This window comes from Prinia subflava, chromosome 8 (assembly GCF_021018805.1).
Source record: "Prinia subflava isolate CZ2003 ecotype Zambia chromosome 8, Cam_Psub_1.2, whole genome shotgun sequence".
In the NCBI taxonomy this organism is placed as follows: Eukaryota; Metazoa; Chordata; class Aves; order Passeriformes; family Cisticolidae; genus Prinia; species Prinia subflava.
Window position 1 is genome coordinate 27,935,738 of NC_086254.1, and position 106,902 is coordinate 28,042,639.

The window sequence follows — 106,902 nt, forward strand, 5'->3', positions numbered from 1 at the left end:
TTCTTTTTCCCGATTCTTTTTTTATTAGTTCATAAAGAAGGTGAGTACTTGGTGATGTTTTCATTAAAGCTGCAGGTCCTGAAGCAATGCAATCATGGGAGAATTTACTTTTTCAGTGGGTTTTTTTTTGGTTTGTTTTTTTTCCAGTTTGCTTTTTTTCCAAGCTGAAGTTCTATTCCTTGTAGCTCTGGACAACCAGGACTGAGTTGTATTCGTTTACAATTTTAAGGACAACAAAGATCCCTCTATTTGTTCCTTTGAACCCAACCAAATTATTTTGTCGTGCTTGGGGTTAGCAGCCTCTCTTTTCTGTGGAAAGAAGCAATATATTGCTCAAACATCCAATTTTTTTTTTTTTTTTTCTGGAACAAAATGAAGGACACTCAATGACAGGAGAGCTCCAGCTCACATTTATAACTGGGTAATGAGAAATTGCTGAATAACGTGTTCATTTTCTGCCACTAGATGGAAATAAATCTTCCCTTTCTCCTCGGGCTCTGAGAACACCGCTGTCCACTCCCAGCTTCCAGGCGTGGAGGATTCTGCAGGGTGCAATGTGCACAGCAAACTCCAGGCTGGCTTTGATGGCTGCAGGACCATTCCCTGGCTGCTGTGGATGAAGGACTCCCCTGCACGATGCCCCAGAGTCGCTGCTGTGCTGTCCCAAGTGGAGGGGCTGATGCGAGGTGGCCTCCAGTGTTCACTGCAGCACTGACACCAACGAGTTAAGCACAAACAGCCCCGGGGGTGACCTGTGACCTTTAGTGCTGGATAGAAACAGCTTTTCCCAGAGCAGCAGGCGGGGCCTGGCTCCCAAACAATGCTGGGCACTGCTGCCAGCCCGGCTCCAGCCCAGGTGAGCACACCTTGCTGGGACCGGGGCTTACCCCAGGGAAATGCTCCCTGGCAAGGACAGCGCCGTGTCGGCCGGCCTGGGAGGGCCAGAGGAAACACAGGCCCTGCCAATCAGGGGTTTTATTGTGTTGATGTTGGCAGTGAAATCCTTTAAAATTTTTTTAGGGTTTTTTTTGTTTGTTTGTTTTGTTTGTTTTGCTTAAGCTAAATCAAATTTGGTGTGTAAGGCGAGCGGCGCTGGCTGGCTGCCAGCTGCAGCCTGGTGGCATCAGATGTGCCAGCTCAGAGCAGGAAAAGTCTGAATCTGTCTCTTGCCAGACTCTGCTACCCTGCACAGGAGATTTCTCCAGCTCTCTGCTTGAAATGCAGAGCCTGAATAGCCACAGAGAGGGCAAAATTTAGGTAGAGGACTAAGGCAAACTTTGCAGCCAGTGACAAGGTCCCCGTGTCCTCTGTGTTCACTCCTGGCAAGATTTACAAACAGTTTTTTTATCTTTTTACAGCTTTTCAAAACAAACTCATCTGAATTCTTCCTGTCTTTTCCTCAGCCCTGCTAGGGGAGAAACAAACAAACAAACAAACAAATCAAAGAGTGCTGAACCTTTTCTTTGATGTAACAAAGTTGGGAGCTGAAAATAAAGGTCTTTGGCTGTACCCAGAGGTGCCTCTATCTTTTCTGAACACTTAATGAATCAAACTATTTCCTAATCTATTGAAACAGAAAATTCAGATACTGCAGTTCCTCTGGAGGGGAGACCTATGTGAAGGGACTCTGCACATTCATTGTAGATTGGACTTTGAAGCTGTGCTGTGGAAAGCACTTTTCATCTGTAGATTGAGCTGATAACTAATTCAATCTAATTAATCCCTGCATGGATGGGGAGTGAGGGAGATGTATTTGGGGATTATTTTTCCCAACCCTGAAATTCTGTCACCTCCAGGATGGAGTTAGCAGCTTGTTGGGTGCATTCTCTGTATTCCCTTCAAAAAAGGGAACCAAATGCATTGGGAAAAAGCTGTCAGATCTGCAAAGGACACTGCTGAGGTTAAACACGAGCTCGGTGCTGTGAGCACAGGGCTTTGGTTTAACATCCCTTTTCTCCTGAATTGGTGAGGTGCTCTTCCCAGTAAATGTCAGTGGAAAAAGCCCTGAGGTTTTGGCATTCAGAGTATTGAGCCGATGGAGAACAGAAGTTCTTCCAGGCCTGGAAGAACTACTGGTCCACACCTTCCTCTGGTGTGGACCAGTAGCAGAAATCAGGGGAAGAGAAGAAATGGTGAGTGAACTCTCCACTTAGGTATTCTTGCAGCTTCCATCACTGAAAACAGAAGTAATCATCTGGATTTCCATGTTCAGTACCAAGACCTGTACTGCATTAATTTATCTAATTTTTTTTTAATTAATTTAGATTTTGAGGCTTAACATCTGGTATTGAAAATTTGCACAATTTAATTTTGTGCAGCTGAAGGGGGAAGAACCCTTCTCTCAAGGAGTCTGTCTCAAGGCTGCTGACTCATTTAATGAGCTTGGCCCTGGTCCTTGTTGGGAAAACAGCCACTCCAGTCACCTCCTGTAGGACAGCTGCAGGTTTACAGTGGTGCTCTGTCCCCTCAGGAGAAGTTTTGGTCCATCTCCCTGCCCGTCATCCTCACAGGCAGCTTTCCAAGCACAGCTCCATCCTCAGCAGCCCCAGATACCCCTGGCTGCTGTGCCCTCACTACTCCCTTGACTGCTTCCCAGACTTGAGATGGGAACAGAATATATTTTCAGCAGCTTCTCCTCCTTTTTTGTGTGTCTTAAGTAGCAACATTAATGTGTAATTTAAAGGGCATGGATATTTACATTTACATATTATATTTACATGGTTATTTATGGCAGCAATAACCTTTTTTCCTCCTGTGTTTTTCATGGGGGAACTGGTAAGAGCTGAAATCCTTTACCTTGTTACTGTAAAACACTCTGGAGATTGGAGCTGAGGGTTTTTTTTTTGGTTGGTTTTTTTAGGGGGTGTGGTTGTTGTTGTTTGTTTGGGGTTTTTTGGGGGTTGTTTGTTTGGGGTTTTTTTTTTTGGTTTTTTTTTTTTTTTAAGGAAGATAGTTACTCTCCAATGATTGAAGGTAGTTATTATCCAATGATTAAGGCAGCAGCAGTTGAAGCAGCACAGTGGGATGTGCAGGTTTGTGGAGCTGTCCCCACTGTGTTCATGTCAGGGATAAAGGATGCTGCAGCGGGGCAGGGACAAGTCCAGCCTGCCCTGGGAGCACCTCGGAGTCCCTTTGGCTGAGCCTGGCAGGACAGCCCGGGGCGGGCTCCAGGAGGAGGCACAAGGGGAGCCTGTTCTGCCTTCCCAGCCCTGCCTGGCAGCACGGAGGGAGCTGTCCCGGATAGAGGGAGCTGTTCCGGATAGAGGGAGCCTTGTCCCAGCCCGCCTCTCCCCGCCTGTTTGCCTTGGACGGAGCAGCGGCCGCCAGCCTTGTCCAGCCCCTGTTCCCTCTGCTGTTCCTCCACCAGCAGAGAGGCAGAGGAAAACCAGCACAGCTTCAGCGGTGCCTTTACCCCGTGTCTGCTGCTCCTTCTGGCCCTCCACTTCCCCAATCCCCAGCCCAGGCTGGATTTAGCAGCATTTATGGGATGGAGGAGTGTAAGCCTGGAAGGCTGTGCTGATGGAGACAACTGCAAACTCACTGCCTGCTGATGAATTACTGCTACAGAGGAGCTAATTAAAAACAGCATTTAGTTCATTGAGGCTTTATTAGACTTTAAATTGAAGCAGAACCTCTTTAGCTGATAAAATTTCCTTCCCTGCCCTCACACCCATCTTCCCCACACTCACTTTCAGTAGGTTTCTTTTGTGTTTCTGAGGTTTGGTCTCCTGTGCCAGGAGGTATTTTTCATTCCTGATTTAACTGATGGAAGTATGATTGCACAGGGATCTGACAGCAGTGATGGATGGAATTAACCCTCACCACATCCCAGTTCCTCTGCCTTTTGCTTTGCTGGTCACCATCACTTTCAGGTCAGCTCTGGCCTAGCCAAAAGTTCCTCTAATAATGGGAATGATGAGTGGTCTCTGAGGCTGGTGCCAGTGCCTGGAGGCAGATTTCAGAGGTGGTATCAGCGTCAGCTTGGCACCAGCAGAGCTCCAGACCCACCAGTGCCAGACCCTGCTATTCACAGCCTGTGCTTCTCCATCCAACCTCTGCGGTGGCTCCTGCACAGGGGGAGGGCTCAGGCTGCTCTGATCCCCCTTTTAGCACGTGCTGGCCCTGGTGTTGGATGCATCCCAACCTGTGGAAAGGCAGGGAGTCCTCAGGGAGGAAGATGGGAACAAGGCACACGGCTTGGCTGGGCACATCTTGAACCCCTGCAGGGAAGTCACAGCGTAAGGAAGGAGCTGCCGTGTCCATCCTACGGCTCACGCTCCTGCCCGGGTGTGCCCGCAGCCTGCCAGAGCCATCCCCCGGCAGAGGGGACAGTGTCACAGCCAGCTGGGAGCACCTGGGCCACCTTACTGCTCATCCCGGAGCATCCCGGCCACCTCCCCGGCCCATCCCGGAGCATCCCGGCCCATCCCGGAGCACCTCGGACACCTTCCCGCTCGTCCCGAGGCACCCCGGCCACCTTCCCAGAGCATCCCGGAGCATCCCGGCCACCTTCCCGTTCATCCCGTCCCATCCCAGGGCATCCCGGCCACCTTCCCGTTCATCCCGGGGTATCCCGGCCACCCTCCCGCTCCTCCCGGCCCATCCCGGCCCATCCCGGCCCATCCCGGCCCCCAGCCGGAGCGGGCGGCTGAGCAGGCGGCAGAGCCGGGCTCGGATTGCAGCAGGCTCCTCCTCCGGAGCCGCGGGGAGGGAAGGAGAGGCGTGGAGCCGGAGTCAGCAGCTCCGGGCTGCCTCACCTGCGGGGCGCTCGGGGAGCAGCATCCTCCGGCCCGCAGCCCCTGGGAGCATCGGCAGCCCGGCATGGAGAGCCTGAGCAGCAGCCTGAAGAAGAAAGCCACGGAGCACCACTACAGGGCTGAGGTGATGATTGCTGGAGAGCAGCTCAGGTAGGAGGTGCTGGGGTCCTCCTGCAGCCCGGGGCTCTGGGCTGTTCCCGTTAGCAGCATGCTCCAAGCTTTATCCTTGAGCAGGCTCTTTCCCCCAGGTTCTGGCGTCCCCCTCTCCTTTACCTGCTGATCCTTCCTTCATCCCCAAAGGTGCTGAACCAGGTCCTTTTCTGTCATACCTTGTCCTGCTGCTCCTCTCTGGCGTCTCCCACCCTTCAGCCCCAGGTACCAGGGGTCTCATGGGTGAGTTTAGATGGCAACAGAATTTTTTGTCCCTTTCCACCTTTCCCGAGGCACGGAGAGTGATGTGGTGGCACTGAGCAGCCCCACGAGGTCCCTGATCCCTGGCTGGATGAGGACAGCAGCATTTCTGGGGATGCTCAGACTTTTGGGGTGACTTAGAAGGGCTTTCCATGGGTGCCACGTGCCTGAGCTGGATCTTCCCTTTCCTGAAAGTCTCTTCTGGGAACTTCTGCTGGTTTGTAGTCCCAATTCTTCAGCAGCTTCTGAGGATTTTCTTCTTATGAAGACAGAAATCCAGTCTCTCATGCAATGTGTGGCTGAGAAAATGTGTTCCTTGTGTATCTGGGGTCAGAACTCCCTCCTTGCTTCCAAGCGTCTGACCGTGGCCTTTCCTAGCTCTAGAGCAGAGTTTGCTTGTTGGTATCTGGAACCATTCTGGTTTGTTTTGAAATGTGGGTGGAAAATAGGAAATATATCCTTGATAATGTAAATAGTTCAGAGCCTGAGTGTGCGATCATCAGATCCCTAAAATCAGCTTGGTGTAGGTGTGTTGTCCATTCTCAATGAGCACTGTTAGCTTTAGCTTTATTATTTGTACTATACCAAGGATTGATAACTTCCAGCTAAGGATTGGGGCCCTATCCTGAAAATACAGCAAGGGACAGAGCAGGTTTATTCATATTTATATCTCCAGTATTTTACTCACAGGCCAGAGGAAAGGGTCAGGTATTCAGAGAGAAAATAAAATAATCAAGTTCTGTGTTAAAACTGTGTTCTGTATGTGAGAGGTGATGTGCCTTCCCCATACCTGTTGCAGGACAGGAGCAGATCACACCCTGGACCATTTGATGATTGTGACTGTAAGCACAAGAAGGGGATACAGTAAATTTGTTTGTGAACAGAACTCTTCCAGTACACTGCACGCTGGGCTAAAGTTGAATAGAAACCCCAAAGTTTATGTAGTTTGGGAGACATCTATCTTTTTTTTTTCTTCTTTATCTTTTCCCCCATAGCTGCAGTGCCTTGAAGTTTCCTGGTTTAGGGAGCTCCCAAAATCTGAGAGTTCCCAGTGAGGGAGAGGAGGGTCCTTTTGCTGGGGCACACTGCAGTTGCACCCTTTGCTTTGGTCTGGGCAGGAGGCTGCTCCCAGTGCAGAAGGAGGGGAAGGAGGTGTTGGTGTGAAACCTGGGGAGGAGGATGAGGAGATGGACACCAGCCTGGAACTGGGCTGCTCCTTGCACTGAGCCTCTGGCTGGAAGGAGAATGGAGTGAGGCAGAACACACAGAGTCTGAATTTCTCTCCTGTGTTTTGGGGCTCTCACAGCCTGGCAGGTGAGGAGTCAGTGGTGTGGATCTTCCTGGAACCTGGACTGCCAGTGGAGAGCAGTGGGGAAACTGAGGCAGAGAGGCTGGGAGGTATGTCAGACAAGAGCAGATGGACAGGGCTAAATGTCCACGTTGTCCTCCCCTGCCTTTCCCCAGATGTGGAACACAGAGGCACGGAAAGGAGCCTTGCAGCTGCCCTGACTCAGTAAACCTCCATCAGCAAACAACGCCGCTGTATCCACATGAAACATCAAACATTTGTTTTTCCCTGCTCCCCGCTTCCTGCCCTGCCTCCCCACCATCACATGAAATCAAACAAACCTTTGCTCCATCTTTACAGTTCTTTGGCTTCCCAGCAAGTTTGCAAAATCCCTCAGAGTTTGGTTTGGCTGGAGGGGAGAGTCTGTTCAGTGTCAGGCTGCGCTTCCCAGCCAGGAATAGCAGCACAGGCGAGGCTGGCCGGGAACGGGGCGGATCCTGCAGGGATCGGGGGAGATTGGCCAGAGTGGTTTGGGTTAGCCTGGCTGCCAGGGACCCTCTGCTTCAACAGCTGTCTGCTCCAGGGAGGGGGAAAAAGATATTATATATAAAATATATTTACATTTCCACTATCCCTCCATATATATATATAATTATATTTATTATATTATAAATATAATACATATTACAATATTATAAATATTATAATTAAATGTATATATAATATATAAAATAGATTTATATTTTGAGTATATCTCCATATATATTATAATAGCTATAAATATTAGAAATATAATAAATATTAAAATATTATAGTTATTATAAATATTGTTACTAAATTTATATATTATATATAAAACATATTTATATTTTGAGTATACCTCCATATATGATAATATTTTAATATTATAAAACTATTATAACTATTATAAATTTTATAATATGATCACAATTATAAATATTATTATGAAATATATATTTTATATAGAAATATATTTATTTTTTGACTCTCTATCCACTAGAAGGACAAAAATAAAATTCTCACTGGTACTTTGGCCTTGAGTGAGACTGAGCTGCTGGCTCAGGCTCGTCCCTCACGTCTGCTGTCGTTCCTCTTGTGTCAGACGTATAAACTCTCATGAAAATCACACGGGTTTTACTGGGCGTTGTGTATTCCTGGGTGGCATTCTGTAAGAGAGGCCCAATTAGTCACCTCTAATTGCAACAAATGCCTTATCTACACAGAGAGCTTCTGGAGCAGCTTCCTTGCTTTGCGCTCACACCCTGCTGCACCCGGAGCTCCTCAAGTAGGGACAAGCCCTGGTGCTGCCTTGTCTGGGTATTCCCATGCTCTGGAGAAGAGCTGTGCTCTAATAGTTCATTAAGCTGCATTAATCACTCCTAAACTTAAAATATACTCAGTAAATTTATGTCTTGCACAGAAAAAGTGAGAGGAGAGGGAAGCTTTTTTTTCTTACAAAGAATAAAATTGTGATTTCTGCCACTGTACAAAACTTTCAGAGCTGACAAGTGTTTTATTTGGTTGGTTTGTTTGTTTGTTCCTGTGAAGAGAGGAACAGAAAAGATCTTTTGGATGATGCATCTTTCCAAGGCCACTCATTTGTATTTAGCTGCTGTGGGGAATGTGAACTGCAATGAATATCCTTGAAAGATCCACCTTGTCATTTGAGATGCTCAAGGTCTGTTTACATGGGAGGCGAGGGAGAGTTTATTCCTCTTCTGTTTGGATGTCCCTTTCAATAAGGTTACCCAGGATGAATAATGATGGCTTTGTAGTGACCTTGACAAAGAAACAATTTGCTTACCCAACACAACCTACCCAAAGCAAACGCACGTGGAAGCTCTGCCTGCCAAGCCAGGAGTGTTTCATAAGAGCCCATTCTCCTGTTCCAGCAAGTGTTTTATCCTGACCTTATCTTGCCTTTATTTTTATTTTTTTAATATCCTTTTGAAGAAGTAATATTTCCACAGGGTGGATTTTGCCATCTAGAAAACTCACAATATTGCATATTGTTATATATTTCCTTAATCTTTTTATCTGGAAGTCTGATTAGAACCCACTCATGGGTTTCACCAGCTTTGTTTTTGTAACATCACAAGAGCTGTTACATCCTGTGGCTGAAGGACAAAGTTTGTCTCTTCAGGGTTGACAGGAAACAGTAAACAAGAGGAAAGTGAAAAGTCCACAAGGACACTGGGGCCAAGCCTCTTCCGCTGCCCTCAGTCTGCAGGACAGAGGGAAAACTTGTCACAGGCTTAAAACAGCCCTTAAAGGTCCAAGATGCTGCTCCAGAGGTGCTGAAATACCCCTTAATTCCTGTCCTGGCAATTGCTCCCAATCAAATATTTTCAGAATAAGTGTATTTTTAAATTTTTGAATCTTTGGCCTTAGCAGCATTGCTTCCTAATTTTTTTTTTTTTAATTTTATTTGTCTCCTTCAAAGTCTGTGCATTTTTTCTGTATTCTGAAACAGGATTAAATAAAGGGAATAAAATAGGGGAAATAGTGTTCTTCTGACCAATTTCTATTCAGGCCTTGTGTGATTATGGTCTATGTATTATTGTATGTGTAGGGGGTGTGTGTGTGAGTGTAAATATATATATATATATATTCTTTATAGATGCCTGTAGACTCTTGATGGCAATAGAGCACTCTTGGAACATTGCTTATCTTTACCAAACATTCCTCTAAAGTGCCTTCCCACTTGCTGATTGTGAAGTAAAGAAAACATAAATATTGGCTGTGTCTTCCCCCATAGGTGGGGAGCCTCTGTTTGCAGTCTCTGCTGACTGTGTCTGGTTGCATTTTGACAGTGGACCGTGAAATAAAGGAAGAAAAAAGACAAAAAGCTGTAAAAATAGCAAGGCAGCTGTCTGTGGACTGTTCTTTCTGGGTAAAACCCATCTGCAGAACGAGTGCTGGTCACATGTGGGAATCAGCCTTCCAGGAAAGGACTGAAATGCTGGATACAGACCTCAGGATGTGAGGGAGGCCTGTGCAAGGCAAGGCCAGGAGTTGGTTCTGCAAGAATCTTTAATTGAATATTTTAATTAGCAGGAAGGTCTGAAAACTTCTGTCAACTTCTAAGCATTAATTGCAACAATCAATTACTAATTATTCCTCTAGCCAAACATTTTATGGTAAAACATCTAGGAACTTGGTAATTATAAATCCTGCAATATAGGATTATCCAGTATTACCTGATAGCTTTTTAGGGTATTTAAACTTCTTGTGAGGTACCTAAAAGTGTTGTCCAACAGGCATAACTTTTCCAAAAAGAATAAAAGAACTTGAGGCATGAAATAACAAAAGGCTGCAGTGTTTAATGCCTTAGTAAAACTCACTGGCCTGAGGCAAAACGGGGAATTGGGATGAATAATTTGAAACTAAAACCATCCTGGAATTACAGAGATGTTTAATTAATATCTCCCCTCAGAGCCTGCTGCACACACTGGGCATTTTCCAGCACTGGTGTTTTGGGAACGGTCCTGCCTGCAGGGCAGAGGTTTGGCCCCTGCACAGATCTCCTGCCAAACTGGGCTGGCTTTGGCTGCAGCACAGAGGAACTCTGTGCCCTGTGGCTCGCTCACTTGTCAAGGTCCTTTTGAAAGTCAAAGCTGTGCTCACCTGAGTGACCTTCCCCCATGTCTCTCTCCACCTGAGCTGCAGGCCAGGCAGAACATCAGGGCTGTTGGGATAGGAGCATTGTTGTTTGGGGAAACTCTGTCCCAGTCAATCCCAGCTGGACTCAGAAAATGTCAGGACTGTTGTTCACTGCTGCTGTGGGTTAGGGGATGGATGGATTAGGTACTGCTGGGACCCACCTGGAACTCTTTGTTTGGACAGGAGAAAGGAGGGCTCCTGCTACTGCTCCCGCCTGGAGTTATGAGCAAGGCTCTGTCCTTTATTCCTGCTTTCATGGCCATGGGGAAGGAGAACTAGACACAGAATCATGCCAAGATAATAAATACAAGTCCTGCTATTTTTTTCTGAGTTTTTTTCTGAGTTTTGTCCCCTCTTCACCCCCTTTGGTGGCTGCTGTCGGTTTTAAAGGCTTGTTTAGGAGGAAAAGACACGTGTGGGTCATACTACATCTGCTCAGGGAACCTGAGTGGTGGCAGGAGTGATGCCTTGGGAAGGCTGACCTGAAACAGAGACTGGACAGAGCTAGACAATAAAGTAGGGATTTATTGAAAGGCCTTTAGGATACACCTTGGGCAGGACAGGAGCTTAACCAGGGCTACACCCAAGGTGGACTAAGAATGGTCACAAAATGGACAACTGGTCACGAGGTCTTACATTTTTATAAGTTTTGGTCTATTTGCATATTGGGGTTTAATTTTCCAATTACAGCTTCAGGTTATGAGGTCTCATCCTTCTTGTTCCTCCCTTCAGCCACCCTGGTTTGTGCTTTTGGGTCTGAAGGTTGTCCTTGGTCTTCAGCAGGAAAAGGATTTGTTTTGTGTCCCTGCTCTGTGAAGAGCTGAGTGACCCTGAATGTGAGCTCAGAACTGCACCCCTGGGCAGCACAAAATCTGAAAAACATGAAAGCTGTAACGTAAGGCATGAGGAGGAGAGAAGGGGATGGTGGAGAGGTTTCTTGGGATTGACTGATGCAGTCTGGCCGTGCCAAGGCGTTTGTTTGAATTGCTCGGCCTCGGCTGCTTGGCACCAGTGCCAGCACATCCAGCGTGCTCTCTGCAGGCTGGACAGCTTTGGGCCATCAGCCCCGAGCTCCCTTGGGCTCCCAGCTGTGCCTTTCCCCCCAGGCTTCGCCTGCACGACGGGAAGCTGGTGAAGGACAGGCGGTACCACCTGCGGACCTACCCCAACTGCTTCGTGGCCAAGGAGCTGACGGACTGGCTGGTGGAGCACAAGGACGCGCCCGACCGCGAGACCGCCATCCGCCTCATGCAGAAGCTGATGGACCACTACATCATCCACCACGGTGTGTGGGGCTCCTGCTGCCCCCAGGAGGGGCTCTGTGTGTGCTCACACCCTGTGTCCCCCAGGCCAGCACGCAGGAGCACGGCCAGGTCCCTGTGTGTGCCACCCTGCCGTGGGGAGGGCTCCTGGAGGAGCTGGGATGGGGCTGGATCTGTGTGAAGCTGTGCTGCTTTAGGGGATGCTGTGTTGCTGTGTCAGTTCCCTCCCCACCAGAGAAGGGGATGGGCTGTGCACTGGTAAAATGATGTCTAAAGTGGCTCCTCTTTGAAAGCAAGCGGGGTGACACCTGACCTGTATTCCTGTACCCAGGCAGGATGTTTGTACAGCAGCTGCTCTGGCTCATGTTTGTGTCACACAGAAATGGAGGCTGAATTACAGCACGTGCTTCACATCTGCAGGAAAATTCATTTTCTTGCCGTAAGACCCCAGTATTCCTTAATTTCCCCATGATGGGACAAATAGGGCTGTGGAGTCAACATCACTCCAAGGAAAAGTTGATCTGGCTCTTGTAAACTTGGAGCTGAAGGAATCCTGTCTTCCTTGGGATTTAAGTGTGTGCTGCCAATACAAAAGCTTGTCTGTGGAACCTAATTAAAAAAAATCAAAAAAGGAAGGAAATTAAAAAGGAAGCTTGGAGAAAAAGCAGATTGATGCTCAAACCCAGCTCTTAGCAGTTCTCAGGTTTTTTCCTTTTTAAAATTTCTTTGGAACTTTCAGGAGTTTTGAATTAACTCAGGTCACATACTGAGCTCTGTGCTGCAGAGCAAGGTCCAGCCCTTGGTCCTGATATAACAACAGAATAAAAGTTGTGCTTCAGATGGGCAAAAAGCAGTTCCTGTCCATGCGGCTTCCAGGCCCAGCCAGGAACAAAACCCCAGAGTGTCAGACAGCCCTGGGACACCTCTGCCATGGGTGGGAAGGGCTGTGGCTGAGCTCTCCTGCTCCCAGGGCTTGGGACAGGGGCTGTGGCAGCCTGGAGCTGGGAGCTGCTTTGTCACACAAGGATGTAGCTGAGGAGACAGAAGCAGATGATGACCAAATCAAACCAAACCCTCTCTTCCCTCCCCTTCTCTGGGGTCCAAATATAGCTGCCTTTGACCACTGCAATGCAAACACTCCCTGTTGCCATCTGCCACTTGCTGAGGGTTTACATTAAACTGCCTTGAATAAAAATAAACTACTGCTGGGCTTTATCACAAAAAGCTGAAGCAGGGAGTTCTCAGTTAACCATTAACGCTTACACTTGATTATTTTTCCATCTCTCCAGCTGACAGTTTCAAATAAATCCATTAGTTAATTAAACCTGTGCAGCGCTGGGTACCAGCACTGTTTTGATTGCTTATTAGGACATGTCCCTCCTGCTCCTGTGACAATTCCTGGCAGGACACAGAAGCTGGCTTTCCAACTTGCTTTGTGTCCATTAATTTTGTTAGTGCTGTGGAGAGAGGGCTGCCAGCTAATGCAGCACAGCGCTGGGTGCTTGGCAATTGTCTGGCTGAACTGTTTGCCCTCTTCTCCCCTGGCATCCAGCTAATTACCTCATGAAGATCATCATGCTGCCTCTTAATTGTCTGGTGTGCTTTGAGCTTTGGTTCTATTACACGCTGGAAACACAATGAAATTGGTCTTTAAATAGGAAACTGCTTTGGTTTTCCATGGGCATGGTCCTCTAGGATTTTTTTGTTCTATTCCTGGTTGCAATTGGTTTGGAATAGTTGCTCCTTGGAATTATGAGGCTGCAAACTTTCACTGTTAAAACAACTTTCTCATCCTGCCCTCGTGCTGGGTGAGTCACAGGCTTTAGAGTCCTGAGACAGCTGCTCTGCAGGAATGATGAACCCCAGATAATCTGACAAGTTTTGGCATTTTGCTGCTCACCTGAAGGGGAATGTGGTTTTGCCAGTCTACTCAGATGGATGAAAAAGTGTTAAAATTTTCACAAGAAGTATCTTGAATCTTTTGAATTTCACCCTACTGGATGGTGATACTTTAGTGAGGAAACATTTGTGGGATTTCTTTTTCCCTTTGACTAATTTTCTTTATTTCCCTGGCATATTCTTTATTCTGTTTTTTTGGTGGTTTTGTTTTTTTACTACTTGAATTTCTTCTTCTTGCTTCAGATATGTGGATCTGAAGGCTGGCTGACTTTTAAGAGCTGAACTAAGATTTTTGGGCTGGGATTTTTTCTCTTTGTTTTAGGTTTTTGGGGGTTTATTTGTACTTGTAGTCTAGACTCTGTTTCAGGCAGGTTTATCTCACAACTGTATCCCAAATATTTACCTGCTAAAGGCTACATGAACTATAAAACTGTGCACTTACTGTGTGCCCATCCCCAAGATGAATCCAAGGTTTTTCATACAGATTTAGTCATTCCAGTTGTATTGCACCTAGCTTTGAAGGAAATATTCTATTGAGGTCAGTTTGCCATGCAAATGAATTGGGCAGGGTTGGCACAAAATGATGTGGAAAATCTTGTGCCATTTTTTATTTTTTAGCTTGTGAACATTTTTGGCAGACAGAGGAGATTTTATGGGGGTTGAGTGCAGTGTGGGGTTTTTTCCTCTGTCCTCCAAGTCTGCTTACATGTGGCTGTACCTTTTTAAAAAAAGTTGATTGAGGCAATTATGTTCATCCTGTTTCAGTTTATATCAAAACATCAATACCTAAATGAAGAAAAAAAAAAGAGCTCATTTTTTTTAATGAATATTTTAGTACCCGGCACAAAATGCAGACTCCAGGTTTGCCAAGGTCTGTACAAGGGATTGAACTCTCCTACCAACATGAGCTTCAGGCATTCATGAGCGGGTCATTTTTGGGGACTGAGGGCTGGGATGCTGATTGCTCCATGGGATGAAGGGCTCAGGGAAGGACAGGACATGCAGCCCTCACAGCTTTTAGCCTGGAGACAACATCCTGCTGAGCGTGGGCCCTGTGTGTCCACCAGGGACTGACATCCCTGCCCCGTGTCCTTCCAGTGTGTGACGAGCACTCGGATTACAAGGACGCCAAGCTGCTGTACCGCTTCCGCAAGGACGACGGCACCTTCCCCCTCAGCAAGGACGTGAAGGTGTTCATGAGGGGCCAGAGCCTCTATGAGAAGTACGTGACTCCTGCCCTGGTTTGGGGCGCTGGGACTGTGCCCTGCTGGCTCTGCTCCTGCTGGCTCTGCTTTTCCTCCTCTGCACTCCCTGCTGTCCCACTGGAAAATGCTGCTCCCTGAGCCCTGGCACAGTGCAGGACAACCAGCGTCCTTGGGGGTGGGACAGGAGGTTTACTGTGAACTCATGGATGCTTCCAAGGCTCCAGCCCAGTGCAGGGTCTGGGGTGTGGTGCAGGGAAGTGCAGTCTGAGTGCTCCTGGGATGAGCCCGTCCAGTGGCCATTCCCAGCACTCTTCCAGCCTCCTCGTGCGAGCTGCTTCCACCAGCTGTACCAGGACTTATGTCCCACCAAAGTCAGCAAGGTATGGGACTTTCAGGACCCTCATGGGCCTGGGTCCCTGCCCCTTGCTTAGCCTATTTGCAAAATTTCTAATGGAAAAAGTTATTCCCGGAGACTAGAGAAAACTCCTTCCACCTGCAAGTGTTTAATTTGCTTTGTGTTGATTGTTTCTGGTTCTAAATCCAAGGCATCTTTCCAGAGTTTAACCCCAGCCCATCTCTGGACCTGGTTCCTGTAGCAGCCTCTTCACAGCCTCTCTGGCAATGAGAGTCACAAGCTGGCCCTGAAGGGGAGCCCTCCCTCCGGTGCTTTGGGTGTGCCCCGTGCCAGATGCGCATCCCTCGTCCTTGGCTCTGATCCGCAGCAGTGACCGCGGGCTGGGCAGAGCATCCAGGCGCTCTGACGGCTGAGCCGGCTGCACCCTCTCGTGGACACTCCGGATTTCGCTCTCGCACGCTGCCAGAGGAACACCTGCCCACTGAAACCCACCCCATCCTCGCACAGGGACTGTCTGCCTTGTGTCACCCACGCTCACCCGCTTGCTTGGCTTTCCCTGTGACCTTTAGCTGAGCTCACAGCTCCACTGCTTTTGCTGGAGCTGCTGCCTGACGGTGATGAAGACTTGCCAAGGTGCTCCTCCCTCCCTGCCCGCTGCTCCCCGGCAGGAATGCTCTGGCTGCAGTGCTTTGCCCGCTCCTCCTTCACCCGGCTGCAGTTCCCGTGGGGATTGGCAGGGATGTTTGGCTTCACGGGAGCCTTGTCCCACCTCTGCCAGGCTGGTGAGCATGGAAGAGTCAATCCTGAAGGTGAGGGAGGAGAACTCGGTGAAGTACCAGAGGACTTTCCTGGGCTCTGAGATGATCGACTGGCTCATCCAGGAGGGAGAAGTGGAGAACAGGCAGGAGGCAGTGGAGCTGGGACGGGCTCTGCTGGAGCACGGGATCATCCAGCATGGTGAGCCAGGGTCTGCCTGGAGCTGGGGATGAGCGTGGCTGTGAAGGAACAAATCCCCATTCATGCCATGCAACAAGTGCTGGTCAAGTGCCCACTTGGAGATGGCAATGGAGTCTTTTAGTTCTATGTTTGGAGCTGGTGACCTTTGAAACTGGAGCAATCTTTTACCATCCACAAAGGCTTTGAGATGAAATCTGAGCTCTTGCTCTTCAGTTCTTCAAAGCCACCGGCCACAGGGATGGGCTGCGCCCCTGGGCTTGGAGGGCTGGGGAGTGAGGATGTAATGTTAACTCCTCTTGGCTGGAGATCATATCCATCTGCTATAATTAAACTCCCAATTTGGAAGGCAGGGAGTCCTCTGAGTGTCCTGGGACGGGGGCAGGTGGGGGCTGTGACACCGAGTGCACCCCTGGAGATGGCACCTCTTGGGGGTGCTCCCTGCAGGCAGCATCCCCAAATGGGCAAAAAAGCTTCAGCCGATCACAGGGGCATTAAAAGCAATTCATGAGGGTCCCTCAGGATATTCATTATGTATTTTTCCACCCCCTCAGCCTCTCCCTCCTCCCCTGTTCTCTCCTAGTCTCCAATCGGCATCACTTCTTTGACAGTGACATCCTCTACCACTTCTGGATCAACTTTCGGCGGCGGCGGCGCCTCACGGAGTTGCTCAATGAAAACTCTTCCCGTGCCCTCTCCGAGAGCCCTGACAGCCCCTTCTGCCTTCGCAAGCTCAACCCAGACCCAGGCAACACCAGCTTCCTCTCTGGTAACCGTGGGGCTGAAAGCAAGGATTCCATCACCAGGGTACCCCGGGGATGAGGGTGTTGTTCCAGCAGAGTTTGAGAGGTTCCTCTGGGCATGCCATGAAGTGAACACCCATCTCATTGGTTTCTGGGTGATGTCACTATGCAGTGACAGTCTCTAGCACAGTCCCCTGTCTCAGGAAAATAACTCAGCATCAGATCAGCTCTTGATCTTTCTTTGAAGCTGATTTTACTCTTTCTAAGCTTTCTCAGTGCACAGATACCTTTCAAGTGTAGGTCAGTCTTGGGGAGGAAGTTTTTTATTTTAAATTACTCTGTTTTTTTCATTGAACAATTTTTATGTGCCTCTTTCAGTCCAGACCAGCAAGGAGATCAAAGTTGTCTCAGCAGTTCGAAGGAGCAGCATCACGTCCCTCTCTGGAAACTCCAACGCCTACTTCAGTGCTCCTCCTACCTTGGTATTCCCTCCTGTGCCTGAGTGCAACCCCAAATCAGGTCTGGGCTTCTGCATTGCCTGTTCTTATATGGGAGACATCTATTCCTCCAGGGCATGGGCTCAAGCCCAGGTCCAAACCCACCAAACCCCTCAGCCTCAGCTCTGCCTCTTGATTTGAAAGGCTGTGCATGTCTGGAAAATGCTGAGATGAACGCAAAGGTTTCTGTGTGCAGGAACTGTGGCTCTAACATCTGTTTCCCAGCCCAGAGCAATCCCCAGGCTGCCTTGTTATGCACTTTACTGTACAAAACCCTTGATTCTGATAGAATCTGTCACCTTCTGCTCTAGTGTTAAAGAGACCCGTCACCAACGAGGAGCTGCTGTCCCCTGGGGCCCCCTATGTCAAGAAAACGCTGACTGTGAGTGACCATTGGGAGTGGCACTGCTAATCCAGCAGTACCCAGCTCCCTGCCTGCTCCTTGGGGGTTTTCTGTTGGCTGCTCTGACCTCTCTACACTAAAACCTTGACTGCATGTCACAGCGTCGTGGCTTTTTGTTGGTGACTCTCTAGGGGTCAATGTCTTCATATATTCTTGTGGGTGGAAATGTGCTGAGCCCCTGTGAGAGCCTGATGTATATCCATTAGGTAGATCAGGGAAAAAAAAAGTTTTCTGGCCACAAAAAAATCTCCTATTTTGGAGTTTTTTTGCCATTGGTGAGGCCCTGGCACAGGCTGCCCATAGAGGCTGTGGCTGCTCCATCCCTGGAAGTGTCCAAGGCCAGGTTGGATGGGGCTTGGAGCAACCTGGGATAGCCCCGAGTTTGGGGCTTTTGCTTTTTAAATTATTTCTAATGCTGTAGGACTGATCAAGCCAGGGCTGGTGGGTATTGGGTGGAACAGCTCCTGCCCTGTGGATCCTATTGCACTTGGTTTTTTTGTGTCTCATCCCTTCACTGCCCACCTCTGAAAGGGGCAATCTCACAGAGAGCAGTGTAGGAAGTGTGAGGGCTGCCTGGCCATGCTGCTTTGGCACCAGGAAATGTGGATCAAGTTCCCAAATTAAGTGTGCTGTAAAAAGTGGTGGGAAGGCACAAGAAAAAATCAAGCTGGTGATTAGCATGGCATGTCTGAGGCTGTGCTGTTCATTCACCTCCTGAACGTTCTTGCCCTGCCCTTCAACTCTGCCAGCCTGGGCCATTCATGGCTCATTTCCTCCTGCTTAGCTCTGCAGTTGCTGTTATTTATTTATACGGGTGATGTGCAAAGTCCCTTGGGAATTCCTTTTCTCTTTTGGTCACTTCAGAGGGCCGCAGTGTCACAGCAAACTGCTCTGGCAGGCTGGCACCAGGAGGGGCAAGGCAAGAGCAGCCCCTTCCACCCAGGAAATGCTCTGCTGTGCCAAGGAAAAGGCAGCCTGTGCGTGCTCTGGGAATGTTCTCAAGCATGCTCATGGTGCATGCCTTGCACTTCACCTTGATGCTGCCTGTGATTCTCTTTCCTGCTCAGGCTGACAGGGAATTAATCAGCTTTGCAGGGAGCAATTAATCAGTTCTGCATCTCACTTGGTGCACGGCCCTTTCCCTCCTGCCCAGAACCGGATAGGATCATGAGCTCTGTCTCTCTGGGAATTGCTGCCTCTCCTCTCTCCAGCCCATTCCTTGATTTTTAAGCCCCTTTTGTTTTCCTTGCAGATCGTGGGGGATGCAGTGGGCTGGGGGTTTGTGGTTCGAGGAGGAAGACCTTGCCACATCCAGGCAGTGGACCCAGGAGGACCTGCTGCTGCTGCAGGGATGAAGGTACTGCCGACTCATGGAGGCTGAACAGGAGACAGGATTTGTGCCCTGTTTGAGCTTTTTGGGCTGGACACATCCTCCAGGATATTCCCACCTGCTGCCCCGGGGATCAGGCTGATGGAGTGGACACATGGAGCTCTGGGAGGGAGGGATGCTCTCTGCAGGCAGAGTGCCCCGTGTGTGGTGGCAGAGTGGAGGATTTGCCTTTTCCAGGGCAGCACAGGGGCTGTGGGCATCTAAAACGCAAAAAAAACCCCTGTAAAAAGTAAACCATCCCTGTGCCAGACCTTGGAACTATCAAAACTGTTTGAGCTACTAAAAACAAAGCAGAGAATTCCAGTGACTTTATATAACCCCAGGGAGGCAGGGAAGGAGCAGAGCTTTGTCCTGAGTCACCTGCTCTCACAGTTCCTGAGCATTTTGTTTCCCTGCTATCAGCAATGGAGTTCTGCATGGAGGTGTTTTCCATGTACAACACCCCATAATAATATTAAATTGATGCCTTGATTTGATTCATCAAGTAACTTCCAATATTTCCAGCTCAGGAGAAATGAACTTACAGCTTGAAACTCACTTTAGGCCCAGTCATGTGAGTTTGCTGTGAAGTGTTAAGCATGAATGAAAGAAGTGTTGAGTTTCCCACTTCCCTACAGAAACCCCAGCAGCAAGGGAATAATTTCTAAAAGCTGATATAAATCTAAAGTCACATGAATATCTGAAATAATGGGATTCTTCAGAGGCAGTGTGACTCCTTGTTTGCTTCAGGCAGGATTGGAAGGGGATGGATGAATTTCTTTCATTTACTCAAGAGCCCAGTTAATTTCTCCTTACCCAATCTCATTTGCTACCAAATTGGTGGATGTTAATATTGTGCTTCATTTCCATCTGTGAAATGAGCCACTGCACATAAATAAGTCTTTTTTTCCTCTGTTAGCTCACAACCTAAATCCCTTTGGTCCTGTTTTTATGACACAGTGATTGCAGCACTGTGATTATTGATGTACGGGGTGGTGATGCCCGAGGGTTTCCAGGATTTTGACACAAATTATTTGCATCACAGCCCCTGGCTCCAGTTAATCCCAGGCAGGAGGTGCTGTGGCCCTGGAGCTGAGCTGTCCCTCCTCTCTTGCAGGTGTGCCAGTTTGTTTTCTCAGTGAATGGGGTGTACGTGCTGCATCTGGACTACCAGACCATCAGCAGCCTCATCATGACAGGACCACGGACTCTGGTGATGGAGGTCATGGAGGCCATTGAATGAGCCAGGGAGAATCATCCCAGGGCTGGCTGGAAAGGATGGACTGTGGGGAGGGACCAAGCTCGACCGCTCACTGTGATGTGTCACCCAGGCATTTTGATGTGTTTTCAAATAAATACATTCTAATGGACAAATCTTGGAATTTTTTCCGCTCTTGAAATGTTTGTCTCTACCTGCTCTTAGAGTGCCTAAGCTCTTGCAGCTCCTTTTTTTGTGCCAGTGTGAGAATTCAGCACTTATTGAACCCCACCTCAGAGCAAGCCCTTCGCCAGCCAAGCTGTGAGGCAGGTGGCAAAGCTGGTAAGCAGCAAGAAGTTTATACCAAGAGATTCTGTCTGAGCTGCCCTGAGCTGTCTGTGCACTCTTCTGAGAACACAATGTGCTCTCCAGATGGCCCCATCAGCTGTGCCACCGGCTCTGTCAAGAAAATAAGGAAATGAGTACAGGAATGTGTGTTCCTTGTGAAGTCTAAGGCTCCTGCTACTCTCCACGCTCACAGCCAGGGCTGGTCGCTGTTCCCAGCTGTTTCTTGAAAAGGTGACACTTCCACTCTTGTGCTTTTTGTGCCCCCACCCCTTAACATTGCTTAATTTCATTAATCAGCTTCACCTCAGCAAGGAGGCAGGCAGAGATCCCCAACATCACAGGCTGCTACCAACCTAGTGGGGAGCAGTGGGTAAAGGAGGGACCAAAACCAGAGAGTGCCCAGAAGGGAACGTGTCCTAGTTTGGATCTGGCTCTGGGAAGGAATAAAAAGGAGTAAAAGCCACCAAAATCCAGCCCCCTCTCCCCTGCTGCTTGCAGGATGGCTGTATTTGTAGCCAGTGCAAAATATTCCTTGCAAACTACCCTGAAAGTGAACTAAATACAGAAAAACAGGTAATAACAAGAAATTAGGGAGGTTTCCTTCTTTCCAGCTCACGGAGCATCCTGTTTGTGATTAGCCTGCTGTGCTGTGCACAGACAGGATGATTGCCAGCACTCCTGCTTAGGGCAGGGTCCTCTGTGCAGCTCCTTTGGCCACAAACCAAGCCTAAAATAAACCCCCAAAGGCCAAAAATAGGAATTTTTATTTGTGTTAAAATGGGGTTGACTTGGAGAATCTGGTGCCAGCTGTGTATCAGGTATTGCCATGCTGCTGGCTGCTTTTTCCCTTGGTATAAAGGGGTTTCTGCTCCCCCAGTGCTGGTGCTGAGATCATGGGACAACTTGGAGCACAGAATTCCTGGAACAGGTTCCAGGCAAGATGTTTGCATTGATAATTGGGGTCCTTCCAGCCCCTAAGTGGAACCAGACCATCTCCTCAGCATTTGTCAATAAACTCACAGTTATTTGTAGCGTTCAGTGCACGAGTCCAGCAACTTCCATCTGCCTTTTTCCTTTTGAAATTCTCTTTAGGGAGAGTTTGGGTGTCTGGGATGTCCCAAAGGTTTAACCCAGGGTGCTTGGCTTACACTAAGGTCAAATCCAGAAGATTTAGGCATGGTGTGGGCACCTTGGGAAAGGCGGGTCAGGAAAGAACACCCTGAACACAAGCACTGAAAACAGCTCCAGATTTTTCTGCAGGAATTTTTAATTCTGGACTTGAATTCCTTCAAAGCACAGGAGACAAGTGCTCATTTCTTTCTCTCCTTCTACTTTTAAAGAAAACCATAGCAGCTCTGAGCAACCTCAGAAATCCAGCAGGAATTACAAAGAGGTAATTTGTATTATTTACACACAGGGCAGTGACAACCCTCTCCCCATGGGATAAAAAATGCTCTGTGCATTGCTTTATTAAGATTTGTTGCCCATTTTTTGCCCAGGGAAGCTGTGGCTGCCCCATCCCTGGAAGTGTTCAAGGCTGGGTTGGATGGGGCTTGGAGCAACCTGGGATAGTGGAAGGAGTTCCTGTCCATGAAGGGGTTGGAATAACACCCTTTGCTTTGTCCCTTCCAACCCAAATCCTTCTGTAATTCTATTATTTAAGTGCTTCCTTTTGATGTTATCCTTTGGTCTGTATACTGTGATGCTTTTAAGTACTTACAAGATTATAAAACAAAACTGCAAAGAGCTAACAAATGATTGTTTATTGTGCAAAATATTTTAAAAACTATGACTTTTTCCCCCCCCCGTTTAACTTGACACTTCCAGAGGTGTCTGTGTTTCCTGCTGAATGGCAATGCAAATGTCTTAAACCTCAGTTGTGTCTTAAACACCTCAGCCTCAGATGGGAGACTGATGCTGACACTCCCTGCAGATGCAGCTGAAAACCCGGCCTCTGTAACCAGAAAATTCACTGTCAGTCATTCCCTCTTGGCAATGAGGACAAAATCCATCCAGAAAAGGTTTTGGCGGGGGGCTGGGTGTCTCTCCCAGGTGCTCCCGGTGCTGAGGGTCCCTCCCGCAGGAGCTCAGGGCTGGATCCCGCAGCTGAGGAGCCCCAGCACCGCCGAGCTCCAGTCCGTGATTCAGCCCCTGGCCCTGCAGAACTCACAGATGTGCTGAATTTCCCTGGGAAAGGCAGCCCAGCTCCCCCCGGTGCTCTCCCGGCCGCTCCATGCGGTGTGAGCGGGGCTGCGCCCGCTCCATCCCGGGCGCTCCGGGGCTGGGCGGGAGCCGGGACTTGTTGCTGCCTTCTAGGAAACAAACGTGCAGCCTCCCAGACAGAGATTCGGGGTCATTTCGTTCGCAAAGCCCCTAAAAGCTTTGCCAGAAAGCAAAGCTTTCCCAGCAGAAGCAACCCCGTGCTTTTCATGCTTTATTTGGCCGCGCAAGGGGCCAAGCCGTGCATGCGAGGAGGGAGGTGGGGGAATCCCATCCCATCCCTCTCCCTCTGTCCCCCCTCCCCTTCCCTATCGCTCCTGACGTCTGGGAGCTGAAATCTTCAATCACGCCGAGGAGCAGATGAGGCAGGGCGGCCTCTCGCACATCTCGGGACCGGCGGGGGCCGCTCGCTCCGGGGGAAGCCGCTCGCTCCGAGAGGTCTGTGCCGCCTTCCCCCGGGGATGGGTTCGCAGGGATGCCCAGGAGGGGCTGTGCTGTGCTGGAGCATGCGTGGGTATCCCAAGAAGGGAATTTCGGCGGGGTTTTGCTCTCCGGGAAGCCTGGAGCTGGTGCAGCGCTTGGGGCAGCGCTGCTGGTGCCGGGCAGGGTGACAGGTCCCATCCTCTGCGGGTGAAGTGGCTTCAAGACACATTCCCTGACAGTCTAAACACTGCCAGGACTGCCTTGGCAGCTCCTCAGGGGCTATGGCTGTGAGAAACGCACTTTGTTTGTTTGTTTGATTTTTTTTCCCTTCTGTTTTGTGGCTGATAGTACAAAACTGCAGGATGTTGCTGTCAGAGAGTTCTTGGAAGGGTTTGTGACCTGTGTGGGTTTTTCCCACCTGGAGCTGTGGGTGGGATCAGCCCGATGGGCTGGGGGAGCTGCAAAAGCTCTGCCTAGATGTGGAACTTTTTCATGACTTTTTTTTTAGTCTGGTGCTGTGATGTTTGAGACCTTTTGTTCAATAGTGGAACTGAAAGAGAGGAACTTTACAGGAGAAAATAGAAAGGGGCTGATGAATTCACGGTTTTTAGTCGGTTTTAGTTGCAAAGCACTCGGGGAATGTGGGACAGATTTATTCCCTGCAGCTGGCTGCCTCCAGCAGGTCCTGTTCTCTTCTGCAGGGCTGTCCCTGGCACTGCTCATGTGTCCAGAACTGAGGTGAGATTACCTCCAAATCCTCACCTTTAGTTGTACTGATTTAAATATTTGCCAGGCATTTTTTTTTCTTTAAGTAAAGCCTCTGCTTGTAAAATTTCCTGTGCTAAAACGGGGATCTCTGAGTGCCTTAACCTCCAAATCTCCTCTGAGCACACGGCTGGAGCAAGTGGAAAGTGGTGTGTGCCCCACACCCCCCTATTTTCCAGGCCCTGGAAATACTCACCACTTGCTCCATGTGCTGATGTCTCCCCATTCCTTCCCTGGGGGTGAATAACAGGAGAGAGGCATCAGCCTGCTGTGGGCTCCCTGCCTGCCAGCCCTGGCTGGCTGGGGGCACCACTGATGGCAGAAATGGATGTCACAGAGTCCCTGAGCTGGGGCTTGGGATGTGGCAGGTGGGTTTGGAGAGGGAGCTTCTCCAGGTGTGTGTCCCCCACCACTTCAGACAGGTGCATTTGTTATTCCTGGTTTACAGGTAATGAATGTTGGAGAAGAGGCAGCATGGTGATGGGTTTGCCTCTGAGATGGCAGAAGAGGTCAAGTCTCTATTTCTTGCTTTAAAGTTACAGAGAAGATCCACACCCTGCAGTCTATCTGTGCCCAGTCTGGGTTAAAACCAGGATTACTGAGGGTAGTGAGACCTGGCACAGGGTGCCCAGAGAAGCTGTGGCTGCCCCTGGAGCCCTGGAAGTGTCCCAGGCCAGGTTGGACGAGGCTTGGAGCAATCTGGGATAGTGGAAGATGTCCTGCCCATGGCAGGGGGGTGGAATGAGATGAATTTTAAGGTCCCTTCCAGCCCAAACCAGTCTGTGATTCTGTGATAATACTGAACTCATCCTTCCTGACACCACAGAGTCAGAGCCTGCAGTAAGCCCAGGTCAGTGCAGGCTGGAGGAGTTTATTTCTCTGGCCTTCACATCCCATATTACCCTGGTTAACATGAGAAGATCACACATAACCCAGTGCTTTTGCCAGAGTTTGGCATCTTGTTTGTCAGCAGAGTTGCACAGAAGTTTCAAGGGAATCAAGAGCAGTTTGGTGGCATTGCAAAATGGCCGGAATGAAATTTTAGTTGAAGGAATTTGAGAAATGCTGACTTTTTGGTGTTGTTTGGCGCACACACCTCTGCAGCCAGCAGAGGCTCTGCTTTCCTGGAGGTCATAGTTAGAGTCCTGAAACCCACCTATAAAATGTTTGCTGTTTTTTATAAACAATGACCTCATTTTATTAGCTGGAAAAATAAAGCAAGTGTTGCCCATGGCTAAAGGCTTTGGTTACACTGCAGTTGTTCCATTCATCTTCAGTCAAAAAAAACCTCCTCAGACAGAGAAGGGTGGTTAACAACTCCCTGTTACAACTTGCATGTTTTTCCATTCATTCTTCCAGCAGTTTAGATCTGATTTAAACAGATCATGCCTGGGTCACTCACGTGCATATTTATTTTTCCTTGAAATGGCTACAAAGCTGCAGTGTTTGCAGGGAAACAGGCATTTGCCAGGAGCCTCTACATACCTGTCCATCAAGGTGAATAGAAGTGAAATGTCACTGCAGGAGGCAGAGGAGGGAGTGGGTGCAGGGGCTGCTTCTGCCAGAAGCAGTGAGGCTGAAATGTGGAGCACAGAGATGAGAAAAGGCCAACAAGGTGTGCTCAAAACTTGGTTTGCTGAGACCCAGGTGAGGGGGTGGCACTGCTTCCATCAGGGTGGTTTTCTGCTGACCTGGAGTTCCTGACCCAAAGTGAAGAGCACTGAAATCCAGGCTGGCAGAGCCACCCGTGGGTGCTCCAGGTCCAAGGGCTGAGGCTGGCAGTCAGATCTGGCCCTGCTGCAGAGGTGATTTCTGAGTCAAACTGATCCTCTGCCATGGTTCAGTCTGTCCTGTCTGTTTTCAGTCCATTCAGGTGAACAAATTAAAGCAAAACTATCTCAACAAGTCCTGGATATAGCTCATTGAGAATGAAATAAGAAATAAACCCCTTCTTCGTCCACTGGGTCTGTGGATCCCTCCTGCTGCAAAATTGCTTTATCACAGCAACTGGTGTCATTAAATCCGTGGTTTGAGGAGCCTGGCTGCCACAGAGTGCTCCTCTCTGTGCTTTTCCCCTTGTGATGGGTGTGTGCATCCCAGGGTGCTGTCTGCATACCTGTAATGATGGTGGTCATGATGATCAGAATGAATTACTGTTGTACAGTTTAAACCAGAAGCTATTCTGGAATCTGTCTGTCCAGCCAGTTGCCAGTGATTCCCGTGATCAGAGCAGAACCCTGTGAGCAGAACCCTGATGAGATCAGAGCAGAACCCATCACTGTGAGTTCCACTGCTGAGATTGTCCTGCCCAGAGTGCAGTGCCCAGCCCCAGGCCCCAGCAGGAGGAGAGGAGTGTTCCCCACCAGGTTTATAAACATAGTTTAGTCCAAGGCACTGAAGAACTATATTGGAGAGACCAAAAAAAACAAAATAATGTGTAGGGATCACAGGAAAATCTGTGTGTTCTTCTCCACCCACCCTTTCAGTGCCATCAGTGATATCCAGAGCTTGTGGTGCTTTAAATGAGGACACAAAAAATTGGTTTTTTACATGGTGAAATACAGCTTTTACTTCTCCTTCTTGACATTTGCCCTTTTGCAGGTCCTGGTGACAATGCTGATTCACACTTGGTTCTTCCTTGCCTGCCTGCCTGTGGTGAGCCATGTCTGGGGACGAGTGGGCCAAGGTAAGGAGCCTGCCTGCCCTTTGGGGCTGGTCCCTATGTCTGTCTGTCCCCTGGGACAGCCCAGCCCTTCCCCTTGGCAGTGACACCACGGGAGGGGCATCCCCAAGGCCAGGCAGGATTCCAGGGGGCTGCTGTGCTCTGCTGTCTGCTGGTGAAGCTCCAAACAGCCTTTCCCAAGCGTGAAGGGGAAATGAGGGGTCAGGGGGCCCATCTGGGGAGAGCCCCTCCATCCCTCCCCACCCCGCCAGGCCTGTCCTCATCTCTGGCAGCAGTTCAGCCACTCCCTTGCATCAGGGATGCATTTCAGCCTGTGCAAGCAAGGAGGAGCTTATGGGATCTGTGGGGGCCTGAGAAACAGGAAGAAAAAGGGTGTTGTTCCTTCAGACACTGCACCTTCCTGCTGTGGGTGTTGGTGGTGAGATGTGGTGCAACATCTGGGTGAGAGAGCACGAGGTGATTCCTCCTGTATTGTCCTGCTCTCCAGAGTGACCAGAAAATGCCTCCAGCGCTCAGCACAGCCTTTCTGGTGTGGAACATCCAACTTAATGTCACGTTTGAGTGTTCTGTGGAGGAGCACAAAGGTTTCTAGAGAGGTGGTGGCACTGCGGGGCTGGCACAGATGTGTCTCCGTGCTGTGTATCTTCCAGACTTCTGCAGATGAGCCTGAGCTTAGCTCCCTGTGAGCTGGAGAGCAAGGTTACAGCATCAAACAGTGCACATCTAACACAGGGCAAGGAAACAGTGGAGCTTTCATGGCACTGGGGATCATTTGCATCCAGCACATAATGGTGCTTTAGAGGATGATGTCCTTTCTGGTCTGGCTGGGGACATTCTTGTCCTTTTAGCTTCTGGGCTCCTAGAGTGATGCCCAAGGAGCTGGACCACACTTGGCCAAAAGAAGACAGCTCCATGCTTAATCTAACTATGAATTCCCCTCATTGTTCCACAATCTTTTACCATTTCTTTTAGGCATGATTTTGGGATTTGCTTTTTGCCCTTCACCCCTCTTTCCCCTGTTTTCTTTCTTCCTCTTCAGATTTGCCTGGGGTGAGATGTGAATTTGAGCTTTGTTTCCCCAAAATACTTATCTGCTTGTTGGGCAGCCTGCAGGAAGTCTCTGCAAGGAAAGGTTAAGGCACAGATGTTGGGCTGAGATAAGCAGGAACCTCACTGCCAGCTCTCACTGCTTTCCTGGGGGGTGACATGGTGGCAGGGATGTCAGGAGTTGTCTGGGCATCATGCAAGACCAGATTAAGGAGTTGAGGAGCCCTGGGTGAGAGTTTGGCAGCACTGAGCAGAAACTACAGGTCACGCTGAGATTTATTTTTGTGTGAGTAATTGTAAAGGGAAAGAGATTGTTAATAACTGCAAATGAGGGGGAGCCCTAGGGTGCAGATGTTTATAGTGTGCTCACTCACTGCAAATTAGGGCATCCTGCTGGAAAGGCAGCTCTGGGCACAGCGTTAGGAGGGGAGAGAAATCTGCTGAGCTGCCATCCTGCATCCAGCCGAGTGAAAAAGTTTCATGTGGTGACATTTGTGCGGCAGGAATCATTGAATCAAGGAGTGACACATGAGCCCAGACATCTAGCTGGGGTTAACAGATAGCTGTGAAATCTGGAGATGATAAAGGAATGTGCGCTTTCTTCTCTTTACCTCCTTGTCTGATACTATTTTTTTCCTCAGGATTTGTCATTTTGTTTGCAGCTCCCTGCAGCAAACTGATACAAGCTGGTGCCCATGAGTTATGGTCCTGCCAGGAGCTGTTATTTACACTTTATCAGGTTTTCTTTCTTTCTTTTTTTTCCTTCTTTCTAAACCCAGCTGGTCCTCGGAGCTGCCTCTGAAATGATCATTCTGCAGAAGTGTGGGATCCATCACGTGGGGAATTTCTGTATTTCTCAGCAGCCCAAGCCTATTGAACAGCCTTGCTTGAGCCCATTTATCTGCTTGCTGCCCTCCCATTTCACACGTTTGCACTGAACACACTTGCTGTAAAAATATCATTCAGCATGAAAGCTCCTGGGAGGGTCCTTCAAGACATGAAGGGTCCAGAGAAAGCCCCCAGCTCTGGGGAGGCTGCTCTACCTTTCTGCAGGGTTATGAAATGAGAAACTCCTCTCTGCAGGAGGCTGCAGGCCTGCAGAGGTGCAAGGGGACTGCAGGAGCTGCCAGGCAGCCCCAGGGGATGCTGAGGACTCCCCTGGGGTGGGGAAGGTTCCCTTTGTCCTATAACTCCTCCCGTGTCCGTGGAGGAGGCAGCACACCTGGGTTTGGTGGGAGGAATGTCACCCATAACAGCACGGACACCTTTCCTCCTCCCCAGGGTCAGGCCGGCTGAAACTCACTGTCCTTTCAGAAGACAGGCTCCAGATGAAGTGGAAAGAGACTGAAGGGAGCATCAGTGGCTACAAAGTTCGGGTAAAGCCCATGGCAGGTACGTGCTGACACCCTGGACGTGACTCCCAGAGATTCATGTGTGACAGGGACTGAGCTCCAGCCCTGGAGCACAACAGGACACAAGTATGAGCATTATTTAGACTTTAAGGGAATAGAGAGAAGGCAGAGGGAATTATCCACAGCCTGTTCTGGTTCCAAGTGTTGGTTTCACTGGGCTGTACGTGCAGCACTGACGAGGAGCCTTCCTGGCCACCATGGGAGCAGTCTGCAGTGCCACCCAAAGCAGGCACAGCCCCTTTATCACTCATCCACAGGAAAGAGAGGACATTCAGCTCTCTTCATCCTAGGAGAAAGGTTTAGCCAGAAACACTGTTCTTTGGGACTCTGAGAGGCAAAAATGAGTAAAGTTCACTGCCTGGCTCTCCTGTGGGAGCTCCCAGCTCCCCTCCACCTGCAGGGACAGGGAATGGGAAGCCTTTGACCCTGTTTGTGAGGGTGGGCTCATCCCTCCACCTCCCTGCCCCTACTCCCCGATGTCAGATGTTGAACCCGGTGGTGCTGGAAGGACACGATGTCCCTCAGCGGGGACATGATGCTGGCAGCACCTTTGGCCGTGGCTGGAGCTCGGCTCCAGGCGCTGCCGCTTTCCAGCGAGCCGGAAAAGGGAACCGGGAGCTGCGGGCAGGAGCGCGGGCGGCAGCTCCTGTGATCATCCACCCGTTTTTAGCTCAGCCCCCACCTGTTTCCCAGGCTGGAGCAGGAGGTTTCTCATTCCTTCCCTGCCCCGCTCCTCCCCGGAGCCTCAGCCCAGCAGAGACCGGCAGCATCCCGGGAACGCAGGGAATCCCCGCCGGCGCTCCCTGCACATGCCTGAGGCTTTCCCCCTCGGGCTGGGGAGTTTCCAGCCCTGGGCAGGAGCACGGGGCTGCCTGGTCACAAACACATCCACCTCCAGAATTTAAGGCTCGCAGGCCTTTCCTGGTCAGAGGGGTTTAGGGAGCTGCTGTGCCTCTGTTTCATGGGGCAGCAATCCTTGCTCCCTCTGTCACTGCCCTGCCAACACAGAGACGCCCCAATTCTTGGCCATTCCAGTCCCAGGAGAGGGTCCCACAGCTCGGGACATGGGTGTGGAGGGCTCTGGGGACAGTGCCAGCCCTAGAAATGAGCTGTGCCCTGCAGGCAGCAGCTGTCCTTGGAGACAGATGGGGCAGAGACAGCACAGCTGGGGTAAGGAAGATGAGTCCGAGTGCCAGCGGTGCCCTCCAGAGACACCGAGTGCCCTCCTCATTTTGTCACCTATGCCCTCAATCAGTTGGGTGTTTTCATAAGCAGTTGCCAGTCTTTACACTCTGAACACCAGCTTTTCACTCTACAACTCCTTGGGAAGCTGGTGAGAATTGCACCAATATTGGGTGGGAAGTAATTTTCTAATTTGGGCACTCCTCAAAATTTAAAGCATAAATAGGAGCTGACTGCGGTCCCTAGGCAGACATTCCCTGCATTTCAGTGCTGCTTTTGCTACTGTCAGCTTAAATTTAAGCTCTGGCGGGCTCTGAACTGTGGCTTCATCCCACCTCAGGGGACTCGGAGCAAGAAGTCATGCTGAAAACCAAGACTCCCAAAGCCACAGTGGGAGGGCTGAGCCCCACCAAGGAATATACCCTGCAGGTCTACGTGCTCAATGGCTCCCAGGAAGCCCTGTTTGCCAAGAGGAAATTTGTGAGTAAGTGGAGAGGGCTAAATTTTACCTCTCAGAGCTCCTGAATCTCTTGGGGCTGTGGCTGCTCAGAGCCCATCCTCTGGCACATGCCCTGCAGACAGTTTGGCAATCACAGAGCCTGGTTCTGTTTTGGTTGGAAGGTTAGAAAGGCAGATGGGGAAGACCCAGGGGATGAGGGAAGGACTGCAGCTCACAGGCCTCTCTAGATGGGCCTGTTTCTCTGTTTTTGGTTTTCCTACAGTAGAGGAACTCAGAAATGCATCCCAGACTAGAAACAGCCGAAGGAACGCAGGAGCTGCGTCAGGAAAGAACCTCACCTCCTCGGGGAGCTTGGCAGCTGAGCACAGTGGGGTGGCAGAGGCCACTCCACCAGCCCTGAACACTGCCCTGTCACAGGCAGGTGGGTGCTCTCACCATCCTGGAGTCACAAGGATTGATTTTGAGCCATGGCCTGTGCCGTGCTACCACAGCTGGAGCATTCAGCTGTCCTTAAAACCATTTCAATTTTCTCCCTGCAATCTCCCTTCAGAGATATTCTTTCAGTGAGCCTTGCTAGCCTGGTCTCATCCTTTGCATACAATTCTTAGCTGCAGAAACACAGTAAACCACCTAAAAATGTTTGCCCCTCATTCCAGCCAAGCTGAAAATGCACATCCATGTATCCAAATTCAGCAGATGCAAACTTATTCTTCAACTGAATGTGGATCCTTTGAGAACACTGGGGCTGATGGTGCTTTTTTATCTTGAGCTCCGTGGCCCAGAGCTGGCTGCAGATGCTCTACAAGGATTTCCTCAACTTCCCTGGCTGAGGACTGTATGTAACTAGAGAGTCTCATGTTTCCGTGAGCTCAAAAGGGAATTACACCTGCTGGTGGAAGAAAGATCCATCAGGGCCATTATCCAAAAAGTCTTGCACTAGCTCAAGGTGTTTGCAAGTCACAGATTGCCAAGCTCTGGAGAGCAACTGGGTATGGGGTGCCATGGGATGTTTTCCCGGATTTATATTTTATAAACATTCATTGTTTTTCATCATCGAAGATAATGGGAAGGACAAACTTGCTGATGTGATCCATTTTTAACATTAGCTCCTGAGCATGAACCCTCTCTGAGGTATGAATGAAGGTGGTGTCAGTCTATCCACCTATTTCCATAAGCTTATAGGAATTTTACCCTCTCTGGGCCCCCTACACCTGTGCCAAATGTGTCTTAAACCCCACTGAGGAGTGGGGTTGCATGTGGATAACACAGGTAGGGACAATGGGATTTTTCTCTTTGGAGCACAGCAAAGGACAGAGCTGAGAAGAAAAGGCAGAAGGGGATTCAGTCAAAGAGCTCAGGAGAAACGACAAGAAACCAGCCCAGCATGGAGGGCAGTGTGACAGAAACAACATCAACAACCCCAAAATCATCCCCGCACACTCCTGCAAACGCAGAGCGAGAGTCTCCAGGAAAAGAAAAACCCCCAAAAGATTCACTGAGGCAAGGTGAGAGGGGGTTCAAACTTGTCTTGCTCCTTCTTCCCTGCTGTTTTCCCTAACACTCATTGAATTCAAGCTTTCCAGCCCACCCTCTGCCCCTCCAGAGTACCGTGCTGCTGCTTGTGCTTCCAATCACTAGGTCATGCTTTGGGAGCTGTCAGAGCTCACTGGAGAAATTTGGAGTTCTGTAGAACAACATGAATTATCAGGAAAGCTGGAGTTAGGCCAAAAATTCCTTCCAGATGATTTAATTTATGGATTTTAATTGATTTGGCACCATTCTCTCTTTGTGTTGTCATCTCCCCCGGCTTCTGGCAGATTCATGTAAGCATTTTTGCTCTTCAGCAGAGCACCCCCAGCCATGGAAACACCTTTCCAAGGTGTTTCCTTTACAAGCACCAGGGGTGTTTGTTACCCGGCCTGCTCCTCCTCCTGGGCTTGTTCTTCGTGTTTCACAGATAACTGATCCATGAGGATCCCTCAGATTTGGTTGAGATTGTGAAGGCTCCCAGCCCTGCTGAAATGGTGGGAATGGGATGGGCCAGAGCATCCCCTTTGGCCCAGTAGAAATCCCTGTCTGTGATAAGGAGACACACCTCCTTGGACCTGATAAAACTGAATGGGATCATCTGTTTCCCCTTCACCAAAGATGGAAAACTTCCCATCAGAAATACTCAAGGAAGATGCATTCAATTAGCAACATGCCTTATCTTATCCTCTGAAGGCCTGGGGTGGGGAGGAAGGCAGAGCTGGAGTATCCACTGTGCCAGCAGGTTTTTACAGAGAGATTTGATTTAATATAAAGCCATGGAATAATTGTAGCCCACAGGGGATCTTGTGATGGAATGGAATTAAGTAATCACCTGCAATTCTTGGAGACTTAGGCTAGATAAAAGGAAGCACTGGGCTGGGGCAGAGACGGAATGGAGCTGACAGCTTGCAGAGAGCAGTGCTTGGGTTAGCACACGTTTCCTGACAGCTTTAACCCCTTCTTTGCAGAGGTGCAGCTGCACACCACTCCATTTGGAAGTGCTGAGAGGGGTTATCCTTGTCTCCGTGGCTTTCACAGGATGCTGGCATGTGCCAGACTGGCAGATGGTCCATTCCACCAGGCAGACAAGGCCTTGCACAGCAGATTTGCTTTTTATCTTAAAACTGAAGCAGGTTTTTCTCCTTACAATTGCTTCTCTCAGCATCAAACCTTTTCCCTGCAGGCTCCCAGTTCCAGTGTGACACACCCGCAGTGATTGACATCGTCCTGCTTGTAGATGGGTCCTGGAGCATCGGGCGCAACAATTTCAAGCTCATTAAGGAGTTCCTGAGCAATTTGATTTCCCCATTCAGTATTGCAGAAGACAAGATAAGAGTGGGTAGGACGTGCTCCTGTTTTCTGACCTTGGGATGTTGATGTTTGAAGGGGCCTTGGTCTCTTGTCCCTGTGGTTATGTGCTCCTCTTGGGAGCTGTTATTTCTTTAGGATGGGGTCCCAGAGTTGCTGCTGGAAGCTTTTCCCATCTGGCAGGAAGCTCTGGCCTCTAGTGGCTGTGAAAAATATCTGCACAGTGAACAGAAGTGCTGTCTTTGGGCAGCCCTAGGTGGGGTGGTGATGCTGAGATACTTCTGGGATTTGCTGCCATCTCTGACGAGGTGCTCAGCCACCAACGCACTGGGTGCAGTGGCAATGCCACACTGGGGCTGCTGTGAATCCATCAGGGAGTGTGGCTCAGCTCTGAGTGATGCTGGCAGCCTGGCTGTACATGAAATAGGATGGTTTAAGTCCTTCTCAGCCCTTGCAGCTGATTGTTTGACCCAGATTCACCTCAAAACTTTGTCAAATACCTCTGATCATCATGGCAGAGATGTGTACCCCTGTACCCATCTGGGGTCTGAGGCATTGCTTTGCTGACAGCATGGCAGGGTTGTAGAATCATTGAACTGTGGGATATTCTGATTTGGGAGGGACCCATAAAGATCATCAGGTCCGAGTCCTGACCCTGAGGATCCCACCCGGTGCCTGACAGCATTGTCCAAACATTCCTGTGAGGTCTGGGACTGTGACCACTGCCCTGGGCAACACGTTCAGTGCCCCACCACCCTCTGGGAGAAGAACCTTTTCCCAATACCCAGCCTAACCCCCCCCCACCCCTTACTCAGATTCATGCTATTTTCTCAAAACCATGAAGAGAAGTGGAGTTAGTGCTCACCCCTAGTCCCTGTCATTGTTTTGTGTCACCCTCCCTGCCAGTCCTGACTCTGGCTGGCAGGGTGGGCCTCCTGCAGCTCACCTGGGCTGGCTCCATGCCCACTGCTCCTGTGTTCCCCAGGGCTGTCCCAGTACAGCAGTGACCCCCGCACGGAGTGGGACCTGAGCGCTCACTCCACCAGGGAGCAGGTGCTGGAGGCCGTCAGGAATCTGCGGTACAAGGGTGGCAACACCTTCACAGGTAACTCTGCCCTGCAGGGCTCCAAGCAGCCACTGCAGCCACGGAGGGGGAAGCTGTTCCCATGGATAATGTGCTCCGTGGGGACTGTGGGCACTGGGGAGCAGAGAACACAGCAAAGGCATTGGGGTTTTTTGGAAGGCTGTGGCACAACCTCCCTCTCTGCCCCTCCCCAGGTCTAGCCCTGACCCACGTCCTGGAGCAGAATCTGAAACCAGAGGCTGGTGCCCGGCTGGAGGCTGAGAAATTGGTGATCCTCCTGACTGATGGGAAATCCCAGGACGATGCCAACCTGGCTGCTCAGACCTTGAAAAACCTGGGCATAGAGATATTTGCCATCGGTAAGATCACAGCCACTGATAAGTTGTAGGACAAAGCCAACCTATTTTTGGTCATCTTCAAATTGAAGATTATGTTCCCTCAACTTTGACAGAAGCTTTCTGAGGCTGTAGAACTGAGGTAGTGGGTGAGACCTGATTACATGGTGGCTCAGGTGAAAATTAACTCATTTATTCAGCCCAGGCTGTGTCTTCTAAGAAATTTTTTTTTTTGAGAAAACATTCACATGAGAGATTTCACACCTCCCATGTAAAGACCTTTGGGAGCCTCAGGGACCAGTGCCACAAAAACAATATTGTCGGCTGTGGAATTAGGCAAGAGAACGTTGTATTGGGGATGGCAGGAGACCTCCTGTGTAATTACTGCCTCTCACAACTTCCCATTTCTCTGAATAACAACATAATCTGCTTTTCACTGTCTGGCAGCAACACCGAGACACAGAATGGCCTTGAGCAGCTCTGGCCTTGAGGACCACATGAGGTGTGCTGCAGACTGATACATGAGCAATAAAGCTATATAAAAACTCCCCTAAAATAGCAATCTCCAAAAATTTAAGTGCTAATTTATGTTGGGAACATGCAAGAGAGGGTTTATTGCATAGAGTTATGCAGGTAAGTGGCTTTTATGGAGGGAGGAGAGCTGCTGAGCCTCCTTGGGCAGCGTTAGGGAACCTTGACCCTACTCTGGGAAGCAAAATGAGTTGTACTGTGGAGCTTGGTCTGCAGAGAGTTAATGAGGATGGGGAGCTGAAGGATGGGGATGGAGCATGCTGTGTGATGGAGAAGTTCTGTTATATAAAGGGGCTGCTTTTCGCTCATCCCTGACTCTGTTGAAATGCAAAATGATGTTCTGATGAACAACAGGCTCTCTGTGGGGAGCGCTGGCACCTCATAAATATAAAATGGTTGTTTGTTCATTCAGTCCTCATCCATTTATGCCAACTGCCTCTCGGGCTGAAAAATATCTACCTTTCTGCTAGCAAATCCTGCAAGGGGTGAGGAGGCAGGAAAACAGCAGGAAGATTCATCAGGCTGTCTCCAGGCCACTAAAGTCCTTGTGAGCTGAGAGCTCTTCCCAGGCTGGGCTGAGGTGGTCGCTGCAGGGAACTCAAGGCCACTGAGACCCCAGTGTGGCCGTGGGGTGATGGGGAGCTGTTCTGGGAGGGCAGGGTGGTGGTGAGCCCATCTCTGGGAGTGCCCCTGCTCATCCCCAGGGGTTCCTGAGCCTCCTCCTCCTCTGCTCGCAGGGGTGAAGAACGCGGACGAGGCGGAGCTGAGGCAGGTGGCCTCCGAGCCGCTGGAGCTCACCGTCTACAACGTGCTGGACTTCCCCCTGCTGGGCTCCCTGGTGGGCAAACTCACACGGGTCCTGTGCACCAGGATCAAGGAAAGGAGCCACAAGGAAACCACAGGTGAAGGGGGACCTCCCCAGTGAGGGCTGAGCTTCCTGCTGCTCACCTTCTGTCGCTATTGTATGTCGCAATTACAAACTAAAATAAAGATGCTTGACTCCAGCAGGTAGAAGACATCAGAAGGCTAAAAAACTTTATTGCAATTCCTTTCTGTCTTTTTATAGCCTGCTCTGCTAAAAAGACATGCCATTGGTCCACAGGATGGACACCTCTCTCTGTTGGTTAAGCAACACAAACAACACCTGGGAGAGAGGTTGTTATGGGAAAGGAATATTGTTTACCCAGAAATGTTATGGGAAGAAAAAAGTGTTTACACAAAACTGCCTGAGAAAGGAGAAACTGCTGAAAACTCTCCCTTGGGGAAGGCAGCAATTCTCAGGCTTCAGAAAATTTGGCCCACAAATGTATTAGAAAGGGCAAGTATAACGACACGACTGTAGTGTTCCAAAGAACCAGGGCAGGGCTTTATTGCACCCCATGCTTTTTATAGAGAGTTCTGAGGGAATGAGAGATGCTTGGCCCTCAAATCAACATTTCACCATGGCTGGCCATTCAGGAACAACACCCTTGGAAAACACCTTGCAAGTAAACAGCAAGTCCTCAAAACAGCACCTGCAGGGACTGTGTTGGTTCTCCCTGACAATTTCTCAGGCCAGTGTGGGGAAGTTGTGTGACGTTTTCCCACAAATTTGGCTTTCAGCATCCTCAGCCTTCCCCCTTCCTCTAGGAGGATAAAATCACCTAATGACACCAATTACCACTATAAGGAAAAGGGGCTTCCTTTCACTCTTCCTTTGTCATATGGTGTGATAAATGTGTTGTAACTGTCTCTTTCTCTGAGTTTCTTCCAACCAAAAAGAGGCAGAAAAAGCAGAAGAACTAAGATGAAAAAACTCTATGGAGTAAATGTGGAGGTAGGATGAGGAGATGATAAAACACCTAAACACATTTTTTTTTCTCCATAAACTTTGCATGTTGGATCTCCAAGGCATTTTCAAGTTCAAATCAAGCAGCCAAATCAAGCAAATTTCTTTCCTTTGCTGGGGAACAGCTTGCCTGATGAAGAGCATGAAGAACCACTCCAGATGTTAGCTTAGATTCTCAGGAGAAATATCGTGTACATATTTATGTCTCTTTTTGCTCTAAGATTGACCTAAGCAGAATGGGAACATCTAAATTTCAAACACAATTTTATTTTAATGCTCTGGACATTCATAAAAATAAATTCATTTATTCTTATTGATTTGTATTTGACATAATTAGACATTTTACAAAGGTGAAGATTAGGCTGAAGAAAAATGAGCTTCTCTAAAAAGAAACCAAAGTAATTTTTGCTTAATTTTGGCAAAGTTTTGTGATTGAGGCAAACAGACTTGTGTTGAAGAATTATTTGCAGCACCCAGCAAAATACACAGCCTTCTCTTTATGGAGTATTTATGTTCTCTGTACACTCAGTTTTAAAATATTTATTTCAGAGCAGTCTGGAACAGTTTCTATACTCTACAGGGAAGGAGGCTGCAACTTGATTTGAAAAATGTCACTCATATTTATGAGCTGGAAAGTACGTTTGGCATGAGAAGTGTGAATATAAGAAAATAGCTGTGTTTTTAATTCCTAGGCAGCGCTGTGAAAGACACCCCTGTGAACACAGGCTCCCAGCTCAGCCCAACTGACCTGAAAATATCTGCTGTGACCTCCAAGAGCATGCACTTGGCCTGGAGCCCTCCTCTGAGCCCACCACAGAAATACAGGGTTGTGTATTATCCATCCAAGGGCGGGACCCCCAAAGAGGTGAGAGAACTTTCCCTGGACACCTGGGACTGCCACAGCTTCCAGATGGTGGCTGGGAATGGAATTAGGGTGGACACAAAGAGGGTGGTAGTGGGACATCAGTTAAGCCAGAGGTGAAATTAAATGCACAATGAGTGTAAGTGTGACGAGGTAATAGGGTGACAAGACAGAAAACATTGATTTTTCTCTTAGGCAGTGTTATTCCCTCCCTAAATCATGTGTTTTGACTCAAAGAGGACACTCAGGTACAGAGAGCTGTTCAAGGATACTCATCTGTGATGGATATGATTTAAAAAAGCAAATCCCAATTGTGGATGAATTTCCATTGATTTCAGTGAGAGCATGACTCGAGTCTTGTGCTCAGTGTTTGTACAAATCCCAGGCTTAGAGGGCAGGAATCCTTTCTGCCTCTCAGCTCTCTGTTTTGGAGAGATTTTAGCTAGCACAAAGCACAGAAGGCAACTGCACTTCTTGTCTCTGGGCACAGACCTGCCATGGAGAAGCCACACTGGCCAGGGATGGCCAGTTCAGCCATTCCATTGCTGAAGAGCAGTGATGAATTAAGTTTTAGCTTTCATGTTTTTCAGATTCTGTCCTGCCTAGGGGTGCAGTTCTGAGCCTCAATTAAGTACTAGTAAGCTCTCCTCACAGACCAGGTAGACAAAACAAATCCTTTTCCTGCTGAAGACCAAGAACAACTTTCAGGCCCAAAAGCACAAACAAGGGTGGGCTGAAGGGAGGAACAAGATGGATGAGACCTCACAGCCTGGAGCTGGAATTGGACAATTAAACCCCAATATGCAAACGGGCCAAAACTCATGAAAATGTAAGACTTCATGACTGGTCAGCCATTTTTTGTGACCATTTTGAGTCCACCTTGGGTGTAGCCCTGGTCAGGCTCTTATCCTGTCCAAGGTGTGCCCTAAAGGCCTTTCAATAAATCCCTACTTATTCTCCAGCTCTGTCCAGCCTAGGTGAGCCCTCTCACAGTATCAGCAGCACCTCCCCGCCCTGACGGCGCTGCCTTGTGCTTGCAGGTGGTTCTGGAGGGCGCAGTGTCCTCTGTGCAGCTCTCCAACCTGAGCTCGCACACCGAGTACGTGGTGTCGGTGATCCCGGTGCGCGGCGCCGCCCCGGGGGACGCGCTCAGGGGCGTCACCTCCACTCGTGAGTACAGAGCTGGGCTGGTGTTGGAGTCTAGAACATCCCTCTGGCCACCCTGCAGGGTTTGGAGACCGGACAGGGGGGTCTGGGATCTGTACAAGGGGCTCAGCCAACCTCACACAGAGCCCAGGAGGACACTGCCTCTGATCCCTGTCCACGGGAGTGAATGCCCACGTTGTATGAATCACAAGCTGAGAGAATTCAAAATAAGTAGTATTTAGTTTGTCATAGAATGTAAATGTAGAATCTAGGATTTTTAGTATATGGGTTTGAAGAGGCAAGATGGAGGAATTGGGGGGTGGCCCCTGTGCTCCTTGTTCTTGCTCTCGTCCCCCATTTTCTGCTGAGTTGGATTTTAGAGATTGATTTAGAGTAGAAATGACATGTTAGCTTAGGTAGTAGGTATTGGTAAAATTCTGTAAATAAAAAGTTCGTTGTGGACAGTGGTTGGGTCAGGGGTACTGTACATAAGGTGTGGGGCTCTCTGATCCGCCCAGTCCTGCCGCGTGTCCTGCTCTGCTGGGGATGCCTCACAGAGCTGAGAAAGAACTGAGATAAGGTACCCTGCCAGGGTACCCTGCTGAGAAAGAACTGAGAGATAATGAAGAATAAACAACCTTGGAAACCTGCACTAGCGGACTCAACTTGTCGTCTCTGCCTCCGGTGTGAAACACTTGGGGCAAAGAGAAGACGAAAAACCTTATTACCTCTGGGAACAGCAACCCCGAGGAAACTCCCAGGGAAAAGCAACCCTGAGAGGCTGGTGGCTGGGCGTGGAAGGTGAGCAGAGATCAAGCTCTGACCATCTCAGACTGGAGCCTGCCTTGTGTATTTCCCTGCCTACAGGTCTCTTTATCTGTGGAGATGCTCAGAACTCAACCAGACAAAACCCTGAGCAAACTGTTCTTTGAGCAGCTGGCTGGGCCAGAGACCTCCAGGGGTCCTTTCCACCCACGTCACCCTGCAAAGCAGAATGTGGCAGTAACACACCCTGCTAGAAATATATTGCAACTCTTAGCTGGTTATTTTTTTTTTTTTCATCCATGGTCTCCAAGTCAATTAAACTCTCTGTAACATAGAGACTGTGTTACACATGGGGTAGATGCCCACCAGCTTGCAGTAGCTGCTGTAAAGCCAGGTGTCCCCAGGGTTTTGAGTTGTTTCAAACCTCATGCACTGAAGGTACCTTTGTGCCTTATTTTTCTCCTCAGTGCCTTTGTCTTCCCCTCGCTCCCTGCGTGTCTCTGAGCTGAGCCACAACAGTCTGAGGCTGAGCTGGAAAGCAGCCCAGGGAGCCACACACTACCTGGTGCTCTGCTCTGCAGCCCCTGATGGAGCAGAGGACTATACAACAGAGGTAAAGTTTGTGATAATAATGATAACCCTGTTTTTTCTTTGTCTGGACTGAGTTTAGTCCTAGGTCTAAGCTTTGGCAATTGGTATCGTGTGGTCAAAGAAAAAAAATGTATCAGAACTATTGCCAGAAACAGCTTTCATAAAAGATTCTTTTTTAATGATTTGTCTCAGAATGATTTATAACTGTGAGGGTTTCCTGTGGGAAATTAGAGCATGGGAGAGATCTGGCAGCCTCCTGGGGCCCTGGAAACAAGGCACTGAACTCACATCCTTGCAGCCCCAAGTGTAATAATCACTGTATCCTTGAGGCTGTACATAAACATCTTAACTATGTGTATTTTTAAATGTTAATTGAAAATGTGTTAGTGTGGATTTTGCTGACATCTGAAAACAGATTTGTGACACTGCAGATGAACAAAACAATGCTTGATGAATGGAAAATCCTTAAAAACATCTAAGAATGCTTTGTTGTGCATTTTAATGCCTTATCTGGAGTACCTGTAGGCTAATGATAAGAGTTTTAAAAAAACAAATTTGGCTAAGATTCCCCCTTGAAATGCACAGCAATAGGGGCAGTTGCAGGATGATTTTCTAAACAGAACAATTAATACTCTGCTTTCAGGGCATAATCACGGGATTTTTATAAGACTCAGAACACTTGAAGCAACACCAACATTCAAATTTGTATTTCAGCACACTAAAACATTCCCACAGCTGCCTGACCTACTCCCTGCAGGAGCACAATGCTCCAGAGCTGTGGGACGCCTGCAGAAGCAGCATTAGAACGTTCCCATCTCCTTACAAACCGTGCTGCGATGGGTGCAGGCTCCCGAATGCGGTGCCTTTCTGCGGGAGCCGCGCCGTGCCCGTGCGGCGCTGGCAGCAGATGGCAGCAGCCCGGCAGCGCTCCTGCCACAGCCTCCCCTGGGGCTGGAACAGCGGGATCACAGCTCCCCAACACCCCTGAGCCAACCCTCGGCAGCATTTTGGTGTGGGACACTGCGGGGCAGGGTTAGGAGGAGGTGCTGTGCATCCTGGTTTGGTGTCCCAGGGCAAGGGAGGCAGAGCACCTGCCCAGGTGGGACTGGAGGAGAGGAGAGTGAGGGGTGACACCATCGAGGTCTGCAGTGTCCTCAGGAGGGGAGGTGGAGGGGCAGCTCCCATCCCTGCTGTGTGTGACCATGGCAGGAGCCGAGGGAGCAGCTGGAGCTGTGCCAGGACAGGTTTAGATGGGATATCAGGAAAGGGTTCCTCACCCGGGGGGTGGCTGGGCACTGAACAGGCTCCCCAGGGAATGGTCACAGCACCAGGGTGACACAGGTCAAAGTGAATTTGTACAATCCTCTCAGGCACATGGTGGGGCTTTCCTATTCAGGAACAGGGTTTGAATTCTGCTGGTCTTCGTGAGTCCCTTCCAGCTGGGAATATTCTGTGATACTGTGATTCTAAGACCATTCTAAGGTGGAGATGTCCCCTTAGTGTAACCAAGGCCCGTGTCTCTGTAAGGTCCTGCTCTCTTAAATGCATTGGGAGGCACCCTAGAGCTGAAGGATACCCTAAAACCCCTCTCTGTTGGCAGGTGAAGGTGACCCAGCCCGAGGTGCTGCTGGAGGGGCTGGCCCCCAGCACGGAGTACTCCGTGGCAGTGTATGCCATGTACGGGGAAGATGCCAGTGATCCAGCCAGCATCCAGGAAACCACCCGTAAGTGCTGCTGCTGCTCACTGAGCTGTTATTAAACACTCAAGGCAGGAGAGACGTGTTCAATGAGGTGCTTCCCATATTGTGCATGTGGCTTGTACACACACTGCCTCTTTTCTGCTGGGTCTGAAGTGAATATTGGTCCCCAAGGGGATCTCTAATTGCTTGATGAGCTGTGAAAAAGGAGTGGTGTTCCCTTGGTAATAAAGGACCCCTGAAAGAGGTGTTCCTTGACATCTTTGTAGTCTGGGGAGGATAAAGGCAATCACCTGGCTGCTTCCTCACCTAAATCCGTGGCAGCTCTTCATAACCCCATAGATGCGCACGTGGTAGTGAAAAAAAGGGAATATTTTCCTGCATAATGAACGAGCCTCTTAGTTCAAGGTGAGATCATCTCGGAGCAGCAGGAGGCAGCGGGTGGCCTTTCCTTTGAGCCTTTTCCTTTGCTGTCACTAACTGTTGTTGCAGTGGCCCTGAGCCCTCCCAGGTACCTGAGCTTCTCAGAGCTCAGCCACGCGTCCGTGCGGGTCAGCTGGGAGGCGGCAGCGGCGGCCGTGCGCGCCCACCGCGTCACCTACACCTCTAGCAGAGGGGGCAACGCCGGGCAGGTGAGTGCTCAAGGGCTGGAGGGAGGAGGAGGAATTTGGGAAGATGGAGAACGTCCTGTGTTGAAACCCTGGAGGCTGAGAATCTCGGGTTTTCTGTGCTAAAAGGCACTGACACAAAAGCAAGTGCTGTGTTTGACCTGAGGCCGTGAAACAGGCTTCCGAAATTGAGTGATGGCACTGGGGTTGTGGGTGTGGAGTTTGAGTAGAATTGTGTGATATCACAGGGTGGAAAACTTAGGGTTTAAGATTTTAGTATATAGTAATATATATGGGGCAAGATGGAGGATTTAGGGTGTTGGCCAAGTCCTTCTTCTTCACCACCTTCTTCATGGTTTTGGGTGGCTTTTTTTCTAACTGGGTAAGAAAGTCGACCTCGAGTTTTTGGTTATTGGGTTAAAAGTATAAATTACATAGGTGCCATCTCATTTTTGGATAAATAGCACTTAAAAGACCTTGGAAAGAGTTAGACACAGAGCCATTTTCTACCTTGTTAGCTAGAGCTCACAACTTGTGAGACTGTGCTATAGATAAGAGTTAGGAAACATCTGAGTCCGAACACAAAAACTGCATCTCCTGAGTGTTAATCCTGGCTCTAACAGCCCTGTTCTCCTTCAGCTGCACATTTCAGGGAGAGCTTGTGTGCTGGCAGGGTTTTAACTCTGAAATGGGCACTTTTGCTGCAGTTATCACCACATGCTGACCTCTCTGCAGCTGTACCCTCTAGAATCACAGGATGGTCTGGGTTGGAAGGGACACCCATAACCACCTAGTCCAACTCCCCTGCAGTGAGCAGGGACATTCAGCCAGATCAGGCTGCTCAGATCCCCATCCAATTTGGCCTTGAATGTTTCCAGGGATGGGGCATCCACCACCTCTCTGGGGAACCTGTGTCAGTGTTTTACCACATTTGTTGTAAAAGTTTTCCTTATATCTCATCTGAATCTACCTCTTTTAGTTTAGAACCAGGACCCCTTGTCCTATAGCAATAAGCCTTGCTAAAAAAGCTGTTCCCATCTGTCTTATAAGCTCCCTCTAAACACTGAAATGCTGCAATAAAGTGTCTCTTTCATCAGGCTGAGCAAGCCCGAGTGTCTCAGCCTGTCTCTCACAATACTCACACAACTCCCCCTCTGCAGGTGGAAGTTCCTGGCACTGCAACATCCACTGTCCTGAGACCTCTGTCCTCCCTCACGCAATACTTCATCAGCGTCAGATCTACATACGATGAAGGGGATTCCTTTCCAATCACTGGCAATGTCACCACCTGTAAGTAAGGAACAGAAACACTCCTGGTCTCAGTAAGAGGTGACAAAGTTGGTTTGTGTGTCTCTGAACTCAGATGTTTTGAAGACTGGCCCCAGCAGCTTGTGGCCAAAACCCTTGCACAGAGCACAGATGGCTGCTGCTCTTTGTGTGTGGAATATGTCCGGCTGTGTTATGCTCAAAATGAGGTGGAAGGGATAAAGAAAAAAGCAAATGAAGAAAAGCACGATGTATCACTAACCTCTGCATCCTTGAGAGCCCTCCTAGCCAACTTCCCTTCACAAAACCGATGTGATAACGTGTGCTTTCTGTAAACGAGATAACCTGTCTTAATTAGGGCTTTAAGAATAATTTACCCCTGTCTGTCCTGATGCCTGCTGTCATACGGGTCTGCAGAAGCGACAGACAGGCTGGTCTCAGACATCTGCTTGGGTGATGCTTTGCTCCCCAGCCATCTGCTCCCCACCTTGGCTCTGAGCACTGCTGTCAAAGCCTTCAGCCCCTGCTCCTTGTCCCCCTCAGTGAAGGTGCCCCCTCCGCGGGCTCTGAAGGTCTCCGAGCTCTCCGGGAGCAGCCTCCGCCTGCAGTGGGAAGCTGTCGCTGCCTCCGACGTGGTTGTCTACCAGATCAAGTGGAGCACGGCCAGTGGGGAGAAGCCCCAGGAGGTACGAGCCCACACACAGCTCTGGGGAGGCTGGGCTGGCTCGGAGCTCACCTGCTGGAGTGGCAGAGATGTGTAAAACTATTCAGGGAAATGCACTCCAGCAATGGAACAGCTCAGCAGGATCCCTCCGGGTCTGGCTTTCAGTGGAGCAGTCACCTTGAGGGCTGGAAAGAGGAGGGACAGCAGGGCAGAGCCCTACAGGCTCTGGGAAGATTGCAGAAGTGCTCTGGGAAGCCTCAAGGATGAAATGTAATAGGGACAAGCAGAAAGTATTAAGCTTAGGCAGGAATAATTAACCACAGGTATACAGGATGTAGAACAAATAGCTAAGGAGCAATTCAGTAGAAAAAGATCTGGGGTTGCAGAGGATCACCAGCCCCCAATGTCAAGATGTTGTGGATAAGAAAAAGACAATGCTCAAGTATTTATAGCTGGAGATACTGCTTTCAAGAAGGTGAAGCATTTTCTCTTCTCCTCAGTTCTAGCAAGCACTGATACTTTGGGAATGCTGCTCTTTGGGAAGGATGAGGTCCAAGTGAGGAGCACAGAGGAGAATGACCAGAGACAGAGCTGGTGCAGGAGGGGCAGGGATGGACCAGGTGCCCTCTTCCATCTGAAGCCCCTATTTTCAGTATGAGGTCAAGCAGTAGTTTAAACTGAGGCTTAATACCCAACTCTCTCCTGCAGTGGGTGAGACCAAATGTTCCATCTGGGCAGGAGCAGAGGGGTCCTGGGGCTCCTGTCCCAGCTCCCCTAGAAGCTGCAAACCCAGCAAAGGGATTTTGAGCTCCCAGCAGACACTGCCTTGTGTCAGAGCTCTGTGCTTGGTGCTGAAGGAGCTGCTGATTACACCTGGGCTGCCTTGCACAGCCATCTGCTCTGCATTATGCACAAATTTCACCTTTGCTCACATCAGTGCAACCCCAAACAGGGAATTTTGGCCCCAAAGCCCAGTGCTAACTCACCTGTGCCTGCAGGCAATCTGTGAGTGGGCACTTGGGTGGCACAAACCAGCCTGGGAGTGGCACTGACTCGTTTCCTCCCCTGCTGCAGCTCTCCCTGGCTGGAGATGTGGTGTCAGCCGTCCTGCCCGGCCTGCAGAAGAACACTGACTACAAAATATCCATCTGGGCCTACTACAAGGATGGTGCTCGAAGTGACACCGTCTCTGTCCACCACAGGACCAGTAAGTGACACTGCTGGGATCCTCACAACTCAGCACACACCTGCAGCTCGGGCTGGTCACCTCCAGCTCTGAAAACCCAACGCCAAATGTCTGAAAAAAGGTAGAGATAGTGAAGTTTCTGTCTGAAAGTGTTCTCAGCCTGTCCTGAGAACAAGAGGCTGTGCAATCACATCAGTGGTTGCATTTTAGTTGCATCACTGGTGCATTTTAGAGGCAACTGATAACCCTTGCACGCGTTCCATGCAGAGCACATTTCATCCCTCCCCTGCCTCAGTGCACTGCATGGATGGAAATGAATTCTGAGGGAGTTCAGCTGAACGTGTCACTGTGCTGCCTAAGGAATGGCTCTTGCTAATAAAATATTGCCTGTGGGGAGGGTGAGGATTTCCTGAGCTGTGCCATGGCTGAGCTGTGCCTCACTGAGGGCATTTACAAATGTGGGAGGGAATCCTGCAGCCACACTCAGCCTTGGAAGCATTATCTAAATCTGGCTTTGCACAGGCAGGATATGAGGTTAAAAAGTGGCACTCCCAGAGGTCCTGGTAATTAATATTGCCTGTAAAATGGCTTTGTTGGAAGTGAATGGAACACAATCCCTTCAACACCAGCAGTCCACTCTCCCCTCTCAGATCTCGTCCTCCTCTGCAGAATAAACTCATTTAGGCTGATGTTGAGCTGATGAAGCTCGAAGTAAATGGTAATCTTGGAATAAGAAGCTCAGAATTTATTAATAATAAATAATAAAAATATTTTTATAGGAAGCTGCCTCAGACAAGTACCTTGGAGCTGCATATTGACAAAAGAAAAAGCAAGCATCCTACTGATATATGCTGACAAGAGGACAATTAGAGCTGTTTGGAGGGCGTAGGAAAATTAATTACTATGTTTTAAGCTCTGAATTATGAAATGTCAGAGGAGCTCTCTCAGCCCAACAAAATGACACGTGACAGTGCCCTTCTAGGCACATTTGCACAATCCAGTCCTTGCTGCTGCTGGCACCTCAGCGGGACAGGGAAAGCAATTTGATTTCTGCTTGTCAGCTGCTGTCCTTGTGCAGGAGCCTCGGGAATTGTCAGGCTCTGCCTTCTGCAAGAAGAAAATAAAATTCTCCATGAAGCCAGGTGTGCAGCTGGGCAGCCAGCACAGGGGGCAGTGCCTGGGTGCTGCTGGTCCCTTTGCAGGAGCAGTCAGGACACTGTCACACTTCTCCCAGCCAATATTTGCATGTGAAAACAATGGTTTGGATGCTAATTCTTTTCTAGATTTAAAGTAAGGAGAGCCCACAGAGGAGAAGTGGCACTGAAGGTGTTGCTGGTGATTTCTAGCGCTGCTCTGGAGCAGGTCAGGGGAAACGGGGTTTCAGAAAATTGCTGAAGGCTTGAGCACTGAATGTATGGGATGATGTGGCACTAGGCAGGACTCTGGGAACTCCTGGGATATGGTTATATTTCAGATCTTCAGTGTTCCAAGCAAAACCTGCCACCCTGTATTGTGCCTGGCCAGGATGTCCAGTGGTGTTCATCTACCATCAGAGCTGGTGGATGACAACTCATCCAGACACAGCATGGAAATCTCTGATGTTACCTGAGAACCCACACCCCTTGGTCTGATTTTTGAGCCCTCTGCCCCTTAATTTTTGTTATAAAATGAAATTCTGAGGGCTGAAACAGTGATGAAAGCTCTGTGGCTCTCCTCAGGATGGCAGACTGGGTTGCAGCATGGTGAGCAGCATTGATCAGGCTGTGCTGAGCAACACCACAGCCAGAGGAGGCTGTGGGAGGGAGGAAGTGCTTTCTTTTGTTTTCGTTGTTGCTTTTCTCTTTTTCTCTCTTGGCAACATCACTTTATGTAAGGATAGGTCAAGTCATGAAGTTTTTCTTAAAAATGTCTTGGTAGAATTTCCAAGAAATGCTGAAGTTTAAGGGCAATGACTGAAGTGAAACTCAGCAGGAACTGGTAACACAAGATCCTCTCCCTGTCCTTTAGCCTCCCTGGAATACTTTCTTCTTTGAAGGTCAAGAGAAAAAATTCGCCAGGTCAGAGCAATGTTCTTTGCCTCTGGTTCTGTGAAATGGAACCGAGTTCCTCCTGGAATGAGGTGAAAACACCAAGTTCATTTTATTCAGGGCCAGCAATGCCCCTGTCTCACCTGAAACACCCATTTTGAGACCAAATGTGTTACCTTCATGGGGCCCTGCAGACACCAACCCCTCACAAAATACAGGTCAGAAACATCATCCACTTATAAAAACCAACAACACTCATCACTGGGATGTGTCATCTGGAAGGACTGAGATGAGGTAACTCCTCTTTCTGGTAGGAAGAAAAGTTGTTTCAAAGTTATGGTTTGACATTTGTCATTGTATGAACTCAAAATCAGTGAGTAGATTTAGCTGGAAAAGAAAATTTGGAGACAGTGATATGGTGCAGGTCCCTTCTTGTCTTGGAGAAATTGGATTTTTTAAAATTCTCTGTCTTGGCTAGAGGAAAGAAAAACTTTGGGATTATTTTTCAGTAACCCAGTTAGCAAAGTTTTCCCTGCAGACTTTCAAGAGGCAGAACAGGAACAAAAGGACTCTGATGTATTTCCCACAGACAACAAAATTGTCAAAGTGTGCTGCTTACCCACAGTTCTGATGCTTCTTTATTCCTCTCTTTTATATTTAGACTGAATTCTCATTTGAGTTGAGCTCTCCTTTCAGTCTGTTTTATAAATTGTCAGGTGTAGCAGAGTCCTTATCCTTGACCAAAGGCTTTCACAGTGCTCACTTGTCTCACTAATAAACAAATTTAGTGGTACTTCAAAGCCACACAAACCTTCCAAGCAAGCCCAGGGGAGTGCAGATGGTGCTTTCCTTCCTCCTCCTGCTGGGACATGGAGGTGTTGCTGAATGGTGATCCTTGGGAAAGGCTGGAAGGGGTGGCCTTGGTCCTGCTGAGAATCAGACCAGGATTTTCTTTTGCACTGAGGGAGAGTCCTTTCTTCAGTTTCTTTCCATTCTTTCAGGCTGGGGAAAAAGAACTTGAGCAAAAGAAAAGAGTCCCTTGATAGCCCTGCAGGACAAGGAGAGGGCAGTTTGGATGGGATGTGCTGCTCAATCTGGGCTGAGCCACCCTGGCTGGCCTTGCACAGAAGTGTTTTACAAAGTGTTTGTGTGCCCTGCTCCTCCAGCTGAGCTGTGGGGAAATCTCCTTATCCAGCTCCTCAGTGAGCTCACCCTAGCAGAGTATGCAAGGCAAATAAAAGAGACTGAAATGGGGGAATGAAGCTTCAACCCATGGCAGAAGAAACATGGCTTGTAGTTAATATATAATAATCATTGCTGGTGAGCATTTTGATGGGGTGGAGCCCAGGGTTTTATTCTTATTTGAGTATTTGTGTGCCTGTGATGCTGGTTAGACCTGAGAGCATGCAGGGATTGCTCCTGTGGAGGAGCAGAGGTTGAAGAGGCAAACAAAGACACAGATGGTGGCAGAGATGCTTCCATCCTCCAGGGCATCTTCAGGAGGTGGCCTGTCCCCTGTCAGATCCATGCCATCAAGTTCTGCCAAGCCTGAGGGCTTTCCAGAATTAACCTGACTCTAAAGACTTCCCCTAACTCTCCCTTTAAAGTTTACTGAAGCAGTCTCCCCTGACCTCAGGTGAAGGAAATAGCCAGTGCAGGCAGCAAAGACACATCACTGACTAATAAAGTGCTGCTGAAGTGACTTTATTCCCATTCTTGATTTCTCTTTGCTTTACCTCATGGTGGAGCACAGCAACAGCCTCCAGCCTGATTCAGCTGCTGCAGTCTCAGTAAAAGTAAGCTCATTTTATAAACAAAAGAGAAGGAGGATCAATGAAGATGCAAACGATCTTCACTCAACCTGTGCTTTAAGGTCACCCCAGGCTTTGCTGGGTGGGCAGAACATCCTTACAGGAAAACTGCAGAATAAATACCTCCTCACCTGGATGTGTTCCTCTGACTGTTTTTAGGGTTCACCCATCAGTTTTAGTGTCTTCTGAATAAACTCTTCTTTTTCTCTGCCCAGAACTTCTGTTTTCACACCAGCATGAGTTTAAGGACAGACACATGCTTTTATGCTTGGAAAGAAGCCCCAGGAGCAAATGACCCCGTGTTCTTAAGCCTCTTTTTGAACAGATTTAGCCCCTCTGCCTTTCCCTTCCTCCCTCTCAGCCTCTGCTCAGAGAAATCCCTCCAGCATAACAGGCTCTGTCGTCACATCCAGTTTGCTGCACAGCAGGACCCCAGGGAAAGAAATGCATTTATGTAATTAAAAATTACTCAGCTTTTGTCTCTGGCAAACTCTTTTCTGGTTGTCTGGCTCAGCCCATCACCTGTTTGGAATCCATCCATCCATCCTAGGACATGGCCAGAGAGGAGGGCGTAGCTCAGGCACTGTGTGTGACCCATTCCAGGGCTGTGGGTGTTGGTGTCAGAAGCTCTAGACAGAACTCTGGTGTGCTGGATACTCTGGGATTTTTTTAGAGTAATTTTAAAACAGAAAAAGCTGAAAAATATTAGAAATTATGATGGATTAACTCAGATGTGTGATCCAGGTTTAATTGCCAGTAGAGCTTTTTGTCCAGCTTGATGAAACTCAATCCCAGTTCGAGCACCCTTGGTGTTTGTTCATGACGTGTACAATGGGTCTCCTTGCCTTGTCCTTCCAGGACTCTCTCACCTTTCCAAGAATTTTTCCCATGTCCTAGGCTTGGAATTGCTGAGTGCTTGAGTTGTGGTGTGTTGTACTTGGGCAATCCTCACCTCTTCAGAATCTGTTTTCCCTCTTGCCTGGTGCCCAGGGTGCCTGTGTCTGCTCTGAGCGTTGGTTACCTGCACAGCAGAGTGCTGAGGTGTTCAGACACAGGCCTGGAAGCAAACACTGCTGGCTCCCTTCACAGAGATCTCCCCCTGCTTTTTGTGCTGCTCACCTTCCGCCCCTGTCACAGATTCCCGGAGCCCACCCTCCAACCTCTTCATCGACTCCGAGACCCCCAGCAGCCTCCAGGTGCACTGGACCCCTCCTGATGGCCGTGTCCAGCACTACAAAATCACCTTCAGCCCTGTTTCTGATGCTGCTGCCCAGCAAACTGTGAGTGTCCAGCTCCTCTGCAGGGGACAGGCACTGGGCCAGAGGCTCATGGGGACATGAGGAGCTCTGCTCACTCCAGTCAGGTTTGTCATTAGGACATCAGGACTCAACCCCAAATCTCTTCTTGCTGATGTGTTGCTTTGTAAATAGAACTGTAAGACCATTTTGTAATTATTTTTCTCCATCACAGCCACTAATAACAGAGCATTCTCTTCTTCCTGAACTGGGGTGGGGAATTCTTGGAGGCAGAGGGGTGAGGGATAAACCTACTGCCCCTCTGGCTTAGGGAGGTTAAATATGATCCTTTTAAAACAGAGATTCCCTACTTAAACAGATGGGTTATCCTGTTATAGGACACTTCTGCCGCATTTCCATGGGGAATATTGGGAACTTTGTATGGGAAAACACTTTTCCTCTGGCCCTTGCTAGTCCAACAGCAGCACACAGCCAAGCTTCCTGGGCAGGAACGCTGCTCTGAGCCTCACACCCAGGAGTCAGCCCCACCTAACTCAGGGCTGTGACTGAGAGCTGGAATAAGAACCCCAAACTGGGATTTTTTTTCCCTGTTGTAGATCATGGCTCCTGGCAAAAGCAGCAGTGTGACCCTGCAGTCCCTGCTGCCTGACAGAGCCTACAAGGTGACCATTTCTGCCATCCACTACACGGGAGAGAGCGAGAGCACCTCTGCCACGGGACGGACAGGTACAGGGATGTGCATGGAGTGTGTGTCAGCCTCCAGGCAGCCTCTGCTGGAACAGCAGTGGCCTCACTTGCCCTGAGCTCTGCCTGAGGCCAGAGTTTCCTCAGCAATAGAGTATTAACCTCAAAAAGTGAAAATCCTGCCCCAATTTCTCTGCTCCTGCGAGTTACTGACAATTCTGGGGTGAGAGCAAAGGGCTGGCAGCCCTTTGGTTTTGGAGCCAGGCATCACAATCTTGAATAACAGAGCTCAGGCATGGCCTTGGGTTGGACTAGGGGAAGTTCAGGTCAGACATAAGAAATATTTCTTCTCAGAAGGAGTGGTTAAACATTGGAAAATGCTCCCTGGGGAAGTGGTAGAGTCACCATCCCTGGAAGTGTTAAAAGCTGAGCAGATGTGGCAGTTCCTGGGGTGGACGAGTGCATGGGGTGGGTGTTTGGTCAAAGGCTGGACTTGGTGACCTCTGAGGTCTTTTCCAACCCAATGATTCTGTGATTGCTCTCTCTTTCAGCTCCGGTGCTGTCTAAATTCCCTTCCATCCGAGGATTCATCCCACCTAAAGCAGAGGGTAAATCATCTCCAAAGTCCTGCTTTGCTGTTGTTTGGGATTCAGGAGCAGACAGCACAGTGTGGGATCCGCAGAGCAGCACGAGGGGTCCGTCAGCTCTTGACAGATGCCCCTGGGGACAACCCAAGGACAACCAGAAACCACAGAACTTCTGAACAGCAGGCTCACTAAAGAGACCAGCAGCATTTGAGAGCATTTCTGCACAACTTGACTAAAATGTAGTGCAGGGAAGTGTGACATGTTTTAAATTAAAATTCCCTGTAAAGTCCCTTATTAAATTTAATGAGCATATGCTCTCATAGCTGATAGAAAGCAAACTATGAAATGGATTAGTGAGAAATGTTGAATTAATGGGGTTATAAAAAAGTTTTTAATAAGTAAATATTAGAATGTAGATATTGTGGCAGTGCTGGCTTTCCCTGACTATTTGAAATTATTCCAAGCAAAATTTCAGTTTTAAAATTTATTGAGTGAAGTCGAGATTGAAGAATCAGGCAGCTGAGATGAAAAAATTTAGTTTATAGCCAGCAAAGGACATACCAGATTAAGTTTTCAAGTGGTTTATTGAGGTGTTCAGATCACAGTGGAAAAGTCCTGTGAACTTTCAAGCAGAAAACAATCCTCTCTAAAGGATGATGAGTCACCTTGTAGAATTTAATATAGATGTTTGGCTATGATAACTGAAAAGACAATGGAAGAAATACTTAGTTCTTTATGTTCTATAAAGTGCCTTTTTTTGAAGAAGGAGAGACAATATGTAACAATGCTGGGAAAACAGTTGGATGTGCAATAAAAGACTCCAATATTGACATACAACCAAATTATTGAGAGAAATGGTCTGACATTGCAAGAGTGAATGTTTATTGAATAGTGAATAACTGCACTGGGCTGGGATTTGGAGAGAAAAACAAAAAGCAAAGACAATAACAAGACAGCAGGAATCTTAGGCTGGAAAGTCTGGGGAAAAATCTTCAAAGCAGAAGTGAAAGTGCCAGTGTCAGAGATGCTTGCCCTGACTCTGAGAGGCTTCACCCAAGCTGAGCATTGCCTGATCAAAGAGCTGGGAGCAATCCCAGGGCTGCCAGCTGGCAAGGAGGGGAGAATTGCCAGGGAGGAAAGCAAGAGGGACTCTGGGGCCTGGGCAAGGGTCAGAATGAGCTCACTGAGTCCCAGACAAGAAAGTCAGATACCTGGGAAATGGACAAGCTTACTGCCTGCTTTGGGATCACTTCTTTTTTGTTTTTCATTCATCATGCTTCAGTTCCGAGAGAGCTGGAGAGGGACTTTGCACAAGGGTGTGGAATGATAGAACAAGGGGGGATGGCTCCAAACTGGCACAGAGCAGGCTTGGATTAGATGTTAGGAAGGAATTCTTCCCTGTGAGGTGGTGAGGCTCTGGCACAGAATGCCCAGAGAAGCTGTGGCTGCCCCATCCCTGGAAGTGTCCAAAGCCAGGTTGGATGGAGCTTGGAGCAGCTTGGGATAGTGGAAGGTGTCCCTGCCCATGGCAGGGGGTGGAACAGGATGAGCTTTAAGGTCCCTTCCAACCCAAAGCACTCTCTAAGATTTACAAAAGTTGGTTTCTGGAAGGAGAAGGGAAAGAGCAGTGTATAGGCTGAAGATCCAGCATGCAAAGCTCAGCATTGCAAGGCTCAAGTTTCAGAAACTGATTTTTTAATGGGTGTCCATAGATACCTTCAGTAGTTTCATACCCAGTTCTACAGGAATCATGGCATATAAAAAAATTAAGCACCAGTTAGAACAAAGGAGGTCACAGAACCTTGTAAGTCTTTGTGGTTTAAATCCTGGCTTTAGTGGTCCCATGGCCACGAGAAATGGCATTGAAACTCCTACAGGCTTAGGAATCTCAGGACTTTTGGGGTGAGTAAGTCACCTCCTTTAAATGTTTTACACATTTTATAAAAGTCAGGCTGCTGATGAGGTAGGAAATGGCATTGATGCAAGAATATCAAGGCTATGCTGAAGGCTCAGTACAATCATCTCTTAGATTCTATTATCCTGATGACCTAGAAAGCCCTTGTGAAACAGCCCAGGCTGCCAAGTACTCTTGATTTTCAGGGACATTTCTCATTTTGCGTCAAGCATTCCCTTTGTCCCAGCTCCATCTTTATCCATGTTTATACCCAATCCATGGCCTGGGGTTTACATGGCAGCAGGTGATTGAAAGTAGCATTTATGAGCTGTTTTCTAAAAAATTCCTTTACCTGAGCCTTTAAACAGAGTGCTGATAGTCCTGGTGCCTCAGGTTCCAGCTTCACATCCCTGTCTCTTCTCTGGTCTTGCTTTTTGTCCTGTGGCATTTCAGAGGATTCATCAAGAGGATTTCTGAAAGACAAACTGCAAAACTTCTCAAAACTCTCTATGTTTTTTGAAAGAAATCAAAAGCCAGACATTCAAGCTGAGATGCATCTTTTTTGCTGTGTGTGTTTTTAATTAGAGGTACAAAATTTGAAACTGCATATATCTTTATTTTACCACACTACTAAGGCACTATTAAAAGAACAAAAAAATGTTTTGATGTCTGTTTTTTAAAAAAAACTTGCCAAAAACGATGCTCTCTTGTATTTCATATCATCAGGTGCCAGGTGAGTTAGTCAAAAGAAAGTGATCATGGACATCTTTGATGATGAAAGACATTCTTTTTATTTTGGTGATAGGCAAGCCAGGAAACAACTTTTATGTTTGCATAAACATCAGTTCTCTCTCCATATTAAAGTCCAAGCTCTGAATGAAGCTGCAGGATATTCTAAGTTTTGCTGGTTTTCCTTTTCTCTGTCAAAAGGAACTGTGTTCATTTTGCTTCCATAATCCCCTGCTGTCTTTTTCCCCTCTAACAGTTTTCCCCTTTTATTCTGTCCTCACAGCCTGCCCCACCATCACCTCCACGGAAGGTTCCATAAGAGGTACAGTAGCAGACCCAAGCCCTGGTGCTGCTGGGGTTTGACTGAAAACACTGCCTGGTCTTGATCTGGAGACCTATGCAAGAGCTGAGTGTGGGGAAAAATGTCCCGAGGAAAAGGGGAGAAGTGTGAGAACCAAAACTGGAACACATCTTTTGTCAGGTAGAAGAATATTTTGCAGCCCCTGAACTGTTCTGCTCTGCTGCTCCACCGGCTCGTGCTCTCGGCTGTTAGTGCTTGACACCAGGATTTTCACCAGCCTTGAGGAGGTGAAGATTCAAGCAGCCCCTGAATTTCAAGGAGATTTGAATTCCCAGCTCCCAAAGGCTCCTCAGACTGTCAAACTCCAAACTCTCACTCTGTCCCCGGGATCTCCTGTGCTCCCTCCAGGGCTCTCTGTGCCCGAGGAGCTCTCTGCAGTCGGGCTGCAGGATTTTGCTGGGGCAGGAATTTCCCCTTCCTCCTGTCTGTGCCACGAGAGCTGTGTGTGCTGTTGGGTTTGCTGCAGGTGTTTCTTACAGAGCAAGCAGTGAGTTCTGCTTAGGAAGGGGCATCACCTCCTTCCCAGAGAGGTCTGAGATACAGGTGAGGCTGCAGCTCTCAGCTCTGGTTCCTCCGTGCCTGAGTCACTCCATCCTTGCCCACAGCCAAGTTGGATGTGGCCCTCAGCAAACTGATCTTGCAGGTGACATCCCTGTCCTTGGAACTGGATGATCTTTAAGGTCCTTTCCAGCTCAAACTGTTCTATGATTCCATGATTCTGATAATAATGGGATTATATTTTACATTTTTAATTGTGACTCAAGACTTCTCCTCCTGTGCATTTTAAAGGAAGTCTCAGTGTCAGAAGCTCCATATCAGAGATAAATGGCCCTCAAGTGGGTCATTTATTTTGTCAAACTCCCTTGTACTGCTGGGATATGAAAAAAAAAATAAACAAAAGCATCCAACACGAATAAAAACTCAAGTCAAAAGCCTGCAGAAGATTGTGAATGGTGAAGGGGTGAGGGAATCCAGACTGAAAGCACCACACTGAAATGAAGCTCTTTCATTAGCTCAAGGAGGAACCATCTCCTTCATCCTAGTCTGCTGCAAACTCAGATAAACAGAATCCAAATGGTGAGATCTTGTCTTACTGAACAGAAAACTGCAATGAAAATGACTTGGAGCTTTAATGATGAGCTGAGGGAGAGAGATGAAGCTGCATGAGATGTCAGAGGTGTCAGAGGAGAATGTCTGTAGCCCACACAAGGCAGGTCAGCCCTGGGTGTCTCCTGAAAATGGAGAGAAATGGAAAAGTTTGTATTTTAAAGTTTTTTTCCCATTTTTTTCTGGCTCTTACACATAAGGCATTTCAGAGTAGAAATCATTTTCTCTCCCTGCTGGCAATTACTGGACTGATTCCATGCCTTTTGAAGATAATACTTTGAGTGTAGTTGAAAGGAAGAAATCGTTGCAGTAACATCTTTTTCATTCGGGTTTTTTTTCATTCTGAAGATTTGAAAACACAATTGTGAAAGTCCCTATCTTTTGTCCACTCTCCTCCAAGAGGAAGAAATTACCAAAAAATGTGCCCACAGTCTTATTTTCCTTGGCTGCCATTTGAGGGGTGCACTCAAGCTGATGTTGTGTCATTATAAGGGCATTTTCTCCTGTTGCTAATTCAACCTCCTCTTCACACGCTTCTTTTGCACTCCTGCCTAACCACTGATTTCTCTGTTTTCCTTTCTTCCAGGGTTCGATATGATGGAAGTTTTTGGCTTGGTAGAGAAGGAATATTCCTCCATTAAGGGCGTAGCTATGGAGCCCTTTGTATTCAGTGGCTCCCGCACCTTCACCCTGTTCAGGGACATCCAGCTCACCCTGAGGACCAGGTGGGAGCAGAGCTCTGGCTGTTGCCATCCTCATCCTCAGTCCCATGCCATGTGCACGGCAAAGGAAGGTCGTGTTGGGGAGGAATGGTGCAGCTCCTCTGGCAACCTCCAAATGAAATGATAAATACAATGAGCTAAATCAAACCATTGGTAGATTGAAAAAAATAGCCAGAGGGTTTTTAGTTAATGTGTTAATAAATAAATCCTTGGCTTTCCTCGAGATGAGTTGTCATGTAGAAATTAAGGGGACACAATAGTATTTATTATACATTTGTACAGCCAAACATTTTCACTGTTTTTTGTTTCTGCAAAATCCCTTTTTCCCAGTTTTTTTAGTTGCTGTGATGGACATGAGTGTCAAGTCACGTATGGACACTGCACCAGTCTTTAGGCATTCTGTCCACAGCCACCTGCACTTCAGGGATGGCAGTTTGGGGTCACATTTTCATCTTCAATCCCTTCTCCCAAATAGCTGTGGTTTGGAGAGAGATCTTTGCTTTAGAAAATATCACTCATAGCTGCTCTCTGCAGCTGGGCTGCATTGATGAGAGGGGATAACCACTGGCTCTGGTTGTGGCTTGACCCCATTCCGTTGCATATGAAGCTTCTCCACAGGGTCCCAGGAAAGCCAGGCAGCTCCCGTGACCTCATTCCTTTTTTATGATTATGAATCAGGAGTGATCTGACTCCTGACATTCATTGCTACTTGGTTTAAAGCCTAATTACTGAGCCACTGACTCCGCTTAATCTTAGTTAAAGAAGCAAAGCTTCTTAGAGTAAACAGAGTGGGGGAGATTCAGAGAACCCTTTGGTCTAAATACTCGGGAAATGAGGGGCAAATCCTTTTGTTCAGCTCTTAGAGATGTCTTTCCAAGGACACCACCCCTTCAGAAACTGAGAGAGAAAGAAAAAACTTGTATTATTTATGAATCAGTCCTGAAAAGATGCCGGATGGGTTGTGTTTATGCCATGCCAATGTGTCCTGTTTCAGATTACAGGCATGTTTCAGGCAAAACCAATTTGACCTTCCCTAATTGCTTTGTATCCTCTCACTGCTGCTGAGCCTAAACCCTGCAGCTGGGAGGTGGGGACCCAGAGGAGGCTTTTCTGTGGGCTCAGTGCTGATCCCTGAAGGGCATTTACACTGATTTAGGATAATAGAATCATTTAGGTTGGAAGAATCACAGAGTCCAACCATTACCCTAATGCTGCCAGGTCTGCCACTAAAGCATGTCCCTAAGCCAAGAGTTTTGTGCCAAGGTTTAAAGATTTACCCCATGATATATGGCAACCATTCCTCCTTCTTGAAGAGGAGACCTGGGGGAGTGCTTTGGAAGCTGGCAGGGATGTTTTGCAAGCCTCCACTGAGCTCTCACCTCCAAAGCACTGAGGCTGCACTCGCTGTGGCTTGGCATTCCTGAGGCAGCTCTGGCAGTGATGGATTGGCACCAGCTGCTCCACCTGAGCATCCCCAGGCACGAGGAGAAGGCCCACGAGTGCTCACCACTCACCACAAACCTCAGCAGCCCCAGGCTCTTTCTGGACAGATCACCATCAGCTCCTGGGAGCAAAGCCTTCCCAGGCTCTCCTGCCCTGGGATGAGGCCTCAGGATGTTGCCTGGTGATTTAAACCCCTGATGTCCCCTCCCTTTGTGTCGTTCCAGTGACATCCACCTGTTTGCCATCCCACCCGAGCACACCATCCTCATCCTCCTGCGCCTCCTGCCCGACACCCCCAAGGAGCCCTTTGCCGTGTGGCAGGTGACAGACGAGGACTTCCAGCCCCTCCTGGGTGTCAACCTTGACCGTAAGGTTCCTTGCCAAATACGTTAATTTGGGGTGTTTTTCCACACACCCTTGCAAGCCACAGAACTCTCTTGGAATGTTTTAATGGCTCCCTTGCTCAGCAGCAGCTTCTCGGGAAGCTCTGTCGTGGCTGCCAACCTCACATTTAAACACTGCCCAGTGTGATTGAAAGACCTGTTTTCATTTTGATTCTACTTGTAGGATATTCCTGATTTTTACATATTTTTTCCATTGTTTAGAGGCACTTCTTAATAACATAGGAAATCTTCCACCATGTTTAAGCCCAATTATTTACGATTGTATATATGTGTGAAATCACTTTCTAAGCTGTTATTTGTCCTATTTTCCCTGCAGCCAGTAAGAAATCCTTGACTTATTTCAATCATGACTACAAGGCTGATTTACAGGAAGTCTCCTTTGACGAGCAGGAAGTGAAGAAGATATTCTATGGGAGCTTTCACAAGGTCCTTATCAAGAGAGGGAGAAAAGTGGCTCATGATCTCACTCTGGTCAGGGAGTATTGCTCAAACTGAGGAGTGACCACCCAAATGCTTTGCATCCTGATTGCCAGAGAAGTGGCCAACCTCTTTGATATGCTGAAATTCATAATTGTAAAGAATTTAGGTGGATCTCATGATCAAAATATGATTTCCACATATCGATTGTTCCCTTTTTCCCCAGATTCCAAAAACTGGTTTTCTAGGTCTTTATAATCACGAAAAAGTGAAAAAAAAAGATATAGATATAGATATGATATAGATGATATAGATGATATAGATGATATAGATGATATAGATGATATAGATGATATAGATGATATAGATGATATAGATGATATAGATGATATAGATGATATAGATGATATAGATGTAGACGTAGACAGAGACAGAGACAGATAAATATATTTTTTAGAATTTAGAATTTTGGTAACCATTTAATTCTGGATGAGAGGAAAAGAGAATCCAGCCTTATGAGAAAGCCACTTCATCATTGATAGGGTGGGGTTTTTGGCTATTTATGTCCTCATAGCAAGGGGATTGCACCCAGATGAGGAACGAGCTCTTTCCATGGGTACCTGTGGGCAGGTTCATTACTCAGCTCCAGAAAGGAGAGGTGAGGGGGTCAGCAGAGGAAAGCACAAACTAAAACTTACTCCTGAGCCCCCTCCACCCATTCACTCATTAAGAACACCCCACCCGTGCCAGCAGCGTGCTGGGGATGGGATGGAAGGTGCTCCTGTCAGTAGGAGACCCCCTCATCCCAACACGGCTCTTTCCTCTTGCTGCCCAGGTGCACGTGGCTGTGAGCCACTTCAAGGTCAAGCTCTACGTGGACTGCAAGAAGATAGCAGAGAAACCCATCCACACCCTGGGCAGCGTCTCCACCGCCGGCTTCGTCATGCTGGGAAAAGTGACCCGCACCAGGGGGCCCCGGAGCGGCTCCGTGCCCGTGAGTGCCAGGACCTGCTGCTGGGGCTGGCTGGGCTGGGCACACAGCACGAGGGTGGCAGCCCCTGGTCTGAACCCTCCAGCACCGCTCTGATGCACAGCTGTGTCCTGATCCTGCTGATCCCTGAGGGTTTAATGAGCTCTCCCAGCACCAGGAGAGCGTTTTGGTCCCTCCTGCCTTGGTGTGGGGACTGTGATGGGGGTGGCAGCAGGAGTTTGTCCCAGAGAAGCTTTCTGCTGGCTGCATCCCCCAGGCTGGGCAAGCACAGCTCCTGCACTGAGATGCTGAAGCACACAGGAGGGTTTGGGAATTGCTTCTGCAAGGAAACTTGGGACCCTCAGTTTAAGAAGGACATTGAGGCACTTGAGCGCATCCAGAGGAGGACAATGAGGCTGGTGAGGGCTTGGAACACAAACCTTATGAGGAATGGCTGAGGGAGCTGGGGTTGTTTAGCCTGGAGAAAAGGAGACTCAGGGGTGACCTTATCACTCTCTACAACTCCCTGCAAGGTGGCTGTATCAGGTGGGGCTTGGTCTCTTTCTCCAGGCAACAACTGACAGAATGAGAGGACACAATCTCAAGCTGCATTGAGGGAAGTATAAGTTGGATATTAGAAAGAAGTTTTTCACAGAGAGATTGATAATGTACTGGAATGGCCTGCCATTCCCCCTGCCAGTGGGGAGGTGGTGGAGTTGCCGTCTCTGGATGTGTTTAAAAAAGACTGGATGTGGCACTCAGTGCTGTGGGTTAGTTGGGTTGGACTCGATGATCTTGAAGGTCTCTTCCAACCCAGTGATTCTGTGAATTCTATGAGCCCACATGGAGTGATGTCAGGAAATGCTGGTGGCTAAAGGCAGCAGAGCTGGGTGTGCTTCAATCTCCAGTGTCTTTGGATTTGTCTATCTGAATGCAAATGAGGGGAAAATAATCTCCAGTGAAGAGGCTCTTTATCAGCAGCTCCTTGGAAAAAAAATCCAACCTAACAGTGAGTGCTGGCCTGTGGGTGTGCCCTCACTGCATCACACAGCTCTGCAGGGAGCTGTGCCCTGCAAGGGACAGGAAAAGGGGACGTGTGGACTCGGTGTCCTGGCCTGTGCACAGTCCTCAGGGCAAGAACATCCTTCTTCTGCCTGTCTGTTCCATTCTCACTCCCCAAAGCAGGAGTGTTAATTATGGGCACAATCAATGGCAAGTTCATCACTCACCAGGTTCTAGTGGGGCTGTAGGAAATCACTCATCACTGATGTGAAGATCTTACTCCTTGGCTCTGCTTTTAGACGTTCAGGGAAAATGGCTCATCAGGTGATTTATAACTCCCTTTGCCTCCAAACAGCACTGCAAAAACACTTCGTCCCACATGCATCCCCACTTACAAACTGAGAGGCAGAGGTCTGGGATACACCAGGACAAAAGTGGATTGCCTGTAAAAAATGGGGTCTGCTGTGTAACAAACCAGGGGACAGTGTTCAATCAGTATTTACTTGTTTACTCAATAAATTCTCTGGCAATTGGATCACAAGCCTGTGGCCATCAAGGCAGGAATCTGTGCTTCCCTTGTCCCTCCCAAATTCTCTCTGCTAGCAGCTTAGCTAGACAGGTCTGGCCAAATAATGAACAGCCTTGTGCCATCCCTATTCCCACTGCTCTTCAAGCACAGCAACGTTTCACATCTTCCACAGCTCTGCTGCCCTTGAGAAGACAGAGTGCCTCATTATTGGTTATCATGGAGCCTTATTTAATTTAAGAAATCTTTAAATGCCACTTGATCTGCGGGGCTCATTTGTATCCGTGTGCTGCCTGTCACCCTCCCTGGGCTGTACAGCTCGCTCCTTGTTAAATGCATGGAGTGAAAGAAAAAAAAAGAAACAAAAGATGAGAAATGGTGTCAAGGCAAGAAAAATTAATCTCTGCCTCATTATTGTGTTTGGCTTTGTGCAGTGTGTGCTTTTTTGTTAATCAGAATGGCAAGATGCTGCTTTTGTGAGGCTGGTTGGGGAGGGGATCACATCTGCCCTGGGAAATGCTGCTGCCACATTTACCCTTCTCCCCATGCCCCCAAGGGGAGCAAATCAAAGTTTGCCTTCACATTTTGGTGGTGCTGAAGGCCAATTAGTTGAGTACCTGCTGCTATTGCAGGGCTGTGAGTAAATTGGACACATGATGTGAAGCTGCTTTGTTGACTTGCTTAGCAGGACAGAGACCTGAGGGCTTGTGGAACACTCAGTCTGGGGGTAGCTCTAATGTGGCTTTTTTGGGGACACAATTATAATTGGGATCACAGAGAAGAGTCCTGTCAAATCATCCCTGAAGATTATTTTCATCACTTGAACTTCATAAGATTTGGTGATAGGTGGTGGGAGACAATGCCACTTTCTTATCAAACTCTCTTTTTTTCCCCCCAGTTGCAGCTGCAGTCTCTGCAGATCTTGTGCAGCAGTGTGGGGGCAGAGCAGGACAGATGCTGTGATCTCCCTGCACTGGTAAGACAAGGGGCACTGCCCTGCTCACTGACAGGACGGGGGGAGGATGGAACAAGTCCATGAGGTGACACTGCAAATGATTTTGATAGACTTAAGAGAGAAAGCATTTTTTAGTTCTTAGGAATAACATCAGTGTGTTTCTTGGTGATGTAAACAAAACTATGTTTGCTTCAAAAAGAATCAAAACTTCCAATCCTGGTGCAGGGCATATTTTTCCTGACATGACCTCATCCAGGAGCCCTGGCAGTCCTACAGCTTTTCTGCCATCTCAGCCCTGAGGCACAACATCCCCCTCTCTTCCTTTCACTTCTCTGCTCAACACAGAGAGCTGCTATGTGGGGTGTATAAATATGTAGAAAGGAGAAAATTATCTTCCAATATGTGTTTTGCACATTGCAGGCAGGGCTGGTTCATAGTGGGGTTTTTTTGTCTACATTTGTTATTCAACAGAAAAAATGAAGCACTTGATTGCTCACAAAAATCTCTCAGTGGAGTAGAAAAAAAATTCTGCTTTTCTTCAAGTAAAAGACCGAATTTTGAAACACTGAGTGTTGTGCTTGTGATCCATGCTGCTCTTGCTGTGCAGCTGCTCGTGACTGTTTTTGGCTTGATTTCATTTCAGAGGGATGAGGACACCTGCCCTACCCTGGCTCCTGCCTGTTCCTGCTCTTCTGGGCGCCCGGGCTTGCCAGGACCCCCAGGGCCCCCTGTAAGTTCCCCCTCCCACCCGTGTGCTGCATGTGCTGCTGTTGCTTCATTTCTCCTGGCATATATGGTACATGGAGAACATTCCTCGGACTCTGGGAGGTTTTAGAATCACAGGATCGTTCAGGTTGGAAAAGATCCTAAAGGTCATTGAGTCCACCCATTAATCAGGGCTGCCAAGCCCAGGTCTAAGTGTCCCCAGGAGCCACACCAACACCTTTTAAATCCCTGCAGAAATGGTGACTCAACCTCTCCCCTGAGCAGCCTCAGGGCTTGACAGCCCTTTTGGTGAAGAAGTTTTGTCCTCATGTCTAATCTAAACCTCCCCTGGTGCAACTTGAGGCCATTTCCTCACATCCAAACTCAAGGAGCTTTTCCAAGGCAGGGCTGAGAGTTTCCCTTTGGATTTTGGATGGTGATGAAATGGGGAGATGGAGAGCTGGCAGTGCAACAGCTGCAGCTGGGAACAGCCTGAGCAGCTCCTGGTTCCACTTAATTCTCTTAGGAGAGGCGGAGAGGTCACCCTCAGTGTCTGCAGAGATTTCATGGATTGGAGGCTCTGAAACTCTCCGTAAATTTAAGGGGAATACAACTCACCAAAAGAATCTTCCTATCTGGATCCTATGTTGAATTGGAGCCTTGTAAGTGTCTATGTGGGTGGACAGTGTAAAGAGAAAGGGGAGACTTTGCTATCCTGTCTGTCCCCAAAGCTCTCTTTCTGTTCAGTGAGTGTCACTTGCAAGAAAACCCTGAAGAAATGAGGGGGAAGAGAAAACAGCCATTACATATGGAAAAAGGGCATAAATTCTGCCTATAACTTCCATTATGGATGCAGGAAAGCTGTCATGGGCTTAAATCCCAGGAGAAAATATTCCTTTCTAAACACTAGGAAGCAGTTATAAAAAAATTTTGCTTTTTGAAAATCTGGGGAAGAATATTTAATTTGCACAGGCCAGCTGAAACCTGACAGCCAGCCTGTCCAGAGCACCTCAGTTCAACCACTCCAGGTGCTTTTCTCCTGGAAAATAACTATAATGGAAATATTTGCCTCCTTTTTGAAGTGAAAAGGTCTCAGATCACCTCCTGCACTGACCTGTGGTTTAGCTGTGAGTTCAGTTCTGTGCAAGGAGAGTGCCTCATTGCAGAGTAATTACTTGCTCATTCCAGTGGAAGTTTAATTAACAGCACACTCCACTGTCACAGTTTGCTCCAATATCCTAAGTGCATAATTACCAGCTTGCACTGCCCTGTGGTTTAAGCATCTCCACAGACAACTCCTTAAAGAGCAGCACTCTTTAAAGCATTAGAGGAAATCGGGTTTTGACACATAACCTTCTCCTCACACCACTGAACCCTTGGTAATTTGCTGCAGTTACAACAGCACTCACTGCTATTTTTAAAACTCCAGTTAGCAAGACAAGTCCCACCTTGTATTTATCACTGTCCTTAATGAGTGTGCCTGACTGGATCCAGCTGCCTTCTGAAATGAGTTTCTGGGCATTTCTGAAAGCACCTTTCCCAAAGTTCCCTGTCCGTGCTTCTCAATTCAAATCCATGTTTTTTTTGGGTTCAAGAATAGCAATGTTCAGACTAAGATGTCAAAAACTCACACAAAATGAGCTCATGGCAGAGGCTGGCTCCCTCTCCCCACCCAGAGTGAGGCAGAGGCAGAGCTAAGGCAGGTCTGTCCCTGATCTCAGCACACGTCACTCCTCTGGGGTGGGCAGTGTAAAACCCAGCTGAGCTCCGAAGGAGTGCAGGTGTGAGCACCCCTTTTCTTCCTCCTCAAATGCGTTCCCATGTCCATATAAGAGGTTGTCTCAGCATGGACCCACTGACAGGGGGTTGGAGGAAGGTTAAACAGGTTAAAACTCCATCTCTCTCTGCTGGGAATAAGTGCTGTGTTCCCAATGCTGGTCATGGAGGGGCTGGGCTCCTACTTTCTTCTTCCCTCTCCCATATTTCCTGGACAACTCCATTAACTTTCTGCTTGTCTCTATTTATTTTGAGCTCTGTGGGGGAGGAAACATCTTTGAGCATGGGGCTGTGAAGCGCACAGAGTTCTGTCCCCCAGGTCAGAGTGCAGTAAATGTGATGCTGTTCTTTGTGTCCCACTGGCAGGGCAGCCCTGGGAGGAGAGGACCTCAGGGAGAGCAGGGGGAGCCAGGACCCAAGGTGAGTCCTTAGGCTGGAGATTGTCTCACTGCACCAAGCTGAGCCCAAACAGTCTTAACAAAACATCAAGGAGGATAGGATCACTTAATATTAATTAAATGCTCAGTTAGGCTTTGGAAATTGAGATGATGAGCCTGATTGTGCTGAATTAATGCACTGTACATGGTCAGCAATGTCCTCTGAGAGCAGCTGGGCTGGGACAGGGTCTGGCTCTGCTGTGGTTGTTGCTGCCAAATCTCCTGAGCAGACACACTGGCACTGCCCTGGGGCAGAGCAGCGTGAGGAGGGAGGCAGGGAGGGAACCACAGCCCTGAGGTGAGCGTGAGGAATGGCTGGGTCTGAATCCCCCACCCCTGGGCACTGGAGCAAACCCTGCTGCAAGAGCTCACAGCTCCATGGATCAGCACAGGGCAGAGCCAGAGCAGACCACTGGTCCCAGTTTTTGGGATGACGTCTGGGAGAGCAGCGTGGCTGCAGGGGAAAGATTTGGCGGGAAGAATGAGAATGGACACAGATCTTAGAAATGGGCTGAGGAACGTTTCCCTTTGCTCTCTGACCACCTTGAATGACAGGAATAACTGCTTGGGAATGTGAATTGTGCTCTGCAAAGCACCCTCTGCAGCTTTGCTGTCTGCTCTCATGAAAGATGGACCCAAATCTTGGACCTAATATACAAAAGCACCTGAGGTTACTGGAGATGCCCCCAAGAGCTCAAATTTAATCCTGAATCCTGTAGATGGTTCATGCTGACCCAGACCGTGCAGTGCAGCCCATGAGGAGAGCAGGCACCAACCTCTTCCTTCCCCTGTGATTGTTTCCTTCTGTTTGGTTTCAGGGTGAACCAGGCCCACCTGGACAGGTGGGGCCAGCAGGTCCCAGTGGCCAACAAGGCTCTCCAGGCTCCCAAGGGATCACAGTTCAGGGCCCTGTGGTATGTGATTTCTTCCATTGCCTTTTTTTTGTCACTCTCTGTTCACTCTTTGCATTTAGAGCCTGTCTCAGAAGTGGGTGCCAGTGCTGTGATTTGTGTATTTACATCCCACTCACCAGCAGCTGGACAGCAGCACAGGGAGAGATGACAATCAGAGGGTTTATGCTGACGAGGCCCTGCACTTAATCATTCTGGCCAAAGCCTGCTTTTGTCCAGACTCTCCTTAATGGGCTTTTATTGAAAGCAGCCCAGTGGGGTCCCTTCCAACTCAGGATATTCTATGAATATTCAGCATTTCTCTTTCCAGTGATCAGCACTGCTTGGCAGGGAGTAGTGGCAAGGGCTGCCACATGTCTGGGATGGCAGAATCCCTGTGCACATGCTGTGGCTGTAAATTACCCTGGAGCACTGCAGGGAGCAGGAACAACCTGGGACATGGATGTGGAGCAGCAGGATGCTCTTTGCTTTAAAGGGTTCTGCCACACACCCAACTGTGTGCTTCTGTTCTAATCCAAGGGGCCACCAGGAATTAAAGGAGAGAAAGGAGACACTGGAATCCCTGGCATGCAGGTAATGGTAAAAACCACTCCTACTTGTCCCAAAGTTTTGCCTTTTTTTTTTTTTTTTTTTTTTTTTTCTGAGTAGCTATTTAAAGCAAGTCTGAAAATTTGTTGCCCTTGTCTGCTTGGGAATTGTCTGTCATTTTGAAATGCCATCACTTTCCCAAGGGAAACTGAGTCACTTGGTGTTAGAGACATAAACCTATCTGGAATCTGGATATGATGGAATTAAAGCTGGGATAACAGTCTTTGCTCTATGTAATGGATAACTCTCTCACTTCTTTGACCTTTCTCTTCTGTCCTCTGTTACAAGATGAATTAGGGCAATGATAATCAGATGCTGACTTTACCCAGCATTTCTGATTTGCAGGGCATTCCTGGTGTGCAGGGAGCTCCAGGCAGGGATGGACTTCAAGGTGCAAAGGTAAAACACCCCTGAGGTTTTATGCATGGGTGCCTAAAAATCTGCTAGGAGTGTTCCAGCAGAGACCCAAAACATCCCAATGCACTCAGTGCAGAAGTGAATGATCTTTTCACAAAGCCAGAGGAATTGGGAAAAAAAATGGGATCATTTCAGGTTTGGCCAATTTTGAGCAGATACCACTCTTCTTGCTGCTGGACAGATGCTTTTTACCCGTCCTTAGCAAATCCCTGTTAAAAGCAGCACATGGGAAAACATCTCACTGCTGATGAGGTCTCTCAGATTCTTCCTGTTAGTAAATGACTGGATTTGGCTTTGCAGGGTGTGAGGGGACTAGAAGGCACAGCTGGGCCTCCAGGACCTCCTGGACCAAGGGTGAGTACTCCCTGAGAGGGCTGCACTCTGAAATCTGTCCCTCAGCAGAGTTTCATGCCTTCACCTGGAAGTGTCCGGGCAAACCCCCTTCCCAGGGTATCACAGGGAACACCTGGAACATGGTGCAGGTGCCCCCTTTCCCTGTCACTCTCAGTGTAAGAAGAAAATCCTTGGCTTCCCCTGGCAAGTCCTGAGGAAGCTTCATCCCAGCGAGGAGATTCTTACTCTGCTATTTTCTCTTTCCTGACGCTACTGTTTTCTGACTGTTGGGTTGAGTTGGAGGTGATTTGGCTTGTTAGACTGAAATCAGCAGGAGTTGGAGGATGCAGGCAGTGTGAAAGGTTTTTCCCCCACCTCACTGCCAGTACCTGCTGCCAAGGCTGGATGGAGATGGGTGTAGTTGCGCTCTGTCGTGCCCAGGGTAGCAGAATTTTTAGATCTGTTGATTTACAGCTCCTAATTGGAAGGCACCACAGGAACACTTCATTTTACTTGGGAAACTGAACCAAATTTGGGGTTAGTTGATGGCTGGTGGTCCTGATAAGTTACTGATCCTCACAGCTGAATCTCACAGCTGAGTCTCACCTCTGAATTACAAGGGATTTGGCATTGGTTGTGCTCAGTTATTTATAGGAGCCAAGGTTGAATTCAGCTCATAACTTTGACTTGCTCATCCTGGGAATACGTGGAGCTGGCAGGATTGAGCCTCAGCTTTTTAAATATGAGGAAAGCACTGTCACCTTCAGAGCAAGCCCTGAAAGCTGTTCTGGTGCTGCCTTGAAAACTTTCCTCATTTTCACTGTTCAGAAAAGTTGCTAATATCTACTGAGTTTAAATGTAATGGCTGGAAAATTCTGAAACAAAACATTTCTGCTAGTTGTTTTTGGCTTATTTTTTTCTTCCCTTTATGGCTCCAAAAGGCACAGATAGTTCACAAGGAGGAGATGACCACAGAAGACACTTCCCACTCTCTAAGCTGCTGTTGATGTTGTAAAGTACTAGAGGCCAGCACGGGTTTTAAAGGAAAAAGAAAACAACTGTGTGGTATTGGGAGGCTGAAAAAGAGAGCTGTGCTCTCTTTATGTCTAAATCTGAATATATAACGAAAGATCAAAAGGCTATAGGGTATAAACTACACTGCACTTTGTTGGCAAAACTCAGCTTTGCTGGCTTGGCCATAATTGAGATGGTGATGGGAAATGATGTGAGCATGACTCACACACGATGTGCTTTCGACAGAGGGCTCGTGGCTGCACAGGAAAATTAAGGCTGCTGTTCCCTTGCTGGAGTCCTCTAAACTCCCACCATGGGTGCCCCTGGGGCCCTTGAACAGGAAAAAAGTCAGGCAGTAACTGGGGTTTTAATCTGGAATGTCTGCAGGGTTTCCAAGGAGCCACAGGCACCCGAGGCAGCAGCGGCGAGAAGGGACCTCCGGGTGATGTCGGGCCAACAGTGAGTTTCTGCTTTTGGGTCTCAAAGGCCAAGACATGGAATAATTGAATGGAAATGAGCTGTTCCCACGGCAGCTCTTCCTCAGAGTCTGAAGAACGGTTTAAATTCACACTCATAATTCTTAAGGAGATTTCTGGGCATTCAAAGCCCAGGCTACTGATCTGTTGATAAAGCATTCAAAAAATCCCACCTCCCTTTGCCCTCTGCAGATTCACCTGCTACACAATATCTAAACAAATTTCTGGTGTAAGATTCTAGAATAAAGAAAGAAAGTCACTCCTGAGTTGGAGCAGCCAGCATTGGGCTTGTAGGTGAAACCACAGATCTAAACGTCACAGGTATTTCTTCTCCTCAGATGTTAAAAACCCCCTGTCCTGTTGGGAAATCTGTCCTAAGAGCCCATCTGAGAAGCTTCTGCATCCCTGTTGATGGTGCTTATTCCACTGCTCCAGTTCCTGATTTATTATTATTTTTCTTTACAAACAAAGGGTTTGAGTATGAGTTCATGCTTTTAAGTATGGACTTAAAGCTGTTACAATCACTGCCATGAGGTCAAGGAAACAACAAGACTGTGAGAAAGAACCTTCGTGCTCCATGTCCCACTAATGTAACCCACACCTCCACTGAAATTCTGTGTTTGTTTTCTGTTCTTCTTTTCTTAGACTTCTTTATTTTTATTTTTTTTTTCCTCTAGGGGCTGCCAGGTCCCAAAGGAGAAAGAGGAGAGAAAGTGAGTTTTTCTGCTCTAGGTGACATAGTCAGTAGTCACACCCTCAAAAGAGTGGGTGTGGTAACCTGAACTGCAACCTTCGCTTACAATTATAAGCCAAACGTCCCCAGTGTTGATTGTAACTATTGCTTGTTGCCTTTCCTTTCACCTGCACAGGCTGGGCTGGTGGGGTATAAATAATCCAGATTATTTATATATATCCAGCAGACAGGAGCTCCTTAGTATCACTTGCAGCAATGAAGCAGAAATGTCAAATGCAAATCCATTCTTTGCTGAGAGGGGAAAACCCAAACCCACTTGGCCCCACTTTGTTCTGGTTTAAAGTGTTGCAAAAGGAGACTCATTTGTAATGATCATTGTCCACACCCCAGCACAGAACATCCACAGTCAGGACATCCACACTGCCTTGAAAGGTTATTTTGTTGGGAAAGGAAGTTTTTCAAGTTTTTCTCATCCTGACTTCTGGTTAAATCAAAATACCATGACTTTCTAGGAGTCATTGCCAAGACTGACTTATGCAAATTTGCCTTCAGACAGGGATGAGGTGCTTTTGTCTCAAGTTAATACCTCAGAATTATAGTTTTTAAAAGCATTCTCCTTCCAATCCTACCAGCTTTTCCTTTTCTAGACTTTTTGCATTGGAACTTTCCATTTCCCCCTCCTTTGGGTGTTGAACAGAGCAATTTTTAAGCCTGGATTAGCTGCACTCTGATCCAGCCAGAGATGTGTGTTTTATAAACAGCTCTGGAAGTAGGTGCATTAGGTATGAATTTTCACAGTCGCTGTTTCTTTTTAAGCAGGTTTTTTGCATTTTTATCACTTTTCCCTACTCTACTAAAACTTTCTGAAGGGCCCATCATATATGATTTATTCAAAATACAGTAAGAATCAATATTCATAGAAGATGGAGTCAAAGATAAGACATTGTAATATCTGATCATACTAAATGTTTTACATATCACAGAACACTGAGTTATAGACTTAGCATCTTTTCTGATAAAATTTGAGGGTGAAATTTGCTCTCCCTTTTTGGTAATTATTTAGATTCGGTCTGGGCCTTTTGATATGCAGGAAAAATGCAATTATTGATGTTTCCAATTTCAATTTTCTGGTTTCAGAGCTTTGTGATAAATAAATAGAGCTGCATTTCACAGTAATTAATATCTCTGGAACTCAAGCTGAGAAAATGAATGGGCTGAAAGCTATCATGCATTATGAGATCGATCCTTCCTAAAAGATATTAATACTTCCTTTTTTTTCTTAATTAAAAAAAACGCTTCATTTTAGGGGGAACCACAGTCTTTGGCCACAATTTACCAGCTCGTTAGCCAGGCTTGTGAGAGGATGATTCAGAGTGAGTACAACCAACCCAGGCCCTGAGTGTGTTCCTGTGGTGATGGGGAAAGGGGGAATGGCTTCCAGCTGAAGGGTTGGATTTATATCAGATACAAAATTGGTCCCTGTGAGGGTGGCGAGGCCCTGGCACAGGGTGCCCAGAGAAGCTGTGGCTGCCCCATCCCTGGAAGTGTTCCAGGCCAGGCTGGACAGGGCTTGGAGCAACCTGGGACAGTGGAAGGTGTCCCTGCCCATGGCAGGGGGTGGAACAAGATGAGTTTAAGGTCCCTTCCAACCCAAACCAGGTTGTGATTCTGTGATCCTATGACTCTCCAGAAGTGGAAAACCTGACACAGCCTGAAGCTGTGGTGATGCCAGCAGATCCCACAGCCTGTGCCCTGCTGGGCACCATGAACAGCAAAGCTCCCATCTCAGGCTCTGAGCGCTGCTTTGGCTTTATCAGGTGGCATCAGCACAGAAAAGACCTGCAAAATATTTATCTGCAAAACCCTCTGGTGTTTTGCAAAGCCTCCTTTATTTCTTAAATGGAAAAAGCTTGAAACTAATTTGAGAGAAATTATTCCTTCAGCGCTACGTGCTGATTCCTCCCGAGGCGAGGTTTTGTAAAGCTCCTGTGCTCTGATGTGCAAAGAGAAGCGGTGCCCTGTCCAAGGTCAGGCAGCAAAGTCATCACTCAGCTGCCCATCTTCATCTTCTGCCTTTCTCAGCCTGGACTGACAGCTTTTTAGCACTAGCTGGTCATTCTAAAGACCTTTTTAGACAAAATCCTTTGGTTTTTATCTCTCTTCTGAAATTCCCAGCCAAGGAAATGTTTATTTTCTGTCTTGCCTTCTCAGCTCATGTGTTGAAATTTGATTCATTCATACACGAACATGCAAGGAAGCCAGTTCCCATTTGGGAGGAAAGGTTAAAACCAGGAGAACCAGGACCACCAGGTCCTCCAGGCCCACCTGGGAACAGTGGAGAAAGAGGAGAGAATGGCACCCCTGGACAGCCAGGCAAGGATGGGTATCCAGGAGAGAGAGGTATGGACAGAAGTGTTCATAAGCATTTTTCACTGCATTTTTAATACTTTAACTAAACATCTCAGTGCCTCAAGTAGTACTGTATAGATAATCCATGATATTATTTCATTGCTGTTTTCCTTTTGGACTTCTCCATTCTAGGAAGAGACACCCAAATTATAAATCTCAACAAGTAGAGAGAAGCCAGATGCAGCCCACTCTGTTTTCAAGCTCTGCATGGAAGGAAAGGCCAGTTTAGCACCACTTGTAGGTTTGGGGGGATGGAGAGTTTAATTTTAGAAGACAGGAGGCTTCTCCTACAGAAAAGCAGCCATTTGGGTGAACACATGGTGGTGGAACAGATCAGCTTTGGGCAGAAATGAGGAGTGCTGGAAAACACTGGTGGAAGGCATGAGGGAACTGAAGCAATCTTTAAAGGGGAAGTAAGTTTCTGGAGCAGTACTTTCAGCAATGAAAGACTCAGACATGACTAAAGAAATAGATTAATGTAATCTCAGAAGTGCCCTCTGTTACTGCCCATGAATGAGTGAAAGGTGGGAAGATGTTTTGCTTGGATTCACAGACAATGTTTGTCAGTGGCTCAAGTAATTGTCTGTCAAAATAAAAAGGAAAACATTGGTTTCAGCAGTGTCCTAACATCTCTGAGTAACTGGCAGTGTTCTGTTTAACTCCTTTCTCCTGCAGTAGTCAGTCTTAGCTGGTGTCTGCAGAGCTTATCAAAGTGTCACTTCAGAGAGAAGGGAGTAACAACCTGCAGATTTTTCCAGCCTGTCAAGCAGGAGAGGGAAGAAGATGGATCTCAGTGAAAAACCACCTGGAGGACATGGCTGATCAAAATATTTTCATCTTAAAACAATGAAAATTTGTATTTTGTCAAAATGTACCTGTTTTCTCTGAGAGGTACTAGTTTCACAAGTAATTTAACAGGAAAACATCAATCCTGGCTAACCAGCACCTGGTCAAAGAGACAGTTCCTCTTTGTGATCTGTTTGATCCATGTGAAGAGCACAGAGGTGGACCTGACCCTCAGACTGGTGCAGTAACTCTATTGCTATGAATTTCTCTATGAAAAGTATTCATTCCCACCCCTATTGGGCTGCAAATCAGTTCTGCTTGAACCAAAGGAACCAGTGCCCTGTTGGTCACAGCAAGAGTAGGTGCCCAGACTGAATGAAAGCAAATGGATGTTCCTCAATGTTGCCAAGGGCTGTGACTCCACTTTGACACGTGGAGAGGCTGCAGGAGCCTCAGTTCAGGGTGAAATTCAACATACAGAAAAGCAACACTTATCTCTTATCTGTGAATAGGTGCCCCAGGGCCCAAAGGAGAAAAAGGAATGTCTGGAGCCAGTGAGGAAGGGAGCCAAGGACCCAGAGGCAGAACAGGTAGAGTGACCACAACCTCTGTTTATTGATCCAGCAAGGCCATGAGATGGCCACCAGCTCTCAGATTCACAGCATCATCCAGCTGAAAGACCTCTGTGGTGGGGTTGGGCTCCCCTTCCCGCCACAGCCCTGCTGGCAGCATCCTCAGTGCTAAAATGCCAGGGATTACTCCAGGCAGGATTCTTCCCTCTGGTAGCCATTCCCAGGGGATGATGTATTTTGAGGACCTGAGACACATGCAGGGAGTTTTAGTTTTGCTGCCTTTTTGCATGCAAGACCAGATGCTTGGGGGATAGAAGCTCTGAAAATTCAGCTCGTGGAACATAAGGGTTTGTGAGTAATCTGTGAGGATTTGGAGTACTCCTCCACCCTGATCCCTGCTCCTTGGGGTCTGTGGGATGTCTGCCACTGGCATAACAAACAAGGCACTGTCAAAAGAGTGTGGTTAAACACATTCTTCTTCATTTAATGTTCTATATTTGAGTTGTAAAGACACAAAACCCAGTGACTCTGGGATGGATCCTGGGGTTAAGGTCTGCATTAACATGTCAGTGGATTTGGGGTTCTCATAACCAGGCTCTGTTTTTAGCCAAGCTGAGCACTCACATACTGGGATTCAGGTACTGGGATTCAGAACAGGCAGGTCCTATTTATCCACCAACACGAGGAAGCCGTGCTCAGAAAATTACCTGCCATGTAGGAGGAAGGAAAATACAGAAGAGGTATTACACTGCTGAAGCAGATGTGTTACAGCTTACTGTGCTTCTCCTTCTGCAGGCCCACCAGGAGAAGTTGTGCAGGGGAAACCAGGTCCCAAGGGCTACCCTGGGAGTGCTGGTCCTCCAGGGTTCCCTGGTGTCAGAGGGCAGCCTGGGCAGCCTGGACACCCAGGGGGCTGTGAGCTCTCTGGATGCTATGAGGATAGAAGAGGTAAGACCTGACTACATCAGTACAAAAGTTCTAATTTTATGGCTGGTCTCTGCTTACTTCTCTTGAGCCAGGCAGAGACCTCTGCTCATCCTTCAGGCACCATCAGTCCTGCAAGCCTCCTCTGCAAAGCAGTCAGGGTATTCCTGTGCAACCCACTTGGATAAAAGCCAGTTCCATGGGCTCACCTATCCTCCATGGATTAATACAAAACTGCAGCAGCAGTCAAACGGGTGGGGAGTGACTGTGGGGGATCAGTTCTTCATGTCCCAGCAATGTTTCCATGGGTGATGGAGAGAGGAACAATTCCTCAGACCCTACATTTACATTTCATGGGGGCTCTCAGTGCACAAAGACCAGGGTGCTGAGGAAATTCACTGGCACGGAACAAAAGGTTTACAGGGGAAAGGGATTAATTCTGTGCCACTCCTTCTCAGACTCTGACACTGATTTATTCATTTGCTCAGTGGCCTCATCCTTTCCACACACAGATTTTTTCCCCTGATGGCTGGGGCGGAGGCAGCTGAAGACATCACTTCTCCCTGGAAATCTCTGGAAGAAAAGTCCCCAACTCCAAAAGAAGCAGCAGCCCGAACAGCAGATGTGTTATGTTTTTTTAATGCCCCATCACTTCTGTATGGACAAGTCAATCATGCTCCACAGCCACAGCCTGTGTCTGTCTGGATGAACTGTGTGCACAACTGCAGTGCTCAAACTCACATCGCACATCCCACAGCCAGACAAAGGCACAGCTGGACACGCAGGCTGGCAGACTTGTAAGAAAAAGAAATACTGTATTGAAATGCTCAGAAATAACAGATAATTTCTGCCTGCTTGTCTGCTTGTGGTTTCTTTCTGTCACTTGTTTTTCTGTGTCCCCAGCACAGAGAAAAGCAGCTTCTTTGGTTACAAGGGTAACCAAAGAAGCAAATCCACTGGAGGAAAGATGCATTTTCTGTTGGCTGCCAAGGTAACAGAGTCTAGCACCATCTTGGCTGCTTCTGCTTTTGGCAGAATGCTGTTGGTTTCCTTGCAGGGGTGTTGTGTACACACATTGCAGCCAGAGATCACCTCACTGGGATGGGACAAACTGCTGTTCAGCTCCTCTGGGGCTTGGTAACTCAGGCAAAGCCTTACACGAGTCTCAGCCCTGTGCTGAGAGGAGCTGCAGATTAACCTGCTGCCTTTTCCATGTCTCCCTTTCGCAGGCTGAGTAGCTACTTTACATTTTATCAGGAATATTGAACAGCTCCAAGTCTGGCTTTCACCCTATGACATGGAGGTAATTGTTGTGTTCCACTCTTTTCCCTGCCATCAGCTGAGATGTGTCTGCAACAAACCATGCAGATACAGGTTAAAATGTTCCTCCTTTGCAATCACTGCTTCAGGCTGTGCTGGATCACTGCCTGTAACCTGCCCCTGCTTCAAAAACAAACCTTCCTGAACTCTGATTTAAACCCTAACCCTAAAGGAAAAAGTATCAGTATACAGATTTTTCAAAGCTGTTAAGAGGTAAAAAATGGAGCATCATGCACGTTTCTCTGCATTTATTCTGGATGTGTAATTTCTGCAGTTACATACAGGCTGGCAGCCTGGGTGTTCATACAGCCAACCTTTGAAAGCTTGGCAGCAAATACATCACACTTAGAAAGTAGATTGTCAATCAAGGAGAAAGAGGTTTACCTTAAGAGAACTGACTTTTTTAGACAAGGAGTCCCAATATTATTCCTTCTTGTCATTAAGGAACAATCCCATAGAGTTAAGAAGTTCTGCTAAAGGAACATTGGAAGGTGTCAGACTTGTGTGAGAGCCAACCTACATCAAAAGTCAGATAAAATATGGTTAGTGCATCCTGTAGGTATTTAAACTAGTCCTTGGCTTTGTGTTCATTATCCAGAAACTCCCAAGAGTTAATATTTTCAGTATGACATACATTCCCTTTGGAAAATGTAGGGAAATGCATAGAAATTTTTAACCACTCTGATAAAAGTAACATTTCTGTTCACTGTGGAGCTCTCCAGAGTTGCCTTGATATATAAAATGGAAACCTTTTAGCTCAGATGAAGTGTTGTTGCAGACAAAGCTCCAGTCAGAAGAAAAGGAGAGGTCAGAGGAGCTGAAGGCTGCAGCACAGGAGGAACACTGAGTTTGGAAGAGACACATTCACAGGAACACCTTGCACAGGTCTTGGGAGTTGCAGTGTTTCTGTTTATATGAGTCAAAGAGCTTCAGAACTCTGTTTTCCAGATTCCTTGGAAAACAAAAAACAAAAAAACAAACCAAAAAAAAACAACCCAAAAAACCAACCAACCAACCAAAACCAAACCAAACCAAAAACCAAAAAAAAACCCCACCACCCCAAAGAAAGCCAAACCTGCATTAAGTTGGTTCAGAATGGTTCTGAATTTAGCACTGAGTATAAACTCCAAAGCTGTGATAAGTGGTGGGTGAAAGCAGTGGGCAGCAAAGGCAAGGAGGCAAAGGGGGTGCCTGCACAGCAGAACAGAAAATTATTCCCATGAAATGCTCACAAAGCGGGGAAGGTGAGCAGTGCAATGAGGAACATCTGCATTTGCAGGTTACTCTGCTTCCTTTCTGACTTGAACCAGTGCAGCCAAATTCCCAGTTCTGAACTTGCTGTTCTGCCGGTTCAAATTAGTAACCAAAGGTGATTTGAGACAGAGCTTCATGTTTCTTTATCAATTGTTTTTGAGAAGTGCTCACATCCCCTCACGGTGTGTCTTGGGATTTGATCTATTTTGGTGGGACTTCAAGGGATATTTGCTTTTGTCTCGTTATTTCAGATACAACAGGAACAGTCAGACTTTAACAAAATTGGGTCCCAGCAGGGCTATTGATTAGGAGACAGACAACCTGCACAAACAACTTGTCCATTTATCTTCCTAAACTTTGTCCCATGAGTGGTTTTATTTACTTGAAATCAAGGGTATTTAGTCCATGTAGTGTCACTGTGCCAGTGCTTTGTAACCCAATTCCTTTTCCAAGGAGCTTTTCTGCTGTGAGATTTTAGGTACCGAGAGTTTGACCCACCTGGTGTAGGTGGATTTTGGTAGAGGCTGAGGACATTTCGGTGACAGATATTTTTGCAACAAGCATCTTTTTGAGGTGTTACCTCTGTTTCAGGAGTAAGATACAGCCACAGGAGCAACCAGCAATGCTGCTAACAAGTAGCAGAGCTTGTTATGCCCTTTCTCTGTGACTCAGCAGCTTGGCTGGACCAGAATGAAAGGGCTGGAAACAAAAGGATATCCTGGGAGTGGATAAAGTGTCTTTAATGGACATCACAGCAGTGGGGGAGGGCCAGGTGGGACCACTGAGCCAGTTATGGGGGGCTGTTGTGGGGGTGATCCTCTTAGGATTGTACATGAGTCTTGCATCTCACATCTGCATCTGTCTGTCAGCCTCTGCACCAGTGAATTTCCTTCAGTCAAATTTCTTGATAAATGCCTAGAGAAACTTCTCCAAAAGGGAGGTGTCATAAGCTAAAAGGGAGGTGGATTAGCTCATTGGGGAATGAGATGGAAATCAGCCCTGGAAATGCTGGGGAAATGGGGATTACACAGATCATCCTACCAGCCAGCTGCAGATGAAATACCCTGCATCCCCTGTGGCTGGGAAGATGATCCGGACAAAGTGAGCATTACGGAAGCAGGAGAAAGAAAATGTAGGAAAAAAACAGAACAATGGAGGCAATTGAGGTTGTTACAGTCAGTTTTGTTCCATTCCTGCCCAAAGGAGCAGTACTGGAGGGAAAGCATCAAACACCATGGTAAGGATTCAGTCTCTCCTGAACAAGTAAAACAGAAAAGATCAACATCCCTATCTGCTGTCTTTGATGCCTTTGGGGTCTCTGAGCTTTGCACTCCTGGAACCTGAAAACTATGTAGTTAGCTCTGGATCTCTTCCAAGACACTTTTAGAGCTCTTGTTGTATCCCACTCTTGCTTCCTCACTCTTTTTCTGATGTCAGCTTGTTCACTCAAGTCCTGGAAATAATTTCTGAGCTGGGAGCTTTACAAATGCCAACAGTCTGGCTGCATGCATTTTCCTGGAGTCTTTCATATGCTAAAGACCTCTCATTGTGCTCCATGAGTTTGAAATAGCACAATTATTCATTATTCTACAGTTTCAGTCTGGTTCATGTCCCAGTTTCATTCCAGTTTCTGATCACTGAATCCTGTGGAGGGATAGCATCCTCCTAAACAACCTCTAAGATGGAATAACCTGCCTAAGACAGAGCAGTAGATGTTGTTTACTGATTTCTCCCCTTAAACTTTAAAAAGAGGCATGTCAGAAGCAAAAACAAGAATTTATTTGAACTTTAACCGGGCAAACTACTTATGCAACGTATGAAGAAATGTAGTTATCAGTGTATGAAAGCTGCTATGGCATCAGCAAGGCAGGGGATGCCAGGGAGCTGCCCTACCCCAGCCTCTCCCCAGACACCAGGAACACCTTTGAAACTGGTTTCAGCTGTCACTTCTCATCCTGTCCCACCAAACCCTGTGATCCTGCAGCGGCACTGACTCCTCAGGGACACAACCCCATCCTTAGCACTCCTAATCACGTCAGATGTGCTAATGGAGCTCTTTCCTCTCCCCTCCTGCCTGGCAGGGCTGTTCTGGCCGGGATTTCATGTCCTGCTCTGTGGAGTGCCACGCTCCCCTTGAGGCGCAGCCCTTCACACAGCGTCCCCTGGCCAGAACTTGGAGCAGAAAAGGTGAAAATTGGAGATGAGCCCTTTGTTGTGAGCACAGGACAGACTGTGCCTGTCTCTACTGAACTTCCCAATATATCACCTTAAACATTTGGCACTTATTCCGTCCTTAAATCTGGATCAGTTCTGGTGCCTTCAAGACGTTCTCCTCTCCCCCAGCAGCAGCTCTGGCTCTCCGGTGCCCCGGCTGGGCTTTGGCTCAGCTGTGTTTGCTGGGAGCTGTGAGCAGACACCCGGGCTGCTGCTCCCTCCATCCCAGCTGGAAACCGCTGCTCTGACTGCTAAAAAATGTGCATGCACAGCCAAGCGTCCCACCTGCTCTGCTGCTAGTGACTCCCATGTGCTCAGGAGGAGGAGGAGGAGGAGGGAGCTCTGAGCAGCTGCGGTGGGCACTGCTGGGACACGATGCCCCTGACCCAGCAGTGCCCAGGGTCGGAAATTTTCCCCCTTCACGGCCCTTTTGTCAGAGCACTCAAAATATGGACAGGAGCTGGGGAGGGCTCAGGTTGTGACCCCGCGGTGGCGGTGACAGCCAGAGGCAGCCCTGCGGTGTCACTGCCCCTCTGTGTCGCAGCCCTGCGGTGTCACAGCCCCTGTGTGCCACAGCCCCGCGGTGTCACAGCCCCGCGGTGTCACAGCCCCTCTGTGCCACAGCCCCTGTGTGCCACAGCCCCGCGGTGTCACAGTCCCGCGGTGTCACAGCCCCGCGGTGTCACAGCCCCGCGGTGTCACAGCCCTGCGGTGTCACTGCCCCTCTGTGCCACAGCCCCTGTGTGCCACAGCCCCGCGGTGTCACAGCCCCTCTGTGTCACAGCCCCTCTGTGCCACAGCCCCGCGGTGTCACAGTCCCGCGGTGTCACAGCCCCTCTGTGTCGCAGCCCCGCACAGTCACTGCAGCTGTGCCGGCGCATTCACGCACTAGACCCTGAACATGTGCGCCTGTTTGTTTTCCTTTCACTGCCATAAGCAAACTCAGTGACTGTGAAAAGGGATAAATTAGCATCTCCAAAGGCTGAGGCTCTCTTCATTCCGAAAACAAGCGGCGAGGAGCAGCAGCTCGGCTCCCCCACCCTCGCAGCCCGCGCTGTGCCAGCGCAGCTCTTTGTGCAGCTGGCCCGAACCGCGGCTGCTCCGGTTCCTTTGTGAGCCAAGCAGGTTTTAAGCACTTGGCTGGGTCTGTGAACACGGAGGTCAGGTGCAGTTTCTTAGATGAGGTTGATCACTGCGTTGATTTTTAACCTGTGCTGTCCAGGCTGAGTGTCCCTCAGTTATCCTTGGAATAATTTGTATTCCAAGAAGTCTCTGAACCCCATTGTTTCAGTTCCAGTCAGGTCCAGCATTGCTGTCACAAGCCTGAGCAGCTCTGTGCTGCTCACTGAGCCCCACTGAGTGTGACAGGAACTAGCATCATGTGCCAGGCTGCCACACAGGGGTGACACATGTCCCACCTGGCCTCCCACCTGGCTCCCACCTGGGCTCTCACCTGGCTCTGGCTTCTACCAGGACCTTCTGTGCTGGTCCCCAGGCACCTGCCTGCCTCTCCTGGTGTGTATTCCCCTAAATTCAGGGCAGGGTACACTTCCCAGAGCCCAGGCAGTGCTGACTCCAGCTGTGGGGCATGGAGGAGGTGCTGGGCAAAGCCCAGACCCCAGAGCTGCCAGCCTGGTCCTTGAGCTGTGCTCTCACAGCAGCTCCTGAGGCAGCTGGATTTCTAGACCATGTCTGCCCCTGCCTGCACACACTGGTGAAGTGTTCATAAGCCTTTCTGCCTCTGAGAGTTCTGGAGGAAGCAGGGAGACACTGGGCTGCTCCCAGCTGGCACCCAGCACTGAGGATGGGCATGGTGAGCCAGACCAAACTGAGCTGGATAGACTGAAACACAAGAAGTTTCACTTCAATATGAATAAAAAGTGCTTTACATTGAGGGTGGCAGAGCACTGAGGCTCCCCCAAGAGGTCATGGAGACTCAATCTGGGACCTAAATAACCTGCTGTAGGTGATCCGTGCACATTTCTTTATTATCCTGACATCATCCTGGATTTCTGTTCTGGTTTCCCCATGTCTAGGTAGCTTCCCCACCTACACCAAGGGTTTTACAGCTCAGGGTGAGCCTCTGCTGTTTTGCAGAAGCCATAACTTGAATCCAGGAGATTTCCTTTGAAGGTACCCTAAAATGTTACCAATGTGGTCCCAATCTTAACCCCAAATCCTCCCTCCATTTGCTTGATCCTCATTCAGCCCCAGTCTCCACAGTTTCTGGAGGGAACTGGCCAAAGCCAAATCTGTAGGAAATCTGCATCTGTGCTAATGATCACTGTTGGTCCCAAGCAGTCATTTAAGCTTTTCCAGACTCTCTGCCTTTACCAGCTGAACACAGACCACATCCTGCACAGGTATCCCAAATTTGGAAGTTTATTTATAAAATGACTCATACAGGGACACACAGTCCTGAAAGACCTCAGCCTGACAGGGCAAAATCACTGGGCAGGGCACAGTGAGGCTGCTGAGGGTGACTGGAGCTATTGTCAGGGGCTGGTTTGTGGATGCAGAGCCCCTTTCTGTGCTGCTTTAGGGACAAGCTCATGTTCTTACACTGCTGAGTATATGCCAATGAATGCCACCATGCTATGTAGAGACTTTGATAAGAACTTTTCCCCTAAATTAGATGGAGGAGATGAAAATGGCTTGGCAAAACAATGTGACCTTGGGAAGGATTCCCCGAGAGCTCGGGAGCAGCTCAAGTGTGGACACGCAGTGAATTATTCAAAGGGCTGCCTCCATCTCTCTGTTCTCTCCTTCCAGCTGGACTATAATCCATAGAGTGGGATAGTGGGACAATAATTTCTTCCCTTTGGTGCTAGATTTAGATCATTCCTGCCAGCCACGGTGGGAGAAAGAGCCCAACAGTTCCTAGCAAACACACAATGATGAACATCCAGAGGAAGATCCTGTCGATGACCATGGCAACATACTTCCAGTCTTCCTTCACCTGGAACACAGAGGGGAGAGGCCAATTATTAACATTTACTGGAGGTTAAAATTTACAGCTTTACTCCAAAGTAGATTATTTTCAAATAGTTCCAGAGATAGGAGGGGGAGGTCTCGCTCCCACTTAGTGGTCCTATGAAATGGCAGAGGTTTATTCCATCAGTCACCTGAGAGATTCCCAGACTGCAGAGGTGTGTATGTGGAGTCACAAATCCCTGTGGATAACACACCCCTGTGTTATTAAGGTCATCTGCACACTCACTCTCCCATTTTCCATCAGCAGCAGTGACTGGGTGTGTAAATGAGGCTGTGATTCAAGCTGGGGCAGTGGGGGGTAAGAAATTACTCGTTTCCCTATGCTCATAAAATGATTTGCTTACAGATTAACAAAGCCAATCTCTTTCTCTGAAGGGATTTAAAGCTTTGGGTGAATAAGTAGTGAAAATGAACCAGAAAATAAAAGCCCCCTCATCCTCCTTTCTCCCCATTTTTGCCTTGCTGTGGGAGGATTTTCCAGCAGTTCCTCTCTGGGGAAGTCCAGTACCATGAGGCAGAAATGGTGAATGACTGCTTCATTAAGAAACCATCTATATGTGAACATTGCTGTTATGAATTTCTTTCCCAGGAAGAGCCTGATCAGATGCTAAAGTTCTATTTGATATGACTGTACCCATTATGATTTCCTACAATTTCCCACTTGGTGATTAATAGACCCGAGGGCTGAAATCTGGCAAGCTGCCTTGTTCTTTGGGGAAAACATCTCAGCAGGAGCCCTCTCAAACCTCTGCAGGGGCTGTGAGTGGTGAAAGGAGAAAGGGACAGCAAAGCTGCCAGGAATGCATTTTGGTAAAGGAAGCAATCCAGCTATCAGTGAAATGCCATTTGCAGCAGAGGATGTTTCCACAGGTGCAGTGGTGTTGCTGAGCTCCTTGGCTCACTGAGCAGCTCTGTGAGCTGGGAAATGAGGCATGCCCTGGAGACCAGATTATATTTTCTCTGAACAAAGCATTTTCAATTTCAGGAACACCTGAACGTTGTCAAAAGCATAAGAATAGGTTCAATGGATAAATTTATTCCTTTTAAAACCAGCATTGAGTTAAGCTAGCCTTTACTATTGACTAGGCAGAGAAAACAACCAGGTTTGTCCTGTATCATGTCACCTTCCTGGGAAAAATCATGTTATCTTATGACTGTACAGCTCTATGTACAACCATCTGTCATTAGAGTAAGTAAAAAAAAATATTGACCCTTGAAACCAAAAGGAATTCTCTCATCTCAAGCTTCTATAATTTCCTTGGGCTGTGAACTGTAATTTATTCACATTCATAGGATCATGTAGTGACAGGACAAGGGAGAATGGCTTTAAACTGAAATAGAGTATTTTAGATTAGAAATTAGGAAGAAATCCTTTACTGTGAGAGTGGTGAGGCACAGTTGCCCAGAGAAGCTGTGGCTGCTCCATCCCTGGAAAGTTCAAGGGCAGGTGGAATGAGATGAGCTTTAAGATCCCTTCCAACCCAAACCATTCTGTGATTCCACAATTCTGTGATAAGAGCTCAGTGGATAACTCCCTTTTGCTACACTTTTTTTCTGACCTATTCATCACTAGCTGAGAGCTGGAGTCTTTGGTTCTTCAAATTCCTCATGAGAAAGGCGCCTAAGCAAGCACTGGCTGATTGTTTTTATGGGATTAATGTCTTATGATGTAACCAATGTGTAAAGCAAACCTGAAATTTCCCACCTGAAGTTCAGCTGGAAAGCTGGATTGAGTAAATAATGCATCAGTCAGGTAAAATAACTTTCTTTGAATATTAATGCTAGTAAAAATAAGTGCTAGACCACACAGAGAAAAGAAACTTGATTAGTTTCTCTCTGAGCAAAGAAGAGGAAAGTGGAGGAAGAACAATTTGGACAGGAATTTGCTTCTTAATGTAATGATGTCTGCAGAAATACTGGGCCCATCTTGGAAAAGATGGCTGGGAGTGCATCAGATGTTTGTAAAATCAATATCCAGCTTCAGAGTGAGAGCACAGAGGGTGAAATTGGAAATTATGGGGAGATAATGAAAAAAAAAAGAGAACGAGGGAGAGAAAATTGTCTGCATTTTTTGTTTTGTGTTCTGCCACCATTATGGCCTTGTGGTCCAGCAGCCCACGTGGAGTCTGATCCTCAGATTCTCTCTGGCATCCATGCAGCTGTCAGCATCTGCCACCACAACTCCTGACCTCTATTCTGATTAGTTTTTAAGAAGCTGACTCAAAATTATTTTTGGGAAACAATCAGGGGAAGAACCAGCTGACTCCCCCAGTCTCAAACTCTTGAAAAGTGAGAATCTGCAGCTCTTCCCTGGTCCAGCTCCTTGTGGCTCTGAGGATTTGAGTGGAGGATTGAGGTGCCTTGGTGACATCTGGTCCCCAGGACCTGGAGTCTGCAACACGGATTAGAGCACTCCCAGGTGGTTTTATTGTACTTTGTTAAAAATAACCCTCTGAGATTATCCTGTTTCCTCCCCCTCAGCTTTATTCCTTCCCATTTTATTTTTAAATGTCTTCCTATCAGAGTATTCTGGAGATGCACACAGCCATGGACAGAATGACTTCCCAGATGGTGCTGGTGGTGTCTGGTGATTTTGGCTGATGTGTGACACGGAGCTTGTTTTGCCTTTCAGTCTGTAATTAATTTCTAATGGCATTTCCATCATATGCCAGGACAACTCCGCTGTGCATTTTCCCCAGTGCCCCATTGTGTTTGTATTGTTTGCAGATATCTTTCTGTAACAAACAACTGCCTCTTGCATTTCCCATTTTCTCTTCGCTGGAGCACTTAATTAAATGAGCTATTTACTTTTAATTTAGAAGCACTGCCCCTGTGGCAATGGAGCTTTAGAGGGAAAAAAAAGACAGGAACTCAAAAGAAGCTCTGTTCTCCTTCTGGGAAGGTGAATGTCTCTGGAAATATTGCCCACAAGACAGTGAGATGTGTCTCAGTAGCTACATCAGAGGTGCCTGCTGATAGATTTATTGAAGACTTCCATGAAGAAATGCCACAATTTGATTCTAAGATGAAAGCAAATTTCTGAGTACTGATTTTTTTCCCCCAATAAATTCTCATTTTATTGGATCAGTTCTGCTCCTCACAGCATATTTCAGTTCCAGAAGATCATTTTCCTTCTTCTTTTTCATTTTCACTGGGAGAAAATAATTATGCTTTCCTACTTTATGTTACTTGGGTCCAGAGAGAGAAAATATTGCAGCCCCACAATGGAGTCAGCATTATACCCTGAATCTAAAAACTCAAGCTCTGCCTCTGTGCCAACCCCAGCTGCTGGGGAACAGTGGAGAAAGGTCACCCCAAGTCCCCAGGGGAGCCCACAAACCTCTCCACAGCTCATTGCTGGATGTTTTCCTGGTGCCTTTCCTCACAGCCTGGGCTGGCAGGAGGTCAGAGACCAAAGGCTCAAAGTTGCTCCTTTTGCTTTTAATGTTTAGTGTTGTAAATAGCTTTCTCCTCAGGATGATCGCTTAATTTCAAGAGGGTAGAGCAGCAGAATGTATCAGAAAAAAAAATCTGTGGCTTCTGAAGACTGCTTAATTAAAAAAAATTAAGAGGAAGGAACCCAAAATATTAATTGAGTCCAACACCAACCAGCTCAGCAGGGAGAATAATTTGAAATGGGAAGTATTATTGGAGTAATATATTTTCATTTGCACCATGGGGAAAAAATTGAGCTAAACTCAACTGACATCCAAGGGTTTACTTGTGATTATTGCCAGAGGGAGAGAGCAGAGTTTAATTCCTGCACTCCTAATGTGCTTCTGAAGTGCTTTACCCTGGCAAGCAGTTTTGGACTGGCAACTAATGAAGATGAGGATTCACAGCCCATCTCTGCCACAGATTTGTTCTGTGACCTTGAATAGGAAGTTTGTGTTTTGGCTGTAACTCCTCAACACAAGGAATTAACAGTTCCTTCCTCAAAGGGATGCTGTGAAGTGAAATCCATCGAAGAACAGAGGCCCTTAACTATGAGACCAAAGAGTATAGAAATGGATATTTCTATATAGTATTTAAGCTTTTCTTGCTGTTGCTGAATGCTGTGAAAAATGCAAATAAAACACACTCTCCATGCTCAGGAAGTCTTGTATAAACAGACTCTGACTTGCACTGATTCTAAATCTTAAGAAATTTAAACTGTAGACAAAGCTAAAAAGCCCCTTTTGGGTATGGATCTACCCGGGAAAAGGTAGATAAGACTTTAATAAGATGACTAACTTCAGGTTATCTTATGCCTCCCTTAATTATGGCCATAATTACTAGCACACACTATCTACAGTCCTGCAGGAAAGAGCTACAAGAGCTGTGAAAGGATGTGCCATTTGTTATGTGCATCACTGTCCCCATGAATGAAATCCTTTCAGCTCTACTCCCTTTGTCTGTAGCCATACCTACCTCTACAGAATAAGCAGGAAATTTGTTTCCCCACCTCCCTGCACAGAGCCAGTGAAGTCCACTAATGAGGGATCCCATCACAATACACGAGCAGAGCTAAACAGACCCTGCAGTATCCCCACACTACCACAGCTTCCCACACCCACAGACTGCTTGGGCAGATTGCTGTCCTGGGCTCCACGGTCAGAGCCAGTGATTAATAAAAAGCAGAGTGTGAATTCCTCATTTGTCAGAGGGCTCAAATGAGGAATAAGTCTCTGTTCCTGTGAGATGGCTGCGTTTTGGGTATCTCACAAACCTAAACACTTATTTGCTGCCTAACAGCAACTCCATTGCTGTTTTCTGCTGGAGAATCCATTGCTCTAGAGCAGCTCTGAGCATGACCTGGCTGTGCTGCCCCTTGGCCCTCTTTCCAAGACCCCAAGGACATCTCCAGCTGTGCCTACAGCGGCCAAAACCCACAGCAGAGGTACAGCTGAACCCGCCTCAACCTGCACGCACTCTGCACAGCTCAAGGCTTGCTGCAGCTCCCTTAGCAGCTCATCTCTGACCTTCTGAAGGGGAGCAGGCTCTGTGGGGACACTCACCGAGAAGTCGGCATCCTCCGCCCGCAGGTGATCCGCGATGTAGTGAACCCCCTCCACCGCCAGCTTCAGGGCTGGGGACATCAGCAGGAGGTGCTGCTCCTTGGCGCCGTGGCCCTTGCTGCCCTGCCCCGCCGTGCCGCCCGCCTCGCCCTTTTTGCACCTACACCTGCACTGGGGGGGCCTGTGCCGGGGCTGCTCCCCGTTGAGGCGGCAGCGCTGCGAGGCCGGGGAGCCGCTGGAGCGCCCGTTGGTCTGCGAGGAGTCCTCCTGCAGGTAGCAGTACTGGATGCTGCGGGACCTGCAGCGGATCGTGCCCTCCTCCGCCTTGCTGGGGCTGTACATCTGCTGGACGCTCAGAGACCTGCCTTTCAGGGCAGAGGTGGCCTGGGGGTCGCTCAGGGGGTGGCAGGAGGGCTGTGGAGAGGAGCAGGTCACCTGCACGGGCTCTGGGTGCAGCACAGAGTACTGCCCAGAGGGGGACTTGCAGATGGGCTGAGGCTTAGCGGGCTCCTCAAGGTGGGCACAGAAGGATGAGGTGGGAGATGGCTCATTGCTCTGGGGGCTGGGGGAGGATGAGGTAGTGAAGTTGGGTTCCACGTCCATCTCGGACCACAGCCTCGGTGTGTTGGTTATTTTGTGCATGGACTCAATGAGCTTCTTGCAATTGTCCTTCACCGTGGAGGGGCGTTTCATGAAAAGGATCCGTGGGACCACGTCCAGGAAGACCCTCCTCACCCAGTCCGGCATCGTGTGCGTGCGGGGCGAGCGGTGGTGCACGTTGAGCACGAAGACGGTGATGATGATAGACAAGGTCACGAAGATCATGGTGAAGAGCAGGTACTCCCCGATCAGAGGGATGACCAGGGAGGTGGATGGGATGATCTCCGTGATGAGCAGCAGGAACACAGTGAGGGACAGCAGCACGGAGATGCACAGGGTTATCTTCTCTCCACACTCGGAGGGCAGGTAGAAGACCAGGACGGTCAGGCAGGAGATGAGCAGGCAGGGGATGATCAGGTTGATGGTGTAGAAGAGCGGCAGCCTCCGGATGATGAAGGAATAAGTTATATCGGGGTAGATCTCTGTGCAGCACTCGTATTTCTTGCTGTTGTAGTTGCCCACAGCGTTGATGATGACCCACTCCCCGCTCTCCCAGTAGTCCAGCTGGTCCACGTGGCTGTGCATGCTCACCAAGTCGATCTTGGCTTTGTCGTAGGTCCAGGAGCCAAATTTCATCGTGCAGTTTTGCTGGTCAAAGGGGAAGAAGGTGACATCAATGCTGCAGGAGCTTTTATAGATAGCAGGGGGCATCCATTTAATTCTCCCGTCATAGAAGAGGTGAGCCTTGGTCAGGTGGGTGACTGCAAAGTCACCATCAGCACTGGGGACAGATGGGAGATAAAAAAAGGCTCAGACTTCTCTAGGATATGTCAGCTCTGTTAAGGAAATAGGATATTTGGTGCCTGGCTTCCAAATGACCTGAGAGATGCAAGAGGCACATCATGTCCAAACACCAGATCCATCTACTCTGTCCAGTGGATTTTGAGCTCTTGGCTTACACAGGCCCTGGAATTCATGCACGTGTCAGCCTTTCCCTGGCATAAGGCAGCTCCTTGATGCAATTATACACAAGTTTTCCCCAAAGGTGTCCCAGATGTGCTCTGGAATGGGTTGAGTTTGTTTTAGAGGTGGGAGGAAGTACTATCAGATAGTGTAGCTGTGGGCTCTGCAGAATTATTTGTGACAACTGCTAAAAATGAAAGTGTTGGGTAATCACCCAGTCTTTTACATGAAAAACAGCAAGAACATCCTATTAATAGGAATAATGAACATTAATCTTTTGATTTCCCAGTCAGGAAGAGAATTGTCTTTTGTGGTATCTTCTCACAGGAACCCTCAACTGGGGGTTATCAGATAAATAGAAAACAGATCAGAAGTTTGCACTGGAATTGTATGAATAAATTGTATTTTCCAGACTTTTGGAGGAAGAACCCGAGTTACAAACAGCAACACTGCCAGACAACGGGCAGGCTGTGCAGGAGAAGAGAGCTTCTGCTAAAATCTTGAGATGAATTATTCAGGCTGATACAGACAGAAAGCTCTCTGCTCCTGCCCAGCCCTCCCAGCTGGAGCCAGCCCAGCCTGCAGCCACGCTCCCAGCAGTCACCAAAAATCCCTGGGCCCTGCTCTGCTGCTTCAGTGCCCAGATGTGCCCTGACAGGACCTACACAGTGACAGGGGTCACACCTCTCCTCCTCCCCACCAGCACCACATCATCAACACATGGGTGATCCAGCAGGGCTCCTCAAGCTGCAGAAGGCACAGGAACTTTCTAAATTCAGTTCTTTAGGACACCATTCATTTATAAGCAAAAGTGAAAAAATAAAAGGACTTTTTGATGATTTCATAGAATCACAGAATCATGGAATGATTTGGGTTGGAAAGGACCTTAAAGACCATCTGATTTCAACTCCCTGCCATGGAAGTTTCTTTTTTATTCTCCTTCCACTAGACTAGGTTGCACCAATCCCCATCCAATCTGGCCATGAACAATTCCAGGGATGAGACAGCCACAGCTTCTCTGGGCAGCCTGTGCCAGGGCCTCACAACCCACATCACACATTTCCACTTGCCCAGTGAAACATCCTGAAAATGAGACTGGCATTGGGAAATAGTGGTAGGATCTGGCACTTGCTGAGCTGCCTTGGCTAACGTGGTTTCTGGGCAGAGATGGAAATGTTCCCAATCCTCAGAGTCACTCTCAGCCCAGATGTCCTTGGGACAATTTTCTGGGTTGCTTGAAATAATGGAAAAATAAACTCAGAATTCTTATGTGGTGGAGAATCAGGTTTTACTAAACTCTTCTTTGTTCTTTGGAGCAGATTTTAGAAAAAAACAAAGGAACACAAAAAGACATAGTGCCTTTTGACCTCTAAACTGGATTTTTTTCTAAAGTTTTAAAACATTAAAAAAAAATAAAAAGAAGAAAAAGTGGAAGCTACATACAAGACCCTCACAAAGGGATTAAGACAAAATCAGCACCGTGATCTACACTGAAGCAAACAGACCTGAGGCATTGTACAATCCATCCAGTTCTTGTCTTACCTCTTCTTTCTTAAACCTAATTTACACTCCAGAACATGGGATTTGGATGAAAACCACCTTTTTTTTTCCTCTCCTGGGTTTTGCCAGGAGCACAGCAAAGCCAGATTGAGACATGAAATATGCACAGCAAGTGACAGTCCAGTGCTTGCTGTTCTTGGTGGTTTTCTTTCTAAATCTCAATAGGAATATCTAATTCTGCATTTAATGATATCTCTGAGGCATGATTAAATCTCTCATTAACAGAGCAATATTTTTAATTGGATCTTATTAGAGAAAAGGGATTATGAGCATCCACTATGAGTGTTTCCCTTCTTAGACAGAGCAATGTGTAAGTGGCTGGATAAATAACACAGGTGTGCATTTTTCTTTTGAAACTCTTGGGAAAAAAAAGGCTAAACTCTTGCTAAAATGGCATCCAGGAATAATAATAATTCTTGTCACTGTGTTTCATTCCCAGAAATGCCTTCCCTGGCAGTTTTGAAGTTTCTGTGTGAATCACCACACTCCTCTGCAAGTGTAGCTGGAACCATTGTGATGCTGCAGATCTTGTGTGTCCCTTGCTTCTGTAAATTATCTGCTTTTTAATGAGGAACGTATTTTTTAATTTTTTAATTACTCGCCTAACAAACCCAAGCTTCATCCTGGGTCCTCTTTGGCTCTCATGTTTTTTACAAATAACACTGCCACTGCCCTCCAGGCTGGATTTTGCCTGCAGTGCCTTGGCAGGAGTGAAACCAGCTGCAGAACATCTCCTTGGATTTAGTCAGTTATTGACTCTGAGGAGCCATAAACACCCTGGGATGCTCCTGCCTCACCAGCCTACCAGGACTATGAAGGAATTCCTGACTTTACTGAATGTGTTTGGACTTCTCATTGCAGTTCAATGCAGAAGAATTTGTAAGCAGGCTAAATCAGCCATGCTGTGTACACAGAATATATCCCAGCCAGCCACATCATGCAAAGGCAATGTTCCCACTTGTCTCACCCTTCATGCATCCATGTATTTTTGCCTCCTTCCCCAGGATTTCCACCCACACTGGACCTTCAGGCATATGTTTAGTGGATTGGAAGCTGTTCCTGCTGGCACCCTGCCCGTGCAGGGGAGCCTGGAGAGATTCTGCCTCCCCTCCTGTGTGAGACTTTGATTCTGCTCCTTTCCCCATGAGAGAGGGAGCAAACAAGGCCACCCGGCTGCTGAGTGCCTTCCTAAGCCTTTCCCCAACCTCCTGCAAGGGATGAAGGTCAGACAACCAGCTGGAGACACAGTCTGCAGTTGGGAGGCTGGCAAACCCTGCATTCTTTTGGACAGCTTTGCTGTGGGAAAACCCATTCCTGCTCCTGCAGCCCTGAGTGAACATTGCCTTAGACAGGAGGGTGGGAGACCTGATGTGGTGGGACAGAGAGAATCTGCAGATGTTCCTTTGGAGAGCAGCACGTTCCCATCTCGCTCAGGGGAGACCACTCTGTTGTGACAGTTGCCATGAAAATCCTTCTGGAAGGAGGCGTGAGTGCAAGGCAAACATCACAAGAACTGCAGAATTCAGATAGTCAGGCTCTCCTGGTTGCTCTGACCTGACAGCTTTAAAAATATGTCAGTAATAAAGAACTGGAGCTCTTATATTTTTATGTCAAACACAGTGGTGCACACCAAGAAAGAGAAAAGACAATTACTTATTTTTTTCCCAAGGAAAAAGCTGCTGAGTACTGAAGCCTTTGATTTCTCCTTTTGAGAATAAAGGCAGGTCTAAATCTCCTAAGTTTATAAGGGTTTAAGGGTGGCATTGTTTCACTGACATCTACTACCCATGTACCTATAAGAAGCTCTGCTGATGGAGAATTTTTATTTTCTTTTGCCACTTTCTATTTTCCTGCAGTTGGGAGATACACCATCTCACAGAATTATGTGTTTGCAGAATGCATGTAAATGAGGCACACATTTAGTTTAATTTCTGATTATGTAATTTAAATCCAAACAGGCCTTTAAAAGCCTGAAAATTATCTATACACATAAATGGATATAGTAGAATATTCTCACTTAAAGCATTTTTCATCAAAGAGCAGTAACAAAGAAAAATTGTAGTATTAGGAGCCTGCACCCTTTTGATACACATTACAGAGATGCTTCTGGAATGTTCAGATTAAAATTATCTCCAAAGGGAAACAAGAAAATATTTTAACTGCTGTTCTGTGCTACCAGATGATAACTCAAATGCACTGCTTGGAAGGCACCTCTGGAACCATCTCATGCCCAAAACTCCCTGCTCAAAGCAGGTCAGCTACAAGAGGATCAAGACCTTCCCTAGCTGGGTTTTAAATATCTCCAAAATCTTGGCAACTTGGGTACAAAACTCCCTGTGTGCCCAGGGGGAGATGTGTGTTCACTGATGCGACTTCTTTCAGTCACACCCCAGCTTTTGCCTGGTTTAGGTGTTTAGAAACCGGCAGTAACTCATGAAATTTTGACTGTTGCTCAGCAAAACGAGCACCCTTCCCAGCAAAGGCTGTGCTGCACCTTTGGAATGAGCCCAGGTGTCTCAGGAGGCTCTGACTGTGCTGGGTTGGTGCATTTTGCTCTGATTCTCCCCTTTGCCAAGGATCCTCACCAGCACTCCAGAGGCAAAGCTCTTGCTCTGTCCTTGGCAGAGTGGAAGGAGAAGCCCTTGGGTGTGAGCAGAGCAGCAGCCCAGGAGAGGGATCCCTCCTGCAGATTTCCTTCTATCAGCTCCTGTACTCCTGGGTAGAGCTTGGCAGCAAATCGCAAACCATGAAGAGATCCCCCTCCAGAAAAACAACCACTGAACCTCCCAGAAGAATCAGGAAAGCTGAAGGGTGAATTAGTGATTTTTTTTTGGCCTATTGTAAACACAGTTGGTGCACAATGATGAGATCTGTGCCAATGCACACGAAGAAAAATGTCAAATATGTTTCCAATTTTAAAGGTTATGCTGGGGCATCTTTTGGTATTTCTCCTCCAAAGAGCTTTGGGATGAGTCATGAAACCTGTGTTACTCCATAAACCTAACTGGTTGCAAACATCACAGTACAGCTCACGAGAACAAGCTGCTACAGTACTTTTCAACAGAACTCTTTGCTTTTCCATCATTCTCCAAACCTGCCTGACAGATGAGCTTCCTACCCAGCCCAGTAATCCCTTTGTGTCCATTTTATCACTGGATGAATTCCTTAAGGTATTTCCTATCCCTAATTACAGAATTTTGTATTTGATTTTCCTTCTCATCTGATCTTGTGGGTTTTTTGGCTTTTTTTTTTTGTAACTGTGCAGTCTAAGGCAGGGATTACTTTCTGGAACAGCTAACCCCAGAAAATACAGAGAAAAGAGAAACTACAGAATTCTCAATATTCCCAATAGCTCCTTGCAGGTTTTACAATCACCAGGCTGGAGAAGACAAATGCTGTGATAATACCGTGACTATCCAGCTGAAAAACAGGATTAGGCTCAAGGACATGGGCTTGGGTTGCCCTGGGCAGCCTTTAGCAGCTGCAGCACCTGGATGCAAACCTGGATGCTTCCAGGGGTTCCTCCTCTGGAGCTCCTGTGTTGAACAAGTGACTCAACACAGTGGTGGAGAAGCAAAAACAAACACAAAAAAAAACCCTCACCAAAAACAACAAATGCAAACCCCAAGAGCTAATTCCCTCATTAGAGAAAAAAATACAATTCATTTTTTTATACTTCAAATACACAAAGAAAAACCAAAATGTACTTCAAAGCCATTCATGAATGGAAAAACAAATCAATGCAGAGGATTAGATAATTCACTTAGAAATGATTTGGTGGTGCCTGAAGAGCCTTTACAACCTCAGATAAGGAACAGCCTGGTTTCTTGGCAAAGAGGAGGCTTTGTCACTCCACTATGAACTCATATTCCTCTGTTATACATATGTTATGTCACATCCAGTAGAAACTATTTGCAGAGTCTTGGAATTTATCTCATCAAGCCTGAAAATTCAACAGCATATTAATTTCCCTGTAGGATATTAATTTGGTTTCAGATTCCTCATGAATGTTGACGACTACATTTAGTCTCTAGGCCAAGCCAGCTGAATTTACTGATTTAATTTGGGTCTCTAGAGTGGGTAAATGGAATGTTTTTTACAATAATGAGCCAAGATATGAGAGTAACCTCACAACAAAGGGTTAGGTTTCCTTGAAGATGTAAATCTGAAATCAATTGTAATTTTATCATTCCTGTATATAGCCCAAGATGAAAACAGAAGGGGTATCTGTATAATCTTTCCTAAGGGAGTCCATCCCAAACAGAAATACCATATTTCTGCCAGAACATGTGATAAGCAATAAATAGCTCACACTAAAGAGCCTGGAGACAGCAAAATGTCAGTGTGGCCTCTCACTCTCTTCCACCAAGGTTTCTTTGTACATTCTCTTGCCCTCAGAGGCCCAGAATCATGTGCAGCTATGTTAAATTGCCTCTAAACAATATATATAAGTGTAAAATATGGAATGGACTCCTTGTTAGCATCACCATGGCTAATCACTGTCATTTCCAGCTGAGATGCCCACCAGGAGAAGCCCTGACTGGGAATGCAGCTGATGAAATGTTGTGCAGAAGAGCCTCACCTTGGAGTCCCATCACTCTGAAGGTTTTGACTTGAATTTTCCCTGAAATCCCTACAAAATGTGAAACCTGATGAAGAAATTGGCTGCAGCTCCAGATGTGTTTGGCAGGAAGTTAGGTGGAAGAACAAGGGAAATATAGCACTGAAGAAATATGGAATTAATGGAAACTCACTAATGTCTGGTGCCTAGCTTACATCCATGTTTAATTCATGGATAAAGTAACCAATTAAAAATTCATTATAGACTCATGACAACCAACAGACAAATGCATGATTATTGATGCTAAGTATGGATCAAGGGAGGGAAGTAGCTTGGATTTGGGGAGCTGGAGCACGAGATCTCCCTGTGCCAGCAGGTCCCAGGACAGTCAGGTTTGCTACTGCAAATCAGAGCAGTAAGGTGGGCAGGACTGAAAGATTCTCACTGCCCAGAAGAGGATGAGAGGGACATTCTGGAGTAGCTGCTGTGGCCAGGAGATCAGACCCTGAGTCCCTGTAGAGACTCAAGTGACAGCAACAGTGAACTACAGCACCAGGGCAGAGGGGCAGAGCGTGTGAGGGGCAGGAGCCAAAGGCTGCCCCAGCTCAAGGTCTGGGTGTCCTGGACATGTGGGGGATGTCTTCAGCATGAAACCCCAAAATGTCCAGAGACCTGAAGGATATCAAGGTCTCCTGGAGTCTTCCTCATCCCTGGAAGTGTGCAAGGCAAGGTTGTGCAGGGCTTTGAGCATCCTGGTCTAGTGGAAAGTGCCCATGACCAGGGGTGAGATGAGATCCTGTTTAAGATCTTTTTCTTCCCAGAACACCATTCTGTCATTCTGTGATGCCTTATTTCCAGGCTCTCCTTGCATGGACCACCCTCATCAGCCGTGTTGAGCCGAGGCAGAGGCAGCAGGGATGGCACAGCAGCTCCTCCTGTGCCAGTAGCTCCAGCAGGAGGATGGTCTGACACACAAAAGTCGTGTGGCGATTTGTGCCATGTCGTTTCCTCTGGCACCATGGCCCACCACAACAACCACGAGCTCCAAAAATATTAATCCTTGCCATTGTCATTAATTAAACAATGAGAATGACAAGGACATCATGGTTTTTTCCCTGGTGGAAGCTGTGAACACCGTTCTTGGCTGCCAAGTGAGGCACATGCCCTGCAATACTCATGCTCGGAGCGTGTCCCTGGAGGGCAGGAAGGTCCAAGTGCCTCTGAATGAGTCATTTCCATTGGGCTAATCTCTGAAAGGTGCTCAGTGAGGATGCAGTGATTTCCAAGAGGTTTGCAATCACTTCACACCACTGAGGATCGGGAATGAGCTAATGGGAAAGATAACAGCCCCTGTAGTCTCCAAAGCTCGCAGTCCCCCGGGCAGATTCCAGCTTCAGCCATTTATTGTGCTTCAGAAGCAAAATCATATCAAGCCAGAAGCAGATGACTGTTTATTTAAAACCAAGCCTGGCTGCTGCTGTGAGGGTTTTCTCTGAGTGTCAGCCACATGCAAAGATGCTTTTCTTTGATGCCTGCAGCAAGTGTTTTCTCTGGAGCCCGTGCTGGGGTGGGGGACTGGGATATCTGACATCCTGGGAGACTGGAAAGTTGTGTGGAGGCTCCAGGGAGAAAACAGCCTTGGCACTTGGGCAGCATTTCTCAGAATATCAACAGGCTCCAAAGGAAAGAAAGAAAACCACAACCTGCTTCCTAGGAAGTGTCCACACAAGGGACAGATTCCAAGCCTCTGTGATGAGGAACAAACACCTACGTAGAAATCATTCCAGAATGGTATTTAGTTGACCTGAAACCCCTGTTCATAAATGCACAAGCCTGACATGTTTCAGCATATTTTCCTTATTTAAGCCCATCCTCAGTAATTGGCTTTTCCAGTTGATGGTGATGAATTGGGGGGAGCTCCTGGGTGAAATGAAATTGAAGAGGACTGAAAGCTCAAATCCAGCTTAATTGTGCATCTGTCATGTGAAGAGAAAACAATACCTGGCATCCCCCAACAAAACTGGCTGCCCAGAGGAAGGATCATTAGGAGAGCAAAGCCCTTGTGATCAATATCAGCCATGTCATTTAAGGCATGTTATAGAATCTACAAGAACTCTGACCACAGAGAACAAAATAAAGTGGAATAATTGCAGGAAACATTTTAACCTCATGAACAGAGAAAATTTGCAAGGATGGGTTCACCGTCTGCTCACACTCACTTGTTGTAAAGGACAATGTCTGGCCTCCAGATGAGCTCTGAGGGGATTCGGATGGATGTGACATTTTCATATTCCTGGGGGTCCCAGCGCAGCTTGTAGTCGTGCCACTCCTGCCAGAAATGAGGTGGTTATAAAGCTGCAAGAGTTCAGCAGAAAAACTGAAAAAAACCATGGAAAAACACATATTTGGGGGCACTCACCTGCTTCACCCACACATTCGTGGTCATCATTTGGTTTTTCTCATCCTGAAATGCAAAATCAGATATTGGTTACAGGAGCAGATTAAGAGGCCCAAAGACTCCTCTTAATTTCCCTTAATTGTATTTCATTTATGTAATTACTAATCACCTCTGCAATAAATGTAAGTTCCATCTTGGAAATAAAAAGCAGATGTTTCTGTCATTTGACATGGGACAGGGCACAGCTGTCTGATACCACTGAGCAGCTGAGCCTGCACCTAAGCAATCCTGTGAGCAGATGGACTGGAATTTATTGGGATTTTACTCAGTGCTGATGGATTCAGCCTGCGTTGATGATACCAGGTAGAAAAAGCTCCCCAGTCTGAGCCCTGAAGGAAGGGAGTGATGGGTGTATAAACCCTTACTCACACACGTGTGGTGGATTCCAGTGCTCAGCTTCATCTGCAAGGGTGTTCTCCTGTGAAACATTATCCATGGACACAGTTCTGGAAACAAGAGGCTCAGCAGCATTTCTCCTTCTACTAAATCCATGAACTTGTGGCACTATGGACTGGGTTTTCTGAATAAACCCCAGCTGCTCTGCTGACATGGAATTCTTGGGCAGCCCGGTGTATTTCCATCAATGGGGAGATTTTTCCCAACTCTATGCACAAATAGTATGGAAAAGGAGGACTCTATATACATATTTAAATAATGTCAGGCATTTATAATGCCGGCAGCACTGCAGTAGAGTTAATTACTGTTTGCTGCTTGCCTTTTGGGCCCTCTGTAAGTAACTCAGATGAATTACATGGGGCAGAGCCCAGTGCTGGTCTGACTGAAGTGTCCCACCAGAGCTCAGGGTTTATTTCTGTGGGTTCTTTTTATCTCCTGCCTTGCTTGGCATCAAACCCAGCTGAGTTGGCAGGGCTCAGTTGACAGCAAACTGTTCATCATTAACCTTGCTCTTGTGGCAGCTCAGGATTGATTGTGAACATTAAAACCCAGGAGGTTTGGGGGGAGCTCTGCCTCGTCCTCCCTCAGGCTTGTGGCACCAGATGTAGAACCTGAGCAGATTCTCTCCTCTGGGAGACCAGAAGCACATGGAGGAAGGAGGAATACAAAAACACTCCAGGGAAAAAAGAAGGGAGAGAAAATAACCAGCTGCTTCTTTGGGTGCCAATGGGAGATGAGGAATGCCATGACCTGGACCAGTCCTTGAGAACCTGCTTCTCCTACCACTTTGCAATTCAAGCACCGGAGGGTCTCCACCACAGCCTGCACTGGGCATCGTGGTGCAACAGCAAGAGCTGCCTTTTACTGGAATTCTCCTCCCTGGAACCACCCTCTGTGGAAGTTCCTGCCCATCACCACACCGTCCTCCTGACCCCAGTGAAGCACAGCTCCAGCTCCCCGGGATTATCTGAGAGGGGGTTGCAATGTGCCAATGGCCAAGTTCCTCCCCAGCTGGCACAGCTGGATGCTCCCCATGGAGCCAGCCCCGAGGGCAGTGGTGACTCCACAGCCGGGCTGGGGGTGTTGCACTACCCAGCCCCTTCTCTCAAGGTGAACTCAGCACGTGAGGTCCTGCAGACACACAGGAGTCCACGTGTGTCCCCTGGTGACTGCCCCTGGACACATATTTGATGTCTCCCCTCTTATTTCTGGTCTCAGAAAACCCTCAGCAGTCCAGGGTGAGGTAAGGACACGCAGGAATGTAGAGCTCCCCATTGATTTGTGTTCCCCTGCCCCCAGCTTTTGTCAGCAGGAGCTGGGGTTTGAATACAGCTCTGATTTCCCTTTCAGACTCCTTGTCGTTGGGAGCTGAGTGCTGTGTCTAACAATTGCAGCAGGGTTTGCACCAAAACTGTCCCTGTTGGGAAGGGGGAGAGGAGCTGAAGAGCCACAGAGGTGGCAGCAGAGTCACCAGTCACAGACAGGGGCAGGAGGGGAGAGAGCTCTCCTCCAGCCATGCCCACAGGTCCCAGCACTGCTCTGCCTGTGAGCTGCACTCCTAACCACTGACACGGTTTTAAGAAGATTAATTTTTCTTAAGTAAGGTGGGAAAGCACTGTGGAGCAGGTGTATCGATCCCCCTCTTCCACGATTCAGCAGCAGCATAATGGAAAGTCTCTCTCATGCCTCCACAGTCACTAATGTCTCATCTGCTGTATTATCAATTATTCTGATGAGAACCATGCAATTTCAATGTTAGCAATTGCAAACAGCCCTGGGTCCCTCAGGCTGATGTAAGAGTGAGAAGGGGAGTGGGAGACCCTTGCTGTGCTGCAGAGCTGGGAGTGGATGGCTTCTGCATGAGGAGATGAGACTCTCCAGCAACTGGTGTCTGATTCCTCGCCTGCTGAACCATCTCAGCTGTTTCCTTTTCATCTCAAAAATCTGATTTCAAAATATAAAACTGTGTGGAGAGTCATCTATTATGATTGTCCCACAGCAGTCATGTCTTTAGGTTACATTATCCTTTCCATTATCATAGAAATCACAGAATGGTTTGCATTGGAGGAGGCTTTAAAGCCAGTTCCAACCCTCTCCAACACCTTCCGCTAGACCAGGCTGATCAAAGCCTCATCCAGCCTAGCTTTGAACACCTCCAGGGCTGGGGCATTATCACCTCTTTCATTCTGCCACATGACTACAGTAAAAAATGACAGGGAGTCCCCTTTTCTGCAAAATAAGGGGGTTGGACTAGAGAGCCTTTAAAGGTCCCTTCCAACCCAAACTCATTGATTGTGAAAATCAGCTCAATATCTGCTCAAGGCGTGTGCAGCTGCACAGACACTGTGCTGGGAAGTGCAAATAGGGACAGGAAGGAGAGAAATGCAGGAATAAGATCTGCACAAGCTCTAAAGCCTGTGAGTGTGTCTGGCATCTGCAGCTCTGCAGGGACCTCCTTTGTCCAACACTTGACCCCAACACTCTGTGCCAGAATAATCCCATAAATACAGTTTCAGTGCACATCAGTCTGTGTGCAGACCACTCTGTTTTGTACAGGGCATACACGGTTCGTACATGTTGGACTTCTATCTGAGAAAACACTCAGAAAGAACTTTCTTGATAATAATCTGCCAGATTAGCTAAAAACCCTCAAAACTTTCATTGGCAGAAACCTCTTCAGGCAGTCTCTCTTCCCAAGGTGTGCAAAGCCCTGTCTCTATTAGCCTGTGTGAATTAGTGTTAATGATCACAGCTCAAATTCCAAATTAGGCATTTGATTTATTCTTTTGCCAGAATTCTCTGGCATTTATGCCAGCGGCTCCACTGCCCCGCTGTGATCAGTCCCACGGGTTTTGATAGGGATTTGGGGATTTTGCCTGTAGTAAATGAAGAGTAAGGACCCACTTTGATGACCAGCTACTCACATGAGTCACATCCCGTGTTCCACCAGGACTGTCTGCGTGATCACTCCCCTCTGCTGAGGACAGAGCCTTCCCAACCCAACCCTGGATCAGCCAGTAAAGCCCACACGCACCAGGAGCCTCTCCCTGGGCCCCAGGCTGGCTGATTTTGGCCTTTTCTGCACAAAGAGGGGGCACTTACGACGTCGATGAGCTGGGCGATGGACAGGCCGAAGCGGACGAGCACCACGTCCGAGATGTTGGCCACGGGACGGGACCATTTGTTGTACCCAGAGAAGAGTTTCTTCAGGAGCCTCTCCTCTGCGTGGGCTCGCGTCTCCACGTGGCCAAAGGCTGTGGGGAAGGAAGGAAACACCTGCAGGTCCGAGGGCTGGCATAGCTGGAGCCTCCTCCAGAGGGAAACTCCAGCAAACCGCAGCGATGGGCGCTTGGGGGCACACAGGAGGGTGAGGTTACTCAGGTGATTTGTCTCCCCTCTACCCCTGGCATTGCCAGGTGCTCCTCACTCCAGAGCAGGATTGGTCTGAAGACAGCGGGAGCACCAGTAATACCATTTAGAAAACACTGCATGAGCCATTATTCCCTGAATCTGGTCTAATTTTTATGGCCACTTTGTGGCAAGTTTCTAGCAGTAGAGTCTGCAAGCAGGGGAGAGGGATGCTAGAAGGGCAAGCCAAGAAGGAAAAAGCAGCCTCCTGCTGGGAGATAGGCAGTTTCGATCAGATTTACATATAAAAATTGGCATTACCTGTATCAGAAAAAAACCCCAGCAGACTGAAATTCATCTCTTTAACCTGCCTAGTGGATACTACACAAAAACAACGGGAGAAGGAAGAGGATGGTGGAGAGCACAAGTCGGATAACGAGATCCCAGTTTTGCTCAGGCACGACTTTAAAAGTTGGAGGCTGCAAGGAGCAGCCCTGACCCCGCACGGAGCCTCCAGGAGCTGTCAGAGGTGCTGGTGGTCGGTAAAGATCGAAGCCACGTTTGATGCAGGGGCTGTCGGAGGAGCTGCACTCCTGTGCCGGCTGTACCAGACAGAGGCAGAGGCAGCCGGGGGCTCTGCCCTCGTCCCTCACGGAACATGGCTCCTACTTAGTCTTTAGCTGCCCTGGATTATACAAAGGGAAGCATTAGCTGAGCGCTGCCTGTGCTCTCCCCAGCCGGAGCTGTAGCCCCGAGGCACATTAACACACTTTACCCAAGGAAGAAAAGCCTTGGATAAGAAGCAGGATGCTGAGCCCCCTCTGGATTCTCCCTCCTGTCCCCTTCCCACCGCGGCTTTAACCCTTTCTCCGTCAGATCAGACAAGGAGCAGAAAATAAAGGCTCAGCAGAGGCCAGAAATGATGGGGCAGAAGGGTGGAGGAGTCAGGGCAATTCCCTGTTGACACGGGCTGGTCTCTGCAGGGTGTGTTTGACAGGGATAAGGGAGGAAAGAGCTGAAGCGCAGAGCAGGGGGAGAAGAGCTTTCTCAAACTTACCGGGGAAAATGCTGGCACACAGCAGGAGGAGGAGGTTTCCCTTAGGCACGAGAAATCCCATCGCGGAGCAGAGCTTCAGTGTGCGGAGCCTCCCGTCAGGGCAACTTTGCCGCTCGGAGTCTCTGGATCCTCCAGGTTCATTCCCCTGAACTCCTTTCACCGTCCCTCCCTCTGGGAAGGGATAGCAGCTGGTGCTTTGGGGTTTTTTGTTGGTTTTTTTTTTCCCTTCTCTCTTCTGAGTGATCTCCAGCTCTCCCTCCTCGCAGGATGCTCTTTCCACCTTCGCTCCCAGGTGATGCTCAGGGGCTGCCGAGAGCTCCGGAGAGCCCGCGGAGCCTCCCGGGGCTCTCCTGCCGCTCTTCTCCCCTCTCTTCCTGGGCTCTTGCCTGCTGCTTTATTCGCTGCTGCTGCTGCTTGCAGCCTTCCCCAGCCCTCGGGGCAGATTTTGCTCGGGTTTTGCTGCCGATGGGCCACCGCTCGTGCCTGTGGAGCAGCGGCCAGCACGGCGTGTTTGTATATTTAATGTGGTCAGACCTGCCCGCCTCCAGTCGGGAGGAGGAGGAGGAGGAGGAGGAGGAGGAGAGAATCCCCGCGCTCCGGCAAACAGGCTGCAGGGAGGAAAACTTTCACAGGAGAAATAAAGGGGGAGATCCAGAGCCCAGCCGCAGCCAGAGGTGGATATGGGGCCAGCTGGGATCTTTATAGCACCGGAAGCCCAAACAGTTCTTAATTAACGAAAGCTGTCTCTTTAATCTCGTCCAACTGCTTTTCAAAATCACTCCAGTGTGATTAGGCTGAGATATTTCTGGCTTGGGCACGCATCTTTGCTGTCAATAATTACTCTGGTGATGAACCTGCCCAGGAGAACGGGGCTGTGCTGTGCTTGGTGCTGTACAAACACGTAGTACAAATACAAATATTGGTGTCTGCCCACAGGCAATATTGCAAACCAGGGGTGAGACTGAGACAACGTCACTTGAATTTGTCTATATGTTTGAATGTACCTTAAATACATCACAAAAAACTCTGTTGAAGTCTTGCAAATTTAGTGGAGGAAAGGATAACTCCTTGTGTTACCAAGAACTATCCCTCCAGCCCTCCATCCACATCCCTGATTCCCTGCATGGGAGACATGGAGTGGAGCTCTCCCCATTTAATTCAAAACTAGCTTTGATATTAACACAATTACTTCCACACGGATAGCAAATGGATTTAATTTTCAGGCAGGGGTAATGTTGCCAGCTGCAAAATTAATCAGAGTCTGTTCTAATAATATTAGCTACATATTTTATGTGTAATAGTTTCCCTACTCCCAAAGCATCTCAAATATATTCCAATATAATAGATTGCTCACTGCAAATGGGGAGGATTAAAGTCACAAGAGAAATTAGGTCTGTAGTGAGATTATAAATACCAAACTCGATTTGTCTTGTTTTTCTTATCTCATCTCATCTCATCTCTTCCTCACCAATTGTCACCCTTTCCACTAACAAACCACACCATATTTTCCCCTCCTGTGGATTCCTGTACATATGTCCTGAACCCTCACTTCAGCACCTGAGCACCTGTGATATGCTATAAAAATCTGTAGTGCTCATTGCAGGGAGCCATCCAGCATTAATTTAATAAGCAGCAGATGTGAGATCAAATTAACTCGGAGCTGAAGCATGAGGTACATCCTGAGAGCCAGGTCCTGTGCAGCTCTGAGCACCTCCAGCAATAGGGGAGCAGAAGGGCAATCACTCCTCACCAGGGTCAAAACATCATTGTCACCTACTGCAGCCACACATTCCCAAAAACAACTACAAAAAACCTCCTAGCATTTCTTTAAACATCTTTTCCCTGTGGAACCTGAAGTCTGCAGGTTCCTGTACTCCTTGTTGTGTCCAGCCCTGCTCAGTGCTGACCCAGCAGCCTCAAATGAGGGAATCCTGGGTTCCTGCCCACCTACATCCAGCCACGAGCACCAAACACAACAAACAAATAAAGAGAGGGGAATAGGATTTCCAAAGGCCATTTTTCAGCAAGGCTGGTGCTCTGCACGGGTCACACACTGAGCAGCCAAACCCAAGGGATGCAAGATCAACTATTCCCTTTTGAAAACCTTGGCCATAAATAATACAGGTATCCTTGACTACAGGCCTTCTGTGCAGAGCTGATTCAAATCCCATGGACAAACCCCATCCATCTTCACCTTGCCTGGCTTTCTGTGCTGGCGAGCAAACACTGCCTTTAGATTAACCCTATAAATTATTTTGATTAAAAAAGGATTTCCTTCTTTTGGAAATTAATTGTAAATCACTATTTCCCATGAGTGAAACATTTATCCCTCACCTCGCTGGCCATGTGGGGAATGAGCATATTTTACAGTGGTTTTCTGTGCCTTGAAGTGACCTTGTTAAATCTCACTGCCAGTTTCTTTCTGCATCATTGGACCATAACAAAATTTCCATCAGCTCCTGTGTGTATTTGGAAGGCGATGACTTCCACTGGTACATGTGCAAGGGACTCTGACTGGAACAAAAGATGCCATTTAAAGGTCTTAATGATTTTTTTTATTGTGGTAGAAAGCTGCAATTCCAGCCTGATTTCCAGGGACCCAGCTCTGAGTCTCCTCATTATTATTATCTTCCTTTGCCCGAAAAAGATGTGGATAATTTGGGTGGTCCAGATGTTCACAAACGCTGATTCAGACATCCCAGCTATTGAAGATTCTGGACTGAACAAAACAGAAACAAGGCAGTGTTTCCCCAAGGTTTCCAGTGAAATCTCAGACTTGTCCTTGGAAAAAGGGCAAGCCAGTAACAAGCTCACTTTTGAATCATTTAGTGGAATTTCATGATTTTGCAGGGATCTGGTAAGTTTTGACTGTGCCTTCTTGCATTCTGCACTCCTGCACATCTCTTGTCTACTTTAACCCCTTCTCAAATAATTTTTGTTCTATAAAAGACACTGTCAGAAGTGGACTGGAGGTCCCTGAGAGGTGGGTGCCGGCACATAAATTATGGCTAAGCCCCCCTCTCCTGCCATCACTCATTCAATATTGAAGAAACTCAGCTGCTCAAGGAGGCAGAAGCAGCTGCACTGCCAGGGAATCCTAGGACTGCACATTTCCTTTGAATTCACTCCCTCTCCACGATCTTGTCTTGGATGTCACAGCCAGCCCTCCAGGGCAAGCCCTTGACCTCTGTTTGTTTTGTAAAATGTCATCTGGATGTTTAAATCTACAGGAGTGAGACATTATAATGATAATATCTCCTTACCCGTGGCCCATTTGGGCTTGGCACAGGGGACAGCTCGGGTTAATGGAATGTTTGAGGAACACCATCTTTGCATGCAAAGGGGATCCAGATTTTTTTTCCTTGTCTCTCCATTCCTGTGATAAAGATTTCCCTCTCCTGTTCCTAACTGCTTTCCCATCAACAGAGGCTTCAGCTGGAGCAAAAGCAGAAGGAAGAAAACCAACAGTGAAAGGGGAGAGATCTCCTTTCAGTGAGATGTGCACTGAAATGAGCAGAGGGATGTGCTGGGCCGTTCCTGAGCAGAGCAGGCTCCATCTGCCTCTGGGGAAACCTGCGAGGTACTGCTGGCCTCTCAAGAGTGACTCTGATTTATTCATATTCATTCCAGTTTGTTTCTGAAGTGACAGAAGGCTTTGAAAGACATTTTTAACTAAATCAAAGACTTTTTTTACTGTGTAAGAGACTTCTGGCCATGCAGGGGAGCTGAAACACCTGCATGGGAGTAAGAACAACAGTAAAACAACAGGGTAGGAATGTAAAAGGATTCAAATCCTAATGAGCACACAGAGGGGAGGGAGAGATTCTGCCTGTAAATGCAGGAATGATTATTTCCAAAGCAGTAGGCATAATTATGGAGCCCAGACTTTTCCAAGGCTTCTCATCTTCTTGGAAGTTGGTTTGGAAGTTGGAATGGATGTGTTTCAGCCACAGAATTCTACCATATCCTCTTATTATTTCCTGGAGCACCCTCATGGCACTGACCAGGCCCTGCAGACAAAGGCAGAGCCATGGCTTTGCTAAACCTCACCCCCAGGGAAAACCCAGGTGTGCCAACACCTCTGAGATGCTCCAAAGCTGCATCTCCCATGTGATCCCCTCCAGCCCAGTGTCCCTCTGCAGGTGACACAGTGAGCAGACACCTGGCAGCCCAGCCCTGGGCACTTGGGACACCACAGGCACTCATTGTCCAGTCAGGGTGATGCCTTAGGATTTTAGCTTTTGTGTTTTTCAGATCCTGTACTTCTTCAGTGTACA

At 47.9% G+C, this 106,902-nt stretch overlaps 3 protein-coding genes across 4 annotated transcripts; 2 read left to right on the forward strand and 1 right to left on the reverse strand.

The window, feature by feature from the left end:
* The first annotated feature begins 4,698 nt into the window (after positions 1 to 4,698).
* LOC134554045 (DEP domain-containing mTOR-interacting protein-like) lies at positions 4,699 to 20,201 on the forward strand. 2 transcript variants are annotated; one of them, XM_063404324.1, is made up of 9 exons: positions 4,699 to 4,907; positions 11,247 to 11,425; positions 14,400 to 14,523; positions 15,640 to 15,818; positions 16,427 to 16,584; positions 16,937 to 17,040; positions 17,367 to 17,437; positions 18,711 to 18,815; positions 19,945 to 20,201. In XM_063404324.1, exons 1-9 carry the CDS (start codon positions 4,822 to 4,824, stop codon positions 20,064 to 20,066), a joined length of 1,128 nt encoding a protein of 375 aa, XP_063260394.1. In that variant the 5' UTR covers positions 4,699 to 4,821; the 3' UTR covers positions 20,067 to 20,201. The 2 variants fall into 2 exon arrangements, with proteins under 2 accessions (XP_063260394.1, XP_063260396.1); XM_063404326.1 differs by having other exon boundaries at positions 4,701 to 4,907; positions 16,399 to 16,584; positions 16,937 to 17,077.
* A 2,503-nt stretch (positions 20,202 to 22,704) lies between these two features.
* On the forward strand, positions 22,705 to 75,751 carry COL20A1 (collagen type XX alpha 1 chain). The gene is made up of 40 exons (XM_063404327.1): positions 22,705 to 23,031; positions 26,383 to 26,467; positions 28,793 to 28,903; positions 30,446 to 30,589; positions 30,828 to 30,986; positions 31,870 to 32,070; positions 33,279 to 33,434; positions 34,389 to 34,508; positions 34,682 to 34,846; positions 36,091 to 36,255; positions 37,874 to 38,046; positions 39,084 to 39,213; positions 40,422 to 40,567; positions 42,146 to 42,269; positions 42,735 to 42,874; positions 44,011 to 44,140; positions 44,660 to 44,802; positions 45,855 to 45,987; positions 50,942 to 51,084; positions 51,657 to 51,786; positions 52,296 to 52,352; positions 55,238 to 55,276; positions 57,009 to 57,147; positions 58,812 to 58,954; positions 59,308 to 59,417; positions 60,244 to 60,402; positions 62,805 to 62,882; positions 63,505 to 63,591; positions 65,709 to 65,762; positions 66,598 to 66,693; positions 67,210 to 67,263; positions 67,624 to 67,677; positions 67,996 to 68,049; positions 69,430 to 69,501; positions 70,196 to 70,231; positions 71,519 to 71,585; positions 72,424 to 72,612; positions 73,920 to 73,997; positions 74,775 to 74,927; positions 75,416 to 75,751. The coding sequence occupies exons 1-40, from the start codon at positions 22,954 to 22,956 to the stop codon at positions 75,427 to 75,429; spliced, it is 4,509 nt and encodes a 1,502-aa protein (XP_063260397.1). The 5' UTR covers positions 22,705 to 22,953; the 3' UTR covers positions 75,430 to 75,751.
* A 6,313-nt stretch (positions 75,752 to 82,064) lies between these two features.
* CHRNA4 (cholinergic receptor nicotinic alpha 4 subunit) lies at positions 82,065 to 103,301 on the reverse strand. The gene is made up of 6 exons (XM_063404328.1): positions 102,626 to 103,301; positions 101,323 to 101,474; positions 97,786 to 97,830; positions 97,586 to 97,695; positions 87,683 to 89,063; positions 82,065 to 82,650 (listed from the first exon to the last, which is right to left on the reverse strand). Exons 1-6 carry the CDS (start codon positions 102,684 to 102,686, stop codon positions 82,525 to 82,527), a joined length of 1,875 nt encoding a protein of 624 aa, XP_063260398.1. The 5' UTR covers positions 102,687 to 103,301; the 3' UTR covers positions 82,065 to 82,524.
* Between the last annotated feature and the right edge of the window lie 3,601 nt (positions 103,302 to 106,902).

Bases quoted from the DNA above. Each gene is read 5' to 3' on its own strand.
- LOC134554045 (XM_063404326.1), top strand. From the start codon at position 4,822: ATGGAGAGCCTGAGCAGCAGCCTGAAGAAGAAAGCCACGGAGCACCAC. The intron at 4,908-11,246 runs GTAGGAGGTGCT...CTTTCCCCCCAG, and splicing joins ATTGCTGGAGAGCAGCTCAG to GCTTCGCCTGCACGACGGGA. The intron at 14,524-15,639 runs GTACGTGACTCC...CACCTCTGCCAG, and splicing joins GGCCAGAGCCTCTATGAGAA to GCTGGTGAGCATGGAAGAGT.
- COL20A1 (XM_063404327.1), top strand. From the start codon at position 22,954: ATGAGGCAGGGCGGCCTCTCGCACATCTCGGGACCGGCGGGGGCCGCT. The intron at 32,071-33,278 runs GTGAGAGGGGGT...TTTTCCCTGCAG, and splicing joins AAAAGATTCACTGAGGCAAG to GCTCCCAGTTCCAGTGTGAC. The intron at 44,141-44,659 runs GTAAGTAAGGAA...TGTCCCCCTCAG, and splicing joins CACTGGCAATGTCACCACCT to TGAAGGTGCCCCCTCCGCGG.
- CHRNA4 (XM_063404328.1), bottom strand. From the start codon at position 102,686: ATGGGATTTCTCGTGCCTAAGGGAAACCTCCTCCTCCTGCTGTGTGCC. The intron at 97,831-101,322 runs GTAAGTGCCCCC...TTTGCATTTCAG, and splicing joins TCGCCCAGCTCATCGACGTC to GATGAGAAAAACCAAATGAT. The intron at 97,696-97,785 runs GTGAGTGCCCCC...CATTTCTGGCAG, and splicing joins CGAATGTGTGGGTGAAGCAG to GAGTGGCACGACTACAAGCT.